The sequence below is a fragment of the Sprattus sprattus genome, assembly GCF_963457725.1.
Source record: "Sprattus sprattus genome assembly, chromosome: 21".
Lineage (NCBI taxonomy): Eukaryota > Metazoa > Chordata > Actinopteri > Clupeiformes > Clupeidae > Sprattus > Sprattus sprattus.
This window is the reverse complement of record NC_137919.1, coordinates 1,658,949-1,803,127: the sequence shown is the minus strand read 5'-3', so window position 1 is coordinate 1,803,127 and position 144,179 is coordinate 1,658,949. Positions and strand designations below refer to the sequence as shown.

Sequence of the window (144,179 nt, the reverse complement as noted above, 5' to 3'; positions counted from 1 at the left end):
CCTGAGGCTCCGCTGCCCAGCCCAGCTCATCAATAGTCCTCCATTAAGGCCGTATTTGTTGTCGTGGTGACCTGTTGACCCCCTGTCCTGGTGCCACATGCACCCGAACACCCCCACCAACCCCCGCCACCTCCCACCCTCATGCCGGACACACGAATATGAATTGAACCCCCCCCCCTGTCTATGCTGTTGTGAAGTCCATTAGCCAGGAGGTATCACTTTCCCCCAACACTCACTATTGATCCTCTCTAACATCTCTCACCAGAGCTTGTCCAACAATCAGAAAACACACGCTCTTTGATGCATGAGGCAGACCTCTGTCATCAGAAAGACTAGCGAGGCCAAGGGGCTCCTAAATATGGCCACCAGATCTAATCTTTCACGAGGTCCGCAGATGTCCGATAATGGTCCTTTGTCCGGAGCCCAGATGACGGACGGCTTTTGAAGCTGGAGAGGGTGACAGTAGAGGTCAAGGCACTTCATTTAGTTCTGTCCAAATTCAATTAGACAGCATGGCAGAACTGTGTGTGTGTGTGTGTGTGTGTGTGTGTGTGTGTGTGTGTGTGTGTGTGTGTGTGTATGCAGAACTCAGAACAACATGTCACAGCAGTGATGTGAGGATCTGCTGAGAAATAGCTTAGCTCACACTCACACACTCACACACACGCTCTCTCTCTCTCTCTCTCTCTGTGTGTGTGTGTGTGTGTGTGTGTGTGTGTGTGTGTGTGTGTAGTGGTTGGAGAGTTCATGGATCACCTACATTCCAAACTGCAACCTTCTTTGGACCTCTCTAGGTTTGGATTGGGTCAAACTATTACCAACCAGTATATCACCCACTTACAGCCTGAACTGATTTGGGTCAAACTTTAGATAAAATAGGCTCACACCTACTCTAGACTACATTTAATCTTGAGCAACCACCACCATGGCAACTAGGCCAGCGAGTGGCCAAAATTATTCTATCATTTAATGATGGTAGTTGTTCAACAACACTTTTAGAAAACGCTGATTTTAGTGTGTTCTGTGGCTGGACGCTAAGTCAGTTACAGGTGTGTGTGTGTGTGTGTGTGTGTGTGTGCATGTATCTGTGCACGTCTGTCTCTATGTGTGTGTTAGACAGAGCATTTGTGTGTGTGTGTGTGTGTGTGTGTGTGTGTTTAATTAATGAAAGCACAGCACGTGGTTGGCCATTGAGTCCTTTGCCATGATGCCATACAGTGATCTTTGTGGTTTTATGTGAGTTTTATTTGACACCATGCTTGTTTTTGTTACTTTAGCCATAGACCTGGAGGCCATGTTGTGTCAGAATCGCCCTCAGATTCAAATGTAAACGGACCAGTACTCACAGCTCTTGCCCAATGGACCCGCAGAGAGGTGATACTGTCTGTTATGACACCCTATGTGGACTTCTTGATGAACTGCAAGACAAGAGAGGCACACTGAATACTGTGGTCTTGCCACCAAGGAGACTTAGCCTTCAGCAGCAAGCCTCTGCATTCTGGTTGTGCACTCAATAGTGTTTGTGGCACGCTGCATTGTAAACGCACCCATTTGGTTTCTCATCATGTCTGAGCTGTAATAATCCCCTTGTTCCTCTCTATTGACTGAAGCACTGTGGTCTTCTACTAGCCTCTAAAGTCCTTCAAACGACGGGATCCAATAACCCCATCAGAGAGTCCGCCGGGAGGACCAGGCCTTCCCAGAGTTCCTCTCAGGTTTCAGGCGTTAATGAATGGGATGTTGTTTGTGTTGTTAAGTGCTGTGTCACCAGCCTTCTCCCCCAACCTCTAAAGACCCCTCAGGACCTTTCAGTGTCCTCCAAAACAACGTGAGGAACACGGGTTGAAGACGTCCACTGAGCTCCTGGTGCTGATATGACGGAGATATTTTATTGCATATCATGAAAATGTTAAAATGTAAAGCGAGTAACAGAACCCCTTTGAATGTTAGTGCCAGTGCCAGTATTGTGGCAGAAAGTCTGGCGCAACCAGTAGCCCCGACCACATTCAGGCTTAACGCCCACGGAGGACACAGGTTCGAATCCGGCCCGATATCATTTCTCCAGTCCACTCCCCACCTCTTCTCCTTCTCATTTCCTGTCCCACTCTTCACTAACCTATCAATTAAAGGCATAAGAAAAGCCAAAAACAAATCTTTAAAAAAAAGAAAAAAAGTCTTTTAAAATCTTTTAGTCTTTTAAAAAAAGATTAAATCTCGTGAGAGGACAGCTTGCCGATGTGACTGATTTGAACGTGCAGGTCCAAACCTCATCTTCATCTCCACATGCTAAAAATAAGAAATTAAACATTTTGAATGCCTGCACTGCAACAGGCTCCTTTCCCCTTCTTCTCTGATAGTTCTGTCAGATTAAAACCAAGATAGAAGAACTTACATGGCATTTTATTCATGTGTCCTCTCATCTCTCCTCTCATCTGCACTGTCACTGACTGATCACCCTTGTGACTGTGTTTCTTATGTGTGTTGACACAGAGGGCCTCGCGTTGCACGGTGTTTATGTACTGGTTTCCAGGTTGTCATAACTGCACCCTCTACAGGGTCATCATCGTTAGCAGAAGTCTTCGTTTCGTACGAACAGGAGGCCTGACATCTGGCGTCCCCGACGGTGGCGACGGACCCCGGGTCCCTCTCCTGAGGCTAGAACCGTGACCCTGACCTTTCTTTGGTGTTTGGGCCCCTATTCATCTCACTAAGCCCACACGGCCACAGCCAGCCAGGCTGTAGTCCCCCACCAAATGGTCAACACAAAGTGCTCGGCCACATGCCCTCTCCTGTGTTCCTCTCCAGCAATGTGCGGACCCTTGCAGAGCCAGACAGGCTCCATATTAATCTCACTGTAAGCCCCAATACGTTGAGTTTACTTAAAAAATTGAGGAAAGTGGTTGCCTTAAAAACACCAATTAATGTGTAATGAAAACTTTTGAGTACATTCGACTTAAAATCTATTGCAATATCAACTGCTTTGCAAAGTGACTACACTTAAAGCATTACGTTCAATGAACATTACAATTCCATGTTGTTTCAACTTAAAATCTATTGCCTTATGGGATTTGAAGGCTGTGGCTTCGGATGAGTACCATGGGTGAGATGGGTAGTTTGGTGTAGAGTCAGGTACTATTATATTGGAGCTCTAATATTAAATGCCATACCTATCTAATTCAAATACATCATTGTAATCACTCCTTTATTTAGACTTTTATATTCCGTCTTTATCTATTTCTATCTATTTACCACCTCTACTGGTGTTTTTGTGTTATATACTGTTTTGTATACTGTTTGAGTTACGCAGGATTTTCTGTTTGATGACTATATATGGCTGCCTTGGTATTGTTTGCTATTTGTTCGCCCTCTGTATCAGTTGTTGTTTTTGTATAATTATTTCAGTGTCAAGGACAGAATGAGGTTTAGATCCACAATGAAGCGCTTTCACAGCCTCACAAGTGGCTTGATGGGATTCTGGCTTGATGGAAGCAATCTCCGACCACTAACTGAGGTAATTAACACGACACAGTAGATATATTGTGAACACTTTGTTACAAACAAGAAAAAAACAAAACAAACATAGTCCATTTTAGCACAAATCCCAATGTTCTCCCACACAGCTGATGCCGAACATTAGCACATGAGTCCAAAGGGCATACAGCTGATGCCATAACCTGTAAAGGAATCAAACGATTAGCCAACTCTAATTAACCCTGGGGACACAATTAGCCTAATGTACATTAGCCCGCTCGATCAATCCCTCAGCAGCTGTTTCTCGCTAAATTAGCCACAATTTAAAATCCTATACATAGTCCCTCCACCAGGCCTGATGTGTGGACTTGAAACCACACAATAAAACTATTGTGACACATTGTAATTACATGGTTATAAATTGAGCGTGAATGTGCCTGTTGTTTTCTTTTAGCTTTGGGAGCTGTATTTGTGGTTTGTTCAGCCAGCAAGGTTGAAGTTGGTTTGTCCTTCATTTTAATACCCGGTCTGGTGGATGGTTTTAATGACATGTGTGATCCACCATCTACTCTCCACTGTGTCTTTCAGAAGGTACTTATTACACCAAGTCATTAGCAAGATTTGAAACATTTTGACCATTGCACAAACCAAGTTTGAGTTGAATAAGTACATTTTCCCTTCAGCCTTGTAAGAATACCAGGTCAAATCTGACTGCAGACCATTATAATCCCCTGATGTTCTTTTATCTGCTGTGTGTTTGTAAAGCATTTTGAATTACTAATGCGTAGGATAAATTAACCTGCCCTGCCAACGCCAGTCTGTAGCCGTTGAAATGTTCTGTCTGACTGGCCCCTTGTTTTGGTTCTGGTCCGAGCAGCGGCCCGCCTGAGGGCCAGTGGTCTTGATGCAGTCAGTCTTTAGGCAATTTGGGGTTTTCTCGTTGGTTTTGATTTGCCATGGCCCCTGGAAACTCCACACAGGTACTTTTCCGACACTAGTCTTGGCAAATCATATTTTTGTTGGACTCGAGCCCTCCATGTCTTCCTGTTTTGAATAACACTGTGTATATTACCAACGCATAGCATTTCATACAAATTCATCACACGCCTTGACACAAATAAATGTATTGTCCAAGCTGACCGCGGCTCCATTTCCAAATGAAGAGGATCTTTGATTTCATACAACGTACTGAAAAATAAGATATTACAAGCTCCGATTGGAAACATATGGGTTACAGGGCTGCACTGGACGAACATGAGGAACATGCTGACAGTTGTGGAGGTTTGGAGCTTTTTATTCAAATGTACAACAGCCCCGGATAACAGTATGCGTCTGAGAAGCATACACACACACACACACACACACACACGGATAACAGTATGCGTCTGAGAAGCGGCTCCATCTGTAGCAAGGCGCTGAGTTCTGTGCAGACACACTTGGCATGAAGTCAATAACGTGTATTAGCAGTCTCATAATACTCGTGTTGCACTGATAGCCCTAAGTGAGTACATATGGTGTGTGTGTGTGTGTGTGTGTGTGTGTGTGTGTGTGTGTGTGTGTGTGTGTGTGTGTGCGCCGGCGGGCTGGCGTTGGGTTCTTTTGATTAGAACGAGATTTAATGGATTTTTCCTCGCCTTGCGCAGATTGGATCTCATACCTCCCCGAAAAAATGGAGGTGGAGCTGGGGAGGTCATCTGAGGCCTGTGGTTGGATGGGGGAGAATTCCGTGACAGTGTGTTGCCACGGCAATCTCAGACGCTGATGTTTCGTAGAGTCAGACAGTCTGGTGAAAGTGCAGCACACACATATACACACAATCACATACACGCATACCCCCTCACACACACACACACACACACTCAAACGCTAATCCCTCCCCCAGCTCACACACACATGATCCCTGCCCCCACATATACAGTTGCACAAACAAACACACACATAGACACAGACATGACCCAACCTCGACATACACGACTCCTTCCCCCACAAGTACACTTGCATATGGTACACACACACACACACGCGCGCATATATACGCATACTGTCTCCACAGTAAGGTATGCAAATCGCACCCATACTCAAACACACACAAAAACACACACACACATACACACACATATTGTATATATACTTACTGTCTCCACACTTAGGCATGCAAATCCAATACATGCACACACACACACACACACACACATACACACATATTTCTCATGTACACAAACTTAGATGTCAAAATCACACACACACACATATAATGCTCTTTCTGCTTTTAAGGGCCAAATAAGATGACGCTGTAAAGCATCAGTCATACTTTACCAACACACACACACAGATATGCAGGCAGACACACACACACACACACACACACACACAGATACACAGGCATAAACACACAGATACGCAGGCAGTCACACACACAGATACCCAGTCACACACACACACACACACACACACACACACACACACACACACACACACACACTTCTTTCCATTTTCAACCTGACCAACACTAGCATTGTGTCATTGTAAGCCAAGAAGTATCAACCGACTTGTGAGATTAGCCAATCAGCGCTCAAGCTCATGGTGTTGCATTACTGCGGGGATTACCACAGCGCAAGCGGTTTGCCAGTCTCACCCACGCTGCCAGTTCGGTAAACACAGACGCCGATCCGATTTACGGTTTTGGCTGCGGGCAAGGTGGGGGCATCATCAGATTGGTATCAGTGTGATGCTGCGTGGGTAGGACGTCGTCGAGCCCGATGAGGGTTCTCCGTGAGGTGGTGTGTGACGCGGCGTGACGGTGCCTCTGGTGGACGGTCGGCAGACGCTGCTGGAGGGTTTGTCAGCGCTGGAGTCCATCTGCGGAGCTGGCTCTTTCCAGCAGAGAATGGGAGAAAGAGGGAGAGACAGAGAGAGAAAGGGAGAGAGAGAAGGAGAGAGGGAGAGAGAGGGAGGGAGAGAGAGAAGGAGGGAGATAAGGAGGGAGAGACAGAGAGGTAGGGAGAGACAGAGAGAGAAAGGGAGAGAGAGAAGGAGAGAGAGGGAGGGAGAGAGGGAGAGAGAGGGAGGGAGAGAGAGAAGGAGGGAGAGACAGAGAGGTAGGGAGAGACAGAGAGAGAAAGGGAGAGAGAGAAGGAGAGAGAGAAGGAGGGAGAGAGAGAAGAAGAGAGAGAGAAGGAGGGAGAGAGAGAAGAAGAGACAGAGAGAGAGAGGGAGATAGAAGGAGAGAGAGAGAGAGAGAGAGAGAGAGGGAGATAGAAGGAGATAGAAGGAGAGAGAGAGAGTGTGTAACTGTGTATGATGTGTGGGTCATAGTGTGTTACTGCGTGTCATGTGTGTGTGGTAGTGTGTAACTGTGTGTGATGTGTGTGTGGTTGTGTATAACTGTGTGTGACGTGTGCGTATATAACGACATGAGACGATGGTGTGTAATGCAGGGTAATGATGAAAGTTTAAAACTGTGTAATGTACTATTTGGGCACAACGTGGATTTAACTGAAACAGTCAAAAACACACTCATTATACGCGTGACACCCTTAAAGAGTGCTTTTGACTTTTATTTGGTGTTAATATCATATGTTGTCGTGTTAATAACTAAAATCATATTTTACAAGTGGAGTAAACATTCAACTTTTTAAGACTTTTTTATTTAAATTCCTGATTTTTAGGATTTCAATGACTAGCGCTACCAATAGATTTAAAAGGAAGACAATTATAAAGATATAATCAACTGAATATTTCAATTATAGATAAGTCCCCACATATGCTTATATTGGAGGACTTTTTAAGCAAATAGTACGAGTGCGAGTCGGGCAGGTAAGCGATATTCCCACAGGCCGTAGCCACCAAGGCCGAACACTGTTTAATATTTATAATAATATTAAATTTCATACCTATCTAAATCGAATACATCATTGTATTCACTCCTTTGTTTTGACTTTTATATTTCGTCTTTATCTATTTTTATTTATTTACCACCTCTAATGGTGTTTTTGTGTTATTCTAAAATAAAAACATGACATTTATGTGGAAATATGAGATAAAGTATTTATCTTAGTTTCTGCCGATGAAAAACAGCAATGACGAGGCCTTTGTTGGAACTCGCCAAAAACTAGGAGTAACTGGTAAAACTACCACTAACGTACTACCAATAACATACCAAATACCACTAAAACTGATTCATTATTGGTTAAACTACCACTAACATACCCAATACCACTACAACTGATTCATTATTGGTTAAACTACCACTAACATACCAAATACCACCACAACTGATTCAAATCTGAACCGCATAATTATTATTGGTTAAACTACCACTCACATACCCAATACCACTACAACTGATTCAAATCTGAACCACGTAGGCCACAACATCGTTGAATTAGTCATCTTTTTTCTTGAGAGCACACTGAGAGTCATTAGACGGCATGCTCCTGTGGGTGGAATTTGAATACGTACATACTTATTGAATTTGACATTCAATGTGACATCTTCGGTTTGCACGTCGTTGTCGTTGTTTTTTCGCTTGACCTGTTCCTCCACATGCCCGTCCATCCCCCACCTCCCCCACTACTATCCCCCACCTCCCCAGTGTTCCCAGCCCCAGCTCCCTCACTCACTGCGGGGCTGTGGGCGGACGTAGGCCGTGCCCTGCTCCCTGGCCTTTTATCACGGAGGGAATCGGGGGCGCATTACCAAAGCAAACAGCAGTTTCCCTGACAGACACAGTGCCTGAGTACACAGGTTGGAGCCAGGCCTGAGCCTGAATGGCGGTGACAGGGAGTAGGCTGGAGCCGTGATGGAGGAAGTGACCCGGAAAGACTGGGGGGGGGGCGGGAGAGCAGCTAGCTAACGCAGGAGACCCTTTAGGAACCATCTTTCCAAGCTCATCCTTACTAATATAAACAGATATATATGTAAAGGGATGCAGGGTACACACACACACACACACACACACATATACGCATAGATGCACACATATGAACTCACACACACACATGCACGTGCACACACACACACACATGCACATACACACACAAACACACACACACACAAACACACTCCAGGACATAAGCACATACATAATAACTATTAAGCAGTACACGGACAAAAAAAACAATGCTCTTTATGCCTGGAAACACAGCAAACACACACACAGACATTCAAAAATACAGTAACAAAACACTCTTACAAACACAAACACAAACACAAGTACACACACACACATACCAAAATACATTAACACAACACACTTACAAACACAAGTACACACACACATACCAAAATACAGCACCTGGACCTACATTTGCCTACACACAAACACACACACAGAATCAAAACACAAATTCACACACACTCACACACACACACACACACACACACACACACACACACACACACACACACACACAAAGTAATATACCCATGAATTTCCATGTATCAAAGGACGTGTGAGTGTCCTTTAGGTGAGGAGTGCTATGCTATACTGTTTACATGTCTATAATAAAACAGACTACATATTATAAGAGGGATGCTAACTGATGTTAGCCCAGGCTAACGTCACACATGACACAGACCTATTCTCACAAACTTATAGATCAAATTCACACATCCACTGTACTTGAGCATAGGCAGCCACAGATCGTATCTCAAACAACTTTGTTTCAAATTTGCATGACAATTTTTTATTACAGCATTTGTTAAGTGTGTCAACATCAGGATATAACTCAATAAATTCAATAATGTCAATATCTGTTAAAAAGCATTTGAAGAACAGGGAGGGGTGGTCTGGAAAATAAATGATCCAAGTAAAGTGCACAAAATTACAAAAGAGAGAAAGAAAGAAAGAAAGAAAGAAAGAAAGGAAGATAGAAAGAATACAAGACAGAACAACTATGGGTAACAATAATATATGTAGGGGTAATTGAGAATCATGAGTGAACTCTACTTCCTGTCTTCCATAGATGTGATTTAAGGATGTAGAATAAGAATGAAGATAAAGCAATGAATAGAAAACATGCATCAGATAAAAAAGATGTTTGTACATTCATTGAAATATTATTATCTGCAGAGATTTGATTAATCTGTGCCTAAATGCTTGCATTAAACTTTGGTTGTTTGACCTCCGTGTTAAAAATAACTGTAAGAATATATAATATATATAGTTAATAATAATGATAATAATAATAATAATAATAATAATAATAATAATAATAATACTAATAATACAATTGTGGTAATATTTTTAAGAATTCCCAACCTATTTGCTGCTTGGTTCCTTCAGAAACTTGAAAGAATATATCAAAAACGAACATAGGCTCATGATTATATTATTATGGCAAACAGAGATAATGGAAGATATTTTATAAAGTGAACTGGAGACACGGAGGTCATTAGATCTTTAGAGGTCGGTGAATTCAATTTCTGGTGTTTTAAAGGAGGGCAATGCGTTGTTCCCTGCACCAAAATTAAGCGAAAGATTCATTTTAACATTTAAAAAAGTAAATGCATTATTACCACAGTTCAAGTTGTCCGGAGGAAGAGCTCGCCTAAGGTAGCCCTGCTATGGGTCCTTGTCCTTTTTATTATTTGTTCTTAAACACCTTCCGAGTTTCAAACATATGTTATACGTCTCCATCAAACAGGCCAAGGTATTTGCTGGCGTGTGAGAAATACAAGTAAGGCGAGCTACTTCCCGAGTACATGAGAGGGAGCGGAACGGGCAGCACACATCCACCCAGTAAATGACTGATGTTGTTCTCTTTGTACAGCGCTGGCAATTGCACTGACTTCGCAGGGTCCGAAAAGAGATCCGCTGCGCCCGCTCCCTCGAAGTCCGTAGATAGCTGTCGTTTGAGCTTATTCCTCCGGTTTTGAAACCAAATCTTCACTTGCGTCTCAGTCAGTTGTAAGGAGCTGGCGAGACAAGCCCGCTCGGCGCTGCTGAGGTACCTCTTCATGTCAAAAGTAGATTCCAATTGAAAGATCTGCCGCTTGGAGAAGATGGTGCGTGTCTTCTTCTTCGCTTTGGACTTCTTGTTGCATTTTTGCGGATCGGAGTTGTCCTCGCTGCTGGTGCTCTCTGTCGTAGGACACGTGTCAATCACCTCCAAAGTGTCTTCTCTGTCAACCGGTAACACACGGGGGATTTTCTCGTAGTTTTCATCTCTCGACTCTGTTGAGCATGTTCGATATTTTAATGTGGGTTTTACTCATCAGTTTGGCTTTTGTGTGTGTGTATTTACTAGGTATAATAACTGTCACATTGTTGAATAGATTTAAAAAGAAAGGTGTCGCACACTCACCTGTATCGCGACTCCTGCTGTTTGACTCGGGCTGTTGAGAGTGAAATCTGATGTCACCCCTCCACGAATCTCTCCTGCCCGGTGATTCCCCCTGCACGTCTCCGCGCTGCGCATCCTTATCATTGCGCTTGAGATTGAGAATGTTATCGATGGTGAATTTCAGCGACGCGGGTCGGTTCTGACCGACTTCTTTGCTCATATTCCCAGATAGCGGCGCGCTCGCACTTACTTTGCGCTCAAACTTGCCACCGTGTTACAGAATAATCGGAGCCTCTCGATTTACCTAACACCATCGTTCCATGCTCACAGCGTCTGCAGGGCTTGACAAACAGTTAGGCACTGAACCGGAAGACTGCGCCCCGTTGGATTTTGATTGGAGAGATAGCAACGATAGGATGACGCCAGACAGCGGTTAAGGGCGGGAAACACTTTTGGACTTGGGGGAGGGGGTGCGGTAGTTCTTCTACATGTATGTTGATTTCTTCTGTATTCCTGCGGTCCCGTACCGCTCAGTGTAAAGTGCCTTACGCTAAATGTGTAAGACTATATCATTCAGGGATACACCCGAGGTACACTTTACTTTCGTGGATATTTGTAATTGACAGAGAGCTGTGGTACAGGGTGATGTACTGTGGTGGACCCACTATATAAACAAAAATGTCATTCTTTGCGCGCTGCCGTATCTTAGTTCTGATACAGGTGAGGGTGACAGGTGACATTTACCACATTATGTCTTTCTTTTTGTGGTGCCTCCATGCTCCAGGTAAAAATGCCACAACTATGGTCCATGACTATATATGCAGACAAAAACCAACACATGCTGAATGTGATTGAGTTTTAATATAATTATTACCGTTTAGGCGATGCTAATGTTGGAGTGTTGTTTGATTTCCTCAAATGTTTCGTTTTCCTGTGCTTTATTTCATGTTACGCCCAATCCAGTTGTATAATCGTGTTAACGAATTTTCAGGTAAAATAATGACTGACTTGTCCTAGGTCCACGGGATGTGTGTGTGTGTGTGTGCGTGTGCGTTTGTCTAAATCTGGCTGACCATACAGGCCTAGCTTACGGCAAACAAGTACACAAACAGACATATAACACTACTTGTACAGTATACACTTTATTATATACATTTTATTTGTTGACCATGTAGTACAAAATCCAAGTTATAAAATTTTAAATAAAAAGTTCAAAATAAAGTAACTGTAAGACATACAATATTGCGTTGGTAGATAACCTTTGCTTTCTCGGTCGTTCTTTTAATTTCTTTACTTTTCTAATCGATAGGTCTATTTTATGTTTAAATTCATCCCGGAGAGATAAAGAGATGTGAAGTAAGTCCTCAAAAGTATTGACGTGTTGCAGTCACGGGGCCATTGCACTTCGTTCGATCCTCAATATGATAAACACATTGTGTGTCCAGCTTGGTTCCGTGGCGTCACACGAGACCTGTCATCTGTGACCTTACAAACGGGAAGGGAGGTGTGAGCGAGGAGAAAGAATAATTCACACTGCCGGGAAATCCAACCAAAGGCGGGGACGCCCGTGTTGCGCCCAAATTGAGCGTAGCAGGCGCTGGGTGTTCGTGGTATAGGATAGGTACCCGGACTACCCTCTGTGTCGAGTAGCACAGATTAGCTGCTTCCATGTCGGCTGTGATTTGGCGCTTCCACTTGTTCCGGCGGTTTTGGAACCAAATCTTAACCTGCGTCTCGGTCAGGTGGAAGGAGGCCGCGAGCCCGGCGCGCTCGGCGCTGCTCAGGTAACGTTTAACGTCGAACGTGGACTCCAGCTGAAATACCTGACTCCGACTGAACACTGTGCGAGTTTTTTTCTTACGGACGACCTTATCTCCGTACACCTCACCATCTGCTCGTTCGATGCTCGGGGAGTTGGAGTCGTTGTCGTCGTCGTCTTTCTCGTCGGCAAGACTCTCCCCGTCTACTCCCTCAGTTTCCTCGTGATCCTCCGGTCCCTCAGAGACACATGAAGATTCTTGGTTTTCTGACAGCTGACACTGGTCGCTGGAGGTTTCTGCGTGACTCACGGGGCCTAAGGTAAACAAAGTCACAAAATCTGTGAGCATTACGCTCAGAAGCAAGATGTATAATATCATTGAGAATGTATTTAGTGTATTCGCCCTGCATCGTTTGGTAGCGCATTCAGTTAAGTGAAACGAGATTGGATGCATGGCTTACCAAACCCGAATAATACATTCGTTTAAAAAACGTAAGTACGTGAACGACTGAGACTATCATTTTATTGTTTTTTTTTTTTGTCTACGAAATCAATAATTTTTTGAAACCTACAGTCGGATTTCAGCACCGTGCTTTCACTTATTTGTCTATTAACTGCGTGTCTGTTAGAAAGTGACATGGGACGTGCATTCAAATATGAATTTCCACTCACTCTTGACGTATCTTAGATCGCTACGGTGTGGTGATCCACACCATTTCGATATGTGTTCGCCTTCCGCCAAGCTTGACCCGAGGTTCCGCACATGGCCTTGAACTTGGTCGCGGTGACTTGCAATACCCCGGTCTTTGCAGAAGCCTCCGCTTTCAATAGTAGTAGCCTTTCTATCATCTCTCTTGCTGGAGCGAAGCAAGTCCTCAATTAAAAATGACGAGACTCTAGACGGTGCCTCGCGCACCTTCTCTGGCATATTCCTGGAATGTTCCTCTGTTTGCGGATCTTTCGGCGTCACCCTACTCGTGCTCCTACATCCGCGACTGTTACGCTCGAGGCATCCGGTTGAGTGTGACAGAGCCTCTTCCATCGACCGTGCCTGTGTCTCGCGAATGCGCGTGCAGCAATGTCCATGAGAACCTCGTGCGGTAGGCGCAGGGATGCGATCGGAATCCTTCGCCAAGCGAGACGAAAGTAATAATGTCCCACGACTGGATGTAGGACGGCAGCTGAAAAATGAGGAGGAATTTCTTGCACTAAGCCCACTTTAGTGCGTGTGAGTGCCTGCCTTGAGGGGCTTGGAGGCTCCAGTCAGCCCGATGCGTTATTTAGGTCAATTAGGAGGGAAATCAAAATAGAGATGGAACCGCGTCCCGGGGCTGGAATTCCAGAAGTGCGCTTGCTAGAGTGTGCTATACCGCCTCCTATCGGCCATGATGGACTGAACACTCCCGGCTCTGAGTTCTAGGAATACTGCTTTCTCTCGCCAACGACTTTTTGTTTAAGGATCAGCCTTCGAACCGAACTCTCGTATTCTCTTATCAACTGCCAACGATATTAAACTTTAAAAAGAGAATGTAATTGCCATAGATTCATGAAAGACTCAAGTGATGTAGTGTAGGCTCCCTATCTGTGTGTGTGTGTGTGTGTGTGTGTGTGAGGTTTGAATGGCCAGCCAGTTGGACGGCCTCGTTCCTGTAAAATGTGTACACTTTGTTTCCATTTGGGGCCTCACAGTAAAAAAAAAAAAGTAAAAAGTAACCAGAAACTGAACAGTCATTATTATTCATATTATTATTAATATTTTAATAATTAGTACTGTTATGTCAACAGTTATTTTTTACTGGGAACCATTATCCCACATCGATGTTCGGGAATATCGACAAATTAAAGTATAGTCCTAAATGAATTTAGAATACTAAAACCGTGAGAAATTTTTTTTGAAAATGATCCGTTAGTCACAATGACATTCTTGTTTTTATAATTAGGCCTATTATTATTATTATTATTTGTATGATTATTACTTGTAGTAGTAGTCGGCTAATATTCAATTTGACTATATTGTGTTAAGGGGTTGGCCAAATCTACGCCTAAGGATAATTGATAGGTAAATCAGCCACGCAAAAAGGTAAATCATATTGGTAAAAACTAAATTAATAAGATCTTAAGAAAGTTTATAAGGAAGCAGCCTCTACCCGTAAGTAAATATTTTTACTATTTAAAGTTCATTTTACACAAATTAACCTCACTTTGGCAATATATAATTGGTAGGCCGCAATGTCTTTTACTGGACAGTCTAGTCAGTGTTCAAATCTAAATTGTATTATTCATTTGTATCGGACCGTTGGCTTTTCTGTCTGTACGCCTGTACCGGTTTAGGTTATACAGTCGAAAGTCTATGCTTTGAATGACTGACCCGCCTGCTTCAAATATTTGTGCAGATTAATTACATTTTGAGATCACGACATCAAAAACCTACATGGACGAAAATACATTATTGGTCATTCGATGGTCTTCCATGCCGATCTCGATTCTTATCTAAGCGACCATTAGAAATCAGTACCATGGTGCTCTCGACGTTAACCAGGCCATACATTGAGTGAAAACCTTTCTTTCTTTCCACCGAGGACCGCATTGATCACAGTGCATTGTGTTATTGTTGATAGTCTTTCGCTGTAAATGTGACCAAATAGGCCTACGCTTTCTACCCACATTTAGATCGGTAGGCCTTTAAATAAGGTCCAGGCTAATATGAAAGTATTGGGCATCTGTAGTACATCTGTACCCGTCTTTGACAGCGACAACACACACACACACACACACACACACACACACACACACACACACACACACACACACACACACACAACACACACCACAATTAAAATAATGAAACATTTGATATATTCATGGTTGCTGCAGGGTAACATCGATTAAGCACATTGATTTTGGGATAGAGGCATCTTCCAGTATAAATGCGCCTGCTTACTAAAAGGTATCCGAAGGAGTGCATATCTCCAATATCGTCTTTAGTGTCCCATTAGCTGCACAGCGCAAAGCATTTCTTGACAGACTGTCTGACTCCAGCTCTGTAACTCAGCCTCACGCTCCTTGTCTGTGTTTGCACCGCCTAAATTAGCATTATTTTCACAGTCAATGTGCAGTTTAGTTTAGTTAGCACTTTCTTAGATGGACCCGGGTACGAACGCACATTTCCGGTAAGCGTTTGCCACGTGAGAATACTAGCAATTATCCAGTGATGTTTTTTGAGACAGAAGGCGTTTCCTTTTTATTATTGATTATAAATGCTCTTAACAGCAATTTGAAAGTGACTTTTACTTTGCTGATAGCTTGCCTATGTCTTCACCGATATGTCCTAACTGCTCTTATAGCCTGCCCTGAACTCCCTCCCCAGTCTGCCCGATGCGTTATTTAGGTCAATTAGGAGGCAAATCAAAATAAAGATGGAACCGCGTCCCGGGGCTGGAATTCCAGAAGTGCGCTTGCTAGAGTGTGCTATACCGCCTCCTATCGGCCATGATGGACTGAACACTCCCGCCTCTGAGTTCTAGGAAGACTGCTTTCTCTCGCCAACGACTTTTTGTTTAAGAATGAGCTTTCAGCCTTTGAACAGAACTCTCAAACTTTAAATGCAGAATGTAATTGCAATAGACTAATGAAAGACTCAAGAGATGTGGCGTAGGCTATCTATCTGTGTGTGCGTGCGTGTGGTTGTGTGTGTGTGTGTGTGTGTGTGTGTGTGTGTGTATGTGTGTGTGTGTGTATGTGTGTGTGTGTGTATGTGTGTGTGTGTGTGTGTGTGCGTGTGTGTGTGTGCGCGCGCGTGTGTGTGTGTGTGTGTGTGTGTGTGTGTGTGTGTGTGTGTGTGTGTGTGTGTGTGTGCGTGTGTGTGTGTGTGTGTGTGAGGTTTGAATGGCCAAAGGCCTCGTTCATGTAAAATTGTAGGGGCTTTGAAAACTTTGTTTGCATTTGGGGTCTCTTAAAGTAAAAAAAGAGTAAACTGGAAATTATGATGTATTTATCATAATTATTATGATTATGTCCGCTATTATTTTTAACTGGGAACCATTATCCCACAATGATGTTTAAGGGAATACCGACACCTAAAAGTATAGTCCTTCATTAATTAAGAACAGTGAGACAAATTTAGAAAATGATCCGTTAGTGACTGTGACATTCTTGTTTTTTAATTATGCCTTTTATTTGTATTATTATTATTACCATTATTAGTACTAGTAATCGGCTAATATTCAATTAAATATATTGTGTTAATATGGGGTTGGCCAAATCTAAACTTAAAGGATAATTGATAAGATAATCTTCCATAACAGCCACGCAAGAAGGAAAATCATATTAGAAAAAAGATCATAAGGAAGTTCATAAGTAAGAAGCCTCTAGGCTTACGTAAATATTTTTATTATGTAAAGTATATTTTACACAAATGAACTGCAGTTCGGCAAATTGTAATTGGTAGGTCGTAATGTATTTTACTAGACAGTCTAATAAATGTTTAAATCTAAACTGTAGGCCTATTATTCATGTTTGTCAGACCGATAGATTTTCTGAAATTCGATGCTTTAAAAGACTAACAAACCGCCTCCTTCACATATTTGTGCGTATTAATAAAATGTTAAGATAAGGACATCAAATAACCTACATGGACGAAAATACAACCGATTGGGAAACATAGGCATATATGTTGTAATTTGGAAAGATAGTTGTTCACTTGATGGTCTTCCATGCCGATCTCGATTCTCGATCTAAGCGACGCTTTTAGAAATCAATACCATGGTGGTCTCGACGTTAACCAGGCCATACATTGAGTGAAAACTTATCTTACTTTCTTTCTTTCCACCGAGGACCGCACTGGAGGATAGTTGATCACAGTGCAAGAGTGTTATTGCAGCTGATAGTCTTTCGCTGTAAATGCCATTGATGTCTTCGTGGAGTTCCGCAATGCCACTATGTGAATTTGTATATACCATGTTCTACCTTTATTGTAAATCGTGTCGGATAACGGATCTGAGAACTGAATTAAGTAATGTACATACGGGAATCATTGGTGGTGCACTATGCATGTTGTTTAAGACGAATTATGTATTCATCTGCGGACAGTGAATAGTGCGCCAAAAGCGGTAGCCTAATATTTGGAGTGGAGATGCGCAAATACAGAGCGTGCGCTGAATTAAGGAAAGAAAGAAAGAAAGAAATAAAGAAAGAAAGAAAGAAGCATCCATTTAAGCACTACAAGAGGAGGCCACGGAATGTGTGTCCACAAAGAGATTTCTGGGTGACTGATTTTACAGCCAACGTCTGGCCTTCTTCGTCACTCTGGTGTCTAAGTATCTTTCTTTCTCTCACTCTCTCTCTCTCAATCTCTCTCACTCACTTTCTTTCTGTGTGTGTGTGTGTGTGTGTGTGTGTGTGTGTGTGTGTGTGTTTGTTTGTGTGTGTGTGTATTTGTTTGAAAGTCAGCGTTTGTTTATGTCTATCTACGGTTTTGACGGTGCTTGTGTGTGTGTGTGTGTGTGTGTGTGTGTGTGTGTGTGTGTGTGTGTGTAGCCTACATTCATCGCTGACCTGAGAGGAAGTACAGTGGCTATAACAGTGACCTACATCCTTCACTGCAGCGTGCAGGGGTTTCCCGACGGGACAGTCCTAATCCAGTTGTGTCATACCGATCCCCATGGCAGCGAAAACAGCCCGTGTTGACAGTTCGTTGTTGACAGTTTGAGTTTCCTTCAAAAGTATTTTTGTTTGCTCTAAAACAATTCGTAGGATAATTTATCAGCGTGTTACTCGAATGAAAATGTCATCACATTGCATGTGAAAAGAATGCTCATTTTAGCGGTGCACACACCAATCATGTAAGGAGCAGACTGGAGGAGCGTGAGGCAGAGCTGGAGTCAAACAGTCTGTCAAGAAATGCTTTGCGCTGCTTTGCAGCTAATGTGACACAAAAGACGCCATTGGAGAAATGCACTCCTTCGGATACCTTTCAGTAAGCAAGCGCATATGGAGGATGCCTCTCCCAAAATCAATGTTGCTTTAATCAATATTACCCTGCAGCAACCATGAATAAATCAAATGTTTCATTCTATTCATTTTGGTGTGTGTTGTGTTGTTGCTGTCAACGAAGGGTAGGCTACAGATACCCAAATACTTTCATATTAGCTGGACCTTTTTTAAAGGCCTATTGATCTAAATGTGGGTAGAAAAATGCAAAGGCCTTAATGCATTGAGACTGTGGAACAGGCAGAGATCTCGGCATGTGCCAATTTATATGTAGGCTGTAGCTAAGGATACCACAGACTACTCCCACACAAGAACAGAAGCAAGGCACATAACTGAAACCAAAAAGTCTCTACTCTCTGAAGAACCTCGCCACATTTTCAGCTTTGCAGTTTAGCATTGTAAATGAAATGACATGTTTCTGGGAAGACGGGACTGATTTTATGTTGGATTCGAATATCACCGGCTATATAATGCTATCTCGTTTCACATTTGGGATTTCGTATTTTGTGAAAATATATTTAACACGTGAGAAAATGTAGTATTAAGGCAGAAATATGCAATAGTTGTTAAGAACTGAATAATGGAGAGGATGCATGTTCCTTATTCAGGTATGTGTATGGATGGGTGCGCTCTACTTCCAAAATAAAGGCGATTTTGGGTGCGAGTAAAAGATTGTTAACTTAGACTAGAAAAAACCGCATTCTCAAGTTGTTCGCTATTTCATTTAGACCAGTTTATTAACAGACACTGACGATGACGAAGGCCGAAACGCGTCTGTGAATAAACTGGTCTAAATTAAATACCAATGAGAAAAGCTTGAGAGTGCGGTTTTTTTCTACTCCTTATTCAGGTATATTGTGATACAAGCGGCCATAGGCCAGCTACACTCTTCTTCCTGCAGCCACTTCATCGTCGCTAAAGCTTTGTGGTACTAGTTTACCTCTCTGCATCAACCTGAAACTGCAGACCGGCGTGCTTTGCTATAGTGACAAGGCAGACCTAACAGGAAGTAATCATTAAACTGTGCCAAAATGGGCCCCGGGGTCCCGTACTCTCATAACCTCTGTGTGGTATTCGGGCTCAGCTTCCACTTCATAACTTAGAAGCCATGATGCGTTATCAAGGCAATCACTGTTATCAAGGCGCTCTGTAATCTTCACTCAGGAAAGTTTAAGGAAAAATTACCCCTTGCTTCCCCGTGTCCGTCGTGGATATTGAAACTGACATATACTTCTCCAGCCTTAATCCATATGAACTTTCACCTTTCACCTAGCTTCTTTGGGTTCAGTGGCAGAGAGCAATTAACAGGGATCAGCAAAAACATTTCATTTCGGGTACACTGGGTACCATGGACAATGTCATTGAACACTAGACAGTCACAACTCCGGAGCTAAATGTCGGTGGAAATAACCTATTCGCTACATTCATATCAAGGAAAACATATTCTGCCTCTTCAACGATTCTGTGTCAATTGTGTGTGGAGAAACATCTCTCCGAAAATGCTATAGGACCAATGAAAGGCCGTTTGTTTAACCCTCTCACGCCAAGTTAACCTCTGTCAAGGCAAGGTTGTCTGGAGCGACATCAAGACTAGAAAGGTTGACATGTTAAGCACATCACACGCTAATGTCGAGAACCTTGCCCTGGGCAGCCCTGATCTTTTGTTTAAGCAGAGGTGAACGATTGAAACGATCTAATGGGGGAATGGCTATCCTGTTTATTCTTCTTCTACAAAAAACGTCGACAGACAAGGGGCATTCAAGAAAATACATAATTCCCACAACAACGAAGCTTTCTGCATTAATAGAGTGTTTTTTCTGCTTTCTGCATTAATAGAGGGGCTTTTATATTCTATTCTATTTCTATCCGTAGTATTGGGTACAGTCTGGGTAGTCCCCCGCTAAAAAGAATGTTTTGTTCAAGTCAATCTAATTTTGGATAGCAGGCTTATAAACCTACATTAAAAAGACATCACATTGTCCTGCTCTCAACCTTTACAAGAAAGGGAATATATCTATGTTGACCCATTACCCAGACTATGTTCTAGATATACGACTCCGTTTTTGAAATGTTTGTAGTGCAGTCCAGTCTTCAGTGCTGGCACACACACGGACCAAACATTAGATGGATTAAACTGAGGAAAGATACACGTGGTGTAAATTAGATCAGTGGTATTGCAAGTTTCCTTATACGATTAAATATAATACTTCTGTTAATGCCTTGCCTGCTGTGTTAAAAAGCTTACCTATAACTTTCCACTAGATTGCACTTTCTAAGATAGACAAGACTATGAACTGAGCGCGCATTTGCGGTAAGCGTTTGCCACACTAAAAAAAAAAAAAAATGTAGGCTACCTCACACATATTTTTCACCAACCGTAATTATTAGCAAATGCACAAATAATAAAACTTTTTTTTCTTTTCTGGTTACTTAACTTATCTTTTGCCACAGCTGCGTATGTGAATACTAGCAATTATCCAGTGATGTTTGTTGAGACAGTTGGCGTTTCCATTTTAATATTGATGATAAATGTTCTTCACAGCAATTTGAAAGTGCCTTTAACTTTGCTGATAGCTTGTCTTCACCGATATTTCCTCACGGTTCACAGCCTGTCCTGAACTCCCTCGGTGCATTGACGACCCATTGCGTGCGAAGGAGAGCTCAGTCGAGATTTGAACTGGAAAGGTCGACCGAAATGTATCACTAGATGACTCTATCTGTAAATAAATAATGTAGGCCGAGGTCTTAAAACGGAGAGGGGGATTTCAGTTACCAAAATAACACCTCTTCAAAGTTCTAATCTGTTTTGTGTTTATGTCAGTTTAGGTCTGCCATCAAAGTAGTCTGACATAAAGTAAAAATCGAATGAGCCGGCAGTTTTGTCCATTTTCCACATACTGAAACAAGTGGTGTTTCTGAACTTTCTCCAGGGGGGTCCATGAATTATTGGGATGTCTTTTGATCACTTCTTTAGCCCATTTTCAGCATTGATGTAGTTCTTCTCATAGCTTGGCTATTGGTAACGTTAGGTCATTTAACTAGCCTACCTAGTCAGCTGATCTTATTAGCTAAATTACTTGGCTCTGTAGTAAGCAAACGAAAGCTAGCGTTAAATCTTATTTGAAGTTCAGTAGACGGTTTCTAACGGTCTAGACTAGAGGGTTAATATTACTAACGTCGATTACCTTAGTAATGTACGCCCGTAGAGCGTAATAAGGCAGAATAACCTTATAGAGTAGAATATTTTTTTGTAATGTATTATTATTTAATACAACATATTTATTATTATATTAATTAATTATTATTATTTTTACAAAATGACACTGCATATTGTTTTCTTTCAGTAGTTTGTTAAATTAATAATATAAATACTCCCACTATTTTACAATGCTCTGTTTTCAGTCCTGTGGATTGTGAGAAAGATGAGGCTGTTGATGAGGTCTGTGAATTTCTCACATGATTCAAGATATAATATGCATTTTTCATTTGAAAAATATACAGTATATTGTATAGTAAGAATTATATTCAGTACTTGCACTGTTAAGTGTCTGTAACCAATGCATCAAAATATTTTCCTGTTAACGTATGCCACGTGTAGTAAATCACATTGAAGGTGCGTTGGTGTGATGGTGAATTGATCGGCTGGTGTCGGATGACCCCAACGAATAGCACAAGAAATGTAACATATTTTTATGTATAACATTTCTATCCAAAGCACTATGGGTTTTGTTTTCATGTTCAACACACATTGTCTGTAATGTATGAAGTATACAAGGCTATAAAAACCTGTGACGAATCCGTGCTGAGAGGTCTACATGTGATTTTCCTGGGAATTGTTTTTTCCAACCTAATTTGCCAGAGAAAAGCCTGTTGAAACCTATACACATACAGCCACTTGGGATTCCAAAACTGCACTTTTGGGATTGCCTTTTACAAATGGCTCTTCCAAGGTAGTGGAGCATTTGAAGGTAAAATGTCCATGTGTGTTGGAAATCCTAATTAGTTTAATTTCTTGACACATATTTTTTAATGAGCTAAATTTAATGGATATTCCACCCCAGTCAAAGGAAATGTTTGATTATAATTCTCCAAACATTTATGAACTATTTTCAATTGGTCACCTAACCGTTTTTGAGCAACTCCACTACTGGTATAGGTAATCCCTCTCCTATGCCTACTTTTACAAGAAACTGCACCAGGTTATCTTGTGATACTGTGTAGACTGTATTTCCATTCACCCTACCTTCAATTCTAAAATGTTTCCAGTTCCTGCTGTTTTCTTGATGTATCTGCAGTGTTGAATTAACACCACATACAGTGCTTTGAGGATTGGCCAAAAAGCCAACCAACGAAGGTGCTCCTACACACTTGGAGAGGATGAGAGAGGGGTATTCAGTTGGTTGCCATCTGCAACCTCACCACTAGATGGCAACCAACCTACGCATTGCAGCACAGCACTCCAATTCCAGCCACTGAATTGAGGGGGTGAAAGTGAAAAGTGAAAGTCCTCTCTATGGCAGAGGTGGTGTAGACACACACCCTCTGAAATCCACCTCTGCATTTAACCCATCCAGGGAAGTGACACACACACACACAGTGAAGTGAGGTTACACACTAACCCGGAGCAGTGGGCTGCCATTGGCGGCGCCCGGGGAGCAGTGATCAGGGTTAGGTGCCTTGCTCAAGGGCACTTCAGCCGTGGATGTGGGCATGGGAAAGCAGTGGTCTACCACTTCCCCGCCCACATTTTTCCTACTGGTCGGTGATCGAACCGGCCACCATCCGGTTTCCAGCCTGAACCCCTAACCAGAAGGCCACGGCTGCCCCTATATGTGATGTGTGGATGGTGTGTGAACAGTGGATGCCTTTGATATGTATACGTATAAAACCAATCATGCTTTATTATGTGTGGGATACAGATATAAGTCTTGGAGTTACCATGTTTTCCATGGCAATGTGGGTCTTGGTTTCCATGGCAATGTGGGTCTTGGTTTCCATGGCAATGTGGGTCTTGTCTTGTTTCCTTGTTTTGCTGTCACATGAAAAGGTGGTAATTTATGAAAATTCTTAAATAGTTAATTATGAAATTGATCTGTGATTGATCTGTGATTGGTCTGTCATCTTCAGGTCAAGCAAGCACATTGGAGGAATGGGATGAAGCGCTGACCTGCTGTGACCCATGGCGGTTTCATGTTCCAAACCCAGTCGCCATGAACACAAAACATGCATTTGTTAGGAAGGAAACACTTTACCATGTCATCTTGCAACGACAAAGCTGCCTTAACCAGTTAATCGATGGTCTGTCCTACTATGTAGTACGTTTGAAAAGCTTAAGTAATTTGTACAGTTCTACAACAAAAACAATACTATTACCATGATTCCTTCCCCGAAAGGTACTTCCACTTCTGAGGGGAAACCCTAGCATGCAGTTATTCTTGACATGCCCGCAGAAAGAGATGATGTCACTGCAGAAGGTGTTGCTTGCCTTTTAAAACCAAACTGCTCTGTCCTCGGAAGTAACAGAAGGCCAAAAGAGGAACGCATGGTCGTGAAGTTCAGATAATTGACAGATAATTTTACATGTAATGCAAAAAAACATGTCAGATGATGATTAGTGTGATTACTATTTTGTGTTGGCTCTCATGACTAGGCGAGGCGTGTTTAGCACCGTATAACAACACAGCACAAACATTAAACTATATTTTGTAATGATACATTTGGCACCATATATTTAAACAGCACACACGTTTTTAAAGAAGAACATCTTAATCCCATTTATGTTTTATTCAATTGCTTATTTGTGTCATACTATTACAGTTGTTTGTTTGTTCTGATACACAATAGTAATACACTCAAGTGAAGTCATACACCATAAAGTGTGTTTTAGTCTGAATGTTTCATCCATATGATTGTAGTTGATTTAGTCTGAATGTTTCATCCATATGATTGTAGTTGTTTTAGTCTGAATGTTTCATCCATATGATTGTAGTTGTTTTAGTCTAGTACATGTTTCATCCATATGATTGTAGTTGTTTTAGTCTAGTACATGTTTCATCCATATGATTGTAGTTGTTTTTAGTCTAGTACATGTTTCATCCATATGATTGTAGTTGTTTTTAGTCTGAATGTTTCATCCATATGATTGTAGTTGTTTTAGTCTGAATGTTTCATCCATATGATTGTAGTTGTTTTAGTCTAGTACATGTTTCATCCATATGATTGTAGTTGTTTTAGTCTGAATGTTTCATCCATATGATTGTAGTTGTTTTAGTCTAGTACATGTTTCATCCATATGATTGTAGTTGTTTTAGTCTGAATGTTTCATCCATATGATTGTAGTTGTTTTAGTCTAGTACATGTTTCATCCATATGATTGTAGTTGTTTTAGTCTGAATGTTTCATCCATATGATTGTAGTTGTTTTAGTCTAGTACATGTTTCATCCATATGATTGTAGTTGTTTTAGTCTGAATGTTTCATCCATATGATTGTAGTTGTTTTAGTCTGAATGTTTCATCCATATGATTGTAGTTGTTTTAGTCTAGTACATGTTTCATCCATATGATTGTAGTTGTTTTAGTCTAGTACATGTTTCATCCATATGATTGTAGTTGTTTTTAGTCTAGTACATGTTTCATCCATATGATTGTAGTTGTTTTAGTCTAGTACATGTTTCATCCATATGATTTTAGTTGTTTTAGTCTAGTACATGTTTCATCCATATGATTGTAGTTGTTTTAGTCTGAATGTTTCATCCATATGATTGTAGTTGTTTTAGTCTGAATGTTTCATCCATATGATTGTAGTTGTTTTAGTCTAGTACATGTTTCATCCATATGATTGTAGTTGTTTTAGTCTGAATGTTTCATCCATATGATTGTAGTTGTTTTAGTCTGAATGTTTCATCCATATGATTGTAGTTGTTTTAGTCTAGTACATGTTTCATCCATATGATTGTAGTTGTTTTTAGTCTGAATGTTTCATCCATATGATTGTAGTTGTTTTAGTCTAGTACATGTTTCATCCATATGATTGTAGTTGTTTTAGTCTGAATGTTTCATCCATATGATTGTAGTTGTTTTAGTCTGAATGTTTCATCCATATGATTGTAGTTGTTTTAGTCTAGTACATGTTTCATCCATATGATTGTAGTTGTTTTAGTCTGAATGTTTCATCCATATGATTGTAGTTGTTTTAGTCTGAATGTTTCATCCATATGATTGTAGTTGTTTTAGTCTAGTACATGTTTCATCCATATGATTGTAGTTGTTTTAGTCTAGTACATGTTTCATCCATATGATTGTAGTTGTTTTAGTCTAGTACATGTTTCATCCATATGATTGTAGTTGTTTTAGTCTGAATGTTTCATCCATATGATTGTAGTTGTTTTAGTCTAGTACATGTTTCATCCATATGATTGTAGTTGTTTTAGTCTGAATGTTTCATCCATATGATTGTAGTTGTTTTAGTCTGAATGTTTCATCCATATGATTGTAGTTGTTTTAGTCTGAATGTTTCATCCATATGATTGTAGTTGTTTTAGTCTGAATGTTTCATCCATATGATTGTAGTTGTTTTAGTCTGAATGTTTCATCCATATGATTGTAGTTGTTTTAGTCTAGTACATGTTTCATCCATATGATTGTAGTTGTTTTAGTCTGAATGTTTCATCCATATGATTGTAGTTGTTTTAGTCTAGTACATGTTTCATCCATATGATTGTAGTTGTTTTAGTCTGAATGTTTCATCCATATGATTGTAGTTGTTTTTAGTCTGAATGTTTCATCCATATGATTGTAGTTGTTTTAGTCTAGTACATGTTTCATCCATATGATTGTAGTTGTTTTAGTCTGAATGTTTCATCCATATGATTGTAGTTGATTTAGTCTGAATGTTTCATCCATACGATTGTAGTTGTTTTAGTCTAGTACATGTTTCATCCATATGATTGTAGTTGTTTTAGTCTGAATGTTTCATCCATATGATTGTAGTTGTTTTAGTCTAGTACATGTTTCATCCATATGATTGTAGTTGTTTTAGTCTGAATGTTTCATCCATATGATTGTAGTTGTTTTAGTCTGAATGTTTCATCCATATGATTGTAGTTGATTTAGTCTGAATGTTTCATCCATACGATTGTAGTTGTTTTAGTCTGAATGTTTCATCCATATGATTGTAGTTGTTTTTAGTCTGAATGTTTCATCCATATGATTGTAGTTGTTTTAGTCTAGTACATGTTTCATCCATATGATTGTAGTTGTTTTAGTCTGAATGTTTCATCCATATGATTGTAGTTGTTTTAGTCTAGTACATGTTTCATCCATATGATTGTAGTTGTTTTAGTCTAGTACATGTTTCATCCATATGATTGTAGTTGTTTTAGTCTGAATGTTTCATCCATATGATTGTAGTTGTTTTAGTCTAGTACATGTTTCATCCATATGATTGTAGTTGTTTTAGTCTAGTACATGTTTCATCCATATGATTGTAGTTGTTTTAGTCTGAATGTTTCATCCATATGATTGTAGTTGTTTTAGTCTAGTACATGTTTCATCCATATGATTGTAGTTGTTTTAGTCTAGTACATGTTTCATCCATATGATTGTAGTTGTTTTAGTCTGAATGTTTCATCCATATGATTGTAGTTGATTTAGTCTGAATGTTTCATCCATATGATTGTAGTTGTTTTAGTCTGAATGTTTCATCCATATGATTGTAGTTGTTTTAGTCTGAATGTTTCATCCATATGATTGTAGTTGTTTTAGTCTAGTACATGTTTCATCCATATGATTGTAGTTGTTTTAGTCTAGTACATGTTTCATCCATATGATTGTAGTTGTTTTAGTCTAGTACATGTTTCATCCATATGATTGTAGTTGTTTTAGTCTAGTACATGTTTCATCCATATGATTGTAGTTGTTTTAGTCTGAATGTTTCATCCATATGATTGTAGTTGTTTTAGTCTAGTACATGTTTCATCCATATGATTGTAGTTGTTTTAGTCTGAATGTTTCATCCATATGATTGTAGTTGTTTTAGTCTAGTACATGTTTCATCCATATGATTGTAGTTGTTTTAGTCTAGTACATGTTTCATCCATATGATTGTAGTTGTTTTAGTCTAGTACATGTTTCATCCATATGATTGTAGTTGTTTTAGTCTAGTACATGTTTCATCCATATGATTGTAGTTGTTTTAGTCTAGTACATGTTTCATCCATATGATTGTAGTTGTTTTAGTCTAGTACATGTTTCATCCATATGATTGTAGTTGTTTTAGTCTGAATGTTTCATCCATATGATTGTAGTTGTTTTAGTCTAGTACATGTTTCATCCATATGATTGTAGTTGTTTTAGTCTAGTACATGTTTCATCCATATGATTGTAGTTGTTTTAGTCTAGTACATGTTTCATCCATATGATTGTAGTTGTTTTAGTCTAGTACATGTTTCATCCATATGATTTTAGTTGTTTTAGTCTAGTACATGTTTCATCCATATGATTGTAGTTGTTTTAGTCTGAATGTTTCATCCATATGATTGTAGTTGTTTTAGTCTAGTACATGTTTCATCCATATGATTGTAGTTGTTTTAGTCTAGTACATGTTTCATCCATATGATTGTAGTTGTTTTAGTCTGAATGTTTCATCCATATGATTGTAGTTGTTTTAGTCTAGTACATGTTTCATCCATATGATTGTAGTTGTTTTAGTCTGAATGTTTCATCCATATGATTGTAGTTGTTTTAGTCTGAATGTTTCATCCATATGATTGTAGTTGTTTTAGTCTAGTACATGTTTCATCCATATGATTTTAGTTGTTTTAGTCTAGTACATGTTTCATCCATATGATTGTAGTTGTTTTAGTCTGAATGTTTCATCCATATGATTGTAGTTGTTTTAGTCTAGTACATGTTTCATCCATATGATTGTAGTTGTTTTAGTCTAGTACATGTTTCATCCATATGATTGTAGTTGTTTTAGTCTGAATGTTTCATCCATATGATTGTAGTTGTTTTAGTCTAGTACATGTTTCATCCATATGATTGTAGTTGTTTTAGTCTGAATGTTTCATCCATATGATTGTAGTTGTTTTAGTCTGAATGTTTCATCCATATGATTGTAGTTGTTTTAGTCTAGTACATGTTTCATCCATATGATTGTAGTTGTTTTAGTCTGAATGTTTCATCCATATGATTGTAGTTGTTTTAGTCTGAATGTTTCATCCATATGATTGTAGTTGTTTTAGTCTAGTACATGTTTCATCCATATGATTGTAGTTGTTTTAGTCTAGTACATGTTTCATCCATATGATTGTAGTTGTTTTAGTCTGAATGTTTCATCCATATGATTGTAGTTGTTTTAGTCTGAATGTTTCATCCATATGATTGTAGTTGTTTTAGTCTAGTACATGTTTCATCCATATGATTGTAGTTGTTTTAGTCTAGTACATGTTTCATCCATATGATTGTAGTTGTTTTAGTCTGAATGTTTCATCCATATGATTGTAGTTGTTTTAGTCTAGTACATGTTTCATCCATATGATTGTAGTTGTTTTAGTCTGAATGTTTCATCCATATGATTGTAGTTGTTTTAGTCTGAATGTTTCATCCATATGATTGTAGTTGTTTTAGTCTAGTACATGTTTCATCCATATGATTGTAGTTGTTTTTAGTCTGAATGTTTCATCCATATGATTGTAGTTGTTTTAGTCTAGTACATGTTTCATCCATATGATTGTAGTTGTTTTAGTCTGAATGTTTCATCCATATGATTGTAGTTGTTTTAGTCTGAATGTTTCATCCATATGATTGTAGTTGTTTTAGTCTAGTACATGTTTCATCCATATGATTGTAGTTGTTTTAGTCTAGTACATGTTTCATCCATATGATTGTAGTTGTTTTAGTCTAGTACATGTTTCATCCATATGATTGTAGTTGTTTTAGTCTGAATGTTTCATCCATATGATTGTAGTTGTTTTAGTCTGAATGTTTCATCCATATGATTGTAGTTGTTTTAGTCTAGTACATGTTTCATCCATATGATTGTAGTTGTTTTAGTCTGAATGTTTCATCCATATGATTGTAGTTGTTTTAGTCTAGTACATGTTTCATCCATATGATTGTAGTTGTTTTAGTCTGAATGTTTCATCCATATGATTGTAGTTGTTTTAGTCTGAATGTTTCATCCATATGATTGTAGTTGTTTTAGTCTAGTACATGTTTCATCCATATGATTGTAGTTGTTTTAGTCTGAATGTTTCATCCATATGATTGTAGTTGTTTTAGTCTGAATGTTTCATCCATATGATTGTAGTTGTTTTAGTCTAGTACATGTTTCATCCATATGATTGTAGTTGTTTTAGTCTGAATGTTTCATCCATATGATTGTAGTTGTTTTAGTCTGAATGTTTCATCCATATGATTGTAGTTGTTTTAGTCTGAATGTTTCATCCATATGATTGTAGTTGTTTTAGTCTGAATGTTTCATCCATATGATTGTAGTTGTTTTAGTCTGAATGTTTCATCCATATGATTGTAGTTGTTTTAGTCTAGTACATGTTTCATCCATATGATTGTAGTTGTTTTAGTCTGAATGTTTCATCCATATGATTGTAGTTGTTTTAGTCTAGTACATGTTTCATCCATATGATTGTAGTTGTTTTAGTCTAGTACATGTTTCATCCATATGATTGTAGTTGTTTTAGTCTAGTACATGTTTCATCCATATGATTGTAGTTGTTTTAGTCTGAATGTTTCATCCATATGATTGTAGTTGTTTTAGTCTAGTACATGTTTCATCCATATGATTGTAGTTGTTTTAGTCTGAATGTTTCATCCATATGATTGTAGTTGTTTTAGTCTGAATGTTTCATCCATATGATTGTAGTTGTTTTAGTCTAGTACATGTTTCATCCATATGATTGTAGTTGTTTTAGTCTGAATGTTTCATCCATATGATTGTAGTTGTTTTAGTCTAGTACATGTTTCATCCATATGATTGTAGTTGTTTTAGTCTGAATGTTTCATCCATATGATTGTAGTTGTTTTAGTCTAGTACATGTTTCATCCATATGATTGTAGTTGTTTTAGTCTGAATGTTTCATCCATATGATTGTAGTTGTTTTAGTCTGAATGTTTCATCCATATGATTGTAGTTGTTTTAGTCTAGTACATGTTTCATCCATATGATTGTAGTTGTTTTAGTCTGAATGTTTCATCCATATGATTGTAGTTGTTTTAGTCTAGTACATGTTTCATCCATATGATTGTAGTTGTTTTAGTCTGAATGTTTCATCCATATGATTGTAGTTGTTTTAGTCTAGTACATGTTTCATCCATATGATTGTAGTTGTTTTAGTCTGAATGTTTCATCCATATGATTGTAGTTGTTTTAGTCTAGTACATGTTTCATCCATATGATTGTAGTTGTTTTAGTCTGAATGTTTCATCCATATGATTGTAGTTGTTTTAGTCTAGTACATGTTTCATCCATATGATTGTAGTTGTTTTAGTCTGAATGTTTCATCCATATGATTGTAGTTGTTTTAGTCTGAATGTTTCATCCATATGATTGTAGTTGTTTTAGTCTAGTACATGTTTCATCCATATGATTGTAGTTGTTTTAGTCTGAATGTTTCATCCATATGATTGTAGTTGTTTTAGTCTAGTACATGTTTCATCCATATGATTGTAGTTGTTTTAGTCTGAATGTTTCATCCATATGATTGTAGTTGTTTTAGTCTGAATGTTTCATCCATATGATTGTAGTTGTTTTAGTCTAGTACATGTTTCATCCATATGATTGTAGTTGTTTTAGTCTAGTACATGTTTCATCCATATGATTGTAGTTGTTTTAGTCTAGTACATGTTTCATCCATATGATTGTAGTTGTTTTAGTCTAGTACATGTTTCATCCATATGATTGTAGTTGTTTTAGTCTAGTACATGTTTCATCCATATGATTGTAGTTGTTTTAGTCTAGTACATGTTTCATCCATATGATTGTAGTTGTTTTAGTCTGAATGTTTCATCCATATGATTGTAGTTGTTTTAGTCTAGTACATGTTTCATCCATATGATTGTAGTTGTTTTAGTCTGAATGTTTCATCCATATGATTGTAGTTGTTTTAGTCTAGTACATGTTTCATCCATATGATTGTAGTTGTTTTAGTCTGAATGTTTCATCCATATGATTGTAGTTGTTTTAGTCTGAATGTTTCATCCATATGATTGTAGTTGTTTTAGTCTAGTACATGTTTCATCCATATGATTGTAGTTGTTTTAGTCTGAATGTTTCATCCATATGATTGTAGTTGTTTTAGTCTGAATGTTTCATCCATATGATTGTAGTTGTTTTAGTCTGAATGTTTCATCCATATGATTGTAGTTGTTTTAGTCTAGTACATGTTTCATCCATATGATTGTAGTTGTTTTAGTCTAGTACATGTTTCATCCATATGATTGTAGTTGTTTTAGTCTGAATGTTTCATCCATATGATTGTAGTTGTTTTAGTCTAGTACATGTTTCATCCATATGATTGTAGTTGTTTTAGTCTGAATGTTTCATCCATATGATTGTAGTTGTTTTAGTCTGAATGTTTCATCCATATGATTGTAGTTGTTTTAGTCTAGTACATGTTTCATCCATATGATTGTAGTTGTTCGCTTTATGGGAAGACAAATGCCTGTTTCAAATAATAAAAGTCTCAACTGCATTGCTTGCTTTTGTATCGATTTAACTTTATTTACCAGTGGCTATGATTTTAACTATTATAACTATTATAACTATTAACGTACACACTATTTACATCATCAGATGAGTTAACCCCAGTGCATTACAATGTCCAGCAAATGTTGAATTGCTCAGAAGGAAATTGTGAGATTACAATTTTGTTGAAAACAAACTGCTGCACTCTTTGAGGTAATGTCTTTTTCCATTATTATGGTCATCGTCAAGAGGTTTTACTGTAAGGGGAAGCTCCTGTAAATGGGCAAAATGAATCACCTCCACGCATGAGAGCTGGTGCTGAAGGCTCATTAGAGAAAGTAAAAGGAATGTAGTAAAAAGTTTTTAATAAAAGTTTTTTTATTAAAATTAAATCTAAAGACACTAAAATGAAATCTAGTTTTAGAGGTGCTCAGAATTTGTACAAAAACACATTATTAATATTTTGGAAGTTTTCTGTTTTACTCTGAACCTTGTAAACTTCAGTGGTAAACATAAGAACTGTAAACTTAAGAGCTGGTGCTGAAGGCTCTTTAGAGAGCTGTTCTAATGCAGTCTCTGGGTTATGAAGGTTCAGCAGATGGCTGTCCAATGTGACAAGCTGCAGAGGGGTTCGGTTTCCCTCTGAGGACACTGAATGATTGTTGCTCTGAATTCATCTAATGTGTGGTTTATTCCGGGAATGTAAACATAATGAAGAGAAAATATGTCCATCTCATTGTCCATGTCTAGCACATTCATTGACTCCAGTTCATATAAAATGGGTGAATAAACATGACTGCAATTCTTATTGAAGTCCCACTTAAATTGTTCAATGTGATGATAATATACAGAGCTTCCTGTTAAAACAGATCATTCTCCTCTGCTTTCCTGCATATCCTCCCAAACAAGAACACCCCCTCAATCTTAGATTATGCAGAATCCCATTCCTCATCACTCAATTGCACACACTTTGTTCTTGAGATGTTGTGCTCCCTCATAACGTACTGTACAGGGCTGGTCTGGAAATGCAGAAGATGGAAGCAATGAGATGGAGGAAGATGCGATAGTAATGGTGAGGTGGAGGTGGACAATGAACCAGTAGTAGGGAAAACAGGGGGAAACGGAGAAAGCTCCACAGCATTTGATTTATAGTAGTTATCAGGATATATTGATTTTAAAACTAAGCATATCAGATTTGTTGTCATTGTTTTAAGATGTTTACTCTTAAGGAGAGTTTGTAAAGATCAACAAGATAAGGTTATATTACATGAATCACTCTCTCCATCTTTCTAGTAGTTACTGTATTGAAAACTCTATAACTCCCAGTCATTATTAAATGTAACCTTCAACTCTTATTCTGGAAATAAAGCATAATTCATATTTTATTATTTTCTTAGTTAGAATGAAATGCTACAAAATAACAAGCTGATTCAGTACACTGATTTTATTAATAAAATGTGATACATTGCAATTTTTTTGCGTACTTGGGACGCAGGCAATTTAAAGTGATTCACATGAAGGTAATATATAGAATAGTATATACGTAGAATATAGTTTGTGTCATATGTGTTGTATAGTCAATGCAGGATATTTTACAGGCCTCAGAAGTAAATAAAAAGTAGTTACAAGCACCTTTCAGAGTATGTCTGTAACCACATAATGATCCATCTGTTCTGCTGGGATATTGGTCACATGTAGGCCATACACAGGAAGTTGCTTTGCAGTTAGAATGCCTAAAGTATGGCTGTAGGCCCATAAACATGTTATCTGAAACTTCTGCTCAAAGGGTAATTAGTGTTTTTTATATTTGATGTTGAAGGCCACTGGACCTCTAATGTTAAATCCTAAGTAGAAGGATATGACACCATCTTCCAGAACATTCTCCTTGTTGTGAGGCTCTGCCTCAATCTTTGAGTTTTCAATAAAAACCTTTGATCTCTGAATCCTGCCTTGGACTCGCACCAGATGGAGAAGTCGTTCTTCTATGTTCCTCTGATCAGAGTCTGCTTCATCTTCTGTGTCCTTTGCATCATTGCGTGTTCCCTTTTCAATCTCCCAGGGCTTCAGTGATAGTTCACTGAGGGTTTGCCAGTCTTCTGTAGACCTCATGTAGAGGGGCACCAGGTAACGAGAGCGAAAGTATTTCTTGTACATGTTGTTATAAGACTCCCTCATCTTCATGACCACAACGCTGGGGTTTAGGCCCTTAACATCCTGGAGCAAGGCAAGGTGGTAGAACTCTGGATAGTGGGAGAAGTTCCCTCTCCTCAAAAAATCTTGTAAATCAGTCAGAGTTACTATCACATCTTCCTCCGTCTCGTCTTCAACCTCATCCTCATCATCCTCATCCTCATTCTCATCCTCATCCTCATCCTCATCCTCATCCTCATCCTCATCCTCAACCTCATCCTCATTCCTCATAATTTTCAAAACTCTAGGTGGTGTTCTCACATATTTGGCGTAACATTTGTTGACACACTCTCTGATGTAATTTGGGTCATCCTTGGAATATGGTTTGGAGTAGGTGAGATATTGTTCAAAAAACTCAAACCTCTTCTTGACCTCTGCTTTCAGGTTGATGGTGAGATTCCGGGATTTGCGCGTAAATTGGACGGCCAAGGATTCTTGAATCATTCTTGAACCAGTGAGGACACCCTGCCAATCTCTGTTGATCTTTAGAAGACTCTGAAAAAGCTTATCAGCAACCTGCAGATATCCCAACTTTCCCCTCGTGTTGAAAATGGAAGAAAAGTTTGCAGTGGCTTCATTCTCACTTTCTTCAGCCTCTTCCATCTCAGCAGCCCTTTCCTCCTTTTGAAATGCGTTGATAGCCAGAAGTCCTAATCTCAATACCTCAGATTGACACTTTTTTTCTCCCGTCTTCACATAGTGAAACAAGTGGTGTTTGTGAGCTTGCCCCAGGGTGTCCATGATGAATGAATTATTGGGATGTCTCTTGATGGCCTCTTTTGCCCATTTTTCAGCCTCGCTGTAGTCATTTCCATGTATTGGCCTACATTTGTCAACCATAAGGTAATAGCAACGTGCGAGGGCTTGTGGAAAGATCGGCTGTTCTTGAAATATATTAGAAGCTTCTTTCAACAGTCCTCTGCACATTTGTTTTCCCTCTTTTTCGTAGACTTTTTCGTCTTCCGAGATGTGCTGAATCAGTTTTCCCTCTTTTTTGTGAACTTTTTCGTCTTCCAAGATGTCCTGGATCAGTTTGGGATATTTTTCTTTCTCCTCATTTTTACCTTCCATCTCTCGCATGGTGAGCATTGACTTTGTCGTCTGTAGCAGGCGTGGTGATTCTGTATTTGCGCAGAATTTCTGCAGAAACAGACGAGTCACCTCACCCAAACTTAAGCGATGCTTTCTAAATAACTGAACACATTTAGTGGCAATCATTGGATGAGCTATACGCACATAGTCTGTGTTCTTCTCAAAGTTGGTGTACTTAACTAAGAGATCCGAGAAACTTCCCATCTGGTCCTCAAACTTTGGTGGTCTGTGAGTGCTATGTTTTCCGTTTTGCAGAAACGTCTCGCACTGATCAAGAAGTAAGTCTGACCCAGGGGCGTACGTATTGACCAAGGCGAGAATTGCAAAGAGCTGGTCTCTGGTCTCTGTTTTCGGGGGCAGTATGACATTGCATACTGTGTATTCTGATCTGAAATCACCACTGATGATATTAAAACCATGGAACATATTGTGTTCATTTCCAAATTGATTAGTGACAATCCTGTGATGTTGATCAAATTGCCCCCTTTCCCCCTTCTGAAGCTTTGATTTCAAAAGCACTCTGTTGGTTTGTTTGCGCTTTGCTTTCAAAAGCACTCTGTTGGTTTGTTTGCTCTTTGCTTTCAAAAGCACTTTGTTGGTTTGTTTCCTCTTTGCTTTCAATAGTGTTGATTTGTGTTGTTTCTGAATACGTTTTGTGAGTTGAACTTTTCGGACACAGTTCAAAATAATGACGTGCAGGCTTTTGACGTCATTCAGCTCATCAATAAGCCTCCTCTGTAGAGTTTGTACAAAATTTTCTTTCAGCTTGTCGACATTATCAAGTAATAGTAGAACAGGCTTTCCTTCGTTTTGTTTTGAAATGATGGCCAGGTCGATAACATCTTTGGCAATGGCATTTGAGTCAGTTTCTATGTCTTCCACTTTTGCACACTGGAAATCTTTCCTCAGATCCCACAGGGCTTGCATTGCCAAGGTAGACCCTCCACTACCAGGCTGGTGTAGCAGGTTCACCTTGGTGACGGTCTTTCTTTTCTTTCTCTGTGTCTCAATAAGTCTTCTCATCTCTTCATAGCCATCTCTTTTGACAAATGGCGTTCCCTTCTTCTCTGCTAAGTAGAAGTTCACCCACTGAGGAGGGGCACCCTTGTAGTAGCTGGCCTGAATGCGATGAACATCCTCCTGATCAAACGCTTCACCCTCAAACTGATCTGGCTGAAGGACTATTAGACCTGATGTTTTAACTGCGGTGCCACTTGCCATCGGGATCTTGAGGTCTTTTGTAAATGTCTTCTGTTTGAATGTAATGTGTAGCCTGTTGTGTTTCTCTTTTCAGTAAGCTTTTTGCTGTGTTTGACTTGTTGGCTTTCAGGTTATCAACACCATCTGATTATGCCGCTGAAATAATGAACAAAAAAACATTGGGTGTATAAATATCAGCTCTTAATAAACCTCTGTATTAGTACTCAGATATCTGCATTTAATCAATATCTATTAAGCCTGGAATGTAAAGTTCAAGCACCTACCTAGATACAAAACAAGCATTGGGCCAGCACTAGCCAGGGGAAGACCAGGGGAATAGTTCATCACACCTGGCACACTTGACATGTTAATGTGACCCTATTTTAACTTCCTCCACAGTCAGATTGTCTCACTTCAGGTAGTCTCATGGTCCATGCTAGCCAGAGTAGGAAGATGGGCCCGATGAGGTTAATGACCTATGAATATAGAACAATAACAATTAGATAAAGACGGTCAGCTAAGTAAACAATAAAACAAATGAAAGAACCCAAAGAAAGAAAAATATTGACATAATAAAAAAGAGAAAAGTGTTAACATTTCAGTTGACGTTTAAAAATGTCTGCATCTCCAATACATTTTATTAGGGTGTTCCATAGTTTGTGTGCATAGTTGATTAAAGCAGCTTCCCCCATTTTGTTTTTGGGGACATTGGGAACATTTTAAAAACCTGCTGAAGATGACCTAAGGGCTCGTGATGAGACATAAAACGATGCTAAATCATTTAAAGCTTTATACAAGTAGTAGGACTATATCAATTATTAAACTATTACTATTAAAATTGATTAACTCTAAAATCATTTCTAATCAATTCTAATTATTATATTCTTCCTTCCTGAAAATACCTAGTGGTAGCATATATAATATAATATATGTATATATATATACAGTATACAATATACAGTATATATATGTATATATATATAAACAGGAGTAATGTACTCTCTCTTCCTTCTTGAAGATAACCTTGTGGTAGCATATATAAATATTTATTTATACTGCTCCTGAGAATGTTCCAAAAAGTTCAGTTGAATCGGACACCCCAACTTTCTGAGTTCTCATATTTCCTTATAATGGACGCTGTCATTGGCAAGCAGTTTTGTGCCTCTAATGCACATCTTTCATATCATTCCGCAAGTAGTCCGGTCACAAAACGTCCCGTCGGGATTTATTTTTCCATAATCAGCCGGACTATACATCATCCCTTAATAATAAATATATATGTATACAAACAGGAGTAATATACTCTCTCTTCCTTCCTGAAGATATAACCTACTGATAGCATATCTAATGAACAATAGAAGGGACCAAGACAGCTTATTTGACCAACACCAAAATTATTGTCTCTGTGTAATGTATGTTTGGAACTAGACAAGAACACATTCAGAGAGACAAACCCTGTTTTCTAGAACAGGGGTTCTCAAACTTTATGGGGCCAGGGACCCTTCAAAGGACAGAAAATATTCAGAGGACCCCCTCATAATCGCATCCCAAATTAAACCATATACGACAATTCAGCATGACGTCAAAAAAACAAATAACTTACTTTTGGATGGCTAACGTCGCCCCTGCCCATAGTAAAACTTAACAAGCCGACAGGATTTTCAACAAGATTTTCCATGTCATGTCAAAACGTTTTATGATTATGATCTCGTGAACTGAAAAACTATACGATCCTGATTTCGTTGCTGTTGATATTTGTTAGCAAATAACGGTAAAATTGCAACGACCAAGTCATTAAAGTACATTGCAGTATTGAACTCGTAGTGACTGAGATCGCTACAATATCCAACTTAACATGAACGATTTTCAGGACTGTTTGTAGCTTTCCAGCTATCTGTCTGGACACAATAATTTGTCCATACATATATTAATAAAGTACCTATCTATCGATCCTATTGAAAGTATTGAAAACTTTGTCATTGTATTGTACATGAGCAGTTTTGAGGATTTGTGCTGGTTGGACTGGAGTTGGCTATCTCAGGTTCCAGGTGAGAATAAGGGTTTGGCCGACCTGCATTATGAAAAAAGATTAAGTAACCATATCATAGCCAAGCCAGATCACGCCACTGTGTGTGGTTTGTTTATTTATAACAACGGGACTAGCACTCGATATGCTACCCAACGTTATGCTACAGTTAAGCTACCCAACGTTATGCTACCATTAAGCTACCCAACAGCAACCCGACAAAAACGTTTTATTTTATTTTATCCTATTTGTATAAACTTTCACAAGCTTTTGAGACATATTCTGCAGGTAACATTGTGGCGAGTTGATGGCATTGATTGGCTAACTTTAGACATTCTAGCTTGTTAACAGGGGAAGAAAGTTGACATAACTTTACGTTAACTCAGCTTTCAGCGTGCAGGCAGAATGGGAAAATAATCATTGATATGAGTTGCCCGCTTGTGTTCAAGAAAAGGATTATTAACGATTGAAATCAAGAATTTGCTGAAATAGTCCTATAATAATAATAATTATAATAATCCTTTACATGGCTGGGTACATTTGGCATTACAACCCCAAACACAACACGATTTCAGCATTACATTTGCGTAAATAGACTACTTCGGCTGTTGACAGGATGACAGTTTGCCATCCGGAAGTACCTTGGCAACCTTTGTTTACAAACATTCTGATTAGGTCTATAGGCTTAAAGCTATTTGTAATGTTAAATGCTTTTGGACTCTTTTACTCTAAAATCACACACACACACACACACACACACACACACACACACACACACACACACACACACACACACACACACACACACACACACACACAAACACTCACACACACACACACACACACGCACACACACACACACACACACACACACACACACACACACACACACAGACACATAGACACTCACACACACACACACACACACACACACACACACACACACACACGCAAACACTCTCACACACACACACACACACACATTCAAACACACCTCACACACACGTCACCCTCATGCCCACAGGCATTCAGCCAACCACACCCAGCCAATTAAATATTAGCCAATTACAGATTCGATAACTTGGCCTGATCTCTAAAAGTGATTCAAATGAATGAAGCACCAAAATGAGTCCAAGAGTTTTAACTATAGCATTCTTATCAATTGTCTAGATTCTAAATAGAAGAGATTTTAAAGAAAAAGTTATTAATTGATCATTGATTTTAGCTTAGGTTTGCTTAATAGTTATAGAAGTGTTTCATGAAGATCATCTTACCTGTGTGAGGAGTCTTTTCTGCCCAATGTGGACTGACACCAAGGAGTAGTGCCCTTTATATGAATGTCCGAGACGCCCACTAAGATGTCTATTCTTATAAACTGGTCAGGGCAGTTTGAGGTTCCTACCCTCAAGTGATTTACTGTAAAGGGAGGAACACTGCATGGGTGAGTTTGCAGATGAATCAGCTGTCATGGTTTGGAAGTGGGACATACTGAATGCTGGCGTCAGAGGATCGTGACGACATGTTTTTATTGGCTGCCATTGCAGTCTCAGTTAGGGTTCTTTTCAGAGCCAGCTGATTGTTGAAATTTTTGTTCCTTGTTTTGTTTGTGTCAATTATGAGTAAATCTATGACAAACAAACATACCTGTCACACCTCACCTTTGGCTAGCTAGGTTGCTTTATTTTTTACAAAACTCACTATGGCTTTAAAAGAGAACCTCTCAAAATCACAGATATAGTGCAGTGAGATGAGAATATAAGTAGTGCCCTTTATCTGAATGTGTTATATTAGATGCCCACTAAGATGCCTTTTGATAGAGAAATGTGACTTTAATTAAGTATGTATGTGTGTTAATCATATGCCTTTGTGAGCTGAAACATAATGTTTCTTTCTCTGGGTATGTGCTTAAAGTTGTACCTTCTGTGTGTGTGCGTAAGCAAGGGCTCATAAGAAGTAATAGCAGTCCTTCTTTTCTGCCTTGCTGATGCATTGCGTTGCAAAAAAAGCATAGCAAGATGACCTCAGACACGGGAAACCCATCATGTGGTTATCTCTGCTGACATAGTTCCTTGGCATCAGAGAAACGCTAACTTTAACCTATATACACCTTGTGTTATGTTTTTAATAGTAAATACAAATATACTTTTTCACAACTCTAAAGTCCAAGGTAAACTTGACTGAATTTTCACGTAACACCCATTCTTATAAACTGGTCAGCGCAGTTTGAGGTTCATACTCTCAAGTTATTTACTGTGAATGGAGGAACCCTGCCTGACTGTCATGGTTTGGTTGTGAGACATACTGAATGCTGGCGTGATTTGTTCCATTCAGAGGATCGTGACAGGACCTGTTTCGATTGGCTGCCACCGCAGTTTAGGGTCCTTTCCAGAGGCTGCTGATTGTTGAATTTCTTGTCCCTTGTTTAGTTGGTTTCAATTATGAGTAAATCTGTAGTTTACTTTCGTTTCTTGTTTAGTTGGTTTCAGTTATGAGTAAATCTGTAGCTTACTTTCGTTTCTTGTTTAGTTGGTTTCAGTTATGAGTAAATCTGTAGCTTACTTTCATTTCTTGTAACGGCAAATGAAACTGAGACTTATGATCCACCTGTTCTACTTATTGAACAAGTAGAACTTGCAGGCGTTGGGTCCATATCATATGAGATCAAATCAAATCAAACTTTATTTGTACGGAGCATTTCATACACGAAGGTAACACAATGCACCTCACAGTAGGAAAGAAAAAAAGGGAGGAGGGGGGGGTTACAAATACTTGTAAAGAGACACAGATAGATGAAGTAGCTGTTACATAAATGTTAAATAAAAACATTTTACATGACAACAGGGCACCACATGACAGCAGGGCACCACATGACAGCAGGGCACCACATGACAGCAGGGCAACGGAGATGTCTGTTACAGACGTTCAACTGCATCCATGATTTATTACCAAAAGCAAAATTAAGTCGGGGTGTTTTTTTCTTCACTTTTGAGATTCAATCTTGAAAGGCATAGTCATGGTATGAGGTCATGTATAGGACAAACAAACATACCTGTCACACCTTTTCTTTTGCTGGCTAGGTCGCTATGTTTTATTCAATACTCACTGTGGCTTTAAAAGAGAACCAGACCGTCAAAACAGCAATAAACATCCCTGAATTGAATCTTTATTGTAACAAACATACAGCAGAAAAAACAGCCATGGTTCTCAATGCTATGGACTATTGTGGGGATTATAACAGTCTACCACTAGTCCACTAATAGTCTGTATTAACATACCATGATATCAGTCTAAGCAATAATACCAGATTTCTGTTACAGTTAAATCACAGATTTAGTGCACTTAGAAAAACTGATTAATTGATGTATCTATGTAGCTCATGCACAGTACCAAGGGGGTGCAACGGCAGTCTCTTGATCGTCCGCACAGGAGGCCATTTTGAGGACAGTATACTTCCGGTAGGGATCAGTGGTACGTTAGGTAACGTCAGTGATCTTCACAATCGTTTACACTCTTATCTCGCGGACATTTTTGACGGATTTACAAATTACTTGATTTACAATCGTCATTACCTTGGTAATAATTCTGGATGCTTGAACATGTTGAAATGTGCAGCTTAATTGTGTATCAGGGCTATTGTGTATCAGTCATTTTACATCAATTGGCGAGGCATAATTGTTCTTTCTTTTCAATATAACTTAAGTTGCACATAATAAAACTGAAGTTGCACATGATTTCCAATCGGGTTGGTTTGTTAAACATCTTACATTATGATTTCGACAGGAAATTGCGGACTTTATTGCCAATGAAGATGCCAGAATTTTGTGCAACCTGCTCTATTGAACACTCCCTTGAAACGAGACCTGTCAGAGACCTGTCAATGTTATTTTCATATGAAAACCCATGTTTATAATTCTTCATAAGTATGTAGTGCCATAAGAAATATCTTACGTTTATAACAAACCAACCCGTTTGAAAATCGGTTGAAAATTAAGGAAGTTCTGGTTACTTAAAAAGTACCACTTCCAACACAATGTTAAGGGGGAGTGAGCTATACTGTCCTCAAAATGGCCGAAATGTGCGGACATTCGGCTCCGTCGGCCAGAAACGCAGGCAGGATATCTAGCCTTTATTATAGATATCTATGCACAGTACTGCCTACAGGTCTACTATATTCTCCTGGGCAGAAGGGGGTGCTGTTGTAACGTATCAGATATCAGCTGCATGGGGTTACAGGCTGTTGTTGCTCCACTCCCTCAGCACGTGGTAGCAGCCACCCTGCAGCTTGATATAGGCTCCGCCCTGATCTCTCAGCCAGCCCTGAAACTTGTTGTGGTTCTCGTTCACCGTCAGGTACTTCCCGTAAACAGAGGTAGCCATTGGACTGCAGCTGGCTGCCGTGGGCAAGGCCCATCTCCTGTCACCGGCTTAACCCTTCATCGGCTCAGAGCAGAATGACTGGTGCATCTTGGGTGTGGAAGACGTGGTTGCAGTTTGTCCAATACTACTGGCAAGATCTGTTTTTCCCCCCCAAGCACAAAACGTGTTCGACTTTTAAAGAGGTGCATGCCTCAAGTAACAATTTCTAAGTGATATCAAATATTGTTTTGGTCTCTCAGTAGAGTTTTTAGATGATGTTTCTGATATCCCATTACACTGACATTATTTATATTGAGTTGCCTGATTAGAATCATGGATAGGTGTGAATGCAAGTCTCTACTCTGATACTCCAGAAATGTACAGTATGTGTGTGTGTGTGTGTGTGTGTGTGTGTGTGTGTGTGTGCGCGCACGTGTGTGTGTGTGTGTGTGCGTGCGTGTGTGTGTGTGTGTGTGTGTGTGTGTGTGCGAGTGTACTTGTGCGAGTGAAAGTATGAAGGGTATCCCATCACTTAACTGCTCTCACGGCTATCAAAAAGTTAAACCAAATGTTATTGCTATTGGATTGAGATCTGGTGGCAGTGGAGGCCATTTGAGTATACTGAACTGATGGTATGAGCTTTATGACATGGTGCTGCTGAAAGTAGCCATGGTCAGCAGCAATACTCAGCTAGGCCGTAGCATATAAATGAAGTGGGCCAAGAAATGATCCTCCACACCATATGCCATCAAAATTAATTTGAAGAAGATACCAAAACTGGGTTGCCTGATAAAACCATATCTTATGTTACGATGAGCAGTTGAACAGGTAGACCCTCAGAAGGCACATGGTGAGGTATCCGCAATGAGTGTGAGTGTGTATGTGTCAGTGTTTTATACATTAATGTGTGATACATATGTAAATATGCATTATTTTTTATCAGAGGGAAAAGGATAACAAAACTGTGATCCAATAGTACCTGGTTTTATGCCCACATGTGTTCCCCATTGCATCAGTCTTTGCCTACACAAAAGATTGTTCAGGAAGTTCGTATGATACATAGAAGTTATCAGAATATATTGATTTTAAGAATAAGCATACCAGATTTGTTCACATTGTTTTAAGATGTTTACTCTTCATTTATGCTGTTTTGTTTGTTGAAATGTGGACAAGCATCGGAGAGTTTGAAAAAGTTTGACAAGATAACTTTGTTCAGACAATATATTTGTATACCATAAATAAATGACTCCCTAAGGAAATTCCATTAGTAACTGTGTTGAAACCTCTAACTCCCGAGTCATTATTGATTATAACTTCAACTCTTATTCTGGAAAAAAGGGATCATTATTATTTTATAAGTTATAATACCATATGAATCGTTATGTTCATGAAATACAATAAATGGTAAAAAATAACAAGCTGATTCAGTATACTGATTTTATTGTTAAAATTTAGTACATTGCAATTTTATTACGTTCTTGTAATTCAGGCAATTCAGAGTGATAAACATGAAGGTTATATATAGGGTAGTATATAAGTAGGATATAGTTTGTGTCATATGTCTCAATGCAAGATATTTTACAGGCCTCAGAAGTAAATACAAAGTTTCAGAGTTCAGAGTGTCTGTTACCATATAATGATCCACCTGTTCTGCTGGCTTGTTAATAATAATAACAATAATAATAATAATAATTCTTATAATAATAATAATAATAATAATGGATTTTATTTGTATAGCAAACTTTAACATACAAAGAGGTCTCAAGGTGCTTAACTTAGTATAGACAGTAACAACAACAACACAAAGCTAAGAAGTGCAGAAAATAGGATAATATATAAAAAAAGATAATAAATATGATTATAATGAGATTGAATAATATGCATTAAAAACAGAGTCATTTTGGACAGAGGAATTAAAACAATGCATTCTCAAAACAACTCAGAAAAGAAACAAAAACAAAAAGCAGGACTTTAGGTGAAGGCAGAGATAAATAAATGGGATTTAAGGTGTGATTTAATAGCAGTGAGGTAATCTAAGGCCCTAAAAGTTCTAATCTCTTATTCATGGTACATTTTTCATTTATGTTTTTAAGCGGTCGTAGTGATCAGAGGAGGGAGTAGCAGTGAAGGAGCTGCAGGGTTTGAGCATCTGATTTATAGTGGAGAACAGGTGCCTGGGATTTCTATGGCAAGAGTCAATGAGAGTGGAGTAGTAAGATGCCCTGGTAGCTCTCAAAGCAGAGGAATATGTTTTCTGGTGTTCTCTTAAGGACAGTTTGTGAACAGTTAAGCCAGTTCGTCTGAATCTGCATGCTTTTTCAATATAATTGTAGCCTGCAGGAGTCGTCTCATTTAAGGTGAGATAGTCACCACTTAGGTGCCAGGTCTCACTAAGACATAAGATGTCAATGTCATGATCGGATATAAAATCATTTAATATAAGTGTTTTGTTTGTGAGAAACTGAATGTTCAGGGAGGCAAATTTGACATCCTTCCGTTTAAGGGGGGGGGGGGGTTGCGAGGGCGGAGATCGCTACTAGTTGATGAGCCACAGTGTTGACACACATGTGTTTAAAGATGTCACAGTCAGTGCACTCATAGCAGCCTTTAGACTTAGTGACAGCATCTGAGGCCCAGAGAGCAGAGACTGAGGACAAGTCCTGTGTATGGACAACATTGTTGGTCACATGTAGTCCGTACACAGGAAGTTGGTTTGGTCTGGTTGGTTGGCCCATACACATGTTATCTGAAACTACTATTTGGGTCATATTTGATGTTGAAGGCCACTGGTCCTTCAATGTTGAATCCTAAGTAGAAGGATATGTCACCATCTTCCAGAACATTCTCCTTGTTGTGAGGCTCTACCTCAATCACCGTGTTTTCGAGAAAAGCCCAAACATTTGGTCTCTGAATCCTGCCTTGGACTCGCACCAGATGGAGAAGTCTTTCTTCTATCTGCCTATGATCAGGACCTGCTTCATCTTCTGTGTCCTTTGCACCATCGAGTGTTCCTTCTTCGATCTCCCTGGGCTGAAGAGATAGTTCACTGAGGGTTTGCCAGCCTTCTGTAGACCTCATGTAGAGGGGCACCAGGTAACGAGAGCGGAAGTATTTCTTGTACATGTTGTTATAAGACTCCCTCATCTTCATGACCACATCCATGAGGTCTTGGTCCTCAGCAGGCTGGAGCAAGGCAAGGTGGTAGAACTCTGGATTGCGGTAGGTGTCCTCTCTCCTCAATAAATCTTGTAAATCAGTCAGAGTTACTATCACATGGTCCTCCATCTCGTCTTCATCCTCATGCATCATTTTCAAAACTCTAGGTGGTGTTTCCACATATTTGGCGTAACATTTGTTGACACACTCTCTGATGTAAATTGAGTGATCCTTGGAATAAGGTTTGGTGTAGGTGAGATAGTTTTCAAAAAACTCAAACCTCTTCTTGACCTCTGCTTTGAGATTGATGGTGAGATTCTGAAATTCATACGGAAGTTGAACGGCCAAGGATTCTGGAATCATTCTAGAACAAGTGAGGACATCACTCCAATCCCTGTTGATCGTTGAAAGACTCTCAAAAAGCTTGTCAGCAACATGCAGATATCCCAACTTTCCTATTGTGTTGAAAATGTAAGAAAAGTTTGCAGTGGCTTCATTGTCACTTTCTTCAGCCTCTTCCTTCTCAGCAGCATTTTCTTCCTCCTGAAAAGCGTTGATAGCCAGACGTCCTAATCTCAGTACCTCAGATTGGTTTTCTCCATTCCTGACATAGTGAAACAAGTGGTGTTTGTGAACTTGGCCCAGGGTGTCCATGATGAATGAATTATTGGGATGTCTCTTGATGGCTTCTTTTGCCCATTTTTCAGCATTGATGTAGTCCTTTTCATATATTGGCCACCATTTATCAACCATAAGGTAATAGCAACGTGCGAGAGCTTGTGGAAAGATCGGCTGTTCTTGAAATATCTCGGAAGCTTCCATCAACAGTCTTCTGCACATGTGTTTTCCCTCTTTTTCGTAGATGTGCTGGATCAGTTTGGGATATCTTTCTTTCCCCTCATTTTTACCTTGCATTTCTCGCTTGGTGAGCATTGACTTTGTCGTCTGTAGCAAGCGTGGCGATGCTATATCTGCACAGAAGTTCTGCAGAAACAGAAAAGTCACCTCACCCATACTTAGGCCATGGTCTTTAAATAACTGAACACATTGAGTGGCAATCATTGGATGAGCTATACGCACATAGTCCGTGTTCATCTCAAAGTTGGTGTACGTAACTAAGAGATCGGAGAAACGTCCCATCTGCTCCTCAAACATCGATGGTCCATGAGTGCTATGTTTTCCATTTTGCAGAAACTCCTCGCACTGATCGAAAAAAAAGTCAGACCCAGGGGCGTAGGTATTGACCAAGGCAAGAATTGCAAAAAGCTGGTCTCTGGTCTCTGTTTTCGGGGGCACTATGACATTGCACACATCTGCTGTGTATTCTGAGCTGAAATCACCACGGATCATATTAAAACCATGGAACAAATCGTGTTCATTTTCAAATTGCTTGGTGACACTCCTGTGATGTTGATCAAATTTCCCCCTTTCCCCCATCGCTCCCTCCCTTTCCATTTGAAGCTTTGCATTCAATAGCACTGTGCTGTTGAGATTACGGTCTGTGAATTCAACTTTTCGGACACAGTTCAAAATAATGACGGGTAGGCTTTTGACGTCATTCAGCTTATCAATAAGCCTCTGTAGAGTTTGTACAAAATTTCCATTCAACTTCTCGAAATTATCAAGTAAAAGCAGAACAGGCTTTCCTTTGTTTTGTTTGATATTTTGCACGCTGGCCAGGTTGATAACATCTTTGGCATTTGAGTCAGCTACTATGTCTTTCAGTTTTGCACACTGGAAATCTTTCCTCAGATCCCACAGAACTTGCATTGCCAAGGTAGACCCTCCACTACCAGGCTGGTGTAGCAGGTTAACCTTGGTGAAGGTCTCTCTTTTCTTTCTGTGTGTCTCAATAAGTGTTTTAATCTCTTCATAGCCGTCTCTTTTTACAAATGGCGTTCCGCTCCTCTCTGCTAAGTAGAAGTTGACCCATTGAGGAGGGGCACCCTTGTAGTAGCTGGCCTGAATGCGATGAACATCCTCCTGATCAAACGCTTCACCCTCAAACTGATCTGGCTGAAGGACATCTAGACCTGGCGCTTCAACTGCGGTGCCACTTGCCATCGGAATCTCTTGGTCTGTTGTAAATGTATTCTGTTTGAATGCAATGTGTAGCCTGCCGTATTTCTCTTTACAGTAAGCTTTATGCTGTGTTTGTCTGGTTGGCTTTCAGGTTATCAATACCCTCTTATTACGTAGCTGAAAGAATAAAAAAAAAACATTAGGTTGCGTATAGATATCAGCTTTAACCTCTGTATTAGTTCTCAGATATCTGCATTTATTAAGTCTGAAATGTAAGGGTCAAGCACATACCCAGATACAGCAGAAGCACTGGGCCAGCACTTAGAAATAGACAGGGGAAGACAAGGAGAATAGTCCATCAGACACCTGACACACTTGACATGTTAATGTGACCCTATTTCAACTCAGATTGTCTCACTTCAGGTAGTCTCATGGTCCATGCGAGCCAGAGTAGGAATATGCACCTGATGAAGTTAATGACCTGTGAACATAGAACCACAACAATGAATTACATTGCAGTTGTCACTTAAAAATGTCTGCGTCTTGCATACATTTTGGTTGGGTGTTCCAGAGCTTGGATGCATAGTTGGTTAGAGCAGCTTCCCCCATTTTGGTTTTGTGGACTTCGGAAACTTTTAAAATACCTGCTGTAGAGGACCTAAGGGCTTGTGACGACCCATAGAACGATGTTAAACCATTTAAAGCTATACAGGAAGTAGGACTATAAAATCAATTCTAAAATCAATTCTAATTATACTCTATTTTCCTTCCTGAAAATATAACCTAGTAGTAGCATATATACATATTGTAAATATATATATACAAACATGAGTTATATACTATCTCTTCCTTCTTGAAGATATAACCTAGTGGTAACCTAGTGGGGGGTGGGGGGGGGGGTTGCTACATGACTTGCATGACTAGACAGCTAGCTAACACAGCTAAGCTTCAAAGATGATGTGGTTTCCACAAGTCTTTATTTCTCTTCAGATCTGCATGCTGAATCCGGGGTATGTTCCACGTGCTTCGTTACTGCACTTTACTGGAATAAATAATGCACACTTTACTGGAAAAAAGATTGCGCACTTTACTGGAATAAAGACAGATTGCTGCATCATCCACATCCGGGGGCTGGCTGCTGACGACTCATGCTGTAGGCTACTGCGCTGATTGACTGAAACAGGGAGCTGACAGTAGCCCCACCAGTTAGAAATAGCATGTGAACCAGATCACTTTGAGTAATAGGGCAGGGGATCATGATTTTTCAACCCTGGCGGAGAGGTGGTGCAGAACTGAAACGCACGACTGGGAACTCAGCAGTAGAATGAAGAATAACACGTTTACTAGCAGGATTCGGTACACAGGTAGGCAGTCCAAAAGCAAGCAATCATATCCAAATAGGGCATAGGCAAGATAATAGTCGTTGTACGGGCAGATGTCGGAAACACGAGTAAATCAATAAACATGAAATATTAAAGATCGCTAGGAACACGGGGAGAATACAATGAACAAACACGTAACATACAATGAGGAGCACGCAACGAGAAACAAGAATTAACGGATTATATACACAATAGATAACGATGGTCAGGTGAAAACAATCAAGGCGGGGTAGACAGTCAAGGGCTGGAGCGTGTGGAGTCAGACACGAGGAAACAAAGGTAAACAAACACAAAAACCGAAGAACGCGTGACAAAACGTAAACGAACTAAAAAACAGAGTTCAGTCCTTTATACATTGATTTGAGCTTGCTCAATAGTTTTAGTTACCTAAAGTCTCGCTGCAATCAAATACACCCAAACAAACCGCTAACATGAGCCACTTCTCCTTCCAACTTCATGCAAATTAATTTCACTTTTACTTCAGTGTCAGCACATACGAGAATACGTGTTTTATCAAGATCATCTTACCTGTGTGAGGAGTCTTTTCTGCACAATGTGGACTGACACAATGGAGTAGTGCCCTTTATATGAATGTGTTATCCGAGACGCCCATTAAGCCATAAGCAGTATGAGGTTTCTACCCTCACGTGATTTACTGTAAATGGAGGAACACTGCCTGAGGCAGTTTGCAGGTTAATCAAGTTTCATGGTTTGGATGTGAGGCATACTGAATGCTGGTGTGTTTTGTTCCATTCAGAGGATCGTGACAGGACATGTTTTTATTGGCTGCCACCGCAGTTTCAATTAGGCTCCTTTCCAGAGGCTGCTGATTGTTAAATTTCTTGTTCCTTGTTTTGTTGGTTTCAATTATGAGTAAATCTGTAGTTTACTTTCATTTCTTGTTTTGTGTGTCAGTTATGAGTAAATCTGTAGATTACTTTCATTTCTGTGTGCACAAAGCATTTCTGAGTGTACCTGACTGCAGATGAGATAAAGCAAATTGAGAAAAAGCATTTTATTTTGAACAAGTAAAACTTGCAGGCGTTGGGTCCATATCATATGAGATGTGCTTTACAGATGTTCAACTGTGCATCCATGAGTTTTTAATTAATTAAGATCTTTGACAGGTTTCTTTAATGGCACACATGACATCCTGGAACACACACACGTGCACATATGGAGGCGACACAGGACACAGGACTAAGGTCGCGGTACAGAGCCAACAGCGTCCCATGCAGGAATCGAACCCATGATCTTCTTGTTGTGAGGCGCCAATGCAAGCAATGCAAGCACCTGAGCCACCGTGCCACCAAATATAGTTATTTACTAAGTATGTTAGGGTGTTTTATTTCCACTTTGGAGATATATTCTTGAAATGCATTTCCATGGTATGAGGTCATAAAGGACAAACAAACATACCTGTCACACCTCGTCTTTTGCCAACTTTTATACTAACTCATATACTAAGTGGCCTTAAAAGAGAACCTGACCATAAAAACAGCAAGAAACATCCCTACGTTTAATCTTTATTTGTAACAATCATACATCCACAGTTCTCACATACAATATATCAATGCTATGGACTATTGTGGGATTATAATAGTCCACCACTTGTCCACTAATAGTCTTATTGATAAATATAGTGTTATATATTGATATATAACCTTATATCAGTTTAAGTAATAATATCAGATTTCTGTTACAGTTAAATCACAGATTAAGTGCCCTGAGAAAAAAATATTGTATGACATGTTACTCATGCACGGTACTGCCTACAGGTCTAGTACATTCTCCTGGCAGAAGGGGGCGCTGTTGTAACGTTTGTGATATCAGCTGCATGGGGTTACAGGCTGTTGTTGCTCCACTCCCTCAGCACGTGGTAGCAGCCACCCTGCTGCTTGGCATTGACTCCGCCCTGATCTCTCAGCCAAACTCGTTGTGCTTCTCATTCACCGTCAGGATGACTGGGGCTTCTTGGACGTGGAAGACATGGTTGCAGTTTGTCCAGTACGACTGGCAAGATCTGTTTTTCCCCAAACAGGACCTCTGTCAAGTACACAACGTGGTAGACTTTTAAAAAGAGGTACATGCCTCAAGTAATGATTTCTATTTGATATCTGATCTTTTTTTTGTTGTCTCTCAGTAGAGTATTTGGCTAATGTCTCTGATATCGCATCACTGATATGATTTCTATTGAGTAACCTGTAGGTCAAATCATACATTAGAATCATGGATAGGTGTAAATGTGCGTCGCTACTCTGATACAACAGAAATGTACAGTACTTGTACTGTGAGTGTGTGTGTGTGTGTGTGTGTGTGTGTCTCTGTGTATGAGTGTGTATATTTGTGTGTGTGTGTGTGTGTGTGTGTATGTGTGTGTATGTGTGTGTGTGGTTGTGTGCATGTTATTGTGTGTCTGTGTGTGTGTGTCTGTGTGTGTGTGTGTGTGTGTGTGTGTGTGTGTGTGTCTGAGTGTAAGTGTGTGTGTGAGTGTGCATGTGCATGTGCATGTGTATTGAGTGTGTGTTTGTGTGAGTGAAAGTAAAAAGGGTATCCCATCACTTAACTGCTCTCAGTGCTACCAGAAAGTTAAACCAAATTAAATACAAGTGCTGTAGACTGGAATGAGCCTGCTTCAGTTAATTGTTGGATGTATACTCTCACTGGCCACTTCATTAGGTACACCTTCCTAGTATTGGACGCCCATTGTCCTTAGAAGTGCCTTTACTCTTTGTGGCATATTCAACAAGGTGCTGGAAACATTCCTCCTTGCCTTTGTGTTTGATTTTGGTCCATATTTGGATTGGAGTAGCTGCTGATGTGTGGGAATCTTCATGATGCATATCCCCTGTTCAACCACGTCCCAACTATGCTCTATTGGATTGAGATCTGGTGACAGTGGAGGCCATTTGATTATAGTGAACTGATGATTTGAGCTTTATGACATGGTGTGGTATGCTGCTGAAAGTAGCCATGGTTAGCAGCAATACTCAGCTAGACTTTGACATATAAATGATGCTTAAAAGGGGCCCAAAGTGGGCCAAGAAATGACCCCCCACACCATATGCCATCAAAATGAATTTGAAGAAGATAACAAAACTAGTTGCCTGATCAAACCATATCTGATGTGACAAAGATGAGCAAGGTATGTTGAAAAAAGTGGACTGGAGGGTCTTCTAGTTCGTCTTCTCTGATGAGTCCAATTTTCAGCTTTGCCCAACACATGGTCGTCTGATGGTTAGACGGAGACCTGGAGAGGCCTACAAGCCAGAGAGTCTTGCACCTACTGTGAAATCGGACTCATCAGAGAAGACGAACTTAGAAGAACCTCCAGTCCGCTTTTTCAATCCTTATGGTCTTTTACAAACCTCAGCCAGGCAAAGTACAATGTTGTCCCGGAAGAAAAACGTGCTTCCTTTTGCTCTGACAATGTTCCCCAACTCTGAGAAGTGTTTTTTCCAGCAGGGCAATGCTCCATGTCACACAGCCAGGCCAGTAAAGGTGTGGATGGAGTATCACCAGATCAGGACCCTGTCATGGCCAGCCCAATTTCGAGACCTGAAACCCATAAAAAAAACTCTGAAATGTGATCAAGAGGAAGATGGATGGTCACAAGCCATGAAAAGAAGCCGAGCTGCTTGAATTCTTGCGCCAGGAGTAGCATAAAGTCACCCAACGGCAATGTGAAAGACTGGTGGAGAGCATGCCAAGACACATGAAAGTTGTGATTTTAAATCAAGGTTATTCCACCAAATATTGATTTCTGAACTCTTCCTAAGTTAAAGCATTAGTATTGTGTAGTTTAAAAATGAATATGAGCTTGTTTTCTTTGCATTATTCGAGATTTGAAGACACTTCATCTTTTTTGCTATTTTGACCAATTGTCATTTTTCTGCAAATAAATGATCTAAATGACAATATTTTTATTTGAAATTTGGTAGGAATGTTGCCAGTAGGTTATAGAATAAAACAAAAAATGTACATTTTACTTTAACACATACCAATAAATAGTAAAACCAGAGAAACTGATAATTTTGAAGTGGTCTCTTAATTTTTTCCGCGGCTGTATATATACAGTTTATTATGATAGTATACCAGCTTATCCTCAATAACCTTTTATACCATGGTAGCCATTTTTCTTAAAACAATTCACACCTCCACCCTTTGCGCAAATTATATTATTGAATATCAATGAAAATCATGCGCAACAATTCTTTACAAGGCTACTAACTTATTTAGGGGATAGCATGCGGCTGTCATGGCACCTTAACATTTTAACATCATTTTACTCGCATTTTACTCCTCTTAAATGGAATGGAAAATGGAAATGAGCCCTAGTGACTGTTTACGGCAGAGATAGTGACACACACACACTCTGAATTTTATCTCTGCATTTTACCCATCCAGGGTAGTGATGCACACAGTGAAGCACACTAACTCGGAGCAGTGAGCTGCTTTTGAGCGCCCGGGGAGCAGTGATTGGGGTTAGGTGCCTTGCTCAAGGGCACCTCAGCCGTGGATGTGGGCATGGGAGAGCAGTGCTCTACCACTTCCCCTGCCCACATTTTTCCTACTGGTCGGTGATCGAACCGGCCACCATCCGGTTACCAGCCCTAAAACCTAACCAGTAGGCCACTGCTGCCCCACTGATTAATTCAGTTTTTCCTGTAGACTAACTTTATCTTTTATGTATATTATACCTAATTGCTAAGTTTTGGCTGCAACATCATTGCTAAATCCTGGTTGTCAAGCGACTACAGCCCACATAGCTTGGCAAAACATAGAAGGCAGTCCCCCCTTTGCCAAATTGCTGTTACAAGGGGCTTACAGTGTTGATTTATGACCTGGCTTGAACCCTAAATCACCCCACTGAGACCGAGATATATCACTCGTATATAAACACCTTAACAGGCATGGCATGGCATGTCCCTCACCCACAGGAGGTATCATACATGTGATAAACCTTCCTTTAATGCGCAGTCTTGTCCTTGACTCTTGTATTCTTTTAGTTTGTAGCTTGTTTGTTTGTTTGTGTGCGTGCGCGCACACGCGTGTGTGTATGAGTGTGTGCATGCGTGCGTGCGAGTGAAAGTATGAAAGGTATCCTATCACTTAACTGCTCTCAGTGTCAGGTCCCCGCGGAGCTCTGCTCCGGCCACGCCCCCCTTCAGCTCATTCACTCTCCCAGACTGCACATTCACAGTGACGTTAGGTCTCATCATTCACACCTGTATCAGCGATCACCTGCACCCCGTTTGCACTCAGCTGATTCAATCAGCCGCACCGCCAATCGCCTGCGTCCTCGGTGGCTATTATATATATATAATTAATTGCAGCATGATTATGCAAGACACAGAAATAAATAGTTAAGACACTTTGATTTGATAATTATTTATTTTTAGCTAAAACAGTGGCAGTGAAATGGCATCATCTAGATTCTAAAGGGTATATTATTCCCTATTTACCATTACGTAAGTCAGTTAAATACAGTAAATGGTAACAAATCTCTTTTAGTAACTTTGAGTATCGTTGAATTCGTGCTGACATCAGCTGTGTGGTCTTCTGAATGGGTAACTGTCTGACCTCAAAGATACAAATAGATACAATCTGAAACCTGGTTATCCCAGTCTGAGTTTCACTTCTGCACTGTGTGTGTGAGAGGAGGGAGTGTGTGTGTGTGTGTGTGTGTGTGTGTGTGTGTGTGAGGAGGGAGTGTGTGTGTGTGTGTGTGTGTGTGTGTTAGAGGAGGGAGTGGGTGTGTGTGTGTGTTTGTGTGTGTGTGTTTGTGTGAGGAGGGAGTGTATGTGTGAGAGGAGGGTTTGGGTTTGTGTGAGGAGTGGGTGTGTGTGTGAGAGCGGAGGGAGTGTGTGTGTGTGAGTGTGTGTGTGAGAGGAGGGAGTGTGTGTGTGTGAGGAGTGAGTGTGTGTGTGAGAGGAGGGAGTGTGTGTGTGTGAGGAGTGAGTGTGTGTGTGAGAGAAGAGGGAGTGTGTGTGTGTGAGGAGGGAGTGTATGTGTGTGAGGAGGGAGTGTATGTGTGTGAGGAGGGAGTGTATGTGTGTGAGGAGGGAGTGTGTGTGTGAGGAGTGAGTGTGTGTGTGAGAGGAGGGAGTGTGTGTGTGAGGAGTGAGTGTGTGTGTGTGAGGAGGGAGTGTATGTGTGTGAGGAGTGAGTGTGTGTGTGTGAGAGGAGGGAGCCCAGGGAGTGAGGTTTGAAGAAGCACTTCATGTCTCTCAGTATATCTCAAGTTCAGCGCACAGAAACAGACAATACAGATAGTTCAGTGATAAGCAGCAGAAGAGTTTATTTGTCAACAATGTCTTGGGTTTGAATGCTGTTTACTACAGAACATGCTGTAATTGTACAGGAAAATTAAATGAAATATAATGTAATTGTTTTCAAAGACAAAAGACAAGAGGAAAGTGTATCAAGCCATCAAAAAGTTCCCTGAAATGCACACACTACTATACACATTTAGAGAAACAAATTACATTGAACTTTTTGAGGCGACAAGATCGACAATTGCTTTAACTTTGAAATCTCTTGGTCAGTTAAAAACCTTAACTGTGGTCAGACACTGATCCTGGCTGTTGCCTTATCCAGTGGAAGCTCTCTGACCACCAGCACACACAAGAGAGGGTCTGCAATGAGTCGCAGGCAAACAACTGGATGGATCACTGTCATCGCCACAAGTATACCATTGGCGTATTTCTCAGAGGAAAAGGCTGGTAATAATTGGGCAATGACAAATGCAAGAAACGGACCATACAGTATAAAAAAACTAAAGACAGCAATGGCCAGCACTGTATGATCTTTCTGCTGCACATTGTCAGAGTCTGGAGGAGAGATTGTGGGTATAGAGGCCAGCTTACATGTGAAACCCAGTTGTACCAGTGCTACTACCAGCCACGAGAAGGTGACTGCAGCCGACTGGAGAAATGGATGAACACAGACACACAGGAGGAGGAAAACACCCTCAAGAAGGCAGAAGAGGATGGAAAAAGATCGCCAGAACAGGAGAGATGTGAACGGCAGGTACGCCCTGGCAAGGACTCCCTCCAGCGCCACCATCTGGTGGAGGTGCAGACCACAGTACTTCACCCCGAAGAACAGCAGGAACACAGATCCGCTGCGCGTGGCGTCTGGCAACAAGAGGTACACCACCATGGCAGGGCTCAGGAACACCTCCAGGAGGTCAGTCAGGAGGAGTACGATGATGAAGACCGACGCTCTGCCCCCGTTGTGCTGGTGTCGGCGCAGAACGCTCACCGCCCAAACCACGAGCGGCAGACCCACACACATACCGGTTATCAGGAAGATGGAATATCTTATGTTATAGTCATAAACTGAGGTCGTTGCAACACTCTCGACAGGAGTAGCAGATGAGAAGTTTAGCTTGTGGTCCATGATGCACTCTAGTTTACATGTACAAACAAAATGAGCTGATATTAGTGCAGAATAATAATGTTTTTCATCTTGTGATACTCTTGATGAGTGAACATCCCTGTGTGTTTCAATGAGACATTGTGTAGTGAGTCTTGTACATGTAAAAACAGGTTGACCTAAAAGGCAAACTTAAAGTATTTGCTGTATGTACAAAAAGGATCCACTGCAAAAACTTAGAAGGGTTCTTACCTGCACAAAAAGACGTGGGCACACTGGCGTTGTGCAAGGAGACGTGGGCACCCTGGTGTTGGGCAAGGAGACGTGGGTACCCTGGCGTTGTGCTGGAGTTGGCTGTAGAGAGTACAATGGTGTGTCTGACTATAACTCACACACATCTATTTCTGTCATTCTGGCTCGGTCTTCACTTCCTCTTATTCCACCTGCCACTCTCAGTCCCATTGCAGACCACAGATAAGAAGGATGACGGTAGGAGACGCAGGTGTCTCAGTCCCATTGCAGACCACAGAGAAGAAGGATGACGGTAGGAGACGCAGGTGTCTCAGTCCCATTGCAGACCACAGATAAGAAGGATGACTGTAGGAGACGCAGGTGTCTCAGTCCCATTGCAGACCACAGATAAGAAGGATGACTGTAGGAGACGCAGGTGTCTCAGTCCCATTGCAGACCACAGATAAGAAGGATGACGGTAGGAGACGCAGGTGTCTCAGTCCCATTGCAGACCACAGATGAGAAGGATGACTGTAGGAGACGCAGGTGTCTCAGTCCCATTGCAGACCACAGATAAGAAGGATGACGGTAGGAGACGCAGGTGTCTCAGTCCCATTGCAGACCACAGATAAGAAGGATGACTGTAGGAGACGCAGGTGTCTCAGTCCCATTGCAGACCACAGATAAGAAGGATGACTGTAGGAGACGCAGGTGTCTCAGTCCCATTGCAGACCACAGATAAGAAGGATGACGGTAGGAGACGCAGGTGTCTCAGTCCCATTGCAGACCACAGATGAGAAGGATGACTGTAGGAGACGCAGGTGTCTCAGTCCCATTGCAGACCACAGATAAGAAGGATGACTGTAGGAGACGCAGGTGTCTCAGTCCCATTGCAGACCACAGATAAGAAGGATGACGGTAGGAGACGCAGGTGTCTCAGTCCCATTGCAGACCACAGAGAAGAAGGATGACGGTAGGAGACGCAGGTGTCTCAGTCCCATTGCAGACCACAGATAAGAAGGATGACGGTAGGAGACGCAGGTGTCTCAGTCCCATTGCAGACCACAGAGAAGAAGGATGACGGTAGGAGACGCAGGTGTCTCAGTCCCATTGCAGACCACAGAGAAGAAGGATGACGGTAGGAGACGCAGGTGTAAACTGGCCATGACTGAAAACAAACCGAGTATCATACCATTTATAAACCATGTTGAACTGTCACTGGCCATGACTGAAAACAAACTATAATAGTATAAATAATAATTAATAACACATTATATGTGGAATATGTGTGTGTGTGTGTGTGTGTGGGGGGGGGGGGGGGGGGGGGTGAGAGAGAGAGTGTATTTATTTATTTGTGTGTTGTTGTGTTTGTGGGCTTGGAGGCAAGTCTCTGACTGCATGAGGTAAACGCTTCTCCTCTCTCACTAAAGGCTGATTCATGCTTCCTTACGTAAGCGTAAGCGCAAGCGCAAGAGGCCGCGCAAGCCCCTTGCGCGACCCTTGCGCGACTTCTTACGTCTTGCGTGCGTCGGCCCCTTTTTCTAGACTTGCGTCATTTTTTACCTAAGCCCTTACGCGAGCCTCGCAGCCTGCATTCTATCAACGAATGATACGAGATGAGGTTACTAAAATATTCTGCATGTCTACTCAGTTTTACAGTGCTTCCCAAGTAAAGGTTTGAAAATAACTTCAAGCTTCAGACTTTCTGTTAGGGAACCTGTTATCTATCTGCAGAGCAAATGTCAGGCTCATACAAAAACATTAACGTGAATTACTTGATGCTAATACCTAGCGCGGTGTCTATAGGATTTTCCATATACGTTAGCATTAAGCCAACGTATTTTCTACCACAGTAAAACATGCAATACTATGTGATTGTTTTTAGAAAACGAATGTTACGTGATGAGATTACTCAAATGTAGTCTGCATGTCTGCTCAGTTTAACAGTGCTACCCAAGCAAAGGTTTGAAAAGAACTTCAAGCTTCAGACTTTCTGTTAGGGAAACAGCTTTCTATCTGCCAGGCAAATGGCAGGCTCATGACAACACGCGCAACCTTTGGGAGCATGAACTGCACCGAGTAAATTTTGCGCAACCGTTAACCCCCAACGCTGTAGCAAGCAGCCGCCTTAAAGGGATAGTTCGGTTTTTAAGACATGAAGTTGTATGGCATCTACATCACCAGTGTAATGCAATCCACGCTGACTTACCTCCGACAGCGTCCTGTGAGCAGAGTTCTCGTCCAGTTTTGGTCAAACCGAAAGTAGTCCGGCAGGTTTCTAGACCCAGGAAAATAAAACGTTTCTCTTCCCAAAACATTATGTGTTCAAAAGAGTGATATATTTGCATCCCAAAACCGTTGTAGTGGAAAAAGTCACACCTCGTTATCACTTGGCCCTATTTTCAATACGCTCGATAATGCAATCTCACAGCCAGAGTCTACCTCTTTGATTCGCGAAAGTTGATTCGCGAAAGTTTGATTCACCAAAGTTGCCTGAGAGAAACGTCCATCACAGGAAAAGGATGCTTTATGTCAATTTTATCAAATGTTGTCTCAGTTTTCATCGTTTTCCTGTGATGGACGTTTCTCTCAGGCAACTTTGGTGAATGGTAGACTCTGGCTGTGAGATTGCATTATCGAGCGTATTGAAAATAGGGCCAAGTGATAACGAGGTGTGACTTTTTCCACTACAACGGTTTTGGGATGCAAATATATCACTCTTTTAAACACATAATGTTTTGGGAAGAGAAACGTTTTATTTTCCTGGGTCTAGAAACCTGCCGGACTACTTTCGGTTTGACCAAAACTGGACGAGAACTCTGCTCACAGGACGCTGTCGGAGGTAAGTCAGCGTGGATTGCATTACACTGGTGATGTAGATGCCATACAACTTCATGGGTTAAAAACCGAACTATCCCTTTAAAGCGGCTGCATGCTACAGCATTGGGGGTTAACGGTTGCGCAAAATTATTTTAGTAACCTCAAAATTATTTTAGTAACCTCATCTCGTATCATTCGTTGATAGAATGCAGGCTGCGAGGCTCGCGTAAGGGCTTACGTAAAAAATGACGCAAGTCTAGAAAAAGGGGCCGACGCACGCAAGACGTAAGAAGTCGCGCAAGGGTCTTGCAAGGGGCTTCTTGCGCTTGCGCTTACGCTTACGTAAGGAAGCATGAATCAGCCTTTAAGGCTTCTTATGCTGCTCTCTGTGTCATATTGTAGAATGTACTCTCCTTCACCATTAGGGGAGCTGTAGGAGTATGAATAAAGTCCACCTAATTGGCAGGATTTGGCCCCCTAAGGAACTAGGCTGAATGACCAAAATGATGTATTTCACAACAGCAACAAAAAACTACAACTATTGTATGTGTTGATAATTACGGCGATTTGTTCAAATTTAACTGGTGCCAAATCATTGCTGGCGGCAAAGGGTACAAAGTGATACTTTTAACCAGCGTGGTTTCTGTAATTATGTTGGATTGGTTAATATCTGGTTTTATTTTGGGGAATTTGTTATTTTCCTGAACCTATGTAGCTTCTGTTTTATTAGGCACATTATCTAATGCATAGATGAATACTGCTGATACAGTAACTGTCATTTCTCTCTAATTCGCCACATACCTTTCATATGTTGCGGAGAAAATAGCAACAACTATCTTCAATTCCATAAATGAGAATCCATGGAGCATCTTATCTAAAACTGTTGCAAAGTCTCTTTTAAAGAAACGTAGTTCCAACCATATTCTGGCGTGTGACGGTTACTATGACCAATCAGAATTAGCTCCGTCTTTTAACCTTACACAATCAGAACTCGTTCCGTGTTTGGTATCACTCCCAACTCACAGGACTCCTGGCGTGGCCAATTGGTCTATTTTGCAGAGTGGCTTAATTTTCACCACAGGTGACATACTGCACAAACATGATTCATAGAAACTTATTGGAAGGTAGGCTATACATGAAATATACAGAACTAATAATAAGTAGGCTACTTACTAGTCGAGAGTGAGGAGGTCGATCTGCCAAAGCATCAGTTTGTTGACCGATTTCCGACCGAACGGTCGAGGTTAGTAATTTGGTTATTATTTGACATTTTTCTCAAACACACTGCTCTCAAACTACTTTGCTTCGTCGCCATCTGTAAACGGCGTTGCGTCTGTTACCTTTTCCGTGTTTAACATCCAGCTGCTTCCCTTTGGCAGCCAAGACACTACGGGACGTTTCAAACACCTTCTCATTGAGAATGTTGTGTGGATAACCTCGCAGTGTTTGCACTTTTCTGCTCTTTTAGAAAGTTCTCAATTTCCTTCTGGCTGATGTTGTTGTTTTCATTTTCGTCATCCCCACCTCCGGTTAGCTCTTTCTTGTTCATCTGGATAGTTAAACTCAGAGTGTTTGTTTTCGCTCATTTTGTTAATGAAAATAAATAATTGTAAATTTGTTTTGTTGAGCTTTCAAGTCTTCTCACGATATTCGCAATACGCTAGCTGGAGGTGTGACCACGCATTAGCCAATCATCACGCTCGTAGCCTACTATCGTTGCCATAAAATAATGTCTTAAAATGTAGAGAGCCAACATTCAAAGTGGATGAACATGGTTACTTGCGTTTTCCAATGGGCATATCTGGCCTAGGTATTTAGTCACTTATTGTTACGAAAATTGTACAAAGAGAGAAAATCTGAACTGTCCATCAAGACGAAGATAAAAGCATACGTTTAATGCATTATCATGTCTTATTTATGTTATCACTACTTTGACCTTTTAACCTCCTTTTATGCTATTCTTGCTCTGCATGTTCTTATTCTATTCAATTCAAAATATTAATTATTATTTTCCTTTTGTTTTCTGTATCACTTTTCTCCATTTTGATGTGTTTGAGGCAGCCTCTTTAAATACATTAGTCAGGGACTCTATAAAATAGCCTTTTGGCTAAATCTGGCCTTAACACAAGTGTTCATTTGCACTGTCCCTAATTAAATAAACCAAAGTAAACTTAAACACTGCAGGAGGGCAGTGTGACTTACTATCAGGGGTCCCTTTATCAGGTACAACTTTCTAAAATGTAGGCTAGTGAAATCACAAGAAGAGTGATAAGGCTAATAAGGATACTACTAATTAATTGTGGTTTGCTGGCAGGATCCTAAAAGACTGTCATCACCCATCCTTCAGACTGTTCACCCTGATGCCTTCTGGTAGGCGGTTCCGAAGTATCCGGTCTCGCACCCGTAGACTGGAGAACAGTTTCTATCCTTAGGCCATCAGACTCCTAAATGGACAATAATACTCTCATCACTTTACGCTCGCCACTTTACTTTACACAGGCTCACTTTCACTGCTGTTTGCACCACACTTGCAATATTGCACATAATCGAAGTGTATATGTCTCTGGGTTTCCATGGTTAGTATGGGTCCCATGTTAGTTCAGGTTATTATGTGTATAATATGTTCAGTATAGCTGTAGGTATGTGTATCTGTTTAGTATGTGTATTTATGTGTAATATCTATATTGTATATTTATTGCTTATCTAGTAGGTCTACTACTTTGTCTTTTCAAATGTATATCTTATGCTCAGTACTTATTGTTAAGTTATTTTATGTCATATCATGTTGGAGTACTTATATGTTATGTTATGTTATGTCTTGTTATGTTATGGTAGTGTGGTAGGGTGTCCTGTCCTGACTCTGTTGTTCTGTGTATCTGACAATAAAATACTTGAATGAAAAAGTTCATAATTCAGTATCAGTCATTCTAGCACACTTAAAGCTGTATTGGTTTGGCCCAGAAAAGTACCTGTCAGAACATGAAACAAGATGATGCACGTACACCGCACACCCCACAGTCACTGTCATCTTTAGACCCTGTTGTTTTTACTATGTGTTGGCCTGTTCACAATGATTTCAGTTTCGAATTGACACAAAGGTCAAACTGCTTGAGGTCAGCAGTTTCTGAGAATTAAACCCCCCAAGTCCTCATTCACCCACCTATCAGTTCTGGTGAGTTTCTTGAGAAACAAACTTGACAAAGGAAAAGCTGTGTTGTACATTGCATTTCAATTTTTTAATACTTTAGGTGGTTGAACTGGGTATATTGGATGAATGTCACTGAAAAAAAAACATCATTACAACAAATAACAATAGGAGAAATCTGGTTAAATTATAAATACCAGTACATAATTACTTTTAAATTTAAAAACAGTTAAAGATTGATCCTTTACTTAGGGTCCTTTACTAAAAAAATGACTATAGTGTCATTGCTAAGTGAAATGCCAGACAATGAAACAATGATTGACAGCTCTGGTACATTTCTTGAGAACAGACTTGGGAAACCAGTCTGAAAGTTCAGTGGTCGTAACAGGAAGTGCTTCTGCTAGTGTAGCTCGCTGAGAGCATTGCCTTGCAACGAGTGCAGCTGAAAAGGAAAAAAAGAACCTTGCTATTTACAAGAATGCGTGGGTCTTAGCTCGATGCATCAGCGAGCTGCACCTGGTTGAGGCTACATCTTCTTACCACAGAGGTTACACAATGTGCCCAAAAAGACATGAAGAGAAGCACATAGCTTAAAGTGTGGGTGGCTGTTGGTAAACTAGACCAGACCAGTTTGAGACCAGTGGTGGGAACAAAGTGCACTATATACAAGTGTACTGAAATAACTGCTTGCAATGTCGCCACTGCTTCACCTTTTAACGTCGTCACTGCTTCACCTTTTAACCAGTAACTCTACATGTCCTTATTATAGTCAATGGTATTCTATATGTTTTTATTCCTTTTACTCTCTGTATCGCTTCATCCATTTTAATGTGTTTAAGGCAGCCTCTTTAAACACATTAACCAGGGACTACAGATGTAGATGTACACAGAACGGACGTGGAAAACCAGCCCAAAAGTTCAGTAGAATGTAATAATTACCTGTAAATGACCGATGAGCCACTTTTTAGGCAGTACTAAATTCATCTCAATTTTATTTATACCAAACAATACAATTTCCTCTATAATCTGTACAGAGCCCAGGGCCTGAACCCCTTAGAGCAAGCACAATGGTGACAGGGACAAGCACAATGCCATGATTTGTGAGCATTTGAAACATACACGCAGTGCAATTGTATTATTTCAGCAGTGTGTTGGAAATATACTTAAAAAGGCATTACAGTTAAACTCATAGTAGTGTAAACGTGTATTTTGAACACACTGTTCTCACATTCATTAATATTATTCTAGCATACAGTGCCCTCCACAAATATTGGCACCCCTAGTGAATATGAACTAAACAGGCTATAAAAACATATGTCTTTGCTGTTAAAGGCACCCAGTGCAACTTTATGTAAACATTCAATGAAAAATAAACATTACATTTCTAGTCTTTTTTACATGTAGTAAGTTTCAATAACTCCATACCATTACATATCGACATTCAAGGAGCAAAGATGAGACGTCGTTGTGTGGTGAGAACTGATAGAAAATCGTAAACAACAACAATCGCCGGTGGGGAGAAGCCATTTTACCATTGACTGGAAGCCTGCTTTATTTATTGTAGGTTACAAACTATAAAGAAAATGGCGGCGATTGTTGTTGTTATCGATTTTCTATCAGTTCTCACCACACAACGACGTCTCATCGTTGCTGCTTGAATGTCGGTATGTAATGGTATGGAGTTATTGAAACTTACTACGTGTAAAAAAGACTAGAAATGTAATGTTTATTTTTAAGCCTCGAAAGTTGCACTGGGTGCCTTTAATCCTCTTGGTTTTTCACTCAAAATATTCAAAAATATCTTACCTTTTCATTGAAGTAAAATTATTGAAAGAAAAAAAAAACTGTTGACATTAAATCAATATTTTTCCCCAAAACATGTGTGCCACAATTATTGGCACCCCTAGAAAAATCTTTAATTAAAATCTAACTGAAGTATATTTCCAGTCATATTTTACATTTTTAAGTTCACCTGTTTGATAAGGAACTCTTATGAGGTCAACCATGACTTCCAGTTCCACTAGCGTACAAATATGAGGTGACACAGGCCAAATTCCATTAGTCATTCATCACTATGGGAAAGACCCAAATAACGTGATAAGTGACGATGTGCGACAAAAGTTGTTGAGCTGCACAAATCAAGAAATGGACACAAGAAAATCTCTAAACATTTGAAAATACCCATTTCCACTATCATGGAAATAATTAAGAAGTTTAAAGTGACAGGAGATGTTAAGGATCAGCCTGGAAGAGGACGTGTCTGTACATTGACCCCACGCACCATGAGGGGGATGGTTCTACTGGCAAAATAATCGCCAAGGATCACAGCTGGAGAATTGTAGAAGTTAGTTGAGTCTTGGGGTCAGAAAGTCTCTAAAACTACCATCAGACGCCACCTACAATCACCACGTTGTTTTGGAGGGATGACAGAAAAAAGCCTCTGCTGTCAATCAACAACAAACTAAAGCGTCTACAGTTTGCCAAATGTAAGTCAGACTTTCAATGGGACCGAGTTATATGGTCAGACTAGACCAAAATAAAGCTTTTTGGCAACAAACATCAAAGGTGGGTTTGGCGTAGACAGAAAGATAGCCATATAGAAAGGCACCCCATACCCAATGTGAAGTATTGTGGCGGATCTTTGATGTTGTGGGGCTGTTTTTCTTCCAAAGGCCCTGGACATCTTGTTAGGATACATCATGGTATCATGGACTCCATCAAATACTAGCAGATATTATATGAAAACCTAACAGCCCCCTCCAGTAAGCCTTAAAATGGGCCGTGGTTGGACCCTCCAGCAGGACAATGAGCCTCATTCTCGACCTTTTTCTGTAATTCTTCAGAAATGTTTCTTACACGACTTCGCAAAAACAACGTAAGAGAAACGTTTCCGCTGCATTCCCGCACGCTTGAAAATGTGTTCCTAAGCAGCCGAAGTCTTCTCAGATGTTCCTTCCGATTAGTTTCTTAGGTTGATGCGCGTTCTCGTGAAAAGTGGATTTGCATACATACAAGCCCTGCCAGCTCCTTATTAGGAGACGCAATTTTAGAAACGTGTGCTGATTTTGCTTAAAACAAGCAAATTTGACTACCAGTGCGTTAAGCAAATTTGGCTTGTTAAGATTTCTTAAAATAAGTAATATTTGCTTGAAATAGGCAAAAATAACCTTACCAAAGAGCACTAGGTAAGTTCAATTTAGCTAGATACCATGTACCAAGTCCTAAACATTACATCCTTAAAAATTAGCGATATATCAACAGCCCTGAGCATGTATTGATAGAATTAGGACTCCTATTATGAAATTATCTGAGAACAGGAAGCGAGTTGAATGTACTGGTAACATGATAGTTGATGACAGTTGAAGAATAGGACTCAAGAATTCGCGAACATTTTGAGATCGGGTAATACTTTATAGGACTTCAGAAGCAGCGAAAATGTGTTATTGAAAGTGATGATGAAGACTTGACTACTATAGTTTGAAAACCTTGTGTTTAACTGTAAATTAAAGCCATTTAAGCTGAGCCCTGTTGTCCGTTTTCTATTGATCATTGTAACTTGAAGTTAGCAAGTCATTGTTTGCTAGGCATCACCTGAAACGCTGTGTCGTGAGAAGACTTGAGAGCTGAACAAAACGACATGATTTCTATTTACAATTACCATTTATTTTCAAAATGAAAAGAGCTTAAATGCCATATAATAAACAACTTACTAACCTCGACCGTTCGGTCATGCAGGTATATCAGACTTCGGCCCCCCGCATCAACCTCGCTACGCTCGGTCGATACGTTACGGCCTCTGTCTGATATATACCTGCATGACCTCACTCTCGGCCAGTAAGTAGTTAATACTACCTCGTATAATTATGACTATAAATGTGAAACGTAATTGTTAATGATCAAAATATTCTCGTATTTATTATTATCATAATTATTTTAATCCGAGGATGTCTGTAGAGCTGACGTGAACGCAATCACCAACGGGTTCTCACAAATTCAACCGTTAACCCTTTTACTGTAATACGGAGTTTTTTCAAATGTCATTCCTCAACGCAATTCCTCAAATAACCACAAGATGGCCCGTGGAATCCCATTTGAGAAGATTCCGGTAGAGTTACGACTGCTATTTCGAGTTCTGAAAGTTGTCTGAAGTTCAGAAGAAAGCACAGAAGAAAAAAATAACGAGAATGCAAATGTTTTCATAAATGTTTCCGAAGTGGAGTTCCTTCTGAAATCCTTCGGAAAGTCTTCCCAACTGCTGTCGAGAATGAGGCCCAATAATCCTAAATATTCAAGCAGGCCTTGACCACAGTGGGTAAACGAGAGGACATGTACCAATCAACATTGAGAAACTGTGTGGGTGGACCCATAGGGAACTGTTCACACATTTAATCCTTAAAAAAACAGGACATTGAGGGGGGTTATATATGAATATGAATAAATATGAAAACTAACCAAAAGAAAGAGATGTTTTTAAGAGCATTAAGTGCCAGTTATGGCCAATTCAGAGCCAGATCACTGAGCTTCAGCCTGTGGACCGGAAGAACATCTGTGTTCCTTGGCTTTGGTTTGGAGAGAGCAAGCCTAACATCCATACCTTCCTCATTCCTTTGTAAAAGAACTTCAGGAACTTCAAACTAACAACATCACCTGGGCAGACAGTCGTATTTTAAAGCTGCATGATGGGACGATGTGATTGACATGTCAAGGGATATTCTGATAGGCTATTGATGATCAGTGCGAGCTGGGGGAGCCGTGAAACTGTCTTGGAGGAACTGAAAACCTTCTTGTCACCTTCTGTGCACGTGAACCCCATGTGCAGCCCGTGGAACACTGGGAACACCCGATTGGTTGACCTCTCTGTGTCCCCAAGCATCGTGCGTGGCCTGGCGCATCAGCAGCATGTTGGATGTAGATCTGTGATGTCTGATGAAGTGAAACCCAGTGGCTTTGCGTCGATGATTAGGTCCACTTCGATCAGCACTGTCATCAAAACCTCTTCAGGGACAGTCTGAGCTCCCAGGGTGGTGGGTAGGGCAGATTTGATGGATGGGATTTCTCGTTCCCAGGAGCCGACCAAATTTGGGGGATTGAATTCAAAGTTGATTTGCTGACCAGCCAGTTGTGCCTGTAGCACTGGTGTAAGAGCTTTGAAGACCTCATGTAGTTTTGAGCTGCCACCTCTGAAGTTTGTGCCTTGATCAGATAACCACTAATGTGGCTTGCCTCGTCGTGCGATGAAACAACAAAGAGCCATCAGGAATGCATCCATATCCATGTTAGCTAGTAGAGTAAATACACTGCATGGGTCGTCAGACAATAGCAAACTATGCCCCATTGTTTCTCTGTGTGCCGTCCAATTTTGATGAGGTATGGGCCGTAGTAATCCAAACCTGTGGAATAAAATGCGGGCTGGGAAAGCCGCAAGCTGGAGGGTGGAAGGGCAGCCATTTTGGGGATGACTGGGCTGCCGCACCATTTCTGACAGCTTCTGTCCCCCGCTAGATCCAGAAGCGTAGTTTCTCAGTCCCATGCAGGTGGCTCTGTACTGAGTATTTGAGTGCTTAAAGAGGCGGGATACTTTCCTTTCACAGGAGGGGGGGTAGCATATCGAATAATGCCATCCACCTCCACTCTGTCTTCTCCTCTAGTGTTCTGACAGCTGCTGTGCTCTGCTTTGATTGCAGGACATCTATCTGCCAGGGTTAGGTTACGATGAAGAAGAACATCAGAGCAGAGCAGGACAGACTCCACCAGGCCAGGTCGCATGGTACTTAGAGACACTGGCTGCCACCTGGAATTAGTGTGAACGAGAGTTCTGGAAATCAGCTATGGAGGAGAGGATCACAATCCCAGGTGCAGGGGAAACAAGAAGCCACACTGCAGGGTAGCGGTTCACACACTTCCTAAGTCTAAATGGGTGTGGTGACGTGAGACCATAGGTGAATCCACCACACTACACACAGAAGATCCAAAAAGGCAAACAAAAAAAACAGGGCACACGACCAATGTAGGCATCCACGCCAAGCAACACAAAAAGCAAAGCAAACAAAGCAAACAGTTATCTAAGCAAACAATTCAAAAAAGGCTGGGATTCTTTCTTTCCAAGAAAACTAAGCAGGCTGGTAGGCAAACAGGCAGGCAAAGATAGATTCCAAAAACAAACTCAAAGAACTTCGAAGTTACACTTACAAAAACAGACAACTCACGGAACAGTTGAGACAATTGGACAGGGAACATGTGGCAAGACAGGGCTTAAACAGGCAGGATAATCATTGGAAACAAGTGTAGAACAGAACAGGCAGGAAACAGAACAAAGACCGGACAAGGGGCGGAGCACATGGTAGCCCATGGCTACCACAACACAGGCACATGGCTACCACAACAAAAAACACAGGGACACGGTGCAGACACAAGCAGAGTTCTAATCCGTTGTAAACAATGAGAATGGCTACACCAGGCATGGAAGTTAAACGCAGCCCATGTCCACTGAAGATTCAGAAATAGATCTGGCTTTAATGTTTTATAATTTTCAGCAAGGTGTGCATGGCCCTTTTACATAGAGTCTGGTAATAGATCTATGATATGTAATGAACATTATTTATTAAGCTGTGAATAATGAATGAAGCAATGCATCTGATTATTTCCCAAACCCTTGAGAGCTGTTGCCGTGGAGATTTAACATTATTTTCGGATTGAAGATAAGTGCACGTTTAAAGGTTTTCACCATTTCAGGTATTCTGGCGGAGTATTCCAAAGGCTGGGAGCCTAGAAACTAAACGCTGCTCTTCCATGTCTCTTTGTCCTGGCTTTTGGAACTGTTAGGAGTTCAGTGCTAGAAGAGCTCAGGGATCTACTGGGTGTGTACCTTGAGAGCATATTCAGGTGCATGACAATGGAGTGATTTATAGACTAGTAAAATAATCTTGAAGTCGTTTTTGAAAGTAACAGGTATCCAGTCCAGTGATTTTAATACTTGAATGATGTGCGCTCTCCGTCTTGTTTTAGTGAGAACTCGTGCTGCTGTATTCTGCATTATTTGTTATTGACTAATGGCACTTGTTGGTAGACCAGACAAAATCAAGTTACAGTAGTCTAGCCTGCTCTTGATAAAAAACGTGCATGAGGTTTTCAGTATCAGCCTGAGAGAGAAACAAATGCACCTTAGCAATGTTTCTTAGGTGATATAAAGATGTAAACATTATATTTTTCTTTTTTTTTTGTATTTACTGTACTAACCATACACAATCATCTTACGTCCTAGTCGGGACATTGAACAAAAATAATTATAAAAATAATAATGCTCCGTGGCATTCCATATGGCAACCTTTTTGACAATAAAAGTCTATAGAAACAGTTTTGTTTGCTTTCAGTGTTTGATATGTAACATGTTTTCAATTGATACATGTAAGGTGAACAGTAAGCAAAGTGATGAAGACTGAGAACTGGTTGATCATCCTGTCCTCAAACCTGTGTGCTTGAATGTGTTCTCACTACATAATGCATTCCACATCTATAGAGCAGACTATGGGCCTGGGGGAATCGAGCAGTAAGGTTTTTTGTGCATATGAGTCGTCAGTAATATCTACGTTTACATATACATTGAGTAATTGAGCAGACGCTTTTATCCAAAGCAAGGTACAAAGAAAATTGCATTTATATATTAAGAGCAGTTTAGGAGTTCAGTGTCAACCTCCCAATTAATAAACAATTCCTCTACCCCCTGTACCACTGTCTCCCCATTTCTGTAATACAAATATGACAAAGGGAACACACATAATGAAGGCCACAGTCATAACAAAGGCAATATTATCAGGTTCCTGTTGGGTAACATATATGACAAATCCACAGTAATCTGTCATCTCTAATCGCAATTACAGTAATCTTTAAACGCTAAATATTGATAGAAATGTCTGGTCATTACAAAAATCAGTAAGAGGCGGGGTATCCCGACACCGATTTTTTTCTCAAGGTGTTTCTACCGACACCCACAAACAGGTATCTCATTTGCTCTTATAAGCGGTGGAGTTTTCTTTCCCTTCACACACGACACGTTTGTTGTTTGCATCTACACTTGGATCTACACTTTGAATACTGAATCAGACAGTAATTACAGGTGAGTGTAACTTCCTCAAACTTTAGTACATGTTCATATTTCAAATTGACATAATTGAGCAATATGACTTGAGTGAGAGTGGAGTTGGTAAAGGATATCCTTTACTGTGATGCTGCAGGTACTCACAGCCATGGATCAATTCTGATCAATACTGTATCTTCAGTTTGATATATCAGTGAGTTTGAACCAGTATTGCTCAAAGAGAAAGGGAAACCAAGCAAGGGCAAACCAAGGCTGTGAAAGTGAAAAAAATACTGCAATATTGTAAAATTTTACATTAATGTCATTTTGTATTATTATTCATAGTTACAGTTTCTTGGCAAAAATGTACGTCATGGAGAGTTAAACAGTTTTAACAGTTAATGTACAGAATGAATAAAAGTAAAAGTATTACTACAATTATGAACAGAACTGTGTCTTGTTGTAGAAATCTGATAATAACCAGTCGAATGTGGGATCAGTCTTATAATTAGTAATACGTTTATTAGTCTTCTGCAGAAGGATCAGAAACACAGTGAACAGCAAGCAGTCTGTGAGAATCTGATTAATTCTCAATTATGTTCAATTAAATGTACTTCATGGAAAGTTAAACAGTTGTAACAGTGAATGTACATTATTAATAAATCTAAATTACCTCAGTTCATCTGCTAAGAAATAAAAGTGCCAGTATATTTATATGAAAACCTCTGAACAGGTATGTGAAGGATAACTCGGATAAAGTTTGGCCCTTAATGAAATAGCTGATTATCAATATACTTTTGCCATAGTAATGTAGGGATGTGTACCTTTAAACCTACCTTGAGGCAGGGGGGTATTTTATTATTATTATTATTATTATTATTATTATTATTATTATTATTATTATTATGTCCTTTAAGTTTACATTTCAGAGCAGCATAAGTAAAATATTTGTAATAAAATAAGCTAAGTGTCAGTGTTTTACATTTTTACACAATGGCCTGAACAATTTCAATTAGATCTCAGGCTCATGGAAATGGACCCCAGAAAAAAGATGAACTGATTCATATTTAACACAAAAAAGACAAATATTTAATGTGAAAAGAAACTACTTTCAATATAGTCTAGTCTATACAATTTGCAGTCTATTAATATATTATTAAATTATTAATACATTTCTGTTGGGCCGTCATCTGTTGCATGAGTAGCATTCCCATCATTGACACCCTTGAATTCGGAGACTTTCGGATTTGTAAGTGATCCGCAGCGATCGGATGCTTGATGCTCATAGAAATCAAAATGGTTAATCCGGCACTGGTACTTACAATTCGAAGACACAAATCAAGACGTCCATCCAAAGATTCCTCTAATCTAATTTTGCACCATCGGAATGTGGGTTCAACTTTACAGCTCGTCTTTACAGCTAATCCAAAAATCGTGTGACACCTAACGAAGTAGGATTTCCCCATGTCATACCATTTGTTGGACAGCTCCAAATTACTCGAAGACGGGGAATTGGTGCATCATTTTAAACCTGAGAATGGATAAAATAGGTGTCAATCAGCTTCTAGTGCCTGGATTGGAGGAACAACCATTTTCGTTAGAGATCATCTGTTACAGGAATTGGTTGGTTTGTGGCGCTGTCACTACACGATGGTAGTCGCGCATGCTCAGACACAAACAGTTTATCACACAAGGCTCAACGTCAACATTGGGGTTGTCTTAACGCATAATGTGGGTATATTTAATGTAATAGGCTATTGAATTACTAAAAGTGTGGAGACGGAATCAGGGTAAAAGGCGAATAGTTTGTATTATGAAGAAGTGAGAAAATATAGCAGTAGGTAAAACAAATAAAGCATTGATGTGCTAGCCAATATAACTTCACAAAACAAAAGACATCGGGATATCCAGAATATTTGTATCTTCTTTATTATAACGTTAAGAACTAACAGTTTTATACAATGACCAAGCTTCTTAAAGCAGTCTTTCGGGAAGTTCCACAAGCTGTAGCAGTGTCGCAAAGTGACGCATGCTACCGGACTACCATCGCATGCGCGACTATCGTGCAGTGGACTAGTAGTAGGCAGAGGCTCTGGTAGTAGGCTACCATCGTTTACGCACTGTGCGTACCTTCTGATATACGCGAGAGGGAAAAAAGAGAGAGAGAGTCTGAAATCATGCGCTGAGACTGGCCATAGTGCACAAGGCACAAACAAACGGATAGTGAATAAAGCACAAACAAACGCTTACAAAAGTTATCTGACACACGCTGGTCCCAGCACGACGCATGCCACTGTAATCAAATATTATGAACGCATATTACAATAGGGAAACTGCAGACAGAGGGGCGTGCAAAACATTGCGGTACTACGAACTCCCTGAATGGAGTCATTTGACTTTATGATCAGCATCACTGATATTCAGGGTTTGCTTCAGTATCTTACGCCACTCGTCCTTATCCGACAATGTATGTCAGCAAATAAAATCGGAGTAGCCTACGGACAACTAATGACCATTGAGGATGCAGATACAGAGCTGGAGCTGTGGAAACAGCTAAATGAGTGACAGCGAAATCGCAGTGAACTTTTTCAACTTTTTCACCCTAACCCTAGATAAATCACCATAGCAACACATCTTTTAGCTGTAACCTGCCCCAGCGCAGGCTAATTTAAGTGAAGCTGGATAAGCTTGCCACGCTCCTAGAAAAAGGAGAGATCCGATATTAGTTAGATTGGCGCTTCATAGTTCTTCTCGATCGCCAAGATCCAGTATTCCATCCTGATGAGTTCTTGTATGAGCGCTACTGATTCAGCCAACAGGGAATAATGTATTTACAAGACCTTCTCAGCCATTTATTCCATAACAGCACAGCCGAGCATTGACTGTCTTGTGCTTTTTTGCGAGTGATACATTTCTGTATTGTCGGCGGTGCGGAGAACAAGCACTCAATCAGGAGCGCAGATAGCATTGGGGACGGGGGGGACATGTCCCCCCCAGATTCATAGTGAAACCGATCCGCCAAAATTACTGTGGGACAGCGCTACCCACGGGACCAAATTTTAAACTGATATTACGTGTACATACAAAAATATTGAGCCATAAACAGCCCCATACACAGCTTCTTGTTTTGCTCTCATAGCGTGGCGGTGTTGGATTTTGCCATGATTATGGTCTTAGTCTTCATAAAGCGTCCATGATCATCTCCTGCTCACAAGTCTTTTTCTTTGAGTTTAGTACCATTGTACTGTTACAAAAATAATGTTTTTTGTGATCAACCCCCTGGCTCCTTTTGAAGTATGAAGGGCACGCGCACTTGCCATGATAACTTTAGCCTGGTTCAAATTAACGACAAGGTGAGACCGCGGATAAGCCGTCGACAACCCGATATACCCTGTTCTCAATCATCTCGGTAATTCAAACAGGCTAAAATGACAATTGATCGACTTAACTTAAGTTCTTACAACGAATAGGGCCCTGGGTATTTTATGAAAGTGTAGATTGATTGACTTTAGATTAGAGTGTAGATTGATTGATGCCCTTGCATTTTGTAGTGGTGGCGAAATGAAGCTTACCAGCCAGATGCGCTGAAAAGTGGTCATAGGCTTCAAAAGCACTCTAGGTACACCTGCTGGTCATTGAAACTACGGTGTAGGAAAAATTCTCGGGAATTTGTTCAATACATGGTGCGCAAAGGACTGGTACAAGAACGTGCATACACACAAAAGTATGATTAAATGTGCTTCCATAATTATATTAAACCGCCGTTCATTTTAGTTAACCATCAGCACAGATACAAATAGCTCATCTAGGGGCAGACACTTGCACAGACATTTCGGGGGGCAGGTGCTCAAACCAAAAAAAAAGGGCACCCGTCGCCAAAATTATTCATAAAATTTAAAAAATAATAATAAATATATAAAAAACACAGTAGGATATTTTCTCCCTCAATTGTTTTACTAGTTGATGGCCTGATCCAAGATAAAAGGGAGCTGCGACCCTGAGCTGCTTGCTGCAGTTCCCTGTCCTGCTTTTGGAGTCTCTCTTTTTTTGGCATTATGCTGCAAATGTTGTAAATGAGATAAATCAATGTTGTGCATAATGATCAAGAGTGACTTACATAATCTCTATAAAGCTGACAACACAGTACACACACACAACACACACACACACACACACACACACACACACACACACACACACACACACACACAATTTTGTACTGTTTTCTGTCAGATTTGAAGCATAAGCAGCATTACACTAATAACATACCACAATATACCTAACCAGACTGTCATGTAGCTCAACTTAAAACCTACCTTTCATTGCAATTATTACGATTTGAAATTAAACAAAACAAGTGAACTTGTCTAATTTGTAGAACAGTTAAACTGCCTTTAAATGCTCTGCCTGCCTGCCTGTCTGCTTGTCTGTCTGTCTGCCTGCCTGCATCTTTCTCCCTCTCTCTCTTCGTGAAACATGACAAACGTCAGTAAACAGGAAAAGGATTTGAAATCACGGATTTCGTGAGTTTTTTGATTGTTTATTTTTTAGGAAACGTTGGACCAGTTGCAAAATAATGTTTTCAGCAGCGCTTAATTATGTGGTTAATTTATCACCAAACAACGTCGGGGGATTGCACAAACACCGTTATTACCTGTCGGTCTGATGCTGCGGGTTAGGGAAGAAGTTTTGGCCTGGCGCTCAACATTGCATGAGCATTAGGAGGAGGAGGGAGGGGCGCGGCGGGGCTTGTGAGCGCCGCGTATCATGTCGGGGCGAAATGTTCACAAGAACTCAAATAAATGCCCCGTCGGATTCCAAAACACATTCTGGGGGAATTGATGACAGAGAGAGTAATTTTGATTCTGAGATATTGATGAAATGATGCACCACTAGGGGTCTATCTGTGCACGTGCCTGCTAGTGAGAGAGCTTTTAGACAACTGGTCAGCAGTGCAACATGAATTTACACAATAATAGGGTAATGTCATACAAGGGAAATCATACAAGCAACAAACAGAACTTATTAGGATAAATCAAATCAAAGAATTCCCAAACAGGTGACAACGTTTTCTTCCTTGCTGGCCCCATAACTACTCCTCAAATTTAAGGGCTGAAATTGTGGGAAATCGTCTATTAAGTTCACATCAATTCTACAGACATTTTTCAGATTTAAATAATTATAATTATAAAATAGGGGGATATTAAATGAATACATCCCAAAAGGACTGTAGCCTATGCTGATAACTGAAATTGGTGACAATCGCCACAGGTCTGTCCGGTCAGAACATCAATGGATGCCATTTGTTCCAATGATGACGGGGTTTATTGCACACACACAAGAAATGAAGACATGAAGTGAACGTTGCAGCTATATGAATGATGCCCGTCAATATAATTATCTTCGTAAAGGACTTATATCCATTGGCTGAATCCGTGGTTTCTATGAATGATAACATAACAAGACACACAGATTTTAACAATTATATATACACTTTATAACAATTATATAGGCTACATGATGAATATTACGGCTATCAGGGACGGACTGGCCGCCGGGCATACCGGGCGTTTGCCCGGTGGGCCGAGGTGCAATATGGGCCGATAGTCCCGAATTTTTATTTTTTATTTTTTTCCCCATATAATGGTCTGACCGGCTGGCCCACGAAAGTAGTTCATCAGCGGCCCTACTGACACTTGGCTGGCCCAATCACATCCCCTGGGCTGACCCAACACAAACCCCTTTCGATTTGGACCTGCCTACATAATGCATTAGGACGGTAAAAAAAACTCAGCGTGGCCCATGGCCTTGACATGCTTGACACGCGCAACCATAGTCTGCGGCCCATTGGCTGTCTTCTTGAGTGACTAGGGGCTCGTCCAATCATATCAGCAAACACCTTCTACCTTTAGCTAAATGTTTGCCACGGCAGGGCCATCATCAGCTCCCGTGGATGACAGTGCTGGTGGCTACAGCCAGGGAGATACGATACAACGACCTACGGTAAGCTTACTGATCATGAATTAAAACGTCTCTAAAATATGTTTGACTTAGGACCTATGTTCTATGGCCAAGTTCGTTTGCATTGTAAATACAAGACAAGTCTGTAGCTGTTGCTAGCCCTCAGCCTACTGTTAACAGGTAAAACGGGAAAAAAATAGGGCGTCTTTAGGCCGTCCTGCCTAAAAGTAGGGCGTCCCGTTTCTTCTTTTTTTTTTAGTAGACTATAGGGCAGACGCCCTGCTAGCTATAAGCCTGGTTGGTGTAGACATTCGAGAGACCAAAAAGACTGAAAAGGTGTGTTATCGAATTTAGTGGGCCGGTCTGGTTCAAAATGCCGGGCCGATTTTTGTCCCAGTCCGCCCCTGACGGCTATGATTAAATGCTGATATGGAAGGGATAACGGCCGACGAGCTGTGCAGTTTTACAAAGTTAATGGACACTGCGGGGCAAAGAACTCCACGACGCGCAAAGTCCATTAACTTTGTAGAACTGCACAGCTCGGAGGCCGTTATCCCGCTTATCTCCCGTTTACAACATCCAAAAATGTTTTTATTATTATTATTATTATTTCGAATTTCCTTTGTCTTTAGGAAACTTAATATGCATAATAACCTCATGAATTCTTGATTTGAAGCCTATGCTCCCGTCAGAAAAAGTAGTGAGAAAGTAGTGCGTGGAACTGGTCTTATCATATGTCCTTTAGTTTCCCCGGGCATTGCTGCAAAGTGACACTCATGAGCTCTCCTCTGTAAACGGACACACGGACACAGGTGTTGTTCATAAGGTTTTACTATTTAAAGTTGAACTCCACGTTTCCGTTGATGGTGAAGTTGGACAGAGCAACAGGGAGGTCAAGTTTGGTAATTTTGGTCGAAGGCTCACAATTGACAGCAAGGCGTTGAGGAGCAGGCAACCGTGTGAGCTGGACCACTGGCCGTTAAAATGTCACTTCATCGCTTCCTCTCAACTACACTTGGGGTCCAATAGTTTTCAGGCTGGGGACTCGCACCGATGCCCAGTGACTGCCATTAAAATAACAAAAACTACAAAGGGACATTTTCAACTTTGTTAATATTTGTTTATATTGATTTGAATATCGCCACTAACTCGTGTGTGAGAGCAACGTTATATTATTAGCAGTGAGACTAGCTGCTACTATGTGTTTCAATGGATTTTTTGTCTATGCGTTAGCAGCCGCCTACAAATAATATTCGAGACTTTCAGTTAAGACTTACAATACTCTGCAACATTCGTGTAGCGCATAAACAACCAACTGAGTCAATTTAGACATATAAAAAGTCGTGTAGATAGCTTAATTCACATAAAACATTTCCCACTAACTTCTCCCAACACGCCGCCATCTTGGTTCGAATTATCCTAGCTGTAAAAAAAAAACGTTACGTTGGTTGTCAATGGTAACCATTCAAGAGCATTGATATGGAACGGCGATTTAACTTTTCTACTGGGACTACGTCCAAGGTGTGCATCTATACGAACTTATTGTACACCCCATTAGCCAATCAGAAAACAGTATTTCGTTCAAGAGGGAGATAAGTTCAGTTCACAGCGTGCCGCTTAACGGTGAACATTCAATTTATCCAGTAATAACAGTTACTAGTTGAAGTGACAGTAACAAGAGTGAAATACAAATTATAAAACAATTGGGTTCTAGCGCGTAATTTAGCTGTTTCTATTTGGACGAGAGACGTTCCATGCTATAGGTTATTCGTCAACATACCTACAGTTACGGGACTTTTCACAGATAAAAATAAATCACTCCGCGATGAAACATTCGCATTGATGATAACCGTTAATTCAAAGTTCTTAAAATTCCAAACCAAGACGTTGACAATGGAACTATTTTTTGTTGTGGAGAAACAATGGCGAAATAAACCATTTTTAATCAATAACTTCGTGCTGAAATGTAAATTTGTTGACAGTAGAATTGTTTTATAAAAGCAATATAGCACTCGTGGGAGTGGGGTAGGTAAGGGATAATCCCACGGGTGTTGTTGCCTACGCCACTCGGCCTGCGGCCTCGATGGCTACGGCCGAACACCACCCGTGGGATTATCCCTTACCTACCCCACTCCCACTCGTGCTATATAGCTTAATTATACAGATGAAATGATTACTACACTACATGACTTACATATATGATATACACTGATATGAACAGACTCGCTACTAAACACACATATGACAACATAACACTCACAATCTTATCGACGCACAGCAAATTAATGATCGTGAATGTCTCTGAATGATTTTTACTGTCCAACAAACTCCTTGATGATGACTCCTCTCTCCAGCTCTGCGCTTGACCCACAAAATGGCCAGAGAAGGGTCGGACTTATATAGTGGAGAGGGGAAGTAAAAAGCAAGTCCGGACATGCCTTGAGCATGAGATGACCAAATGGCCAGTGAATCTGTTTACCACGGAACCCTGGGATCAACTGACCTCTGCCTGGACCCCAGGCCCCTCAGTTGCTAGCACAGTGGGGTGCACAGCTGGATGCAGCTGGAGGAGGCAGCCGTTTTAACAATAATAATAATAAATACAAGAATATTTGTATCTTATTATACGGCTCTTCAGAATGTTCCAAAAAGTACCGTTGATTTGAATGGGCCATCCCTACGTCATACCCATACATTAATTCCTGCTAACAGACCTCTGCGAAAGATAATCACCGCTGTCATTGGCAACGGGTTTTGTACTTCTAATTCACATCTTTCATATCATTCCGCCAGAAGTCCAGTCATTTTAACGCAACAGTAGAGTAATTTGAAGTCAGCAAGTAATGGGTTGCTATGCAACACCTGAAACTTCAAAGTTCTATTTGCTTGAAGAACTATTTATTTCTAAACGGGACACATGAAACGGCACCTAAATCATTAAAAATAGGTATGTTGGAGGAATGTCTTCTATCGTTTTTGGCAAGTACCCGTATAATAAGCGGGATAATGTATTGTCCGTCGGTCATTCTCCAAAAATAATTCCCTTCAGGACAAAACAACACCCTCCGCTGCGCGTCGGGGTGTTGTTCGCCCCGTCGGGAATTATTTTTGTAGAATGACCTCCGGACAATACATTATCCCTTACATAAACAATTGTATGCTATTATTTTTTTATTATTATTATTTTTAGTCATGAATCTACAAGGCATCGTGATGTCCTAACATAAATAAAAGCACTACACTACAAAAAAAAAAAAAAAAACTGCAAATGACATTGAATATATAAATAAACACTAAACTTAATCGTGTGGATATACTTTAGCCATAGTGGAATAGAATGACACATTCTGCATCAGGACCTCCACCTCTGCACCGGTGAAGTTAAGTCTGCGTTTACTGGACCGTGTGTTGTTATGAGGTGATGGTTACATGTTGAAAGTCGCTCCAGTAAAGTTAAAGCAAAACCCACGCTGACCGTGTGAGAGTAGTATTTTAAAATGCAATACACTGCAAAAAGGACAGTGTTTTTCCTCTTTGCCATGAGTTTGATCAGTCTCGAGTTGCTTTTGCGTTGCCTGTGTCTGCACACGTCTCCAGTTGCATTATAAGGAGCTGGCAGGGCAATTATGTATGCAAATTCAGGTGTATGAGAATGCAATTCAATTCAATTTAAGAAACAGTGCATTGCTAAGAACACTTGGGCAGTTTAAGAACATTTTTCCAGGCGTTCATGAATCCGGCGGAGATCTTTACTTAGGTTTGTCTTTCGAAGTTCATAAGAAGATATTAAAGAAGACACTTAAGAAAATGTTTTGAGGATGAGGTCCATTGTGGTCACACTTTATAGTATGGCCCTGGGCAGTGTTGGGGGTAACGAGTTACAAAGTAACGGATTACAGTAACGATATTACTATTATAGGAAACAAAGTACAGTAACGCATTAAGGGGCCGGCATGCTTCTGCTACGGTATCACAATGTTGTGTAAATGTACTCATAGCAATTCATGCTCCCTAAAAGGTTGCCCGTTCTGCAAAGCAATTCACCTCCTGAACAATAGGTCATTTGCTCGGCAGATAGAAAACAGTTTCCCTAACAGAAGTCTGAAGCTTGGAGTTATCTTCAAACCTTTACTTGGGTAGCACTGTACAACTGAGCAGAAATCAAGAATACATTTTAGTAATCTCATCTCGTAACATTCGTTTCACATAGCATTGCATGTTTAAACTGTGATAGAAACTACATTAGCTTAATGCTAACGTGTAGGGGAAATTCCATAGGGACCGAGCTAGCGAATCGCATATTCATCAAAGTAAACAATTCAAACAAACTTCGGTTCATTACAAGTGGTTTCGGTTCATTACGATGGGTTATAGACATCCAGACAGGACGTAACCAACCGATCAGCAGACCAATCACAGCCTTGCAGGCTGCGAGGCTTGTGTAAATATTGTGTAAATTTTGGCACAAGTCTAGAAAAATCGGCCGACGCATGCAAGACGTGAAAAGACACGCTTGGGGCTTGCAAGGGGCCTGCAAGGGCCTCTTGCGTCTGCGCTTGCGCCTCTGAGCATAAATTACGCTTTATTGCTGCTTAACAAAACCGTCTTAATTCAAAATAAGGTAGAACCAAGTATGTTTTGAGGGTTTTTCCACTATAAGGCTAAAGTAACAGCAATATTTACTTTAGTTACATTCCGTTGTCTGTGTTCTTCCCATAGATGTATCTGATCTGGAGGGGTTGTGGTCAGACATACGTGAGTCCAAACATCACATATTAATAATATTTACATGTATACTGTAAACTGTAATGACACAAACATATGCTAGTGAGACTAATAGCTGATGTTGACATCTATATATGGTGATTGTATTATATTCTGGTATTATATTCTGGCTTAATATTTTTTCTTTAGGAAGAAAGGAACTGCAGCAACGTTCTACATTATTACCAGCGACTGAAAATATAAGTGAGCAGATCTAATCAAATACATTGGGCCTTATTCTCAACTGTTTCTTCTGAAATGTTTCTTACGGACTTACGGAAAAAGATCTCCGCCAGATTCATGAACGCCTGAAAACGTGTTCTTGCGCAGCCAAAGTGTTCACAACTGTGCTCCCCCGAATGAGGTTTCTTAAATTAAAAGCGTCTTCTCGTGCACCTGGATTTGTATACATACACGCCCGCCACCTCCTTATAAGGGCACGCAACCGTAGTGACGTGTGCAGTCAGAAATCGACCGACACGAAAGCAACTTGAAAGCCATGTCATGCCAAAGGGAAAAGCGGGCCCCAGTCAATTAAACACAGATCTCACTTCACCGGTGCAGAGGTAGGTACTGTTACAGTATGTACACATGTCCATTCTATTCCACTATGGCTATATCAACGCGATTGAGTTTAGTGCTTATTTATTTATTCACTTACATTTGCAGTGTTTGTGTAGTTATTTTATTTATTTATGATGCCTCATAGAATCATGACTATAAATGTGAAACGTAATTGTAAATGATACAAATATTCTCATATTTATTATTATTATAATTATTTAAATCCGAGCATGTCTGTAGAGTTGATGTGAACCCAATCACCAACGATTTCTCACAAATTCAGCCCTTAACGCTTCTAACACGGAGCGGCTCTCTGGGAGGAATTGCATTTAAGAAGAACTCTGGGCAATTTCGACTGCTATTTCGCATTCTGAAATTCTTCTGAAGCTCAGAACAAATCAATCCCAGATGAGAGAACTTTCATGAATGCCAAATTTGTTCCTAAATCACAGAGAGTTCAGAAGACATTCCTTCTTAAATTCTTCTCAACTGCGTTCGAGAATGAGGCCCATTGTGATTATCTACCTGAAACTTAGCAGAATTGTCCAACTTTTCTTCCTAAGATGCCTCTAAGTATGGCCTCTTCAACTATCCCCATGCCCCATTGATGCAGGCTCTAGGTATGCCAATGGGAATCATTAATGTGGTAAAAAATGTGCTCGCACTCCTGTGTAACCTGTGTGTCTGGTCTCATAACAATCACAACAACACACTGTGGAGTTGCCTTCCTTCAAATGATTTGGTACTGAAATATCACACAATAAAATGAGTACAAAATAGATACAACAGTTCCTCCATTTGCAGTCATTTTGAGATAAAAAAATGGAATGTAAGACAACATATCCTGCTGTCCCCTACACAAGATATTTTCTCCTCATGTTTTATTTTAGCAGCCACAGACATGAGTGAAGAGACCTGTAATACAGAAAGACGGAACTCTGTTCTAGAGGAATGCAAACAGAACCTCAATGTCTCAAAGCTCATCGGAGGATCCCAACACAACACCAGGTCACATATCTTTACCAGTAACTTATGCAATTCAGCAAGTAGCTCAGAATGTAAAAACATGTTCGTTTTTATAATTTGGAGACTGCTGTCTGTCTAAAAGGGTCAGATTTGATAAAGCGGTAAATTCTCTGAAAACTGTTCTTAAAGAAGTGTAACATAATCTTCAGTTTCTACTGAGTAGAATGACGTGAGCTAATCCTTCATCATCATCAGAATGATAGCAAACAGCATAGCAAACTGCCTAGTCACTACTGTGTAGAACAGTCACACTGTACATTTGAGGTTGAATAGTCACATCAGATTGCTATAATTTGTTATATTTCTGCATTGCCAATTTTATTTAAATGAAATGTCTCATAACAAAAGTCTAAACAAGTAACAATAGATAATCAATAAGTCTCACTCTGTTGTGCAGAATGGATGAATAAATGCATCAATATGACATTATCAAACCTCTCTGATTATTTGTTCTGCTCAGTGATCAGAAAACAAGAAAGGTGTTTGCACGTCTACCAATAAAGGCAGATGACACACAGCATCTGCCAAAGGATGGTGTTCATATCACAAATTTTCTTACACTCTTGGAATCAGGGTTACCTCTCATCAGGGAGATTCCCCTTCAAGAATAGAGCTGAACCGGTGCAATCTTTAGGTAAACATCTTCAGCATACATTTATTCATGTTTATTGTGTCTTATCATAGGTCAGTGTTTCTGTAATGGCGTATAACAGCTTTGCTTATCAATAAATATCTAAATTGTTCAGCCAACAGGGTTTTCCCTTTCCTCTACCAGACACTTTATGAAAAGATGTAACAAAATATACAATAATTGGTGGTTTGATGAGAACTGGCTGAAGCACTTTGTCACACAGATGCCAGTGAATCTATTGTGCACCCAATGGAGCTGTCATCCAGAGAGAGGAGAGGACAGAAGAGGCGATTGAAGAGGCGTGAGTGGAATCAAGAAGTCAATCTCTATGAATGAATTCAGCCAAATAGTCAGAAGACACATTGTGGTCACACTTTATTGTAAGGATATATTTAGTTTATGTCAATGCAAACTGTTAAATATATTAACTCTGACCATGAATCAATTAATTAATGATTCACTGAATTCGACCAGTATTGCTGCTTAGCAAAACCACCTTTATTCAAAATAAGTTTGAACCAAGTTTGTGTTGAGTGATTTTCCACTATGAGGCCAAAATAATGGCAATATTTACTTTAGTTACATTAATTGCCTGTGTTCTTCCTATAGATACATCTGAGCTGGACGGGTCATTGTCAGACATACATGGAGTCCAAACATCACATATTGATAATATTTCCATGTGTACAGTAAACTGTAATGATACGAACATATGCCAGTGAGACTGACAGTTGATGTTGACATCTATATATGGTGATTGTATTCTATTCAGGCTCAACGTTTTTTCTTTAGCAGATAAGGAAGAGCTGCAACGTTCTACATTATTGACAAAGCCTGATCCCTATACACGTGAGTGGATCTGATCAAATACACTGTGATTATCTACCTCAGGACTATTTTATTGATCACAGTCTCCCATCTAAATCTGATTCCAGGCCCCATCACATGTATTCCAACCTGTGCAGATGTGGGTGTAAGTTTGAAGATTCTATCTTTAAAATGAATACATTTGACCATTTGGAACTGAATTTAAAGGAATAACAATACCAGAACTGAATGTTCAAATAAAGATTTTACATTCACTAAATTCTGTTCTAATGAATGATCATAATCAGTTGTGCAGTTTGTAGCTATTTCTAAGAGTCATTAATGTTTGGTTTAATGCAATTCAGGTCTCCCCATCTTGTGAATGTGTTGAGCCACAATTACGGGAAGAAGAAAATGGAGATTTGAAATACACGTAAGAAGACCTCATATATTTTTTTATGTGCTGTTTGCACATAAGTAAAATCAATCAACACAATTATAATGTCCACACTCATGACATATCCCGATGACATGATTAATAGTTTCCCCAGTATTCCAGTGATTTCTGTACTACACAGTACGTTTTATTAATATATATTTCTATTCAGGCCCTCCAAACTAAATTGATTAATATTTTTAATTAATTACTCCTGTTACAGACCATTACAATATTGGTGAATATTTCATATTTTTTTTTTATATCAGTATTGTGTCCATAATTGGTAATACATTTTTAGCCAAATGTAGCATGACAGTATGGGGAGTGGAGCTAGGGCTAACCAGAGCACATGCACGACTACAGCACCCTGGGAGTTTCGCCCTAAAAGTAGGGGACAGACAAGGGACAACACATAATAAAATGAACACAACACAGAAACTGCACTGAGGCTTACCAGTCATGCAGGGGTATTTGAGTAGCGAGGTCACAGCAAAGGTGCATTGCTCACACCAAATGAACACAAACCTAGTGAAAGGTGAATCGACACATCACAAATGATCTCAAACCACGCACAAAGGAGATACTACCACCACTAGGGGAAGGTAGGATGAACTACTTAGCCTTGGGCACCCAGCACAGCCAACAGAATATAGACACAAAACAAACCCAAATAAAAGCAGCCAACTACACACACACACACACACACACACACACACAGGAGGACAACACGTGAAGCCAGACGGACAGCAAACAGTATAACAACAACAATAAGCAAAACAGCAGCATTGTCACCCCGCCATTGCCAATTCCTATGGGAGAGAGGTTGGACCGTTTCTGCCATACAAACGTTAGTAATAAATATAAAAAGAAGCGAGGTAGCCTAGCAAGCATCCGAGGGCACAGAACACAGGATGACACAGGCAGCGGCTACTATGCGTCCGCTAGCTAAATACAAAGGTATAGAGCAGGGTTTCTCAACCCATGGGCCGCGGAGTACTATCATTGGGCAGATTTTTTTCCCCCTCCATTGGTGGGCCGCGGAGTCTGGCTCTTCGACCACTGGTGAGAAATTTTTCCTGGTCGAAAACAGTACAGCCAATCAAAGTGCCAGGGCGGGTTTTATACGATGATGGACAGATGATCAAGCGGTAGATTCGAAATCCAACAAAGATGGCGGCGTCTCGTGAGCCTGTTAGTGGGAAATATTGTATGTGAATTCAGCTATCTACACAATTTTGATTTTGTCTAAATTGACTCGGTTAGTTGTGTATGTGCAACACGAATGTTGCAGAACATTGTTGGTCTTAACTAAAGCTCTCTAGACCATTATTTTTAGGTTATTGCTTAAGCTTACACAAAAAATCCATTGAAACACATAGTAGCTAGCCTCGCTGCTAATAAGTATAACATGATCAAGCATATCTCACAGATATTGACGGCGCATTCATTTTGAAAGAGGAACAGAGAAACGCGATTAAGGCATTTCTCAAACGAAAATATGTTTTTGCCGTCCTTCCTACGGAATCCGGTAAAAGTTTAATGTATCAGATGGTCATACTACGTTGCTCTGATTGGTTCTAGGTATCCAATTGAGCGAAGAGGCATTTTCTTTCCTGGTTCGTTGAAACACGCCCCATAATCACAGCTCAATGGAACTCAGACTCATATTCTGATTAGAATTATGAGTATGACATCGTCAGGCTACCGCGGAGTGAGTTACTGATTTTAAATTGAGAACAATATTAATTAAGGACGTCAAAGTTAACGCGTACATCTGTGATATTATTGTGGCCGAGATTAATGTGGTACAAATTTTGAATGCAGTTAACGCAACTTTGTTTACTTCCGGTTTGCGTTGACACGAAACAGGCGAGTGCCTGCAGTCAGTTAGGCAGAAGCGACCGAGACGGGAGTGAATGTTGGAATGAGCTGAGGGATTGTTTGGCGGAACATTTCTGTTTAAGAGGCAAAATGACCGAACAATCGACAAATCTAAAGTTGTATGTAGCATTTGTCAAGCTGGATTTAGCTGTCACTGAAGCAACTCGTCTTTAAGTTATCACCTTTATGCAAAGCACCCTACAGAAAGCAACCCCAGTTTAGATGGTCGCCAACCCACACTATTCTTACGATTTACCGAGTGGCAACATTGTGTTGAGAATATTCCTTGCTTAACGGCAAGAGAGCACAAAAAATATACCATTAAACAACAGTGTCTAAAATACACGCTGTCTGAAGTGATTACTCGTAAATGTATAGGATTCGACGGACATCAGTAACGTTGCATTAGTGTTGTCTTTGTGCGTTATCATTGGAGTGGATGTGCTTTTCTGTGGACAGCTACCAACTCAAACGACTGCCCAGGAATGATTGGTGCTATTTATGTTGATAATATATTGCAGCCACAGATTTAATTCATTATTTAAATTATTCTAATCATTATATTGACCTATTTGAACCTATTTGTTTGCATGTCTGAAGCATCACCTATTTTAATTAGGCTTGGTCTTGTTGGCATGTTCCATCACTTGTTTTGAGTACATGCTATCTTTTGGGTCCTGACTTGCTTCTTGTGCACAAATAGGCCTAGGCCTACTGCAATTCTGTTCTCTGTGTGTATTTATGTTGTTTTCGGGTGCACAATACAATTTTGATGCAATATCTAGAGTTAGAATTTGTTTTATTAATTTCTAGGCTTCCACCTGTGGCAGGTGCTGATGTTGCTTTTTCTCACATATAACAATTGCTTATTAATTAAAATTAATGGATTATAGATTCAATTAGCCTAATGGAATATAGATTTGCTAAAATAAGCGGGGTGTCTGTTGGGCCTCGACCTGTTACAAATACAAAAAGTTTGGCCTCGGAGTCGAAAAGGTTGGGAACCCCTGGTATAGAGTGTGAGTGAGTATAGCTAGCTTAATAAAGCAATCTTTCCTTCAGAGCAAGGTCACAAACATACCTGCATGTAGGACACAAATAACGCACAATCTAACTCTGGGAGTGAAACAGGAGACAGTCTAATAGCTATGAATGAGGAGGGGTAATGTATTTAACAGTTTGCATTTATCTCAACTACAATATACCCAAAGCCATACAATAAAGTGTGACCGCAATGTGTCTCAGAATTAATTAATAGAGATTGACTTCTTGATTCCACTCATGCCCATTCAGCTAGGAATGAGGACCCAACCAACCAAACAAAGCTTAGCTACGATAACAAACTGGTGGACTTGAGATTGAGGCAACAGGTCCCATGAAATAAGACGCACAGATGGCCTTGCTGTTAATTTATAGGGGCTGGGGCAGACTCGCAAAGTGTCACTTAATTACGGGTGAATTAAGATGGACGGGGAGAAGTAAACAGACGGTGCAGTTACGTCAGATTTAACCCGTCCTGCTACACAAACATTACCAAATATTCTCACCATCAATGCATTTCCATCACAGGTTGACATTCCCCTCTGCTGGTCTTTTTGAGTGCAAGTTCACCAGTCTGATGTTTAAGATGGAGACGGCAGGTAAGGTGGAGCATCATTCAGTACCATGGGAAAACAAGCTGGACAATCTACAGTGTGAACCAGCAGGACCCCTTTACAACATCAACTGCTTTCCTGGAACTCTAGTTCAGTTACATTTACCACACTGTGAGGTTATTTCAGGTGAATGACACAACATATCCTGCACATCTTGCTGATGAGGTCCTCTTCCACCATAGGCATATCACAAAACATTTCAATTGATTTTAGTGGTAACAGTTATTTTGTGGGTTCCTTTCTCCTTGTCTTCCACAGATGGGAAGCATCTGCGTGAGCATCTGCGTGTTGCTCATATTACTGGTGATGGTTTGGAGGTCATTACTCCCACAGAGATAACAGACTCTCATGTGGTTATCAACATCACTGGCTTATCTCCGTTTGGACTTGTTTATTTTACTGAATACTCTCGGGGAAGGAACATCCGGGCCATGGTGCTGCTTTTTCTTCAAACAAGTTCTGAGCCAGAACTTCAAGTCTTGCTGTTGCCAAGAAACACTGACATAAGAATGGTTTGTCACAAATATGGAAATCAAAGTTCATTGACTGTCACTTTGTAGTCATAACAGTATTTTCAGTATCTCTGTTCATATTATTTGACCTGCTCTTGTATGAACTTCATCAGATTAAGAAAAGGAGAGAAAAAAGAATCCATCCTCGTAAAGAGATCTTCATTGAGAGAAATCCATATTGTGAAATCAACACATGCAAATATTACAGCCTTTTCACAGACCCACCTGAACTGAATGTGACACCGAATGTGAGTCAACAGAGAATGCTTTTAATAAAACCACTACAATTTGCGCACTGAAATTGCCGTTTCTTGATAAAAAATTTTAACAGTTAGTCAACTGATGTTGGTTCCATACCCGCCAATATTTTAAGAGGTGTTAACTAATTCTGAATGGTTAGATTTCAAGAAGTGACATTAAAAACAGTACAAGAGCCCTTCCTTTCATATTTTCTTATCTGCTCACAGAGTTTTGCAAATTTGCATTTATAAATATTGGTTATATATGTCTTGTTATATATGGCCATTTATAAGATATATATGTCTTTGTAACAGAGGGCTCAGTATGATGAGGACAATCAAAACTTCTTGCCAGCATTCACAGTACTTTGCCGTACAAAGAAAAAGGTGATGCTAATCCTGAAGGGTGAAACAGGAAGGAAGAAACTGTGGAGCAGCCTGGTCAACATTGAAAGTTAGGGTTATAATCAATTTACACTATGCATAATATATATATATATATATATATATATATATATATATATATATATATACACTCCAATAAAAAGCATATATGTACACCACAATACAATACCTCGCAATCTATTTCTGCAAACTAAATATAAATCTGTCCATATAAATCATTATGTAAAAAAAAATCACAAAATTCTCTTGACAGATGGGAGACAACATGCGGCAGAACCATGTGAGTTTTACTTACTCTGTTGTGTTGGATTCCCATTTTCAATGTTTACTCAATTAATATTTTTTTCAGCTGAATAGGCCTTTGAGACATTTTTGTGAAAAACGTGTTTGAAAACAAACACACAGACACACACACACACACACACACACACCCTCCACATTTATATTATGTAGCGTTCGGCTCTGCTCGAACCAGAAGTATATAAGCTGAAGGTGAAAAAAAAAACACTATCATTGTCAAGCCAGTGCTCCGGCCCAACCACTCCTTATTCAACACACAATCTCCATATAAACTCCTCTCTCCCTTCACTCCTCCTCTGGCCTCGTTGAAACTAGGACCAACCATCATGTTAGCAACCTGTGCCAGACGACTACTCCAGCAATCTCCAAACAACCCTTGATGCTGCCTCAACCTCCTCCAGTTTTTATCTGAGCCCCAGTACTCCATTTTTCCAGTTCTTAGTTAATATCCTTAGTTAGCGTTTTCCCATAGTTCAACCTCTGTACGTTTTGTTTTGTTACTACATTTCTTCAGTGTGTTATTGTTGAGTCGTGTTAAAACTTTTCTGTGTGTGTGTATTACTTAAGAAAGTACATCTTCTAAACGTTTTCCCTGTAGGTGTTTTGTTTTACCCTGTTTTGCGTCCCGTTTCCCATTCCCTGGCTAATGCCCTAATGAACTCTGTGTCATGTCGTGTTATGCAACAAACAGCAGGACCACAGCTGGAACTGATAAAGGCTAGGTAGCTAACTAGGTTAGGTAACTAATTGACAAATTTCAAAGATGTATTCAGCAAATTCATGCTGTAAAAATTCACATCAGATTGCTATTATTTGTTATATTTCTACATTGCCAATTTTATTATGAAATGTCTTATAACAAAAGTATAAATAGATAATAGTCTAAACAATAGATAATATATAAGTCTTCCTCTGTTGTCGATAATGGATCAATGAATGCAACAATATAACATCATTAAACCTCTCTGATTAGTTGTTCTGCTAAGTGATCAGAAAACAAATGTGTTTGCACATGTCTCAAAAAAAGGCAAATGAAATACAGCATCTTCAAAAGGATAGTGTTGTGTTGATTTCACAAATCTAATAGAGAAGAATAGAGCTGGACTGGTGCAATATTTACGTAATAATCATCAACACATATTTATAAATCTTCAATGTGTCTTATCATAGGTCAGCGTTTTCTGTAATGGTGTATAACAACTATGCTTATGAATAAATATCTAAATTGTTGAGCCAACAGTTTGTGGTCTGATGAGAACTGGCTGACATGCTTTGTCACACAGGTATCAGTGAATCTATTGTGCACCCAATGGAGCTGCCATCCAGAGAGAGGAGAGGACAGAAGAGGCGATTGAAGAGGCGTGAGTGGAATCAAGAAGTCAATCTCTATGAATGAATTCAGCCAAATAGTCAGAAGACACAATGTGGTCAGACTTTATTGTATGGCCTTGAATATATTGTAGTCCATGTAAATGCAAACTGTTAAATACATTAACCCTAACCATGAATCAATTCATTCATGATCCACTGGATTCACCACTATTGCTGCTTAGCAAAACCGCCTTCATTTAAAACAAGGTGTAACAGAACGTAAATTAAAAAAATCAAATACATTCTTTTGACAGAGAAAGCTACCCCCAATGGGAGACACGTCTCAGAACCATGTGAGTTTTAATTACTTAATTATGTGGCCCCTCTCTTGTGTTTGGGTCCCATTTTCAAGGTTTACTCAATTCATTATTTGTTCAGCCTGAATCCCCCTTTGATATTTTTTGTGAAGAACATGTTTTAAAAACACACACACACACACACACACACACACACACACACACACACACACACACACACACACACACACACACACAGCATCCATATTTATATTATGAGGCGTTTGGCTCTGCCCTGACCCAGATGTGATTACAGTATGTAAGCTGGAGGTCAGAATAATCATGATAAAAAAGGCAGATGAAATACAGCATCTGCAAGAGGATAGTGTTGATATCACAAATCTTCTCACACTCTTGGAATCAGGGTTACGTCTCATCAGGGATATACTATCCAAGAATAGCGCTGAACCGGTGCAATCTTTGCGTAAAGTGTCTGGTTTACGCAATCTTTGCGTACAAATCTTCAGCATACATGTAATCATCTTCATTGTGTCTTATCATAGGTCAGTGTTTTCTGTAATGGCGTATAACAGCTTTGCTTTTGAATAAATATCTAAATTGTTCAGCCAACAGGATTTTCCCTTTCCTCTACCAGACACTTTATGAAAAGATGTAACAAAATATACAATAATTGGTGGTTTGATGAGAACTGGCTACCATACTTTGTCACACAGATTTCAGTGAATATACTCCACTCCCAGTGGAGGTGTCATCCAGAGAAAGGAGAGGAGAGGAGAGGCGACTGAAGAGGCGTGAGTGGAATCAAGGAGTCAATCTCTATTAATGAATTCAGCTTATTAGTCTGAAGACACATTGTGATCACACTTTATTGTATGGCCTTTGGTGTATTGTAGTTTATGTAAATGCAAACTGTTAAATACATAAACCCTAACCATGAATCAATTCATTAATGATTCAATGGATTTTACCAGTATTGCTGCTTAGTAAAACCCGCCTTCATTTAAAACAAGGTTTAACAATACGTAAAAATAACCAAAAACTTTCTTTTGACAGAGAAAGCTACCTCCAATGGGAGACAGCACGTATATGAACCATGTGAGTTTTAATTAATTACTTAATTATTATTTGTTGCTTTTGAGACCCATTTTCTTTGTTCAGTCAATACGTTGTTGTTTCAGCCTGAATAGACCTTTGATACATTTTTGTGAAGAACATGTTTAATAACAAACACACACACACACACACACACACACACACACACACAGTATGTAAGCTGGAGGTGAGAAAAAGATCATGATCGCGATAAGAAATTATGATTAAATCTAGGGATGCACCGATACCACTGTTTTAAAAACCGATACGAACCGAGTACCGATACCGATACTTCTTAGATTTGGTTTCAATGAAAGTGCAATTGATTTGGAGGCAGAATTTATTTTATCCTCTGCAGATTATGTCAAGCCTATAGCACAAAATTAACAGAAGGCTATGCCAAGCCAAAAACAAACAGAGCTTTCTGGTTTTAACAAAAAAAAAAGCCTTCAAAGAGTCAATATCATCACATTAGACAAAATGCAAATACAACCAGATAAAGGCAATTCAATTTGCTGCATAGTTAACAACACAGTCTACTTAACAAAAAGTGAACAGAACTATTACTGGATCCAAAGAGTCTCCGGCTCAATCATAAACAATCACTTAACCTATGAGGCACTATTAGTCTGTCTCTCTACCTCTCTCTCTCTCTGTCTGTGTGCGTGCGCGTTTTTTCTTTTGCAAGACGTCAGTAAAGATTGGTTGCTTTGGGCTGATGCACCACTAGCATTAGTGAACTTTTTGTGCTAAGTACAATGGTGCGTCTTCAGACGTTTAATCAAATTGCTTGTGTTTAACAAACTACTTTCTTTTCCGTCCCTCGACACCGTAGCAGTGCAGATCTTACACTGTGCCTTATCCTGTTGTCATCATTTATCTTAAAATGAGCCCAAATCTCTGTTAAGGAAGCACAACGGAATTGCTAATTGCTAACAAGTTGCTAACGGCTAAATTTAGCAAAGCCTATTGACATATACCTACTTTGACACTATGACAGACTTTCCTAACACAGCTACTTACTAGTAGGACAGAGAGTGGTAGGACAACAAATTACATTTAGTGCGACCAGTTTGATGTAGTGAAATACTGTTAATAAGTGTTATCGGCAGTGTTGGGAAAGTTCACTTTCTACATGAACTAGTTCAGTTCATAGTTCACAATTTTTTTTTAAATGAACTAGTTCTGTTCATAGTTCATAATTCAAAATGTTTAAGTTAGTTCACAGCTCCAAAAAAATGACTAGTTGACTTCTTTTTTTCAATATGTTGCGAGCTATAATTTTTCTAAAATCTCTATCTGTCTGCAATACCGCTCTCGGCCTTTACGCAACTTCGGCGCTCTCACACTTGCCTGGCATAGACAGTAGAAGAAAGCACACACATTCAGACGCAACACTTGGTAACGGTTTTTGGTATCGGCAATTCAAAACGAGTACGAGTATTTTTACGGCCCGATACCCGATTCTAGTATCGGTATCGGTGCATCCCTAATTAAATCAGATAATGAGGAAAAAAAAACACTATCATCTTATGTTATGTTGTGTCATGTTATGTTATGTTATGTTATGCAACACCATTGTATTCAAGTATGAGAGTCTGTTTTGCAGTTTTGTGTCTTAAACTAGCTCATTTACAAACAGCTAGACCACAGCTGGCACTGATAAAGGCTAGGCAGCTAACTAGGTTAGGTAACTAACTGACAAATTTCAGAGATGTACTCAGCAAATTCATGCGGTAAAAGCTCTTACATTTTCCCTGGGTTACACAGTGAATAGTAGTCTGGGAAGTCCCGCCCCTCTTCTTCCGGCCAATTTGATTTTGCCTTCAGACATCGGTCTGGCGAAGCGGCTATACAAACTTAGTTCAGCATTGTAAGGATCCTTGGAGCCAATCACAAACTGGCAATTGGCTACCTGGCACGCCATTGGCGGTTTTAAACTATCCACGACTATGTAACAAAAGCGACGGCAAAAAGAGAAGCACAGCAAAACTTCGATACTGCTCTCCCGGCTGTCTTGGATGATTTCAAAGGAACGTTTTCTTTGAAAATAGAACAGAATCTTGCCCTGGAACAATTCATACAGAAAAAATATGTGTTTCCTTTATTACCGATCGTTGTATCGTTGTATAGTATCGTTGGTCTGATTGGTTAAAGGTGTGTCCAATTACGTGACTGAAGTGGACCTCCATTGAGTAGTTCGCCAGACTAACTGAGCAAATGAAATGCAGTGAAGGGGCGGGGAATTCCCAGACAAAGTGGATAGCCTATCAGCTTGACGATTGTGTTTATTGCTCCTTCATATGACCATATGCATGACATTGACGATAAGTAAGTAAAGTTAACAGCAATTTACACAAATAAAACACGTTAAAAATGTCAAAAAGTTGTGTTATATAATTTTTTACTTGCTTAGACATGTGTGTGTTATGTGGACGTGATCGTGGTATACTGTTTGTTCCTCAGCTGTGAGGGAAGACTTTTTCAAAAAACACAAGGATGCTCTGAAAAAACGACTACCGATTGTCCTGGGACCCATTCTCGACCAGCTGGAGCAGATGGAGGTTCTGAATACCATGGAGAGGGAAGATATTGAGAGCAAAACACCTTACTACAAAAAGAATGAGTGTCTCCTCAGGATTCTGGACAACAGAGGGTCTGGGGCTCAGGAAATATTCTTCCAGGTCCTCAAAACAAAAGACCCTCGTTTGGTTGAAGATCTTGATAAGAACAATTAAAAGTCAAGACAGCATCTTGAGGAAAACTATTAAAAGTCTGACAAGAAAAAGGAAAATGAAGTGCTTCATGTTTCTAAAAAAAGCGATGTTTAATATGACCTTCCCTTTCTAAAAAGAGAGACTCAACTTCCTCACCATGGCTGATAGCGACACAGGCTCAGCATATACCCACTGCGAGTATGAATGCATCTTTGAAAACATTTTACTGTTTTACAATGATCATTTTCTTTTGTGTAATTATTCATAACTTTATTTTTTGTCATTTTTATTGCTCATGTTATTTTTTATTTATATTTTATTATCTTAGCTACCCATCTTCTTTTATTGTCTTATTCAATTAGGGGTGCATCAGTGTTAGAAGGTGAAATCCCCCCCGCCTCTCACCGTGACTTGCAAGAGGAGTGTGGCCCTGGTGTGGGTTGGACTCCCCCACGGCAATGGTTGGGTCCGGGCTCCCCCACGATAGTGGCTGGACCTGGGAGACCTCATTGGTCTAATTAAGCCCAACCGACTGCCCTATTTAAAAGGTGCCTCATTTTCACGAGGGGGACCACTGGTTTAGACATCACTGGAGAGCGTCCCCTTTGTGTTGTAAATAAATACATTTCTATACAGGTGCATCTCAATAAATTAGAATATCATCAAAAAGTTGATTTATTTCAGTAATTCTCTTCAAAAAGTGAAACTCATATTTTATATAGGTTCATTACACACAGACTGATATATTTCAGGTGATTATTTCTTTTAAATTTGATGATTATAACTGACAGCTAATGAAAACCCCAAATTCAGTATGTCAGAAAATTAGAATATTACTGAAGACCAATAGGAAAAAGGATTTTTAACACAGAAATGTTGGACTACTGAAAAGTATGAACATGTAGAGCACTCATTACTTGGTCGGGGCTCCTTTTGCATGAATTGCTGCAGCAATGCGGCGTGGCATGAAGGCAATCAGTCTGTGGCACTGCTGAGGTGTTATGGAAGACCAGGTTGCTCTGATAGTGGCCTTCAGCTCTTCTGCGTTGTTGGGTCTGTTGTCTCGCATCTTCCTTTTCACAATACCCTATAGAATCTATGGGTTTTAGGTCAGGCGAGTTTGCTGGCCAATCAAGTACAGGGATACCATGGTCCTTAAACCAGGTACTGGTACCTCTGGAAGTGTGTGCAGGTGCCAAGTCCTGATGGAAAATGAAATCCGCATCTCCATAGGATGGTCGGCAGAGGGAAGCATTAAGTGCTCTAAAACTTCCTGGTAGACGGCTGTGCTGACCTTGGACCTGAGAAAACACAATAGACTAACACCAGCAAATGACATGGCCATCACTCACTGTGGAAACTTTACAATGGACCTCAAGCAACTTGGATCCTGTGCCTCTCCTCTCTTCCTCCAGACTCTGGGACCTTGATTTCCAAATGAAATGCAAAATGTACTTTCATCTGAAAAGAGAACTTTGCGTCAGTCCTTTTTGTCCATAGCCCAGGTGAGACGCCTCTGACGTTGTCTCCGGTTCAAGAGTGGCTTGACACAGGAATGCGGCAGTTGAAGCCCATGTCCTGGATACGTCTGTGTCTGTAGGCTCTTGAAGCACTGACTCCAGCTGCAGTCCACTCCTTGTGAATCTCCCTTGAATGGGCTTTGTTTCACAATCCTCTCAAGATGTGGTTATCCCTGTTGCTTGTGCACCTTTTTCTACCACATTTTTTCCTTCCATTCAACTTCCCATTAATGTGCTTGGATACAGCACTCTGTGAACAGCCAGCTTCTTTAGCAATGACCTTTTGTGTCTTACCCTCCTTGTGCAGGGTGTCAATGATCGTCTTCTGGACAACTGTCAAGTCAGCAGTCTTCCCCATGATTGTGTAGCCTACTGAACTAGACTGAGAGACCATTTAAAGGCTCAGAAAGCCTATGCCAGTGCTTTGAAGCGCAAGTAGGACAGCGCCAAACGCAAGTAGCTGTGTGGGCTCTATGGCGCATTTGCTATTATAATGGCGGAAAAAACACACTTGCGCCCAGCGCAAATGTCAAATGGGTTGGTCCAAAGGAGGTTACTCAGCCATAGGTGTGGTTTGGGCGTAATATGCAATAAACCAATCAGAGCGTCATCTCACATACCCTTTAAGAGCGAGGAGCGCATATTCTATAGCGGCTTGTTATTATAATGGCGGAATTACCTGGAGGAAGACCGTGAGGCCACCAGAACGTGTGTTACCAGAAACAATCACGGCAATATTTTCCCATGCTTGTTTGGAGAAATGTTTCCACTTTTCATTTCTCGTTTGTATTTTTTCAGTTACTAGCATTCGTTTTTTGGTGGCAACATATTTGAAATGAAAGTCACAAAAACATATTTTCCGATGTTTTGGGTTCACTCTCACTGAATCACTAGGTTATGTATGCATGGTAATAATATTGCACCCATCGGCACATGCAGTTCAACCTCACGTCTTCTAAAGTCCTCTAATCTATCCTCATTTATGTCATTGATTCATGGCAATGTTGTGTAAAACACTGGGGGGGCACGTACAGTGCCACTTGAAAGTATGTGAACCCCTTGAGCACTTAAGCGTTTTCTGTTGTTTTACCATGATTTTTCATTTTTTTATCACCAATTTTCCATAGATGAAATGTCAGGTTTATGTTTATCATTTGCATGTACTTGTTTAGAGGAAATTGTTTGAGAAGCTGAAAAACTACATGAAACATGGAATTAGTCCATTTTCAAAAGTAAGTGAACCCCCAGCTGAATTGATAAAGTCAAGCAGGTAACAGATTCAGTGAAACTTATTTGGGTGAATAATTAGTCAATTGAGCAAACCGATCATCTGAGACATCCTTAGGGAAAGGTTTGGGCAACACAGATTAAAAGAGAGAGGAAACCAACCAAACTACTGCAGTGCCAAGGTGTACCCACACAGATCAACAATGCCGAGAGGAAACGAGATATCCGAGAACATCAGGAAGAAGGTACTGACAGCCCATCAGTCTTGGGAAAGCTATAAGACCATCTCCAAAAGATTCCAGCTCCATCCATCCATCCAAGACAAATAATTTTGAAATGGAGGGCATTCAACATGACCGCATCTCTGCCTAGAAGTGGACGCCCATCAAGACCATCACCAAGAAGCACCAGAAGAAGAATAAATCAGGTAAAAGTCAACCCACACATCACCTCTAAAGAGTTTCGGACCTCTCTGGCAGCATCTGGGGTAAATGTGCATGGGTCTACAATCAGACGAAAATTGTTGGTTTTGATCGTGACAAAATAATTCTATCTCGGACTCATCTGTTTAAAGAAGGGACTTCAAGAAGGCCTTTGGTTTATCCAAGTGCTCTCGGGCAAAGTTGAAAAGGGCAGTTTTGTTCTTTCTTGAGAGCAGAGGCTTTCTTCTAGCAACCCGATCATGAATGTCATGTCTATTAAATTTTCGTCTGATTGTAGACCCATGTACATTTACCCCAGATGCTGCCAGAGAGGTCTGAAACTCTTTAGAGGTGATGTGTTGGTTGACTTTTACCTGATTTATTCTTCTTCTGGTGCTTCTTGGTGATGGTCTTGATGGGCGTCCACTTCTAGGCAGAGATGCGGTCATGTTGAATGCCCTCCATTTCTAAATGATTTGTCTTGGATGGATGGATGGAGCTGGAATCTTTTGGAGATGGTCTTATAGCTTTCCCAAGACTGATGGGCTGTCAGAACCTTCTTCCTGATGTTCTCGGATATCTCGTTTCCTTTCGGCATTGTTGATCTGTGTGGGTACACCTTGGCACTACAGTAGTTTGGTTGGTTTCCTCCCTCTTTTAATCTGTGTTGCCCAAACCTTTCCCTAAGGATGTCTCAGATGATCGGTTTGCTCAATTGACTAATTAAACACCCAAATAAATTTCACTGAATCTGTTACCTGCTTGACTTTACCAATTCAGCTGGGGGTTCACTTACTTTTGAAATGGACTAATTCCATGTTTCATGTAGTCTTTTGGCTACTCAAACAATTCCTTCTAAAAAAAGTACATGCAAATGATAAACATAAACCTGACATTCCTTCTATGGAAAATTGGTGATGAAAAAAATGAAAAATCATGGTAAAACAACAGAAAACTCCTAAGTGGTCAAGGGGTTCACATACTTTAAAGTGGCACTGTATGTGAATATGGGTGCAGTCTATAGCGCCAAGGATGCCAGGGAACCCATACTTCTCCCAGAACGCCTGTGTTCAGCACCCTCCGCGGCAGATGCACCCCCTCGAGGGAGCGCGCACCACTCGCTTGATCGGAAAGGAAAGCAGTTCGCCTAAACAACAGAGGGAAAAATACTATACTACGATTTCATTATTTGTGAAAGAGATGGAAGAGAAGAACACAAGTGATTACAGTCTTTAGAACTGTTCTAAAGAGTACAAACAACTGATGTTTTTCTTCCAAAAGCCTTGTATAATAGCGAACGCAAAAGAACACCTTTTTGTTCTGTGGAAATATATAGCCTACCCCAGCCATGACTACAAAATGAATTAACTTAATTTTCCTTTGAGCAAGTTGAATGTATTTGACACGGCGTTTCACAAGACTAAATATCTAGGGGGTGCATCTGCCGCGGAGGGTGCTGAAACGGGTACAACACTGTCATTACAATTAACCTGAATCATTTGGGTCAATGTGTACGCTACATGTATGCCTATTTTTAAAATATCTTGGATATGGATATCACAATGATTTCCTCATGTGGTAAATACTTTATTTTCCTTGTAATTATATATGGCCTGCCAAAAAATTGGTGTAAATCTCTCGTGTAGACGAGAGAAGTAAAGTGTAGCCTATTGTTCCGCCAAGCATGCGTCCTTAAAATAGCGTCTGAATACCGCCACACACTCTAGACAATGCGCCTCTGACATTAAACTAGCTTTTTTCTGGTCAACAGCGCACAGCGCACAGTGTTGTTTTGAAACTGCAAAATACCACTTGCGCCAGAGAAACGCCTTCTCTGTTCCGCCCCGGTCCATGTCGGCGCAAGTTCATTTCGACGCGCGCCTCTGGAGGGAAAATCCAGCTGTGCGCCGGGTGCAAGATAGGAATGATACATGCGTCGGTGACAATGTCAATTGCGCTGGGTGCAAGATAGGGCCCCATGAGTCTTCAATATTGAACTTTTTCACAGTATTCAAATTTTCAGGGATACTGAATTTTGGGTTTTCATTAACTGTCAGTTATAATAATCAAAATTAAAAGAAATAAACACTTGAAATAGATCAGTCTATGTGTAAACAATCTATATAATATATCAGTTTCACTTTTTGAATAGAATTACTAAAATAAATCAACTTTTTGGTGATATTCTAATTTATTGAGATGCACCTGTATATTTTTCCTGCACTGTTTTTCCCCACTTCATCACTAAGTCCAGTCGCCCAAATCCCAATAACGTTGCCTGTGAAGAACTTTGAATTGCAATTTGATTTGGTTATCATTGGTGCTATGTCAATAAAGTTGATTTTATCTAATTGAACTGGATGAAGTGTTTGGGGAAGGTGGGTGTACCAGAACTGGGGTCTGAGGGGGTCCTATGCCCCAGTGCAGTGGTTGGCACAGTTAAAGCAGCAGTAAGAAGATTAATTCAATTCAATTTGATTTATACAGCGCCATAACAATACAATTGCCTTTTGGCACCTTACAGAGCCCAGAGCCTAAACCCCCTTAGTGCATGCACAGTGGCAACAGGGGCAAGGAAGATACCTTAAGCAGAACCACGGCACATAAGGGGGGACCCATCTGCTTGAGGTCGGCCGGATGGAAATAGGAAGGGGGGAAGGTTGTGTGGCAGAAGGGGAAGGGAAACAACAGGGGTTGTACACAGCCAGCATTTGGTTGATGGACATAGTATACAGTGCCACTTGAAAGTATGTGAACCCCTTGAGCACTAAGAGTTTTCTGTGGTTTTACCATGATTTTTCATTTTTTTCATCACCAATTTTCCATAGATGAAATGTTAGGTTTATGTTTATCATTTGCATGTACTTGTTTGGAGGGACTTGTTTGAGTAGCCAAAAAACTGCATGAAACATGGAATTAATCCATTTCAAAAGTAAGTGAACCCCCAGCTGAATTGGTAAAGTCAAGCAGGTAACAGATTCGGTGAAACATATTTGGGTGCTTAAAAGCAAACCGATCAACTGAGACATCCTTAGGGAAAGGTTTGGGCAACACAGATTAAAAGAGAGAGGAAACCAACCAAACTACTGTAGTGCCAAGGTGTACCCACACAGATAAACAATGCCGAGAGGAAACGAGATATTCGAGAACATCAGGAAGAAGGTACTGACAGCCCATCATTCTTGGGAAAGCTATAAGACCATCTCCAAAAGATTCCTGCTCCAGCCGTCCATCCAAGACAAATAATGTAAAAATGGAGGGCATTCAAAATGACCTCATCTCTGCCTTGAGGTGGACGCCGATCAAGACCATCACCAAGAAGCACCAGAAGAAGAATAAATCAGGTAAAAGTCAACCCACACATCACCTCTAAAGAGTTTCGGACCTCTCTGGCAGCATCTGGGGTAAATGTATATGGGTCTACAAGAGAGACTACAGCAGCGTCCCATGGCGGCGATAGTCTAGATTAGGAGGGAAAGAAAAGGAAGAAAATTAGTGGGTAGAGTTCAGCTGTCCATATGCGTAGATGAGGAGTGGTGGGGATGAGGAGCAATGTTACCACTTCCATCAGCAATTGGAACATGCTATAAGGCAGTGGTCACCAACCACCGGGCCGTGAGGCATTTGTTACCGGGCCGCACAGAAAGAATAAATCATTTATATCAATTCCGCTGAATTAATTATTAGCCTCTGAAAGGTGTTTTATTTTGAAAAACAACCGGAATTTCCCTGACATCACATTCGCCTGTGCCTTTTGTCACGTCAAGACGCTTGTCTCGTTCAAGTGATACGTCACTCAAAAAATAAGCTCACAATCTAGCGAAAACTAGTAAAAAAAAAAAAAACATCTTGGGAGAGCTTCTTTGCAAAGGTGAAAAGGCCAACTAAGGAACCAGAAGAGGAGCCTACGACCTCAAAAAATGAAAGCTTCTTTTAACAGACAATACCAGGAGTCATACTTAAAATACGGGTTTATCGCAACAGGTGATTCTCACGCACCAATTCCGCTCTGTTTAATATGTGGCGACAAGCTAGCAAACGAGCCAATGAAGCCTTTAAAACTGCTTCGGCACATGGAGACCAGGCACCGATTCAGAGTTTTGGTGAGTTGTATTTTTCATGCACTTAACGTTCGTAATACAATGGTGTTGGCAGCAAATTAACTCCACCTAACGTTAATGTTAGCTTTTGTGTCTGAGCAGACCGGGCTTCATTCTATCAAACTCCCGCTTGCCTCACGGGTGCAATTGAATGATTCACATCAATATGAATGGATGACGTGACTAATAAGAGGTGTAAAATGACACCTTGAAGCCGGTCCGTGAAAAAAATCCCTACATTAAACCGGTCCGTGGTGCAAAAAAGGTTGGGGACCCCTGCTATAAGGGACAGAGAACATTTATGTGTTGTATGTTAAGTTTATGTGTAACACAAGCGATCTCACTACATAAAAGGTATACACAAACCTTGCAAACCCCTTCAACAGCCCAGCTGGCACTAGTGTCTACTGGCGATATAGCATGTCATGCTGTGAAAGCTTTTCTTACATTTTCATCGGGAGTTGCGGAAACAAAGAACAACATAGTGCAGCTAGGAAATGACATGTGTTCATCTGTCCTTTACATGAGAAATTGATTTGAGGATGATACCAAAACTAGTCACAAAATGACATATGGCACTAACACCTGCGCCAAGGTCCAGAGGCTCCTCTGCTCTCTCTGTCCCTCTCCATTCAACTGTATAACTAGGAATATTAAGAAACACCTTCCATACCAGGGCTCTACTCAATCATGCATACTCACTAATGTTTACTCACTCGTGCACACTCACTCACGCATACTCACTCATGCATACTCACTCATGTTTACTCACTCATGCATATTCACTCATGTTTACTCACTCATGCATACTCACTCATGTTTACTCACTCATGCATACTCACTCATGCATACTCACTCATGTTTACTCACTCGTACATACTCACTCATGCATACTCACTCATGTTTACTCACTCATGCATACTCACTCATGCATATTCACTCATGCATACTCACTCATGTTTACTCACTCATGCATACTCACTCATGTTTACTCACTCATGCATACTCACTCATGTTTACTCACTCATGCATACTCACTCATGTTTACTCACTCGTGCATACTCACTCATGTTTACTCACTCGTGCATACTCACTCATGCATACTCACTCATGCAGAGAGAGCATACTCACTCATGCATACTCACTCATGCATACTCATTTTTGCATGCTCATCCAGCAGGGAGAGTGTGTGTGGTAGGCGCGCACGGCTGACACCTGCCCCAATTCCAAGGCACTTGTTCTCTCTGTCATGGCCGCAACAGAGCAAGCACACTCTCGCAGTTCGTTCACGAGTTTACTAGTTTACATTGAAAATTGAAGTTGAATATTTTAAGTAAATGCTTCCCTTGCATCACATGTGGCCTTGGAAGCAGCAACAAAAAACAAAACAAAACAGTAAAACAGCATCCCACATGTTGTAGAATACACATCATAAGCCTGTCATTTGTGTTAGAACTGTTCATGTAAGGGTACTTTTATTTGACCAACCGTGAATGCTGAAGGTGCTTAGTACATTTTATTTGTCTTAAAAAGGTTTTGAGATATTTTTGAGACATTTGTGGAGCTCAAAAATGTGTAGCTGCGTCTATAACTTGTGCTTTCTTAAGCAGTCCCCAACACCCACCACCCCTACAGCGCACGCACAAACACACACACACACACACACACACACACACACACACACACAGACACATACAAACACTCAGACGCAGATGATTCTTTCTGTGTTGACTGCTGATAAAATATCCACATTGCATGTACCATATCCACAACCACATATCAACATTACCTCGTTTCAGACAGGAAACTCTCAGAATTAGTAAATAAGATTTTATTAATGTAAGTACAAGGTAGTATGTTTGGTCATGGCGCCCTAGATCTGCTCAAGCTGCTGCTGCAAGTTAAAGCTGCAAAACTGCAACTGAAGCTGCATAAAATACAATTTACACTGTAAATTGCTGCCAAAATAAATAAGACAAACAGGAATTAACGAAAATCCCCCTTTAACTATAAGCAGATCTAGACAGGTGGAGCTGGGGAGGAGGAGGGAGCAAATAAGCGGCGTCATGGCTCAAGAGCTGGGTGAATCTGGCCTGGAGACCGGAGGATTTAAACTAGCGCAGGCGTATGGGAGCAAAGGTGATTGGATAGGTTGCGTTGTCACTAATTAGGGGCGTCACTCCGATTTTCCTGTATGAACTTGGTCATTAATGTATAAACAATGTGAAGGAGGGTCAGTGTTTTCATTGGCTGGAGAGACTGTGACCCGAAGTCACAGAGCAACAACACCACATAGTAATGGTGGTTCATAGACTAAGAGTCATAACAACGCCACCTAGTAATGGTGGTTCATAGACTAAGAGTCATAACAACGCCACCTAGTAATGGTGGTTCATAGACTAAGAGTCGTAACAACGCCACCTAGTAATGGTGGTTCATAGACTAAGAGTCGTAACAACTGTGTACCTGAGCTGCAGAGTGTGTGAGAGAGGGAGTGAGAGGGATGTGGCCTGGCACCTGCAGGTAATCACAGGTGATTACAGGTGAGACCCAAGGTACCTGAAACAGAGGTAAACAATCAATCCCACAAATCAACAAATACTAGGCTTATAGCATTACCGACACTGACTAATTATAACAACATTTTGTTTTGCAAAAACGGACTGGAAGATTAGCTATTTTACGATCTACTTTTGGTAGAAGTTGGTTAATTAGTGTTTCTCTTGTATGTCTGTCCCATTTTATTTATATACATCTTGGGCCAGTTTGTGTTTGGTCTGGCATATATTACAGTATGCATTAAGGGGTAACTATTGGGGATTTAAATGGCTTGGGGTAGCTTAGTTAGTGTGGCTGAAGCATTTTAAACCATCTTGCACTTTGAGTTGGAAACTGATGTCCACTTAATTTGCCTGCTGTCTTTGAGCAGCTTGAAAGACCAGATAGACTTTTTCAACTTGCTGGTTACCTGGGAGTCACCTGATATACTTTAAACAAGGATGTCATTCCAAGAAGGTCAATATGAATGTCTATTTGCCTTAGGTTGCCTTTCAAGTTATTTGCAAGGAAAACATCACAGACGTCCTGTTCTGTCTTTAAAGAAGGATGTCATTGATCTGTCCCATATTTGCCTAAGGTTGCTATTCAAGTTTAACTTATAAGCAAGAAATACATCCCAAACGTCCTGTTCTGTCTCTTCTTCCGCTCTTTGACAAATCGAAGAGGACTACATCCACACAGGATTAAATCAAGTAAGATTTGCTTTTATTAATTATTCAGAGGGGAGATTTCTGTCTTCAAAAGCAACTTTCAATGATTTTCATGTGTTCACTTCAAAATGTTAAAAGAAAGTCAAAGTTATACATCAAGAAAATGACAACAGTATAAGAACAGCTTCAACTGTAAGTGGACATGAAACTCATTTTCAAAAGTAGTTCAGTGCAGTGGTGCAGAAGCAGTATAAAGAGAATCCTTTTCAGTTGATGGTAAAAGGGGTTACAAAGATAAAACATCGAGTGGTACTTTTCAAGAACACTGGAAGAAGACAAAATCAATTTGTTCTTTAATTTATTATCATTTTGAACCAAAACTGCACTATTGTCTCTCAGAATATTTACAGTAGGTCAACACTCATTCAAAGCCTTGGCACTGGCATTTCAAGATCCAAGAGAGCCACACACCGTAGCTGCAAGCTTTAAGCTTAAAGCTCATACAGTGTATTATCAGAAGGACAGGACACCTTAGGAAGTGGCATGACAGGGGTTAACTCAGTGAACAGTAGTTAACTGTGAACTCACTTTTTGCATACTGCACACTCTCTGTTTGTTTTTGCATGACTGTGTGCCTGTGAGTGTGTGTGTGTCTGAAAGTGTGTGCGTCTGAGAGTGTGTGTGCCTGTGAGTTTGTGTGCCTGTGACTGTGTGTGCCTGTGAGTGTGTGTGTCCATTTTACTGGGGTGGTCAAGTGGGCACGTTACTTTCGTCAGTGTTTTACTGAATTAGGCCCCCAACACCTCCAGAAGGCTCAAAAGTGGTGTCAGTACCATAGACAACAACAGATACACCTGAAGCATTACTGAGAGAGTTCCTCACAACAACCATGACTGAATGCCCATCTAATAGGACTCTTGAGCTTTACATAGGCCCATGTGCCTGTGGATGTCATCTTCAGCACTTGCCCAAGTGCCCAATTGATTGAGGTGCCCCTAAGTATGTCATCTTTAGCCATACTTGTGCCCTGTTCATGATGGTGCCTCTAAGTATGACATCTTGGGTTAGTGTGTGTTTTGTCTGGCATGTATTACAGTATGCATTCAGGGTAACTATAGGGGATTTGAATGACTTGGGGTAGCTTGGTTTGTCTGGCCGAAGCATTTTAAACCCGTCTTACACTTTGAGATGGAAAATAAAGTCCACTTTATTTGACTGCTGTCTTTGAGCTGTGTGAGAGACCATATACACTCTTTCAACCGACTGGTGACCTGAGAGTTACCTGATATACTTTAAACAAGGATGTCATTCGAAGAATGTCAATATGAATGTCTATTTGCCTTAGGTTGCCTTTCAAGTCATTTGTAAGGAAAACATCACAGATGTCCTGTTCTACCTCTTGCTCTATTTCAGCTCTTTGAAACATGGGACTGGACTGAATCCACACAGGATTAAATCATATAGGATCTGCTTTTATTTATTATTCAGAGGGGAGAATTCTGTCCTCAAAAGCAAATTTTCATGTGTTAATTTTTTTGACACTGACTTCAATCAAGTTTAAGAGTCACCTGATAGTCTTTAAAGAAGGATGTCATTGGTCAGTCCAATATTTGCCTAAGGTTGCCATTCAAGTTGAACTTATTTGCAAGGCAAACATCACAGACGTCCTGTTCTGCCTCTTCTTCAGTTCTGTGGCACATCGTTCTGGACTGAATCCACACAGGATTAAATCAAGTAAGATTTGCTTTCATGAATTATTCAGTTGGGAGATTTCTGTCTTCAAAAGCAACTTTTATTGATTTTCATGTGTTCATTTACAAATGTTTAAAGAAGGTGATAGGAAGTAAGTGATGCATGTGTGACAGTGGCGAGGTAAATTGCTAGACTGATTTTGGAATGTCGACTACGCCACCTAGGTAGTCACCCTAGGACAAAGATAGACTAAGCTTGCTTGTTCTAACAAGGCAGACACAAGTTCGTACCACTCTTAGGCCAGAGACATGGGTTCCATAAATACAGTTTATTAATAGACAAACAAACAAACAATCAGGAGTAAACAGGTACAGGGTAATTCTAGCACAGGCTGTTGCCTCTCACACAACAACCAAGCAGAGCTACTTTCAGGAGACGTATGTACATACAAACAATAAACACACTCAGTATGTAATGTTAGCCAGTTGGCTATGAACCCAATAGGAAGCCGGTGAGATGGCCGTAGCAGTATGGGGATTGACCAGTGGCCAGGACTAAGAGGTGGAGCAGGGCAGTGGCTTACCGCGGCGAGCAGGACCTTCCAGGAGGGGGACAGGAAAGACCCAGAAAACACACTCCACACGTGCAAAAGACAAATACACACTGCACTCCAAAAAGGACAACCGTTGTGCACACCGCAAGGAAAAGTTAAGGGAGGGGGGGTCTCCACCACCTGGGGGTCGGCCTGTCGCTCACAGGAAAACACACCGCACCTGTCCAGGGAGAGAGAGAGAGGCACTGGAATTAGCAACCCATTCACCGTAACAAATAGTATTGCTGTATCAATAGTATTGCTGGATCACTGAGGCTACTTATCTTAGCAGAGGGACTAAGGGCTGGTAAGACCTCCAATGGCAGCAGGGAGTAGCAGCTCTTGTCACAGTAACCGGGGTTACCTCAACTGCACGCACACACCCACACACACACACAGATGTACACGCCGGCAACAAAACACGGTTAAGCTAGATACCAGTGGCACTCAGAATTACCTCCACCCTAGCTGATATAAAGCACAAATCAACAAATCAGCAAATCAACAGGCATGCAGGCCAAGTAGCGGAGATGGAAGCAACATGCCCAACCTAGCCCCATGCATGCAGGAAAATAAGGAAAATGCAGGAAAACAAGGATAGAAACAAACAAACAAAACAAACAAACAGAGAAACCTTTACACTGGCTTAGTCAGCCACAATGAAACCATCACACTAAAATAGAAAGTGAAACGAGCCGTATTATGAAACTATAAAAAGGTGCAACAATGGACAGCCTGGCAAAACGCCAATGTTGCTTACCTTCGTGATCAGCATTAGTCCAAACAGGGCACCTTGCCAGCCCACACCACCATACTAATGGATGGGCAACCCGGAAGCAAAACAAGGTCCGGAGAAAGTACCTCCTGGTGACCTAAGCTGGGCTTATATCAAAATACAACCCGCCCCGTAATCAATGTTCCTAATAACACTTGCGGGATGGACAGTGGAGACAATCACCTGCTGACTTGGTGCAGATGTTTAGGGCACGCCTCACCTATCTTTTAGTTTTGGACAAATATTTTAAAATCCTTTAAGGATATATCTGGCGTGGATGTTCTGCCTGACCTTCTAACGGCTCTATTTGGTGCTCCCCCCAGGACTAATGTTCCTCCTCATCTTAATGTTATTATGTCCTTTACCTCACTTTTAGATAGACGTCTCATACTGATTAAATGGAAACATATTTCACCACCTACCCACAATAGATGGATCAAAGATGCACTACATTATATTGAGCTACAGAAGATTCGATTTTCCCTGAACGGTTCATCGAGTAGTTTTGAAAAAACACATTTTCTTGACTATGTAAAGACCCTACATATGCATAATTGTCTGTGTAACCTCACAAACAGATAAAAAAGGTGAAAGGGAAATATGAAACTCTGACTTTAATCAAGTATAAGAGTCATCTGATAGTCTTCGAAGAAGGATGTCATTGGTCTGTCCCATATTTGCCTAAGGATGGCATTCTAGTTGAACTTATTTGCAAAGGAAACATTCCAAATTTCCTGTTCTGCCTCCTCTTCAGCTCTTTGACACATCGGTCTGGACTGAATCCACACAGGATTAAATCAAGTAAGATTTGCTTTTAATAATTACTAGTGCAGTGCCCGCAGGAATTATGCATTCTGTAGTGTTAGCAGACGTCGGTGTAGCTGTTGGGTAGTGTAATAGCAAGACATATTTGCACTCCACATAGGTACAGGTTACACTGAAGTATTATTGTGATGCATGTTTCCTTTTCATTTAGAAATGTTGTAATGTTGTACAGCCTTTTTGGAGATACACCAACAAATAAAGTTTGAGATTATGTATGGATGCAGTTGAATATAGATGTCAAAGTTGCTGTCTAAACTATAAACTAAATGTCATAAAGAAAGAAATAATTTTAAATGAAGTTATGGTTGAAATAGGATCACTTCTTTATTGTAAGGGTAAGTGTAGGGTAAGAATGGTCATGCAGTTGGACTCAAATGTAGGTTAATTTTACGCCCAAATCGCTGGTCTACGTCACAATGGATTGGCTCCCGTTGAAATGCATTGGGTTTAGAAATCGCGTCGCTCATAACGGTGACATGGGTTTGCACCGTACGGCAAACGGTAAAATACAAATATCTCGCAAACTATGAATTCAGAAATCTTCAAAATCATGGATGCACAGGTTCATGACATGCGTAAGCTACATGCGAAATCTCATAACTAACGTAACTACCGTCAGGGAGATACGCCTGTCACAGACAGACAGCCTCACAGAGATTTCTGGATTTATAGATAGAAGCTACCATTTGTAGCGGTGTATACTCAAACGATAACCCATAGTGCCTAACGCAAACGATAAAATAGAAATATCTCGCGAACTATGAATTCAGAGAGAGAGTTGTATAGAGTAAAATTCATGCGTTTTGCATATGCCATGAATAAGTGCTGTAGCCTAATCACAGTTACATTTCAACCATGCTTATGAAATGAGTTTGTCTTAAAGGCACCCAGTGCAACTTTCGAGGCTTAAAAATAAACATTCAATTTCTAGTCTTTTTTACACTTAGTAAGTTTCAATAACTCCATACCATTACATACCGACATTCAAGCAGCAAAGATGAGACGTCGTTGTGTGGTGAGAACTGATAGAAAATCGATAAAAACAACAGTCGCCGCCATTTTCTTTGTTTTTTGTAACCTACAATAAATAAAGCAGGCTTCCAGTCAATGGAAAAATGGCTTCTCCCCACCGGCGATTGTTGTTGTTTACGATTTTCTATCAGTTCTCACCACACAAGGACGTCTCATCTTTGCTTCTTGAATGTCGATATGTAATGGTATGGAGTTATTGAAACTTACTACGTGTAAAAAAGACTAGAAATTGAATGTTTATTTTTCATTGAATGTTTACATAAAGTTGCACTGGGTGCCTTTAAGATTACCTGAGCAAAAGTCTGTATCTGTTCACCAAGAAGAATTTGAATGCGGACCTCCTTATCGTATCCAACGCTATTCTGAACTTTGAGTGAAGGCAGGATAGTTTAATACCGCTAGGCGTATATTGTTTGATTGTGACGTCATTTCGGTGCAAAATCGTTCAGTGGGACTTGCTACGGGAAACGATAACCCATAGTGCCTACGGGAAACGGTAAAATACAAATATCTCGCGAACTATGAATTAAAAAATCTTCAAAATCAATGATGCACATGTTCATGACATGCGTAAGCTACATGCGAAATCTCATAAATAACGAAACTACCGTCAGGGAGATACGCCCTAGACAGACTGACTGACAGACACACAGAGATTTCTGGATTTATAGATAGATTTTTCTTTGTTTTCTCAGTACAACCTTGACAACCATACATTAAAGATCTTAATAGACAGAGTTGACAATTTTCAAATACATGGTTACAATATGACATCACAATGCATCGTTTTAAAATACAAATATCTCGCGAACTATGAATTGAAAAATCTTCAAAATGACATCACAATCTGAAAGCCTCCGAGGCTTATCAATAAGCTACCATTTGTAGCGGTGTATACTCAAACGATAACCCATAGTGCCTAACGCGAACGATAAAATAGAAATATCTCGCGAACTATGAGAGAGAGTTGTATAGAGTAAAATTCATGCGTTTTGCATATGCCATGAATAAGTGCTGTAATCACAGTTACATTTCAACCATGCTTATGAAATGAGTTTGCCAAGTTGTAAGTCGAATAGCCTAAGTGCAGAAATGTACTGTAAAAATACGCTATACTAATAAACAATATGAATATTTTGATGGATTATTATTCCCTGTCTGTTAGATGACTGTACAACTCTAGACATTACTTTGAAACTTAATATAAAGAAGCTTAAAAATAAACGAATAGATAAAATCAATCAGTGTCTTTATCTTACCTGAGCAAAAGTCTGTATCAGTTCACCAAGAAGAATTTGAATGCGGACCTCCTTATCGTATCCAACGCTATTCTGAAGTTTGAGTGAAGGCAGGATAGTTTAGGCAAGTCTGTATTGAATTATCAGAATAATACAGGGCACTTTTTAAAAACATTATTTTGAGATCCGGGGCTAGAATCTCTGAGAACACTTTAATGTAAGACCCTTGGTAACCAATAAGATTAAGATTTTTGAATTTATAGTTTGCGAGATATTTGTATTTTACCGTTTGCCGTGCATTGAAATGCATTGGGTTTAACGACGCGATTTCTAAACCCAATGCATTTCAATGCACGGCAAACAGTAAAATACAAATATCTTGCGAACTACGTTGCAATCTCTGAGAACACTTTAATGTAAGACCCTTGGTAACCAATAAGATTAAGATTTTTGAATTTATAGTTCGCGAGATATTTGTATTTTACCGTTTGCCGTGCATTGAAATGCATCGGGTTTAGGCTGACTTCTCTGCTCTGGTGTTCACCTTGTGCAGCACCTCCAGATGTGTCTGATTTCACTTCTGCCATCTGGCCTTCAGGAAGGTCTCTTCCTTTGACAGCTGTTTGAATGCTGTGCACTGGTTGAAATAGTGCTGGATGCTGTCATAGAATGGGCAGTATTTCTTGGGCTGTTCTGACTTCCTTGGCTTGGGCTGTGCTGACTTGGTGGGCTCAACTTCCTTGACAGGGGGTTCACATCCAAGCAGTGGTGGAGTGGCTCAGCATTACTTTGGGACCTCTCTGGCGGTGCCGTCACCACTCCAGTGGTGCTCTTGAGTGACTGAATGGCACTTAATCTTCTTGAACACGAGCCTAATACTTCAACCACTCAGCAAAGTCAAGCAATGTGGGGATAGTTGTCCACATGGGGTACAAAAGCACTTAGACTGTGTATGCAGGACATGTGGCAGCTTCGACAGCAGACGTTACACATGTGATCCACACTCCAGCTCTGTTCTTCCCTTCTACCCCAGCTGGTCCAACATTTCCCCTAGGCGAACAGGTGTCCCGGACGCTCCCCCCTCCATGCGCACGATGAGTAAGGACACCAGTCAGTGCCACAGACAACAACAGATTCACCTGAAACATTACTGAGAGACTTCCTCACAACCACCATGACTGAATGCCCATCTAACAGGACTCTTCAGCTCAACATAGGCCCATATGCTTGACGCCGTAAGTAGGCCATCTTCAGCTCTTGTGACCAATTGATTGTGGTACCCTTAAGTATGGCCTCTTTAGCCATCCCCATGCCCCATTGATGCAGGCTCTCAGAATGCCAATGGGAATCATTAATGAAGTAAACAATGCGCTCACACTCTTAGTGTGGCCCGTGTACCTGGTCTCATAACAGTCACAATACACAGTGGAGTTTCCTTCCTGCAAATGATTTTGCACTGAAATATTATATAACAATAAAATAAAAACTAAATTGGTAATTTAGTAAAAAAAAAAAAAAACGTTTTCTCCATTACAGTGTATCATTTGCATTCATTGTGAGAAAAATAAACTGTAATGTATGACAACATGTTCTGCTGTCCCCTACACAAGATATTTTCTCCTTATGTTTTATTGTAGCAGCCGCAGACATGAGTGAAGAAACCTGTAGTGCTGAAAGACTGAACAGTGTTCTAGAGGAATACAAACAGAGCCTCAATGATGTCTCACAGCTCATCAGGACCTCCCAACACAACACAAGGTCATAACATTTTACCTGTAACTTCTGCATTTCACAGAGAAGTTTATTATGTATAAAACATGTTTTAATGTATTAAATGGCTGTCTGTGTTAAAGGGTCATAGTCATGGCTATAGTGGTAAATTCTCTGAATTCTCGCTAAATCTTCAGTTCTTACAAAGTAGAATGATGTGACATAATCCTTACTCTCAGACCGATTGTAAACTGCATAGTCACTACTGTGTAAAACAGTCAGACAGGTTATTTCAGGTAGCATACAAACAAATCAGCATGCGGTTATTTGTTATTTCAACATTACCAATTTCCTAAATAAATCTCAAGTTTTAATTAATAAAAATGAGTAAATAATCAATAAGTATCACTCTGTTTTGGAGAATGGATTAATGAAAGCAACAATATGACATTATTAAACCTCTCTGATTCATTATTCTGCTCAGTGATCAGGAAACAGGAAAGGTGATTATGCATCTCTCGAAAACGACAGATGAAATACAACATCTGCTAGAGGATGGTGTTGATATCACAAATCTTCTCACACCCTTGGAATCAGGGTTATGTCTCTTCAGGGAGATACTATCAAAGAATAGAGCTGAACCTGTGAAATATTTAGGTAATAATCTTCAGAATGTATGTATTAATCTTTAATAGGTCTTATCATAGGTCATTGGCGTAAAACAGATTTCTTATGAATAAATATAAAAATTGTCTAGCCGACAGGGTTTATGAAATGATGTAACAAAATATACAACAATTAGTGGTCTGATGAGAACTGGCTGATATGCTTTTTCACACAGGTTCAAATGTTTGTATTATGCACCCAGTGGGGCTGTCATCCAGTGAGAGTAGACTGAAGAGGCGTGAGTGGAATCAAGAAGTCAAATTTGTCTTGAGTGATTTTTAATTTTGAGGACAAAGTAACAACAATATTTACTTTAGTTACATTTAGTTGTCTGTGTTCTTCCCATAGATGAATCTGAACTGGAAGAGTTGTTGCCAGACAAACGTGAGTCCAAACATCACATATACACAATATTAACATGTGCAATGTAAACTGTAATGACATGAACATAATTATGCCAATTGCTGAGACTAATTGCTGATGTTGACATTTATGTATGGTGATTGTATTCTATTCTGGCTTAATGGTTTTTCTGTAGGAAAAGAGAAAGAGCTACGACTTTCTACATCACTGACAAATCCTGATCTCCATGACAGTGAGTGGATCTGATCAAATACATTGATCTATCTCAGGACAGTTTTTTTATGGATCACAGTTTCCCTTTTTAATCTGATTCCAGGTCCCATTGCATGTATTTCAACCTGTGCCGATTTGGGAGTAAGTTTGAGGATCTTTAAAATGAATACATTTGACCAATTTCAACTGAATTTAAATGAATAACAATACACCAGAACTGAATGTCCGAAAACAGATTCTGCTCTTAACAATGATCATAATCAGATTAAAAGTTTTTAGCTATTTGTCAATAATGTGTGGTTTAATACAATTCAGCACTCCACATCTTCTGAATGTCTCAAGCCACTAGTACGGGAAGAAGAAAATGGAGATTTGAAATACACGTAAGAAGACCTCATATTCTTTATTTACAAGTGCTGTTTGCACATAAGTAATATCAATCAACACAATTATAATTTCCACACTCATGACATATCCTGAAGACATGATTAATAGTTTCCCCACTATTCCAGTGATTGCTCTACTACGCAATAGGTTTTATTGATAAGCATTTATATTCAGACCCTCCAAACAAATTGAATGAATGGATATTTAATTAATTACTTATGTTACAGACCATTCAAATATTGGTGAATATTACATTTTTCTTATATCAGTATTGTGGGCAAAATGTGTTAAATAAATATTTACTATCCAAACATTACCATTAATGCATTTACATTTCAGGTTGAGGTGCCCCACTGCAGGTATTTTTGAGTGCAAGTTCACCAGTCTGAGGTTTAAGATACAGACAGCAGGTGAAGTGGAGTATCACTCAGTACCATGGGCAGACAAGCTGGAAAATCTTGACTGTGAACCAGCAGGACCCCTTTACAACATCAGCTGCTTCCCTGGGACTCATGTTCTGATGTATTTACCACACTGTGAGGTTATTTCAGGTGAATGACACCTGCACATCTTGCTGATGAGGTCACCTTCCACCATAGGAATATCACAAAACAGATCAGTTGATTTTAGTGGTAACAGTATTTTTTGTGGATTCCTTTCTCCTTGTCTTACACAGATGGGAAGCTGGGGCATCTGCGTGTTGCTCATATTACTGGTGATGGTCTGGATGTCATTTTTCCTAAAGAGATAACAGAGTCTCATGTGGTTATTGATGTCACTGGCTTATCTGAGTTTGGACTTGTTACTTTTTTTACCAACCACTTTTTTGGAAGGAAGATCGAGGCCATGGTGCTGCTTTTTCTTCAAACAAGTTCTAAGCCGACACTTCAAGTCTTGCTGTTGCCAAGTAACACTGACATAATGACGGTTTGTCACAATTATGGAAATCAAAGTTAATTGACTGTCACTTTGTAGTCAAAACAGTATTACCAGTATCTCTGTTCATATTATTTTACCTGCTTTTGTATAAACCTCATCAGGTTAAGAAAAGGAGAGAACAAATTATCCATCCTCGTAAAGAGATCTACATTGAGAGAAATTCGTATTGTGAAATCAACATAAGCAAATATTACAGCCTTGTCACAGAACCAAGTGGACTAAATGTGACACCAAATGTGAGTCAATAGAGAATGCATTGAATCAAACTACAACAATTTGACAATGCTCACAGAGTTCTCCAAACTTGCATTTATTAATATTTGTTATATATGTCTTGTTATATTTGGTCATTTATAAGTAATATACTGTATGTCCTTGTTACAGAGGGCTCGGTATGTTGAGTACAGTCAAAACTTCTCTCCGGCATTCACAGTACATTGCAGTACAGGGAAAGAGCTGAAGCTAATCCTGAAGGATGAAAATGATGAGACAAAGGAACTGTGGAACAGTGTGGTCAACATTGAAGGTTTAGGTTCAAATTAATCCACACTATGCAGAACAATATATATATATATATATATATATATATATATATATATAATAAATGTATCAAATTCTAACATAATGTAGATATTTCACTCATAATAATGGGCATATTTACACCAATTATTTTCTCGACAGAGAAAGGTACCCCTGACGGGAGCAAACCATGTAAGTTTTAAATATTTAATTATTTGACCCTCTGATGTATTTTCAATATTTTCTCAATTAATTATGTTGTCAGACTGAATACCCCTTTGATACATTTTTGTCAAGAACATGTTTAAAAACACACACACACACACACACACACACACACAGTGGCGGTTTTAGGCACGGGCAGCCACCCGGGGCGGCACTTTTTCATGTCACGTAGGGGGCGGCACGAGCACTTAAAAAAAATCATCTGGGCCGCGAAGCGCTTTTCTATTATTTATCACATCACTGTGTGGGGAATTGGCGCCCCCTGCAGCTGCAGTCACCCCTACTAAGAAGGTGGTGTACACAGATCCTCAATGAGAAGAGGGAAGCCGGGGAGGTGGCGCGGCGGACAGTTCTAAAGTCAGTCACACATCGACTTTCTTCCAAATAACGCACATTCTTAACATAATAATTAGAGGCCTATAATTCCTGCATGTTTTAGTTTTTCGAAATAGTATGAAATGGTTAATACAAATAGGTAATACACAACAAATATGTGGTCACCAAGGGCAAGGTGAATTGGTGTAAGGAGACCACCGACTGCAATAACTTATCCCACTGGTGACTGTTCTCTCCCTTGTACGTCGCTTTGGTCAAAAGGGTCTGCTTCATGACTAAATGTTAATGTAAATGTGAAGGTAGTAGTGAGCAGCAGGGTATAGATAGATAGAGAGATAGTTTATTTGTTGAGCAACAACAGAATTGTTTGCTAGCTAGCGTTAGCGAGCTGATTTGACCAGACCATGTTCATTCATCTGACACTAGGCTAAAGTGTTTGTGAAATCCCTCTAGCCACAACTAACAGAATGTAACAGCATACAGAGTACTAGTATAATCTTCATAATTAACAGGTCGCTCGGAGGGGGTCTCGCCCGGAGCGTAATTCGATGTAAAACCGCCACTGCGCACACACAGCCTCCACATTGATAACACACCCAAAAGTGATAACAGTATGTAAACTGGAGGTCAGAAAAAGACCATGATCATGATAAAAACAGATAATCAGGTAAATAAAAAACACTATCATCTTATGTTTTGCAACACCATTATACAGCCGCGGAAAAAATTAAGAGACCACTTCAAAATTATCAGTTTCTCTGGTTTTACTATTTATTGGTATGTGTTAAAGTAAAATGTACATTTTTGTTTTATTCTATAACCTACTGGCAACATTCCTACCAAATTTCAGATAAAAATATTGTCATTTAGATCATTTATTTGCAGAAAAATGACAATTGGTCAAAATAGCAAAAAAGATGCAGTGTCTTCAGATCTCGAATAATGCAAAGAAAACAAGCTCATATTCATTTTTAAGCTACACAATACTAATGCTTTAACTTAGGAAGAGTTCAGAAATCAATATTTGGTGGAATAACCTTGATTTAAAATCACAACTTTCATGTGTCTTGGCATGCTCTCCACCAGTCTTTCACATTGCCGTTGGGTGACTTTATGCTACTCCTGGCGCAAGAATTCAAGCAGCTCGGCTTCTTTTCATGGCTTGTGACCATCCATCTTCCTCTTGATCACATTTCAGAGGTTTTTTATGGGATTCAGGTCTCGAAATTGGGCTGGCCATGATAGGGCCCTGATCTGGTGGTACTCCATCCACACCTTTACTGGCCTGGCTGTGTGGCATGGAGCATTGCCCTGCTGGAAAAAACACTTCTCAGAGTTGGGGAACATTGTCAGAGCAAAAGGAAGCAAGTTTTTCTTCTGGGACAACGTTGTACTTTGCCTGGCTGAGGTTTGTAAAAGACCATAAGGATTGAACCAAAGCGGACTGGAGGGTCTCCTAGTTCGTCTTCTCTGATGAGTCCAATTTTCAGCTTTGCCCAACACATGGTCGTCTGATGGTTAGACGGAGACCTGGAGAGGCCTACAAGCCACAGAGTCTTGCACCTACTGTGAAATTGGACTCATCAGAGAAGATGAACTAGGAGAAACTGATAATTTTGAAGTGGTCTCTTAATTTTTTCCGCGGCTGTATATAAGTAAGAGAATTTGTTTGCAGTTTCTGTCTAAAACTAGCTAATAAACTAACAAACAGCAAGACCACAGCTGGCACTGATAGGCTAGGTAGCTAACTAGGTTAGGTAACTAGCTGAAACATTTCAGAGATGTTCTCAACAAATGTATGCTGTAAAAGCTTTTACATGTTCCCTGGGTTACACAGTGAATATCCTGTCAGCTTGACAAATGTGATTTTTGCCCCTTCATATGACCATAAACTTCAATTTGATGATAAGCAAGTAAAGTAAAGCAGCAATTTACAAAAACATTGTGTAATATCACTTGTCGGTGTACAGTGTTACCGTGTACCCTGTACACATGGAACACATTGTGACTGTATTTACTGTCAGTGTGGATAGTGGCTGCCTTGCCCTCCGCTAATAGGCAAGCTTCAATAATTGCCTTAAGATCAGTCAATGAAAATTGTTGTTTACATGGGGCACGTATTACGGTGGCAAACTCCCCTGAGCCTGTCATCTGTATGACACTGAACCCAGCTTGAGTCCTATTGTCATAGTTGTGACTAGTCATCCACAAAGTAGATTACTTCATCATGTTGTCAGGCACCGTGTTTTATTTACTCTCCGTCAAATAGAGTCTTAAAAAGGCAAGACGTTGTTTTAAAACAGCAAAATCCAAACGTAAGAAGTTGAATCAAAAAGCACAGACGAACAAAACGGGAATAATCCAAACGAAATCGTTAAATCCAAAATAGGGTGGTAATCCAAACAAGGAAGTATTTCCAACACACAAAAGAACAGTCAATACGGCAAAAGGCCTAACAAAGGAAGCCATCAAAAAGTGTAGCTCTTGCTCACCCAAGCGAGGAAACAAACACAGAACTCCATGGCCCTATTCGGCATAGCTCGTTAAGCGGTTTAGCGAGCTAGATTGCAGGCTAAAATACGCCCCTCTTTTTGGTTCGGCGAAGCAACTTCCGATAAATTACCATAATAACATATCACTTAGCACTAACCTACTCCAGGGCAGGCTAACCTAAGTTTAGCTAGATAAGCTTTCCACACCCCCGGCAAAAGGAGGGATCCCATTGACCAAGGAGTCATATTAGATAGTTTGATTAGTTATTTGCGATCGGCAAGATCAATTTTTCCATCATGATGAGTTCTTGTATGAGTGCTACAGATTCAGCCGACAAGGAATAATTAATTTACAAGACCTTCTCGAGTCATTTATTGCAAACACCACAGTCGAACATAAGATGTCTTGCGCTTTTTGGTGGTAGCCTACATTTTTGTAATGTCGGCGATGCGGAGAACAAAGCACTCATAATTATATGACAGTGTTATTAGTAGGGTAGAATGAGTACAGTTGAGACATGGGTACAGTTGATACACCCAAAATAATTTGCGTGCGTAGCAATCCTGAGACGTGATTTTTAGTTTGCACATGCATGCATGCTGTTACTGCACGCGACCGGCATCTGAGCATTTTCGGTCACGGATGTTTTCTTCTGTGTCAATGAAAAAACTGCTTTAACGTTGTCAGAAAGGTGAGTTTTAAGTTGTAGAAATGTATAACAAACGAACAATCATCATGTTTTATGAAATTAATTAAAACCTTCATAAATCGAGGCTCAGTTTGCCATGTTTAGCCTAAATAATCAGTTGGCTAGTTTGCCTACTAGACAACGAGCCCGTTATCCCATGCTAATGTTTTGGTAGGAAAACTAAGCTACATGTCTGCTGATGGTCAGTTTATAACGTTTCGTTTTAACAATAAGAATAAATGATGGAAATAATGCGTCACATAAATGATTTCATTCTAAATGGATACATTTCGAAATCCTATCACTATTTTGGGTGTTGTTAAGGGTAGAGTGCAGAATGCCTACGGAAAAGAGAAGGACTCAGGAACAGGGACCTGCACAGGAGTGGACTAAGGTTGCTCGGCAAATATCGGATCAGATGACGGGGGCGTGGCAGCGGCGGTTAGTGAGAGTTTAAAATGATATTGGCAAAATTTGCGATCAGATGACGGAGGCGGGTCAGCGGCTGTGACAATAAAAGAATGTGTTGCCCCTTTTTTCCAGGGCAGAGCAACTGCCCTTCAAAATTCCTGTGCACGTCCCTGACTTATTAACCATACGTCTCAAGTGTTCCCCTACTTTTGCTAGGTGTTTTAATGCAAACTCCCCCACTTGAAAGGGACAGCCAATTTCTGGAAGTTTCACAGGATTCCAAACATTGACCACAATTTTTGCTCTTTTTCCTTCTTTCTTTTATTTAAGAAGTTCTTTGCTGGTCAACCAGAGGTGAAAAACCTTTAAATACAAAACACAAACACCACTTAAGAAAATTAAAAAGCAAGACACTAACATTTAGTGCACTATATACGCAATACAAGACTTAAATACAAACACATACAACACTTTAATGCAGAACCACCCAAAGTGCTCAAATCAAGTACCCATAAATTAACCTTACAAACTCAAAGCAAATTCCCAAATGTGTGAGCAAACCAACCAATGCATCTCTAGCTGAATTATATCAGAATCAGTATATTTTAAAAGGACAAAACCTCCAATCCGATTTTACATGGATTACATTTTAATTACATTTAAACACCATGACAGCCACAATCACCCAACACTTCAGTTACTTAATAAATGGCTAGTCACAAACAATGAAGCTCTTCTTCTTCTTCTTCTTCTTCCTCTTTTTTATTGGCGGATTGGCAAACAACGTTTGGTGCATGACCGCCACCTTCTGAAATGGAGTGTGAGCCTGGATATTCCTCTCTCACAACCTCTTACTTAAACCAGTTCTTTCAAAAAATGAAAATAAAAACTTAAAACAAAATTCATTAGAACTTCTCTTCAATATGTCACTAGTTCTCAAAGGTACTTCCTCTTCCTGGAGTTGCTGAGTAAGTTGCTGCCTTTCCTGGCTATATTTAGTACATGATTCAATGACATGCTCTATAGATTCTACTGTCTGAGGTACACACTCACTACAATACCCATTCTCATGTTTTTTAATTAAAACCAACGTACTATTTAAACCTGTGTGCCCAAACCTTATTCTGGATATTATATCCTCCTCCTTTGTTGACCTATAGGTACTTCTGGCACTGCCTACAAACCTTTGAATGCTGTAATACACTCTCCCCATACTTGCCCTATCCCACATCTTTTGCCAGTTTTCCTTTAGCTTGTGTTTGACTATGCTTTTTATTTCTGCCTTACTATACGAAATGCTTAGGCTGACCTCAGGCAAAAGGGCAGCTTCTTTTGCACTCTTATCTGCCAATTCGTTTCCTATTACCCCTATATGAGCTGGCACCCACACAAAGGCAACATTAACCCCAGAGCACTGCACTCTATGCACCACCTGCAGGATATCCACTATGATGTCTTGTCTAGAGTTTGATGACCAATGCTGGATACTTAACAGCGCCGAGGAGGAATCTGACGCAATTACAACCTCCTTTGTCCAATTGCTCTCTATCCAGGATATTGCATTAAGAATTGCTACTAATTCTCCCGTATAAACAGCTAGGTTGTCACTCAGCCTTTCCCTTCTTGAAATCTTGTACCTTGGTATAACAAATGCTGCACCCACCTTATTATCTATTGATTTTGATGCATCAGTGTACACTACTACCCTATTACCATATTTATTTGTTATATACCCCTCTGCAATAGAACTATTGAGTTCCCCAGAATTCTTGAGTTCCAAAAGACCTATATCCACAACAGGACTTCCCACCAACCACAAAGGGACTGATGGGAAGCTCAATGTGGGACTCACTTCAATTGTTTGCAACTCCATTTCAAGTACTTTTGGGGATATTACCCATCCAAAACTTCTTAACTGACTTTTGTCTCTCTCCTGGCATTTAAGAAGGACAGCTTGGCCTGTACGATCCTCCTTATGTCCCTTTAGATTTGCCCAGTAAACTAACGCAAGTTGATCCCTTCGCATACAAAGAGGCATTTCCCCCATCTCCACCTGTAATGCATTTATAGGTGTAGACTTCCTCGCTCCACAACACAGACGTAGCGCTTGATTCTGGATAATATCCAATTTTTTCAAATGTGTATTAGCTGCAGATCTATATGCTATACACCCATAATCAAACACTGATCTTATAAGTCCTATATAGATGGTTTTCATGGCCGACCTACACGCTCCCCACTCCACTCCACGCAAGCACCGCATAACATTCAAAACCTTTTTACATTTGGCTACCATTTTCTGTATATGTACATTCCATGTTAACCTCTTATCAAACCATAAACCAAGATACTTGAAATGTTCAGCCCTTTCGAGTGCCTTTCCTGCAATATCTATAGCTACCTCTTGATTGACATTTTTCCTTGTGAAGAATATCGTTTTTGTCTTATCAATAGAAATCCTGAATCCCCATTCAAGAGCCCATTTCTGGACCATATCTACTGCTTGTTGCATTTTACCAACAATATAGTTAACATTCCTACCTCTCTTCCACATGGCACCATCATCTGCAAATAACGCAACCTTAATGGACCCCTGAATACTTTTAAACACATCATTAATCATTAACAAAAATAAAATTGGACTAATAATACTGCCTTGAGGTGTACCATTCTCAACCTTATACTCTTGACTATAACACCCATTGATCTTAACTATAATCTTCCGCTCAGATAAAACATTTCTGACCCATTGACACATCCTACCTTTAACACCTAACATCTGAAGTTTGATGAGAAGGCCCTCCCTCCAGACCATATCATAGGCCTTCTCTACATCAAAAAAGATGGCCAGCACTGTCTCTTTATTTATCTGTGCCTTCCTTATCTCATCCTCTAGAGCTACTACTGGGTCCATTGTTCCTCTTCCTTTCCTAAAACCACTTTGATAACTCTGCATTAAACCTTTTGTCTCCAACCAAAAAACCAGCCTGTCATTTACCATCCTCTCCATAATCTTCCCCATTTGGGACGTTAGTGCAATTGGTCTGTAATTTCCAGGGACCTTACCATCTTTCCCTGGCTTCCTAATTGGGATGATTACAGAAGTCTTCCAAGCAGCTGGAATTATACCTTCTATCCATACTTTATTATATAAACCTAACATAACTTCTTTCCCTTTACCACCTAAATTCTCTAACATACAATAGCAAATTTTATCACTCCCTGGTGTAGATTGCTTCACTTTTCTCAAAGCACTATTCAATTCATGTATCGAGAATTCTGCACTTAATATACTGCTCTCCCCATCATCAACATTTATCATCTCACTGTATTTTGCTATTGTTGCTTCCCTTCCATTATGCTCCTCCTGCGTTAAATTTCCTGAACTATGTACCTTTACTAATACCTTTGCAACAGCCTCAGCTTTCTCTCTACTATCAGTAATAATCCTCTGATCCTCTATCATTACTGGATATTCAAACTCCTTTCCATTCCCCCTCATTCTCTTAACCATGCCCCATACTCTCTCTATTGGGGTGGTTCTCCCAACAGAATCACAAAACTTCTTCCAATACACTTTTTTGGCGTTCTTAACAGTACGTCTTACTATTCCTTGACACCTCTTATATTTTATTACATTTTCAAAATTATGTGTCCTTTTTAAAACTTTAAACGCCTTATTCCTGTCTCTAATAGTTTCTCTACATTCCTTAGACCACCAAGGAACAACTCTACTCCTTTCTTTTGGTTCAGTCTTAGGGATGGCAGCTTCTGCGGCAACAACTATATTAATGGTTACATCATTACACAACAGCTCAATACTTTGATTACTATTCACTCCCGAAAGCCCATTTTCGCTTATCTCTGTACATTTTTCCCAATCCGCTTTCCACAGAATCCATCTACCCTCCCTCACATTATGTTCTCTCACCAGATCCAACTCAATTTGAGTCACTACAGGATAATGATCACTACCTATAGTACTTTACCTTATTACTTCCCAACTACACCTATCCGCTATTTCTTTTGTGACAATGGTAAGATCTATAGCAGATTCACTACCTCTTGACACATCTATTCTTGTGTAAGACCCATCGTTTAAACACACCAATCCATGTTCCTCCAAAAACTCTTCAATCACACCACCATTTACATCATTCCTAACTCCCCATAGTGAACTGTGCGCATTAAAATCCCCACACCAACACACCTTCCCCCTTAAATTATCCCAGATCTCATCTAATTGACTCTGCTCTAACTGTTTACAGGGATTGTAAAAATGTATGACACACACACTTCCCTCTTTTGTCGACACCTCTGTTACTATATATTCCAGGGGCCGTATTCACAAAGAATCTTAGGGCTAAAAGTAGGTCATAAGTGGCGAATTTAGGAGAAACTCCTAAAAATAATGGGCGTGTCAGTCTTAAATGTAGGACTCCTAATTTTTTTTACTAAGAGCAATTCACAAAATATTTTATCCCTAAAAGTAGCACCTAAGTCTAGGACAGCTTAAAACTCCTCATGAGGACTCCTAAATCACTAAGACCTATTCACAAAAAATCGTAAGATGGCTGCAGCCGACTTGGAATTGATAAAAGACATTGCTTAAACCGTGAAGGTATTAATATTGTCGTAGAATTAGCGCGGGATGTAATGACGCCTTTAAACAACGATGTGTCCCGAAGTGAAATGTTTGGAAACATAAAGAAGAAAATAATCATTCTTATTTTATCAGTTTTTGTTTTCACCTGGCCTGCACAGTTGACCACATAAGCAATAAACAATACTAAGCTCTCTGAGCTAACCATGCTCTCCCTCGGGGTGCTACTCTGACTTTTGCTAAGCACTTGTGCTCCCACTCCTTTATTTCTAGGCACACTCTCCTCATTCACTACTTTGACTGCTTCAGCATAGGATAAATTCCTAGTTGCTCTAACTTGTTGCACTACTACAGCCTGCTTTCTTACTGGGCAGCCCCCATACGCAGCTGTATGATCTCCACCACAGTTACAGCATTTCCTCCCCTCCCCCCCCACACGCTCCATACTCATGTTCCCCTCCACATTTCCCACACCTCAGCCTTCCTCTACAGACCTTTGCTATGTGTCCATATCTTTGGCATTTATAGCACCTGATTGGAGAAGGGATGAATGCTCGTACATAAAAACTCAAATACCCTATCTTTACTCTCTCTGGTAAATCCTTCTCTTTAAACTCTAATAGCACTGATGTACTGTTCACCCTTCCCCCCTCTCGTGTTGCCATTAATCTCTTTATACTCACTATTGTTCCTCCTCTTATATTCTTTTTCATTTCTTCTAGATTTTCATTAATTGGAATTCCTGAAATTACTCCTCTTGCCCCCTGATCCCCAAACACTCTCACTTCACCTATTTCCTTCTTGCAAACAGATTGGGCCTTCATCACCTTACCCCTTTGCTCTTCATTCTTGCATTTTGCCAACAGTCTCCCATCCCTCAATACTCTTGCCATTTCTACACCTCCAAACGCTTTCTTTAAACCTGCTGTCAATGCAGCCAAACCAACTGAAGTAATTTCATGACTTTCTTTGAACTTTATGACCACCTTTAAATCTGCTCCTTCCTCGACTCTCCTACGCACTACTCTGCCTTCTTCACCCGGTTCGTCTTCAAATTTCCTTTTATTTTCCTCCTCGTACCCACTTGGTCTCCCTCTCCCTCTTCCTAGCCCTTGCCCACCATACCTCTGACTATATCTACCACCAGGACTAAAGCCCCCTCCCTCCCAATCCTCTTCAGACTCCATACTCTAATCCAGACCCAGTCACAAATCAGATTATGCCAATCCACCGCAAATATTGATTTAATGAAGATTGCGAAATCGCTGGATTTCAAACAAACCGCCACTCCGATTCCAACTCCGTGAACTTTCGATTTCCGCATGTCACGATGAAGCTCACCGGCTGCTTCTTCCTTTTTGAAATAGGCTTGGTACACACAAAGCAGTCCGTTTGTTAGTCCTGTTGCTGCTGCTCTGCTGAGATTCTGTGTGTGTGAGTGAGAGACTGCAAGCCAGTCAATTAACTAATCAATCTCACCTGGTGCACTCAAGCTGGAAGGGCCGTGGCCTACAGTTCAAGCTCAGCCTGGTGCACTCAGGTTGTCAGGGACATGGCCAACAGTTCAACTTGACAATACGTCATCAACAAATGCAACTTACATCATTGTAAACGTCTAGTTTTGCAAACGTGTCTAGTTGCTCTCGCAGCGGCGGCGGTGTTGGATTTTTCCATGCTTATGGTCTTGAATTCTTCATAATGCGTTCATGGTCATCTCCTGCCTTAGCGGAGAAAAATTTGTCGAGTTTGACTATTGTACCGTAAAAAAAAAAAATCATGGTTTTGGTGATCGACCTCTCCTGCCTTTTGAAGTAGGACGTGCAAACGCAAGTTTAGCCTGGTTAACATTAAGCCACATGATTAGGACGTGGATCTGCCATTGGCAGAGCGGGATAGCCTGTTCTCATTCAGCGAGATTAACCTAACGTGCTAAAATGACAATTGATTAACTTAGCTTCAGTTCTACGGCGAACGGGGCCCAGAGACCACTGTTTAGGGAAACAGCAAACGGCGGCCGAGAACCGCGTTGACAGACACAAATTTTACTAAAGAGTAACCTGGCACACATGAGAGTGTCTCAGGACAAGTATGTCAAAACAAAAGCCGCAATGACGTGACTATCAAATTGCCAGGTATTTATACCCTGGTTAACAAGGTTAATTGAGTGATAATAATAAATACAAAGCAGGGTACTATTCGGCGACACTCGCTAAGCGGTTTAGCGAGCTAAACTCCAGGCTAAAAAAAGACAACACCGTTTTAGCGGATTCGGCGAAGCAACTTTTGCTCAATTTCCATGGTAATTAATCGCTTAGCCCTAGCCTGCTCCAGGACAGGCTAAGCAAAGTTTAGCTGGCTAAACTTGCCACACCCACGCCAAAAGGAGGGATCCCATTGACAAGGTTAATAGTTTGATTAGCGTAGGAAGAGTTCTTTGCGATCGCCAAGAAGATCCATTTTTCCATCATGATGAGTTCTTGTATGAGTGCTACCGATCCACCCGACAAGGAATAATTAATTTAAAAGACCTTCTCGAGTCATTTATTGCATACACCACCGTCGAACATTGAATGTCTTCTATTTTTGTAATGTCGGCGATGCGGAGAAAAAAGCACTCATAATTATATGACATTCATTGGTACAGTTGATAAACCAGAAATAACTTTCATGCTCAGCCTGAGACGTGATTTTTAGTTTGCACATGAATACTAACGTTTTCTTTGATCCCAGGAAATTTGAGCACATAACCCATCACCATTACGGAGATTTGGCTAAAGTTGTTTAACCTACTTTAACTTACATCATTGCAAACGTTTAGTTTTGCAAACGTGTCTAGTTTTTGTGCAGTGGTGGATGGTGGATGTGGATGGTAAGGTGGTTGAATGATAAGAAAGAAAGAAGCACAATTTATTTGCATTGCTTCAATTTATTGAATTTCTTATTAATACATTTTCATTTAGTCATTTAGCAGACGGTTTTATTCAAAGCGATTTAAAACTACAATTCCAACGAAGATGAAGGGAATCGAACCGGAGATGAACTGCATGCAAGCCCTACGCTCTGCCCGCTGCACCAAAGTTGCATGTTTGGTCAAAAAAAGATATCACAATTTATACAGCCTATGGACAGTTTCTTTAATGCTGTTGCAGTCGCGACAGTGATGAATTTTGACATGATTATGGTCTTGAATTCTTCATAACGCGTTTATGGTCATACCCCGCCTTAGCGGAGAAAAAAAATGAGTCTTTTTCTTTGAGTTTAGACCATTGTACCTTTTAAAAAAATCATGGTTTTGGGGATCGACCTTTCTTGCCTTTTGAAGCAAGACGTGCACGCGCAATTTAGCTGACGAGATAAATTAACTTGAGGTTAAAATAAATTAGCGCCCGTCGCCAGACCGGCTTGGCCTGTTCTCATTTAGCGAGCTAGTTAATCTCCAGTTGCGAGCTAAATTAATTATTTTAGCTTCAGTTGTACGCCGAACAGGGCCCAGGGCATGAAAGGCATGAAAGGTCGATAACCAAAACCAGGATTTTTTGAACGGCATTATAGTCTAAACTCAAAGAAAAAGACTCATTGTTTTCTCCGCTAAGGCGGGATATGACCATGAACGCGTTATGAAGAATTCAAGACCATAATCATGTCAAAATTCATCACTGTCGCGAGTGCAACAGCATTAAAGAAACTGTCAATAGGCTGTCTAATTAGTGATATCTTTTCTTGACCTTAACATGTGACTTTGGTACAGCAGGCAGAGCGTAGGGCTTACATGCAGTAAATCGCCGGTTCGATTCCCTTCACCTTCGTAAGAATTGTAGTTTTAAATCGCTTTGAATAAAACCGTCTGCTAAATGACTAAATGAAAATGTATTAATAAGAAATTCAATAAATTGAAGCAATCCAAATAAATTGTGTTTCTTTCTCTCTTCTTATCATGCACCCACCTTACCATCCACCTCCACCATCCACCATTCACTACCGCACAAACACTAGACACGTTTGCAAAACTAAACGTTTGCAATGATGTAAGTTAAAGTAGGTAAAACAACTTTAGCCAATATCTATTTGGGTTATGTGCTCAAATTTCCTGGGATCAAAGAAAACGTTAGTATTCATGTGCAAACTAAAAATCACGTCTCAGGCTGCATTATGAAAGTTATTTCGGGTTTATCAACTGTACCAATGTCTCAACTCTACTTTAGGGTACCACTGTCGGTGGTGCAATAAATGACTCGAGAAGGTCTTCTAAATTAATTATTCCTTGTCGGGTGGATCGGTAGCGCTCATACAAGAACTCATCATGATGGAAAAATGGATCTTCTTGGCGATCGCAAAGAACTCTTCCTACGCTAATCAAACTATGACTCCTTGTCAATGGGATCCCTCCTTTTGGCGTGGGTGTGGCAAGTTTAGCCAGCTAAACTTTGCTTAGCCTGCCCTGGAGCAGGCTAGGGCTAAGCGATTAATTACCATGGAAATTGAGCAAAAGTTGCTTCGGCGAATCCGCTAAAGCGGTGTTGTCTTTTTTTAGCCTGGAGTTTAGCTCGCTAAACCGCTTAGCGAGTGTCGGCGAATAGTACCCAGGTGTGACACATTAGGAAAACAATACAATGTTTCTGAAATAATGTCTTTAGACCACCAGAGGTCGCCAATGACCCAAGTTGTGATGACAGAAGTCCAAAGTCATGACACATGTTACAAAGGCTCTACTCTCCAAACAGGTCTGAGTTTGGAAAAGCCACAGCCACACATTCACGCAAGCTTCCTACATAGTCAAGAGGCATGTTTTACAACCTGTGCAGATGTGGGAGTAAGTGTGAGAATTATGTCTTTAATTTGACCACTGAATTAAAAGGAATAACAATGCACCTGAACTGAATGTTCAAATACAAATTTTACATTCACTCAATTCTGCTATTATTATTGATCATCATCAGATGTCAAGTTTTTAGCTATCTGTCATTAATGCATGATTTAATGCAATTCAGCACTCCGCATTTTCTGTACGTCTCAAGCCGGTAGTACGGGAAGATGAAAATGGAAATTTGAAATACAAGTAAGAAGACCTCATATATTCTTTATTTACATGTGCTGCTTTCCCCTAAATAAAATCAATCAACACAATTATGATATCCACACTCATGTCATATTCTGAGACATGAGTAATAATTTTCACAGTATTCTTGTGCTCTACTACGCAGTAGGTTTTATTAATATATATTTCTATTCAGACCCTTCAAACTAAATGAATGAATGATTATTTCATTAAATACTTCTGTTACAGACCAAATATTGGTCAATGTAAAATTTTTGTTATCAGTATTGTGACCAAAATCTGTAAAATATACATCACCAAATATCCTCACCATCAATGCATTTATATTACAGGTTGAGATGCCGTTCTGCTGGCCTTTTTGAGTGCAAGTTCACCAGTCTGATGTTCAAGATGGAGACGGCAGGTGAGGTGGAGTATCACTCAGTACCATGGGAAAACCAGCTGGGAAATATTGGCTATGAACCAGCAGGACCCCTTTACAGCATCAGCTGCTTCCCTGGGACTCCTGTTCAGTTACATTTACCACACTGTGAGGTTATTTCAGGTGAATGACACAACATATCCTGCACATCTTGCTGATGAGGTCACCTTCCACCATAGGCATATCACGAAACAGTTCAATTGATTTCAGTGGTAACAGTATTTTTGTGGGTTCCTTTCTCCTTGTCTTACACAGATGGGATGCTGGGATATCTGCGTGTTGTTCACATTACTGGTGATGGTCTGGAGATCATTAAACCCACAGAGATAACAGAGTCTCATGTGGTTATCAACATCACTGGCTTATCTGAGTTTGCACCTGTGAAGTCTTTCTTTGAACGTGTGAAGTCTTTCTTTGAACATGTGAAGTCTTTTCCTAATATGGTTTTAAGTTTTTTTTCCAGTCTGTATGTTTTATCTACTAGCTTTTTCAAAAGCGTCATATTGATCAGGAACATCCGGGTCATCCGGGTCATGGTCCTGCCTTTTCTTCAAACAAGTTCTAAAACAAAACTTCAACTCTTGCTGTTGCCAAGTAACACTGACATCATGAAGGTTTGTCACAGTTATGGAAATCAAAGTTCATTGACTGTCACTTTTTAGTCATGACAGTATAATTTGTATATCTGTTAACATTGTTTTACCTGCTCTTGTATAAACTTCATCAGGTTAAGGAAAAGAGAAAACAAATTATCCATCCTTGTAAAGAGATCTACATTGAGAGAAATCCTGACTGTGAAATCAACACACGCAAATATTACAGCCTTGTCACAGAACCACCTGGACTAATTGTGACACCGAATGTGAGTCGATAGAGAATGCATTGAATCAAACTGCTTCAAAAAGACCATTGAAATGGCCGATTTTGATACAAATTTCCACAGGTAGTCAAATGTTGGTTCCATACCCTCCATTGTTTTGGGAGGAGTTTATTAATTCTGAATGAATGGTTAGATTTCAAGATGTGAGGTTAAAAAGAGGTCTTTCATATTTTCTTGTTTGCTCATGGAATTCTCCAAATTTGCATTTATTAATATTTGTTATGTCTTGTTATACATGGTCATTTATAAGTTATACTCTATATGTCTTTTTAACAGAGGGTTCGGTATGATGAGTGCAATCCAAACTTTTCTCCAGCATTCACAGTACATTTCGGTACAGAGAAAGAGGTGGAGCTAATCCTGATGGATGAAACAAAAAAGCTGTGGAGCTGCCTGGTAAACATGGAAGGTTAGGGTTGAAATCAATCCACACTATGCAGAATTACAGACACACACACACACACACACACACACACACACACACACACACACACACACACACACACACACACACACACACACACACACACTACCAACGGCTTACATTATGTAGACATTCCACTCATGACAATAGGCATATTTACACCACAATAGAATAGAATAATCTGCAAAATAAATAGAAATCTCGCCATATAAATCATGTAAAAATATCAAAATAATCACAAAAATGTCTCTCTTCAGAGGAAGATACCCCCAGTGGAAGAAATGTCTTAGAACCATGTGAGTTTTAATTAATGTACCCCTCTGTTGTGTTTCAGTCCCATTTTCAATGTTGAATAGCCTTTGATACTTTTTTGTGAAGAACATGGTTAAAACACACACACACACACACACACACACACACACACACACACACACACACACACACACACACACACACACACACACACACACACACACACACTCACACACACACACACACACACACACACACACACACACACACACACACACACACACACACACACACACACACACACACACTCACACACACACACACACAGAGACTAAAACAAACCCACACACACACATACACCCAGCCTCCACATTTGTGATATGAGGTGTTTGGCTCTGCTGGACCCAGAAGTGTTTACAGTATTGTGATGCCCGGGCTTTGCCATGCCGTTAGGGGTTACGCCTCTTCCTCCCACTGCCTATTGTGGTACTCTAAAACACTAGGCTCTTTGGTTCTATTTGTTTATGCCTCCAGTTCTCCGTTCCACCTGTAGGAAGAGCTGGACATTATAGGCAGTTGCTAATGAGGGGCGGGGGTCCATGGGATGGCCATCACTATATAGATGGTGTCTTTAGAGAGGGACTCTTATCCTGCAGCATATGTTGTATTAGCACTAAGGCTGTAGTGAAGTTGACTCATTTTATTTCCATTTTGGGCATACCGAAAGTTATTCAAAGAGACCGTGGTTCAAACTCTACATCTAAGACCTTTGCTGAGGCATTGACATTTACATTTACATTTAGTCATTTAGCAGACGCTTTTGTCCAAAGTGACGTACAAGGGAGAGAACAGTCAAGCTAAGAGCAATAAAACCTGGTGTAACAATAAATACTGCTTTTTTTTAAGAAATAGAAAATGACACTGCTTAAGTGCAAGTTAAGCCAAGGTGCCAGTTAGGAAGGGAGGTGCTCTCTGAAGAGTTGGGTCTTCAAGAGCTTCTTGAAGGTAGAGAGGGACGCCCCTGCTCTGGTAGTGCTAGGCAGTCCGTTCCACCAACGTGGAACTACAAACAGCTTTGAAACAGCTAAGCATTAGGCATAATCTCAGCGGTGCATATCATGCGCAAAGCCAGGAGGCGCTGGAGCGCTTTCATGCCACCTTGAAGTCCTTGTTGCGTGCTTATTGTATAGTGCTGAAGGGGGAATGGGAAGAGGGCTTGCCATGGCTTCTGCTGGCGGCACGTGCTGTATAGCCTTAATGACCTTGTCTTTGGCCACAAGTAGCGTACTCCTCCGTTTGTTTTAGGCAGTGAGTTGGCTACACCGGAGAGCTTGGCTGAGTATGTTCAGGGTTTTCATTGCAAGCTGTTCCTAGCATGGAAAATGACGAGTGAAAATCTGAGTAATGCTCAAAAGAATGACCCGGATAGCTATACCGACGGGGGCTAGCCCCCATCAGGTTCAACCATGTCGGACAGGTATTCCAGGTAGAGTCCAGACAAAAAACAGCACCTGGCACTGCACGAAAAGCAAGATTATCAGGCCCGTAAACGCTGTGATACAGCCGCGAATGATAAGCATTCCTGGTTGATATCGGACATTCCTCCGAAATATCCGTCTGCCGCAAATTGACGGAATTTCCCGCGTACAGGCCAAGAGGGGAGAGGGGGGCGATGTGTTACTTCTCACCTCCCGCTGACAGAGGTGTGAAATGCTCTTATTAGCATATTGAATGTCAGCAGTCTAGCCACACACACCCTGCTGCAGCCATTGGTTGAAAACGACAAGGAATTGAATTAAAACGTCTTGTGATGAGAAGGAATGAGATTCTGTCTATTGGTCAGCTTTCAACTGACAAAACGTATCCCCTCCCATTTACAGCTATTGCCCCATAAAAACAAAATTAAAATGTACTCGATAATAATTTAATTAATATTCTGTCTTTAGGGTTTTGCTCCGGGGTTATGACATTTCTTGATTTGCCTTCCGTTTTCAGAGTTCTGTCTTAAGGGTTTTGATTTTGGGGTTATCACGATTCTTGCTTTGCCTTTCATTTTCAGAGTTCGAGGGTTGCAATGTCACTTTCGAGGCTGTTCCACTCATATTCCGGAGCTTCCTCTCTGTAATGTTATTGAGATTCACTTTTGGCATGTAATTATACAGAGTCGGGCTTACTCTGATATTGAGATAGTCATTTTGCAACTTGGGACATGTTTGTGTCGTGAATATCTGACCTGTGTCTTTTCAGGTAGATTTTGAAATCTTACGCGAGCTTCGAACCTGCACTCTTCAGGTTAATGGTACTGTGTACCTGTGTCTAACCGCCCATTGCTGGAAAGGAATTAGCTTGTCGGTGCGACCAAGTAACTGGTTTATGATTCCTCCCTCCTCTGGTGTATTTCTCTTCTGTTACTGGAGCGTGGGAATTCGGAATTGTTTAGTGGACTTATGTAGGGTGACCAGATTTGAGTTGGTGAAAAAGAGGACACTTCAGCGGTGACGGTCGGGGGGGGGGGGGGGGGGCATGCTATTATCAAGGGCCCTAGTGCGCGCTATTTACTAGTTAAGAGGCGCGCGCACACACACACCATTAGGAGTGTATATATATATATATATATATATATATAAAAGTTAAACTTTCCTGTATAATGTTGTTGTAATTATGTATAATCCATTGTGTCATCTCTCCTTTTGCTAAAGATAAAGCAACAACAAACTCTAATAGCTGGCCTCCCTCTCATTAATATTAATGTCTTAATATTAATGTATCTACCAATACATAGGCCTATTACCAGAAATGTGTTGGATTCTACAGTCGAATTAGTTACTAAGGCTATTGTATTGGGAAAGTAGACATGTGAAAAAGAAAGCTATCAACAATAGCACTCTGACACACTAACGTAAACAAATGGTCAAAGTGCTGAAAGGTTCTTTAAAAACACTTAAGAAAGGCACGATTTGTTGCGGCGGCACAGCAGCTTTACCAACATCTGAAAAACACATATACAATGAAACAGGTGCTCGGCGGAGACCTATCATTCAGGGCCTGTTTTGAAGCAGATTGCCTAGCAGTCCGTAGTCTCCCAATTTGCCAAGATGCAGGTTGTGAATATCATTCCCTAAAATCCACCTTCGGTAAGGTGTGCAGTGCACTGCTCTGCTATTGTTTCTGACATATGTGACAGTGGTAACAGCCGAGAGATCTTTTTCCAAATTGAAACTCAATAAGACCTACCTACCTGGCCGCATGGAGCAGGAGAGGCTGGCTATCCTTTCCATTGAAAAAGCATATCATGCATCACCACCTTTATGTTTGAAAGGTGCTTGCCTGTGTACTTTGCCTCTAGGTCTTGACGTTTAGATTTTGCATCATTAGATCGTCTAGTCACATGATCAAATAGAGACTTGACATTGGACATCAAAATATTACCCACAAATCATTGCATATCTGTATATGACAACAATACCAATGAAAATAAGAAATTATTCATTTAATTGAATCGTTTTTTTTAAATAGTTTCCATAGTTTATGTAGGATAAGCATATAATTGTGTTATAGATTGCTACTGACTATTTCCTTTCTACAAAATAATGGCCACCATGACCGAGATAGGTTGGCCATTCCGAGGGTATATATAGCATATGGTAAGCCACCCTTGATGCGCTCTAACCAGTTATTGGCCGCTGGTGTGTTTCCTCAACTCCTTAACTATCGGTCGCCGCGGCAAGTACAATATACAGACTCATTCGACGAGGCAAAATCCCGGACAATTTAGGAATCCCTGCCGGACGCTTTTTATAGGTCTCAAAAAGAGGACATGTCCGGGAAAAAGAGGACGACTGGTCACCCTAACTTATGTGAAGTTTTAATTAGCCTATGTTCACTTAAAGGCGCCCGCGGCAACATTAGAAACTTTAGACTTGAATAATAAACGTTCAATTTCTAGTCTTTTTTACACGTAGTAAGTTTCAATAACACCATGCTATTACATATCGACATTCAAGGAGCAAAGATGAGACGTCGAAATCGCCTGCCTTCTGTTTTCCACGGTAGATCGCAGGTTATGCTAGAAATGGCTTAGCATGGGTGGGATGGGTTAGCTAATCGGAATCTGTAAGTGGTTTCCAGATATATACAGCCGCGGAAAAAATTAAGAGACCACTTCAAAATTATCAGTTTCTCTGGTTTTACTATTTATTGGTATGTTTTAAAGTAAAATGTACATTTTAGTTTTATTCTATAACCTACTGGCAACATTCCTACCAAATTTCAAATAAAAATATTGTCATTTAGATCATTTATTTGCAGAAAAATGACAATTGGTCAAAATAGCAAAAAAGATGCAGTGTCTTCAGATCTCGAATAATGCAAAGAAAACAAGCTCATATTCATTTTTAAACTACACAATACTAATGCTTACACTAAGGAAGAGTTCAGAAATCAATATTTGGTGGAATAACCTTGATTTAAAATCACAACTTTCACTTGTCTTGGCATGCTCTCCACCAGTCTTTCACATTGCCGTTGGGTGACTTTATGCTACTCCTGGCGCAAGAATTCAAGCAGCTCGGCTTCTTTTCATGGCTTGTGACCATCCATCTTCCTCTTGATCACATTTCAGAGGTTTTTTATGGGATTCAGGTCTCGAAATTGGGCTGGCCATGACAGGGTCCTGATCTGGTGGTACTCCATCCACACCTTTACTGGCCTGGTTGTGTGGCATGGAGCATTGCCCTGCTGGAAAAAACACTTCTCAGAGTTGGGGAACATTGTCAGAGCAAAAGGAAGCAAGTTTTTCTTCCTGGACAACGTTGTACTTTGCCTGGCTGAGGTTTGTAAAAGACCATAAGGATTGAAAAAGCGGACTGGAGATTCTTCTAAGTTCGTCTTCTCTGATGAGTCTGATTTCACAGTAGGTGCAAGACTCTCTGGCTTGTAGGCCTCTCCAGGTCTCCGTCTAACCATCAGACGACCATGTGTTGGGCAAAGCTGAAAATTGGACTCATCAGAGAAGACGAACTAGAAGACCCTCCAGTCCGCTTTTTTCAATCCTTATGGTCTTTTACAAACCTCAGCCAGGCAAAGTACAACGTTGTCCCGGAAGAAAAACTTGCTTCCTTTTGCTCTGACAATGTTCCCCAACTCTGAGAAATGTTTTTTCCGGCAGGGCAATGCTCCATGCCACACAGCCAGGCCAGTAAAGGTGTGGATGGAGTACCACCAGATCAGGACCCTGTCATGGCCAGCCCAATTTCGAGACCTGAATCCCATAAAAAACCTCTGAAATGTGATCAAGAGGAAGATGGATGGTCACAAGCCATGAAAAGAAGCCGAGCTGCTTGAATTCTTGCGCCAGGAGTAGCATAAAGTCACCCAACGGCAATGTGAAAGACTGGTGGAGAGCATGCCAAGACACATGAAAGTTTGTGATTTTAAATCAAGGTTATTCCACCAAATATTGATTTCTGAACTCTTCCTAAGTGTAAGCATTAGTATTGTGTAGTTTAAAAATGAATATGAGCTTGTTTTCTTTGCATTATTCGAGATCTGAAGACACTGCATCTTTTTTGCTATTTTGACCAATTGTCATTTTTCTGCAAATAAATGATCTAAATGACAATATTTTTATTTGAAATTTGGTAGGAATGTTGCCAGTAGGTTATAGAATAAAACAAAAATGTACATTTTACTTTAACACATACCAATAAAAAGTAAAACCAGAGAAACTGATAATTTTGAAGTGGTCTCTTAATTTTTTCCGCGGCTGTATATATATAGTTGATCTGTCTTATTTGACGAAGCAGTGAGTTAGCTGTCTTTCAATATCTCTTGTCGAATTATCTCACATGTTTATGGTGGTATGTGTTTAAACGTTTTAACTTAGGCTATGTGTAATGTTCCTAACTTATTACCTCCGCCAAGGAGGTTATGTTTTTGCCCCTGTATGTTTGTTTGTTTTTCTGTTTGTCTGTTTGTCAGCAGGATTACGCAGAAACGCATGGACCGATTTCCATCAAACTTTGTGGGGAGATTGGGTCATATAATGGAAATAATTGATTAGATTTTCAGATGTCAAGGTCAAAGGTCAAGGTCACAAGGCCACCATTCTTGTATATTATTATTTCACCTTAATGTTCTTGAGATTCGTTTCTGGCATGTAATTATATAGATTCAGGCCTACTCTGATAACAGTCATTAAGAGTCGTTAACAGTCGTTAAGCCACTTGGGCCATGGTTGCCACTAGTGGGGATCGAACCTGTGACTTTCTTCGGCAATACACAGGGTCGAAGATTGTGGTAAATCCCACATTTCATGCAGTGTGGTCCTCCAGGTTGGGGGTTTGGCGTGGGGTCAACAACCCCACTCTGTAAAAAGACATACTGTTACGGAAACTTCTACGAATACTACTACCGAGGACCTCGCAGTAGACTCGAGCCAACCTATTGGCAGTATGACCGCCCCTGATGAAAGCCTCTATCAGGAAGTCAGGAGCGCGATAGGTAGCCTACTGGGGCCCAAAACTACCATCCGCCTGGGTGCATGGAATGTCCGCACTATGTTCGAGACATCCAAAACAGCCCAGGTCATGAATTAAATGAGAAGATGCAGGCTGGACATCCTGGGAATAAGCGAATGCCGAAGGACCGGCTCTGGACGCCAGGTGATGAGCGATGGCAGAGTTATCCTGCACTCTGGGCACTACGACCAACACATGCGCGGCGTGGCCCTCATAGTCTCAAAGGAGAAGGTCAACACCTTGCTGGACTGGGAACCCCTCGGCGACAAGCTGATCAGAGCCCGCTTCAACTCCATGCACTGCAAGCTCACCATCAAGATACTTAGCACTAAATCGTCCAGGCTCCATGAGCAGGTCCAGAAAGCCTACAAGGAAAAGGACAGAGAGGTAAAGAAGAGTGCGAGGAGTGACAAAAGGGCCTTGGTTGAGGATTTGGCAGAGAAAGCTGAACGTGCAGCTGCGCGGGGCGAGCTGAGTACAATTTATAGGATTACAAAGCAACTCACAGGCAAGTACACCAGCCAGCCGGACCCGGTCAAAGACAAGCAAGGCAACATCCTCACCACTGAGAGTGACCAGATTGCGAGATGGGTTGAGCATTTCCGTGAGGTACTCAACTGCCCAGAGCCAGACAATCCTGCCAACCCTCCACCAGCAGATACTGTCCTGGACATCAATACCAGCCCCCCAAGCAAAGAAGAGGTCAAACTTGCCATTAAAGCCTTGAAGAATGGGAAAGCCGCCGGCATAGACTCTGTTCATGCAGAAATGCTGAAAGCTGACCTTAACACCTCGGTCAATGTGCTCACTGATCTCTTTAAAGACATCTGGGAGAGGGAAGTAATGCCCCAAGACTGGGACAAGGGCCTGATTGTCAAACTACCCAAGAAAGGAAACTTCTAAAACTGTAACAACTGGAGGGGCATCACTCTGCTGTCAGTATCATCTAAGGCCTTCTGCAGGATCCTACTGGACAGAATTGACGCCGCTACTGACCAGATGCTACGGCAAGAACAGGCAGGGTTCAGGAGAGGAAGGGGCTGCATAGACCAGATCTTTGCTCTGAGGAACATCATTGAGCAGTGCGTAGAATGGAACACTCCCCTGCACATCAACTTCATCGACTTTCGCAAAGCCTTTGACAGCCTACATCGTGACACCCTATGGAAGATTGTCAGGGCCTATGGAGTCCCCCCAAAACTGGTCACTCTCATGGAGCTGTTCTACCGTCACTTTGAATGCAGCGTCATTGTTAGCGGTGAGCCTTCCACATGGTTCACTGTGGAGTCTGGTGTGTGGCAAGGGTGTACTATTTCCCCTATTCTCTTCCTGATTGCCATAGACTGGGTCATGCGGAATACAACTGACAGACCCAGGGGTATCCAGTGGACTTTGTTCTACCACCTTGAAGACCTAGATTTTGCCGATGATCTTGCTGTCCTTACACCAAAACACATCCACCTGCAGGAGAAAACTGACAGGCTGAACAAATTTGCCCAACAGGTAGGGCTGAACATAAATACAGCCAAAACCCAAGTGATGTGCATCAATGCCACCCCAGATGCACCGATCACAGTGAACGGGCACGCTCTTGACTATGTTGAGGACTTCACATACTTGGGAAGCCTGGTCAGCAAAGACAACTCTGCACAAAAGGACATCAGAGCAAGACTCGGAAAGGCACAAGGTGCTTTTGCTAGGCTACACTCTATCTGGAAGTCTAAGCAATACAGCTTAAAAACAAAGGTCCGACTCTACAACAGTAATGTAAAATCTGTGTTGTTGTATGGCACGGAGTGTTGGCGAGTAACATCTCACGATATGAACAAAGTCGAAGCCTACCACAATGGATGCCTCAGGAAACTGTGCCGAATCTTCTGGCCTGAGAAAATATCAAATGCAAACCTATACAAGAAGACTAATTTCAACAGTGTGGTGCTAGAAATTCCAGAGATTCAAATGGCTCGGACACGTTCTCAGGATGGACCAGGACCGCATCCCCAAGATCGCCCTATGATGGACTCCACCTGGGAAAAGGAAGCAAGGCCGGCCCAAGAACACCTGGCGGCGAACGGTGACAGCGGAGCTGAAGGAGATGAAACTAACCTGGGGCGAGGCACAGCATGTGGCACAAGATCCAGGTCCAGATGGAGGCAGATCGTCGAAGCCTTATGTCCCATTAGGGACAAAGAGGATTAATAATAATAATAAAATAATAACTCCTGAAAGAATACGAAAAACACAGCTTTGTCATATCAACCTGCTCAAGCCTTATGACCATGGCCGGGAAAATGTGAAGGCTGACGCCCTTTCTCGAGCCCCGGAGGAATGAATGAATGTGTTTATCTGTCTGTCTGTTGTTTTTCTGTCTGTCTCATGTCTTGTTCTGTTTCAGCTGTCCCGTGTGTCTTGCGCCGGATATATGTGAGGGTTGGACGGTATTAAGGCCATGAATGAGACTGTGTGGACTGGTTGAATTGTGGTTTGGTGTGAAGGTGCAGCATGTGTGGGTGTTCACTTATTATTATTATTATTATTACAGTGCATGAAATGCCCTGTATTGTTATTCCTAGGCTTCTTCTTCTTCTTCTTCTTCTTCTTCTTCTTATTCTTGTTACCTTTTTCTGCGATTAATTCAGCCCAAACCGCTTAACGTAGAAACTTCATTCAAACTTTGACGCGTAGGTCCTGTAAAGGACACTTATGCTATGTATTTTTCACTTTTCTAAACTTTATACTTTTTAAGATATTAAATAAAAACGAATCAAAATTTTTCCATTGACTTACATTGGGCCATTATGACATCATGATAGGGTCTTTAAACTGGCTTGCACCTGTGCTTCACTGACACCTGCGCCAAATCAAAGGAACCTCTTCTCTGTCCCTCTCAATTTAACTGTAACTAGGAACATTAAGACACCTTCCATTCTCTACTTTTTTTTCTCTCCATCTCTCCATCTTTCTCTCTATCCCTCTCAGTCTACTTTCTCTCACACTCAATCTCTCTTCTTCACTCCATTTTTATCTCCTTTTTTCAATATTTTCACTCTCTTTTTCTCTTTATCCAGAGCCACTCTTGTTCACTCTTCTTTCCTTCTTCCACTCTCCTTTCTTCTTTCCTTCTTTCACTATTCTTTCCTTTCTTCTTTCCTTCTTTCACGCTTCTTTCTTTTCTTCTTTCCTTCTTCAACTATTCTTTCCTTCTTTCCTTTCTTCACTCTTCTTCCCTTTCTTCACTCTTCTTTCTTTTCTTCTTCCTTTAACTTGTCAGAATGTAAGCTTCCAAACGTTACGTCAGTATAATACCTGTACATGTTGGACTTTTAGTTTAGATTTGAGCTCAGAGATATTGAAAGCGACATAGTTTTTTGACCGTGTGAACCTGTAACTCTACGTATTCTTGTACCTTATTTTCCGCACTATAGGGCGCACTGGATTATAAGGCACACTGTCAATGAATGGTCTATCTTTTTTCACATATAAAGCGCAACGGACTATAAGGCGCACTGTAGTTTTTTGAAAAAATGTAAGGCTTTCAAGAGTGATGTGACCCCGGCCTTGCTTTGTTGGGTCGAAGAATGTCAGTACAGGTGCAGTGGTCAGCTTTTGCCATTCATTCTCATGAGAAGATGTCCACTTGAAGTCATTATCCTTGTGCAGGAGGTCACAAATTCAAGATGTCTTCGCTGACAGGTTGGGTATGAATTTCTCTATGAAGTTCACCATTCCCATTATGCGTAGTACGTCTGTCTTGTCTGTTGGCCTTGGCATGTTAAGTATCGCATTAATCTTCTCTTGATCAGGTTGTATGCCTTGTGCTGACAGCTTATCTCCAAGGAAAAATGTTTCCTGAACAGCGAATTGGCATTTGCTTTTGTTGAGCTTTAGCCCATACTTTTGTATTCGCTCCAGAACAAGTCTCTGATTGTACAGTTGGGGTGTTGATCCCCACACAATGATGTCATCAACATAAGCTTGCACACCTTCTAGTCCCTCAATGATGTGTTCCATCGCTCTGTGGAATATTTTGCAGGCGGATATAATTCCAAAAGGTAACCTCTGGAAACAATATCTGCCAAAGGGTGTGTTAAAAGTGCAGTATTTGGTGCCACTTTCATCCAGCTTAAGTTGCCAAAAACCTTGTGACGCATCCAGTTTTGAGAAATATCTGTCGCCTGCCATCTCACTGTAGATCTCTTCACGCTTGGATATCTGATAGTGTTCACGCCTTATGTTATAGGTATAAGCTTTGCTGCTGCATTCTACAAAGGAACACATATCTCTCGAGTGTTTAATTTTTCTTAGGAGAACAGTGAGCCTCAAACTTTTTCAGCACTTTATCCAACTTTGCACGATCACCCTCCACGAAAGTGTTGAACACTTTGACGGCTTTTGGTCCAGCTATTGTAAGCAGTAATGCTACCTTTCTGGCATTCGGCTTTGTATCCAGTCCCATGGCCTCCAAATATAGACGAAACCGCTGCTTGAAAACACACCAATTGCTGTCGACATTCCCAGTCAGCTTCAGCGCTGGTGGC

At 40.4% G+C, this 144,179-nt stretch overlaps 1 protein-coding gene across 1 annotated transcript; it reads right to left on the bottom strand.

Annotated features, from left to right (window-relative positions):
- Nucleotides 1-12,217: 12,217 nt before the first annotated feature.
- Nucleotides 12,218-13,558, bottom strand: LOC308382189 (uncharacterized protein; the record flags this gene model as incomplete). Its single annotated transcript, XM_080859879.1, has 2 exons — nt 12,218-12,831; nt 13,189-13,558. The coding sequence occupies 2 exons, from the start codon at nt 13,556-13,558 to the stop codon at nt 12,218-12,220; spliced, it is 984 nt and encodes a 327-aa protein (XP_080716005.1).
- Between the last annotated feature and the right edge of the window lie 130,621 nt (nt 13,559-144,179).